This window comes from Ovis canadensis, chromosome 2 (genome assembly GCF_042477335.2).
Source record: "Ovis canadensis isolate MfBH-ARS-UI-01 breed Bighorn chromosome 2, ARS-UI_OviCan_v2, whole genome shotgun sequence".
Taxonomy (NCBI): Eukaryota; Metazoa; Chordata; class Mammalia; order Artiodactyla; family Bovidae; genus Ovis; species Ovis canadensis.
In genome coordinates, this window is record NC_091246.1 from 248,822,210 (window position 1) to 248,944,105 (window position 121,896).

General features: G+C 45.4%; 1 protein-coding gene, 1 long non-coding RNA gene, 1 other non-coding gene and 1 pseudogene across 4 annotated transcripts; 2 read left to right on the forward strand and 2 right to left on the reverse strand.

The window, feature by feature from the left end:
* Nucleotides 1-20,244: 20,244 nt before the first annotated feature.
* On the reverse strand, nt 20,245-94,932 carry LOC138434412 (uncharacterized). 2 transcript variants are annotated; one of them, XR_011254771.1, is made up of 3 exons: nt 94,415-94,853; nt 79,144-79,199; nt 20,245-20,469 (listed from the first exon to the last, which is right to left on the reverse strand). It is a non-coding gene; the product is annotated as an uncharacterized lncRNA (long non-coding RNA). The 2 variants fall into 2 exon arrangements; XR_011254772.1 differs by lacking the exon at nt 20,245-20,469 and adding an exon at nt 26,545-27,078 and having other exon boundaries at nt 94,415-94,932.
* On the reverse strand, nt 70,431-70,503 carry TRNAV-CAC (transfer RNA valine (anticodon CAC)). Its single transcript has one exon. It is a non-coding gene; the product is annotated as a tRNA-Val (tRNA).
* Nucleotides 94,933-102,432: 7,500 nt separating the features above from the next.
* On the forward strand, nt 102,433-104,669 carry HTR1D (5-hydroxytryptamine receptor 1D). The gene has a single exon (XM_069579079.1). The coding sequence runs from the start codon at nt 102,635-102,637 to the stop codon at nt 103,766-103,768; it is 1,134 nt and encodes a 377-aa protein (XP_069435180.1). The 5' UTR covers nt 102,433-102,634; the 3' UTR covers nt 103,769-104,669.
* Nucleotides 104,670-118,872: 14,203 nt separating this feature from the next.
* Nucleotides 118,873-119,332, forward strand: LOC138931494 (cytochrome c oxidase subunit NDUFA4 pseudogene; annotated as a pseudogene).
* Nucleotides 119,333-121,896: the final 2,564 nt, after the last annotated feature.

A 121,896-nucleotide genomic window follows, 5' to 3' on the forward strand; every position in this document is an offset into this window, starting at 1 on the left:
TGACATTTGAGACCTTTTATATGGTTCCCAGGCATCTTAATCTTTCCTTTCAAACCTTTTATTCCTTTCCTATTCTGACACTGATTCTGCTCAAGCCTTTACTGTTAACCTTAGGAAAGTTACACTGCCTTTGTCCACCTTGCTGTAACTCACTACTACTTAGCAGTTACTTTGGAGCTTACTCCATTTTCTAGAGAGACATGGATTGGAATGTTATATATCATTCATAAAAATAACAGGGATATATGGTTGAACTATGAAGATTGCCATGTATAATGATTTATAGATTTCAACCAGTGGCCCACTTCAAGGAATACTTGGAGTCACTTAAGTGGCAATTTGACAACGAAGCTGTACTGAAACTTACTATCTAGATGCAGTGGGTAACAATCTGTAAGTAGAAAATGCAGAAGGCTTAGATTTAGTCATATGAATTTAGGAGTTTGCATCGGGTTTTGAGGCTGAACCAAGTAACTCAAAGGGAATTTAAAATTCTCTGCTCTTGACTATTAAAGAGCAATCTTTTGCTTTAAAGTTTTCAGAATTCCACTTCTTGAAAGTACACAGACTAACCAGTAGAAAAACAGCCTAGTTGGCCAGTCTCGGCCTAAAAGTTGAACAGGTGGATGCGTAGATTTTTCACATGCTCTTGTATTTTTTGAAAACAAAGGTACTGTTGTATTATTGCAGTACATGTCCGTATTGCAGTAGTCATCCATACTTGTGAGACTGTCTAAATCTGCACTTCAATCATGGTGATAGCCTCCCTTAGACAAAGTGTCAGACCTGCCTCCTATGTTGGATGCTCTGTCTCTTCCTGGGGAAATTAAAGTACAAAAAGACTTGTTGATATTTTGAATTTTTGACTTGATATTCTAACACCTCTCATACTGGTCAAGCAGTATCTCCTATTCATTGAGTTCCTACTGTGCACCAGTTACATGCAGCTCGGTACTTTATATCATCTTTAACATTCACAGGAACCCCCATGTTAGGCACTAGGATCCCTGTTGCCAGTGGGAAAACTGAGGCCCAGAGAGATTGAATGACATAGCCAGGGTTGTACAGCTAGTTTGTAATAAAGCAAGTATTAGTGCTAAAAACTTATTTTCACTTTTTATCTTCCTGTAGAAATTTATTTTGCTTTTTAGAGCGAGAGGCAAAGCATTTTCTTCAGGTTAGATTTATTGTGGGGAGTTTTGAATTACAAGCTAAAAACAGATGGTGTATTCTATCTACAATATAAGGTTTAAATTTGTGAAATTTTATTTGCTGTTGTATGCTTCTGTTTCCCTGTCCTTAGCATCACTGAATATTTTCTACATTTTGTGATTGATACTTGTTTGCTTCTTTATATACAAAATCTGTAATTTTGTAGAGGAATGGGATAAAAGAGGTTAAGTTGGTTTTGTACTTCCAAGTAGAGTCTAACCACCTTGATTATCCCCACAGCAAACCTGAAAAGTCAGTTCACCACTTTTAACATATACGTAACACTGTGTGTGCAGAAAAATATATCGTATACTGCCTTCCATCTCCTATTATTAATAGTAATAATTGATGCCAGGCAGGAAGAGTGCTACCTCATATTTGGATCAGCTACTTCTACATAAAGAACATTTGAAAAAATTTGCCTGAAGCTGTTCTGAAAGTTAAGTATCATTAGATACATTGGCAAAGCCTGGGCTCAAATTCCAGCCTTTCACAGAGCCCATCAGGGAGATCCTTGCTTTTTGCCTTGCAAAAATAAAAAATAATAGCCATTGAGGAAGTAAAATTTGAGTAAATATGTACTCTGTTTAATGCCTCTGGCTAGCATTTGTTAAGTGCTTCCTGTGTGTCAGCTGCTGCTGAAAAAGTGCTTTTCAGGCGTTCTCTTAATCTACGCACCTTCGCATCTACAGATGAGGAAATGGAGAGGCAAGGACATTTGTAGTGGAATCATGATTCATTCAAATACTAAAGATCTGGTCTGTTCAGAAATAGAGCCGTGGATCTCACTAAACTAGAAGAGAAAAAAATAGAGCTCCAGAGTAAAGTAGAGAAAGGTTTTTATTTTTAATTTCGGTGTTTTCTCTCTCCCTTTCCTCCCTGCAGCGTGCCCCTACCACATGTTCCGTAGATTCCCCCCTCTAAGTTCTGCTATTTTTCCCCCTTTTCAAAATGTTTCAGCATCCTCAGGAGCAGTAAATTGGAAGTTTATTCATAAATGTAGCAATTGTATCAGAGGCTTCAAAATAATTGTACTTTATTGACCTATGTTTTGTCTTGAAATTTTTCATTTTGAACTGAAATGGGGAGGGCTGTTAAAGTGTTTTCTCTGCCTGTTTATGATACGTTTTAGATCGCTCACATTTTTTCCCTGGATATTTATCAGGAGATGGTGTAGAGGTTTGGTAAGTAATGCAGTTTGATTTTGTATGTCTCGAGGGTTTCTCATTAAGTCACATATTTGAGTTTTCTTTATTCTGACCTTTTTTCCCCTGGTGATTCTATTTGCAATATTGACTGAAAATCCTTACATTAATGCTAATTTTGATCTTTTTTTTCACTAGCATGTTTTGGAGCCCTCAGACTTGAAGAAGGACGTAGGTAAAAAGTATAATATGAAACATTTTCTGACATTAGGGTTATGAAGTCCTTTCCTTTAGTTGCCTACTTGCTGTGTTCAGTTTGAAAATTAGAACAATTTAAATGGTTTGGTTTTGCCCAAACAATTATGGATATTTCAGTTCTCTTATATTTCTAAACGTAACATCAATTATCTAATCCTTCACATAAAAAGAAAGATGGTTTCATATTACATTAGGAAGTACTTAGAACTTTAAAACATTTCCCCTGTGTAAGATTTTATGCAGTGCTTGAGTTACTTAATTATAAAGTAGGTAACAAATATTCATCTAAAGCACATTTTAGATTTATCAGAATCGAGCTTTACTGCTGCTGTGTCTGAAATGCTTTCCAACTTCCCCAGAGTCCTCACTGAATATAAACTCCATATTGTGTCTCTCATATATCTGACCCTGGTGTGCCAAGGCGAACCCTGCATGTTTTTGTAAAGTTCTTTTCTGTGACTAGACTTGATAAAAGACAAAGCCTAGGAAGTGCCATATTCCTTTGTCTGTTCATGAAGTTGTTTTAAAACATTCTTTAATTTAGAAACATAAATGCCACACTTTTAAAAATTTTAGTGACACCAAAAAATTTAACACATTTTCCTGTCAAACAAGTGTTCTTTGAAAACTAAATGTGTGCATTATCTTTTTTTACTTAAAGTTACTTGATGTTTGCTTAAACTCCATTTGCTTGGAGTAGAACTTTCTAATGAATGAAAATGACTAGGTTCGTCTGCCAAGTAAGTTGAGAACATGAGTTTCTGTGTATGAATAATATATATTCTCTCTTTTCCTATTTTGTTTTGATAATCATATCTCTGAGAACAAAGCTCTGATGGCAGTCTTTTTAAAAGATACAGAAAAAAATCTTGTTTTTTTTGGCCATGCCATGAAGCTTCCAGTATCTCAGTTCCCCAACCAGGGATTGAACCCAGATTATGGCAGTGAAAACCCAGAATCTTAACCACTAGGCTACCAGGGAACTCCCAAGATTATGTTTTTTTTTTTGTAAGACTTCACCATCATCTATAAAATAGCACAGTTTAACTGCTTCCTCAGTTTAAAATTCCACAGACTATAACAGTGATAGAGATGATTTCTTCTTATCCAAGAATATATTTTTCTTTAAGTTCCACATTTTATATATTTTTTATAGTAGCCTAATTTAGCAAGATCAAATTAAGAATTTCACCCAGGGTATCAGGTAGAACCATTAGACTTGGAGAATTTACTTGGAAAAAGAAAAACTAGAGGGAAAGAGAAGGTGCTGATTGATAGCAATCTGAAATAAAGATTGTAAAGCATCTTTGGAATTAGCTTGTTGTAAGTAGGAAATTCATCTGGTATATAAAAATAAGTGTGGCTGTTGACATTTGGAAATGTTATGTTGACTTACTTTTAAGAGTGGCACTCCAGGTTACTTCACAGTCGTTGGCAAAAGTTCATTCAAATCCAGGTTTTCTCTTAGAGAAACGTGGAGTCAGAGTCCCCACACTTATGAGTAAAGCGTGCATTCACTTTGTCCCTGACAGTCTGCCAGTGACCATGGTTTCTAAGGTTCCTTGTTGGAACCAGAGACAAGAAGAAAGGGGAGAGGGTGCCAATCAGATCAGTTGCGACCTTTTAAATTTGACCCTTTGGGTAATGTACATGGAAAGTAGTATTTACTCTTTTGAGTAGTAGTAGCGAAAGTGTTAGTCAGTTGTGTCTGACTCTGAGACCCCATGGACTGTAACCTGCCAGGCTCCTCTGTCCATGGAATTCTCAAGGCAAGAATACTGGAGTGGGTAGTTGTTCCCTTCTCCAGGGGATCTTCCCAACCCAGGGATCACACCCAGGTCTCCTGCATTGCAGGCGGATTCTTTTCCGTCTGAGCTACCAGGGAAGCTATGCCTCTAGTTTCAACACTGATGTTTTTTTCCCTGAAATTTCCAGGAGCTTAGCTTGATGTCTTTTTCAAAGGGTAGAGGATGGGGTGGGCAAAGCCCACAAATGTTGGGAGAAGAGAAATATGCAGGGAAATGTTTTCTTGAAAATAGAAAGCTGCAGGAAATGGAGTAGGGTCAGCATCAGGAAGGCAGGAGATATTAAGTAATTTGTGGTCTGATTTGCTTCCAGTGTGGTTTACTCACAGCTAACATGAAATGAGTATTTCATTCCTCAAGTATGCACTTGGGAAAAAATGGGAAGCCAGGCTGGAGACACAGGTTTGCAGCAGATGCTCTGTATCCAGGTCGTAACAGCTTTGATGGCATTCAGTCCAAGAGCAACAACAACTCCAAAGGAAAAATCTGTAAACATTCCTGAATCTGATCACCTTCACCATCATCAGCCAATGGATAGGATAAGACTTGTTGAAGGGCCCTTTGATGACTTTTGATTATCAGGAAATTTTGTATAAAAAAGTTGAAATTACGTTCAAGAATTCTTTTTCTGGTTTCCTTTTTTTTTGTTTGTTTGCTGCGCTGGGGTGTAGTTGGGGCACTCTTGGTTGCCTCACAGCTTGTGGGATCCAGTTCCCAGAACAGGGATCAAACCTGCATCCCCTACATTGGAAGGTGGATTCTTAACTGCTGGGTCACCAGGGAAGTTCCCTGGTATCTTACTCCCTTGATATTATTTCACATTGCACAGCTAAAATAATCATAACACCTTGTTAACTTTTAAAATGAATGTTCCTGAGCTAAGACGACAGGAATCTCCATTTTGTGGACATAGTTTACACTGGACCCTTTGTTTACTGTTACATCCAGGGCATCCCGGATGGGGAGAGCTTTCCACGTCACAGCTGGTGGCCAGTGTTAGCCAGGCCTAGTCTACAGGTTCAGTTTTGCCCTTGGCTTTGTCCCTGACTGGAGAACCAAATTGCGAGAACTAAGTGAAAGTGTTGGGAAAAGCTTGATTCAAAATATATATGAATCAAGTGTACCATTTTTGAAAGACAGGTTATTGAGCCCACCTCAGTCAGGGACACTGGATATTTGGTTTAAATAAAATAAGAATGTTACTCATTTTATGTGTTTTAAATTGCTAAAGAACCTTGTAAGCACTTAAAAGTGTAGCTGGATTTGGTGTAGGCCAGAAAAATATGGCTGTTACGATTAGAGTATGACTCGTGTATTGGAGAGGGCAATGGCAACCCACTCCAGTACTTTTGCCTGGAGAATCCCATGGACGGAAGAGCTTGGTAGGCTATAGTCCATGAGATGGCACAGAGTCGGACACTACTGACGCGACTTAGCAGCACCAGCAGCAGCATGTGATTCTTGATTATTACTTACACTATCATAGAAACACAAACATGTATGTGGGTTGGATAGCCAATGTCCTTGGTATTTACTTCAAATGAGTGATGAAAATACCTGTGAAAACTTTGTGCTGGGACCTCCATTTTTTATGTCCAGTGGTCACCTTATAAACCAGGCATTAAGAGAAATAAAATAATTCAGGCATGAAGAGAAACAAAATAATTAACTCTTTGTATCTTGAGGTTTATTCTCTTCAGCTGGTCTAATGGAATGGGTATAATGATAATCATTTCTCAGTTTATCCCTACCCTTTCTCTTTTTAAATCTATAGGAGCAGTTGTGATGTCAGTAAAGCTGTGGTTAAGTATATATGTTAGAGGACTTAAAATACAAACAATAGAAGTGTTTTGTAGTATAGTTGTTACCACTGACTTAAAAGGTAAGATTTACCTTGAAAATTCATAAAGTAAGACGAGTAGTCAGCTGCAAGATATTAATACAGGCCTTGAAACTTAATAATTGTTGGCTGATACAAGAACAAAATACTGTAATACAAACTAGAATGTCTTCAAGAACAGAAGTCTGCTCTTGCCAGCTCGTGGCTCTTAGGTTAACAAATCTAATCCAGGATGCATCTTAACCCTGCAGCAAATAGTATTTTATTTTTGCCTTATTTCCAGATACCAGCTTAACACAAGTGCTCTACCCTATTGCCTGGCTTTGAGCAGTGTTCTGCTCTGAAAAGAAAGTTATATGTACATTTTATCTTCCGTTTGAATACTACTTCTTAACTGCAAACTAATAAGCATTGAACCCAGTATTCACACAGCCTGCTCTGTTTTATAAAATTTCTCAGCTCTTTTCAGATCGTTCTAAATGGTGATTCCTTTTCTTTTTATTAAACTCATCTTTGCTTTTTCTTCATAAAGTTAAGGGTAGGTAACATGAGTCCCTCTTGCCCTTTACTATTAGAATCTGGCATCAGGAGAACTGTTGCTATGTATGATTTTCTTCCAAAACTTCCCTTTTCTGGGATGAAAGTTGTATTGATTCCAGTGTTTGTTATTTAGTTGAGCAGTATCAGTAAATTCACTGGCTCACCTTCCTGTTTAGTGAATACCTAACCATATTATTTTATATCCATGTCTTGAATGCCAATCCTAAAACAGATTGCAGGGAGGAAAGAGGGTACTTGGACCATACTTTTTTTTTTTTTTGACCATACTTTGAATAAAAGACATTTTGAGGGTTGTTCCCCCACCCCCCGCCCTTAAAAACAAAAGCCAACTCCTTGGTACCGGATGTATTCATTGTACTTTTTGAAAAATTGCTCTGGTCATTATGTTCATTTTTCTTGAATTAGTATTCTGCCCTGGTCCCTAAAGATAGTTTTATATGCTAACTTTTGTTTTGCCTTTCTAGCTGCTAAAATAGGTAATGGTTATTACAAACGGCACGTTTTTAAATGGTCTCCAGTGTGGATTGTTCAGCCAGTGATGGAGTGAGTACATTGAGGAAGAAGGTGTCATTCGGAATCCAGAACCATTCCACAAGGATAACTACCTGATACATGGTCAGAATGCTCAAACTAATGGCATACCGATGACTTTCTCTTCCAGTCCCCTAAAAAACAAGTTTTGTCAGCCTGAGTTCCCCTAATCTACCTACTCTCATTTCCATTCCCAAAGTCGTGACCTGATTCTGTCACTTTTGGCTATCAGAGGGAATTGAGGTGTCAGTATGTGAGTACAACAAACCTGTTTAGTGATTTATAGGAGGCAAAGAAAAATAGTTTTGTTTGCTGACTACTTGAAGTATAGAGCGTTTTGGTTTTCAGTTGATTTTGCAAAGCATTAAAGACATTTCTTGGTGGTTAATTCCACATGTATTTTTTCCTCCCCTCTTACTAAGTTAATTTCAATGCTAATTTCCTAAGAAAGCAATTGAATAAGTCTTAATTTAAAGCTTGTACTAATGATAATCAGATAAGGTTCATTTCCTACCCCCACCTCCCGCCCCCAACTTTAAGTGATAACGTAAGTAGAATATCCATTTCAAATTTGTCTAGCAAATTAGAGAATCAGTAATTTGCCAGTATTTTTCATTACTTTTCTTAGAATTATTTTTCCTTTACACATTTATAGTGCAAAATAAATCAGTGGTACAAACTCAGTAAGTTGATCAACTTGCATTTTGGTCTTCATGGGATTTACACATTTTTTCACTCAACGTTTATTAAAGGAATAAACAGAATTTTGGGCTATACCAAACTGATACCTTTAGCTTGACTAAGGGCTGAATTTCATAAAGGAACAAAATATATAATTCATTTTCACATACTTTAAAGTATGACTCATCCCTGTTAAACTTGTGAGACTCAAAGCTACGCCCATGTCACTTAATTTTATGTCCTTCCCTGTTTACTGTGTCTAACCTTCAAGATTTCGTGACTGATGCTGAAATGGAAGCCAACCATGCAGAAATTTGGGGGAAAATGAATCTGAAGAATGCACGGGGAAGTAGGAATTCATTTCTAGCGTTCCCAAACCTGCTTTGTCACGTCAGCTTCACTGCAGTCAGAGGAAAAGAACTGAGTTCATGGAAATTACCAACTAAACCTTACGTCTGTCTGTAATGTTTTTAGGAAATGTACTGAAAGGTAAGTGAGATATCTGGTTTGAAGAAAGACTTTATTAGGTATTTTTAAACCAGCTACGAACATGTTAGTAGAAGTGGATGGCTTCTTTATTCTGAGCGTCAGGAATCTTGCCCTCGTTTGGTGTGGTTCTCAGTGGTTGTGGAGACGGTGGAGTTGTTCCAGCCAGCGTGAAGCTTTTCCTCTACTTCCTGGCAGTCACGCTGGAACTGGCACTGAAGTGTAGCATGCCAGTTTTTGTTGCTTTGTCCTCAACTCCTCTCAAAAAAAATATTTTCAGTTGAATTTTAATTTTACCCCTTAAACTATATGGAAAATTTTTCAAATGCTTCTAAGTTCCTACCAGAACTATATTTGCATTATATATAGTCAAGAATAAAATAATGGGTTTTATAGGTCTCTGTTAACCTTACCTACATTGATTTTTATAGATAATTTTAAATTTACTGAGGTTACATTGTTCCACATTTAGTAAATCTCTGTGTAATAGGCCTTGTGCCAGACCCGGAGTAAAACAATGGAATAGCACACAGTTCATGTACTCAATAAATTTTTTATTGATAAAATAGTTAGAATTTTAGTTTTGGGAATCCGAATCTAATAAAATTAGACTAATTCCATTTCCCAATCAAAAATCCTCTGTAGCTTGCTATTTAAATATGACAAATTGTATTTGAGAGATCCAGTGCTTGTGTTTGAGAGAGACATTTACTAAATACTTCCTATGTTCCAGGTACTGTTCTAAGCTCTTCACATATATGTTTTTTAATCATTACAACTGTCCTGTAAGATGGGTGTTATTACTAAAACTGGTTTTAAGTCATTAAGGCAGAAAAGCTAACTACCTTATTCAGCTTTGTACAGCTATAATCTAAGACCAGTATGTGAACCCAGACAGGCTAATTGTGCCTGGACTCTCAATTTGGGCGTGATATTTATATGCAGTACCTGGCTAGGAGTACCTGCGAGATATTCCAGATTCTGAATAAAACTTGGGTAGTTTTAAAAGGGAAAGTTTCAGTAGCATAGGAAGACCATAGATAATAGTTACCAAACTTTTCAGAGAGCCAAAAATTCCCTTTTTTTAACTCTCGGCTCACGCCATTTAGCGTGATGACTTCACCGCTGCGTTTTCCCCTTCCTGCCACTCCCTGCAGTAGTGCGCATGCGCACACAGCTTCTGGGGTTACGTCCAATCCTCTTTCTTTTGGGAATGTGGACATTTTCTTTAGCTGCTAAATCGTGAGAGGATACGACTGCTGAGATTTTTCCATAGGATTCTTTTAAAAAATAGATTAGGCTCTGTACATAGTAAAGAAAAACTTGCGAGGACTCCAGGTAGGTAACTTACTTCCTATTGTATGTATAGTTTCTTTGAAGTCTCTGCACCTCTATCCTGTTTTATATTTCTGTAAATCTGATTTGACCTTTAATAAACTATTTTCTGAAGTGAGTGGGTTTTTTTGGTCTCATTTCCCATTTGGAGGTTTATCTCCTTTGGTCACTTTTATGTTATTGCCACCCTTTTCAAAATTGGTGGTTTACTGAAAGTAGGAGTGCCTAATGTATACTGAGTATTGCAGGTTTGAAAAGTAGATATGCCAAGGCTTTGCTCTTAGCTCAATAAAGCTGCCACTCAGTACTAAGACTTTGCAAATTTTCAAAGGAAAAACCAAATGTTATAAAAATCACTGTCAGTGGTGGTTGATTGTGTATCCCAAGTAATTGTGACAAAAATCTGCCCTGGTGAAATCAAGTTAACTGTCCCATAATAGTTAATGATGAACTGGAGAAACAATTTTGACTGTATTTCTTCTGAATCAGTGCTTCTCAAGCTTGAATGCAGACGAGGATCACCTGGGGATCTTGTTAAAATGCAGATTCTGATTCAGCCTGAGAACCTACAGTTCTTGTTTTTTTTAATAACGTATTGAAATACAATTGATATAAAATTATATCCTTAAAAGTGTACGATCCAGTGGGTTTTGTTTGTTGTTTCTAGCATAACAGTTGTGCATCTATCACCACTGTCTTTCATTCAGGACATTTTTCATCATGCCAAAAAAGAAACCCTGTGTCCATTCACAATTACTCCCATTCATCACCTCCACCACTACCCCAAGTCTTCAGCAACCACTAATCTGCTTTCTGTCTCTATGGACGTGCCTTTTATGGATATTTCATATAAATGGATTCATACATTATGTGGAATTCTGTAACTGGCTTCTTAGAATATTTTTAGGCTTCATTCATGTTGTAAAATATCAAGTCCTTAATTTCTTTTTATGGCCAAATAATATTCCATTGTATGGACATGCCACATTTTGTTTATGTATTCATCAGTTGATGGAACGTTTGGGTCATTTATACCTTATATGCCTTTTGGCTTATGAATAATGCTGTGAACATTTTGTGTGCAAAATTTTGTGGACACGTTTTCATCTCGGTTAAGACGGGTCTTCATTTCTGTTAAAATAACTAGGAGTGGAATTTCTGGGTCATGATAGCTTTTTAAGAAATTAGAGCAACATGGCGACACCTAGCCTTATAAATTTTCAAGTACACAGTACAGTATTGTTAACTGTGGGCACACTGTTGTACAGTAGATTTTGGTCATAAGGTCATATGTGATTAAGTTCCACGTTTTGAGGGACTTCAAAACTTTCTAAAGTGGTTGTACCATTTGAGAGTCTACATTTCTGATAAGCTCCCAGGTGATGATGGGTAACAGGCTCTAGATTATGTTTGGACACCTACAAAATAAACAGGATATGAGCTTTAACTTGATTCAACTGGCAGTGTCCAATCAGCAGCAAACAAGGTGTTTTGCTTTCTCAAGGTCATAGTGCCTCATTTAACACTAGTCTTACTGTGCCTGAGCTTTTTCATCTAGTCTTTAAACTCTTCATGTAACGATGTCTAAAGGAGAAGAGAATATTCATTTTGAGTTGAAAGAGGCAGCTGTAAGTTGAGAATGCTTATGTAAATAGAATGCTAATAGCGATCATTCTTTGGTAGTGTTCTATAAAAATTCTGGGTGACTTTTCAATATGCTGATAATATTTAGCAGGGAATAGATGAATGAACATCAGAATGAGAGGGTGTGGACATTTTCTTCCAGTTGAATTAAAACATTTTGATCATTTCTAGGTGTCTTCTGAGAATGAAGGGCATAGTGGTGGAAGTATCTGAGTAAATGATATAATACACCAGTGAACAGTAGGATAGACTAAGAGAGAGCAGGCACACAGGAAACTCGGGAGACTGGGACGCCTAGGCTCGAGTCTTTCATCATCCAACTATGGCCTAATTGTGGGAAACTTGGGTTCTGAGCTTTGGTTCATAGTTTGGTGGAGAGGACTGCTGCTGGTGCTGCTGCTAAGTCACTTAAGTCATGTCCGACTCTCTGCGACCCCATATATTGCAGCCCGCCAGGCTCCCTCATCCTGGGATTCTCCAGGCAAGAACACGAGTGGGTTGCCATTGCCTTCTCCAATGCACGAAAGTGAAAAGTGAAAGTGAAGTCGCTCAGTCGTGTCCGACTCTTAGCGACCCCTTGGACTGCAGCCTACCAGGCTCTTCCATCCATGGGATTTTCCAGGCAAGAGTACTGGAGTAGGGTGCCATCGCCTTCTCTGGGGGAGGACTAGGTGGGCAGAAAGCAAATATGATATCCTAACATGAGAGAAGTATAGCTTAATGATCTGTGAGGTTTCTAATTAATAGCAGTTAACCTATCTTGTGTGAGGTCAGGTAACAATTTGCCAGTAGGAAGTGGTAAAAAATTAGGATAGGAGATGATACTTGAAGTAAGCCAGAATTTTAGGAGTAGTGGTGTCTGAGAAGGGTGTATTCCAAAATGATAGAGCAGAAGGCACCAAGATATTGAGGTAAATGGTAGCATGCTTTAAACGGTAGCATTTAAAGTTATCCTTTACGGAACAGCAACCATGTTGTGCTATGGAAAGGAACAAAACTAGACCTTTACGCATAATTCGCAATCAACAGATTTTTTGTGTACCACACCGTGTTATATAAAGACTGGTGGAGGTATAACGGCCAGCCCAAGAAGGTATAATTTCTCTGGACTGGCTATTTTAGCTTCACTCAGTGGTACCTGAAGTGAAAGGAGTAGGAAATAACGAATGTAAAGATAAATTGGGATGTTACTGTTGCCTGTTCTTTGACCAAAGTGGTCTAGAAAACCAAATATGTGGCCAGTACTAGGGGAGAGAGAGACATCAGGAAGTCTGAGTTGGGGTCTTCAGTGCCTGGATGACTCCTCTACAATCATAAGTTGATACCTTCAGGGTGCTTGGTCTGGTCGCCAGTTTCTACACCGGAGGACCTCTGACCCCCATAGTTGGAAATCATCAGCTCTCCCACAGGGATTGATTTATGGAGTACTCCTCAAAATAACTTCTTAGGTATTTTCAACCTCTTGGCTGCCCACAGCCAAGAGTCTGTTTTCCCTGTTCCAACAGATAAAGTCGGAGGACAAAATTTTCATGCATAGTTGAGTAGGTTTCCACGTGTCTTGGGAACTCTATGTGGTATTATCTATTGTAGCATAACAAATTACCCCCAAAGCTTAGTAGTTTATTTAGTATTTTTTCAAGAATGTGATTTAAGGTTAATTTTAGAGGATAGCTGTAGACATCAAGGTTTATCTAAAACAAAAAAGACAAATGGAATGAGCTATTGGCCTAGACTAAGAATGGGATATTAATAAAGTTTATCCTGTACTTAACAATATTTGTACATTTTGTTCTCAGTATATTTTGTGGCCACTCACTGCAAAACTGAGGCTGAGACTTCATCACATTGATCGCATTCCTAGGGTCCCCTCCAGTATGAGTTCTCACGTGTCAGTGAAGACAGGAATCACTGACAGTTTTTCCAGTGCTGTTACGTTTAGAGATTTTGCATCCAGACAGGGTTTTTGTGTATTTTTTCTAATGTAAGAGATTGGTAAAGGCTGTCCCTCATTCTTTATATTCACAAGTTCCTTTGCAGTGTGAGTTCTCAAGTTTTCTAAGGCATGCGGAAGAAATGGAAGACTTTCCAATACTGATATCATTCAGTAGAACTTTCTCTCCAGAATGAATTCTCTTATCTGTAAAAGTTGAGAGAACTTTCAGAACTTTCCCATAGTCATTACATTCAGAGTGTCTTCATTTGGTCAATAATGTGAATGCTTGTGCTACAGGGCTTCCCACATTTCTTACATGAGGGTCCAAATGTAGCCATTTAAAGCAAACATTAATCTTAATACAGTTGAACGAGCTCAAGATCTGAAGAGTGGCTTAGTGGTCTGGTGTAAGTCTCAGAAGACTGTGGCCATGAGGACCCTGACTGAGGCTGGGGCATCTGCTGTTACGGCTCACTCACACACCTGGGAGTTGGTGCTGGTGGTTGGCAGGAAGCCTCAGTCCCAGCCAAGTGGACCTCTTCGTTGGACTGACGGGATGTCCTCATGCAGCTAGCTCCCCACCCACCCAGGGTTAATGTAGCAAGACTCCATCATTTCCGCAATATGCCGTTGATCGGTCCAGTCAGCCCCGTGCAGTGGGAAGAGACTGTGCAAGAGTAAGACTACCAGGAGGTGAGACAGAAGGGCCACCTTGGGAGCTGGCTGCCACAACTTGGGGTGAATTTGAGCTATTTGTTATCCTATTTTAGGCCAAATTTATAAAAGCTGGCCCTTGTCAACTTAGAAATGCCTTTTTATGATTCCTGGTACATTTTTAGTTATCTACAGTGATTTCTCCAAGTGTTTTGACCTATATGAATAAATTGGTAGGTGTTTAGCATTTTCTAAGATTTGTAGGCTACTTAATTTGTACACTGAGTTCTAATTCATTTTAAGTGCATATGAGGTGCTCAATATTTGCTTAACTGAACTGTCAAGAGAGAATTCTCTTCTCCTTTGAACTTGTTCGATGGGCTACCAGCAGGAATTAGGAACTTGATTTGGAGGGAGGGGAAAGAAGGGTCAGGTGTGACCACTAGGTTTCTAGTTATATTATTTGGTAGGTAGCAGAGATTTCCTGAGAGAATTCAGGAGCAGGCCTGGGATCAAAAGGAGAGACTAAGCAGTTTGAAGACAGACAGGTGTGTTTTTGGAGAAGCCAGAAACTTGAACTTGGAATATGCCTGTCTGCATGTAGTATGAAGCTCAAGTGAGTGATCACGTCTGCAGAGAAACCTCCAAGAGAACTGGGAGACAGGATCAGCAATAAGCCCAAGGGAGAGGAGCCTCGAGGAGGGGAATGGTCTGCAGCAAGCAGAGCGGAGTACAAGAAAGATGACCGAGACGTGTCCCCAGAGGTCGGCCGTCCCATGCCAGAGGAGTGTGGGGATGGAAAGTTGCTAGTGCTTTGAGGATAAGTAGGAGGTGAGAAAACGACGTGGGGTAGACAACTCTGAGGCTTCTGAAAAGGTAAAGAGGAACATGGGTGACTAGAGGGAAAGAAGGGAGGAGGCCCTCCCTGCTTTTTGAAGGTTGGAAAAACGAAAGTTAAAAATGTGAAAGGGGGCCTTCCCTTGTGGTCCAGTGGTTAAGAATCCGCCTGCCAATACAGGGGACCCAGGTTTGATTCCTGTTCCCTGAAGATCCCACAGGCCAAGAGGCAGCCAAACCTGAGCATCACAGCTCCTGAAACCTGCACACCCTAGGGCCTGTGCTCCGCAACGAGAGAAGCCACCACAATGAGAAGCCCACGCTCTGCAGCTGGAAAGTAGTCCCCACTCTGACTAGACAGAGCCCTTGTGCAGCCACAAAGACCCAGTGCAGCCAAAAATTAAAAAATTTTTTAATGTTTTTAAAAATGTGAGGGGATGATGACTGAAACCAAGGCCCCAGAGAAGATGGGAGTGACTGAAATGGTCATCCCTGATGAAGCAGTGGACCTTGGACAAAAATAATCCCACCCCCCAAGGCTGGAAGCAAGAGCTTTGCAAGCTTGCCAAGTGGGAAGGGAGATGCGATTCTACATTATTTAGCCTTGTTTGCTTCAAATATTGAATTTTTCAGAAATAACAGTTTCACGTTGCTTTACAGGTGCATGAGGAGTGCCGTGTTGATTGTTGGTATCTATCAGGAAGCTTGGTTATAGTTCAGCAGACTAAAGTGAATGCCTTCAGCTCTTCCACGTGACTGGCTCTGAGGCCCTGGGTGTGCGCTTTGGCGTCTCTGGACAGAGTCCTCGCCTCTGAAAAGAGTGTGTGCGCTCAGTGCCTCTGGTTTGTGTTAGTGGGACTAATCCATCTAAATCTTGTTTCCCAGTGAGTGTGCTGCAGGCATTCAGTTTGGCTAATATAACTACTTTAAGCTTCATTGATACCTCTAAATGACTGTAGTTATCGGTTATGCTTTAATGTACCATGTATGTGTTTTGTAAGATACACTAATTTCAATAAACACGAATCTCAACTCTGCTGTGTGAACTAGGCATATTAACCAGTCTGAGCCTCTGGTGTCTCCTGGGTAAAATAAGGTAAGTTTGTAACTTCCTTATCTAATCTTCCCAACAGGTCTGTTATGTATGTAAGGCATCTACTTATCCATGGTGCTAGAAATATTGCAGGGATTCAATAAATGGCAGGTCCAGAATCCTATATTTGAGATGTTTGTGTCCAGATGTGTTCAAGAATTCAGAAATATTCAGATTTTAGGAAGCTGTTCTGGAACATAAGTACTTAACATTATATGTTGTCTCACAGCAGAGTATGACAGCCACCATCAGTTCAGTTCCATAGCTAACTGAATATTTCTGCAGGAAACATATGCCAAGCAAAAGCTATAATTAGCCTTGTGTCAGTTCAGGTTTTGCCTCCAAATGAACAGTATACTAAACTAGAAGCCTTGTTTGGTTTTTGTAAGTCTGTGTTTGGGGGCTGCCAGTAGGATCCTGTGCTCACCAGTCAGCATGTCTCCTCAGCCCTGCCTGTGGCCAGCTCTGTGCAGCACTCTGAGCGTCACAGAGAGTGAGCTCTGGTGCTTGTCTTGCCTCTGCGTGTTGCTGTTGGGACACACCTAGAACCTCTTAGGCGCAGTGCGGAACGAGGAGCATGGCATAACTCTGGACGAGACTGGGCACGAGGCAAATCAAGAATCAACACATCTTAAAGGGCATATTTGGGGGACTTTTCTTATTTGTCCGGAGATTAAGAATCCACCTTGCGGCTCGGATTTCCTCGACCTGCCCCGTTCGTGTCCGAACGCCCCCCCACCCCCCACCCCAAGTGCTTCGCTATTAAAGCCTGTTAGACATTTAAAAAAAAAAAAAAATCCACCTTGCAATGCAAGGGATGCCAGTTCAGTCCCTGGTTGGGGAACTAATATCCCACATGCTGTTTGGCAACTGAGCCCACGTGCACCGATGAAGATCTCGCGCACCACGACTTAAGACCCAGTGCGGCCAAATAAATAAAGAGGATATTTCTGTGATGGCATGAATAAGTGCTCAACCTCATTAGCAATCAGGGAAATGTCTGCCAAGGGCAAGTAAGGACATGAAGCGATGAGAACTCTCATTCTGGTGGTGGCAGAGTCCATCAGAACAACCACTTGATAAATGGTTAGGCTTTACCTAGTAAATCGGAAGATCCATACAGATATACTCGGTGATACAGTATTACCACTCTTTAAAGCTACACCGTAGAGAAACTGAGGTACCCGTGCACCAGGCTTCAGATACAAGAATGTTGTGGAAGAAACACAAGAGACTTCTATTTCTTGCTTTGCATGGGTGTTGGCTTTATAATTACTCACTAATCTCATTTGTTTAATGCACTTGTCTGTTACTGGTGTCATGTTTCACAATCAAAAAGTTTTAAAAAAAGGTATGGGCTTTGGAGCCAGATCTGTATCTAAATTCATTAGCTTTGTGATCTTGTGCAAAACAGTTAGCATCCTTGCAGTATTGTTCCTGCCCCAACTCCCTGGTGCTAAAGCTGCTGCTGTACCCTAAAGGCAGTTGAAGCAAGGAAGCAGACACTCCCTCTATCCTCAGGGAAGAAGGGAGGAGAGTCATTCCAGGCCTTGGCTGCTAATCCCAGACATGGATGTAACAAAGAAGACATAGATTGAAGATCCGTTAACTCTATGAAGTAGGGTGGGCAAAAGACATCTAAATAAAGCAGACTCGGCCTTCCCTGGTGGTCCACTGGTTAAGAATCCATGTTCTGAAGGCAAGGGGCCCAAGTTTGATCCCTGGTCAGAGAACTAGGTACCACATGCTGCAAATAGAAGATCGCGCCTGCTGCAGTGAAGAGTGAAGATCCCATGTGCCAGCCCAGTACGTAAATCATAAGTATCTTTTTAAACAAAGTGGATTCAAAGGGAGTGGTTTCCCCAAACCACACAACTAGTAACCTGACAGCAGATATCAGAACCCAGGCCTTTTCATTTGCAGTGTTATTCTACCCGTGGGCATTCTTAAAATGAGAAATTTCCAGACCCTCAGAAAGGAGTTGTTTAAAGACGGGGTCTTGCATGGCATGACCAAGGTGACTGCAGTCATCTTAAGTATATGAAGATGCATATGGGCTTCCCAGGTGGTGCAGTGGTAAAGAATCTGCCTACCAATGCAGGAGAGCCAGGCTCCACCTCTGGGTTGGGAAGATCCCCTGGAGTAGAAAACGGCAATAGCTCATGGGGTCGCAAAGAGTGGGACACGACTGAGCGAGCACACGCGCCCAGAAGGCAGTCTGATCTCTGGGCTTCCCATTCCCCCAGCCTCTGGCCACCAGCTGTTTTGAGATATAATTGATGTATAACATTGTGTAAATTTAAGGTATGCAGTGTCTTGATTGGATGCACTAATATATTGTGGAAAGATTATCACCTAGCATTAGCTAATACCTCCATCTCAGAAATACCATTTTGTGGGCCTTTTGATAATTAATGGGCAAATCCTTGTGAGAAATTATATTCAAAACTAATGCTGGAAACAGCAATATAAAGAAATAGAAATATAGGGACAAGTCATTCTGGTTCCGCATCCTGTGTTCTTTCTAGTATCCCAGAGGTTCTTTTTATACCAAATTATATATGTAATTTGTTGAGCAATTAAGAATAATGGGAAAAAAAAAAACTAGTAGATAATCTTGGGCTTCCCTGGTGGCTCAGTGGTAAAGAATCAACTTGCCAATGCAGGAGACACAGGTTCAATCCCTGGGTCAGGAAGATAACCTGGAGAAGAAAATGGCAGCCCACTCCAATATTCTTGCTTGAAAAATCTCATGGGCAGAAGAGTCTGGCAGGCTACAATCCATGGGATCGCAAAGAATTGGAGATGACTTGGTGACTAAATCTTTCCCTAAAGAAGAAAACTAGTTGGTAAGGACCTAACTTGCCTCTTGAGAAATCTGTATGCAGGTCAGGAAGCAACAGTTAGGACTGGACATGGAACAACAGACTGGTTCCAAATAGGAAAAGGCGTACGTCAAGGCTGTATGTTGTCACCCTGCTTATTTAACTTGTATGCAGAGTACTTCATGAGAAATGGTGGACTGGAAGAAACACAAGCTGGAATCAAGATTGCCGGGAGAAATACCAATAACCTCAGATATGCAGATGACACCACCTTTATGGCAGAAAGTGAAGAGGAGCTAAAAAGCCTCTTGATGAAAGTGAAAGAGGAGAGCAAAAAAGTTGGCTTAAAGCTCGACATTCAGAAAACGAAGATCATGGCATCTGGTCCCATCAGTTCATGGGAAATAGATGGGGAAACAGTAGAAACAGTGTCAGACTTTATTTTTTTGGGCTCCAAAATCACTGCAGATGGTAACTGCAGCCATGAAATTAAAAGACGCTTACTCCTTGGAAGAAAAGTTATGACCAACCTAGATAGTATATTCAAAAGCAGAGACATTACTTTGCCGACTAAGGTCCGCCTAGTCAAGGCTATGGTTTTTCCTGTGGTCATGTATGGATGTGAGAGTTGGACTGTGAAGAAGGCTGAGCGCCGAAGAATTGATGCTTTTGAACTGTGGTGTTGGAGAAGACTCTTGAAGGTCCCTTGGACTGCAAGGAGATCCAACCAGTCCATTCTGAAGGAGATCAACCCTGGGATTTCTTTGGAAGGAATGATGCTAAAGCTGAAGCTCCAGTACTTTGGACACCTCATGGGAAGTGTTGACTCATTGGAAAAGACTCTGATGCTGGGAGAGATTGGGGGCAGGAGGAGAAGGGGACGACCGAGGATGAGATGGCTGGATGGCATCACGGACTCGATGGACGTGAGTCTGAGTGAACTCTGGGAGATGGTGATGGACAGGGAGGCCTGGCGTGCTGCGATTCATGGGGTCGCAAAGAGTCGGACACGACTGAGCAACTGAACTGAAACTGAAGGACATTGTTACACTATTCTCAGTTCTGTCCACTAGGTGGCACTATTTTCACAGGTAATAGGTCTTCATCTACATCCTTTTATGAGTAGAGCATATTTATGAAACTGTCAGCTCACAGAAAAAGATTTTTTAAATATCAAAGACTTTAAGTTTTGTTTTTACCTTGACAGTCACTGTTTTGAGCTCTGTGTATGAAGGAATGAGCATAAGCCTTGAAGTTTTTCCATTGTATATTCCACTAGCCCTTAGGACTTGAGTGATAAACCCCTACATTCAAAAGCTGTCAGCTTTAGCTTCTGTTTTGGGGATATTGGATTTCCTGGCTTAAAAAAAAAAAAGCTCTTGTTAAATTCTACCCCACACTAGATTTATTTTATTTTATTTTATTTTATTTTGCATAAACATCTCAGAAAAATAGCAGCCAATTTCAAAACATCAAAAGACATTAGTGATTTTATGTTTTTCAAAAATTCATTTGGGTTCCTGGAACTTCCCTGGCGATCCAGCGGTTAAGATTCTGTGCTTCTTACGCAGGGGGATGCAGGTTCAATCCATAGTCAGGGAACTAGGATCCCACATGCTGTGCAATACACTAAAAAAAAAAAAAAAATCCTTCCGTTTATTTTGACACCAAAATATATTTCAATAATTTCAGCCCGATTTAACCAAAATCTGCCTCAATAAACTCTCAAGGACAGAAGTGAGAAAGGGAATCAGCTTAGGAAGAACACTGAAGATTTTTTTCCTTTTTCTCTTTTCCCAACCATCTTTTCTCTCACACTTTTTTTTTTCTTTGCTGGTCTCATGATATACATTTAAGTTTATTCCAACGTTTTATTATGAAATTTTCAAACTTAGGGAAAAGTTGAAAGACTTTACAGTGACTATGCCTATACCAACCACCAGGTTTCTGCAGTTATTTTACTGTGCTCGCTCCTGTCCATTCCTCCATCAGTCCATCTTATTTCTGTGATCCATTTCAAAGTAAGTTGCAGACATCAGTAAACAACCTCCCAAGTAATTCTGCGTGTGATAGACCTTTCAGTTCATCTGCCAACATGAATCTTCTGGGTTTGCAACAGCTTTTCTATGAAAACCGCTGTGTACGTTTAATGAAGTTTAGTGGAAGGTTTTTTTTTTGTTGTTTGTTTGTTTTTTTTTTACTTGATGGAGTTTAGGTTCTTAATTGTTTGCCTTGGTCCTGCCAAGCATTGTAACATTTCTTGCAATATGAAATAGACATTTTCTTGGCAGACATCTCTCCCTGGGCCCCGTGGAGAATGGTCAAGGATTGGGTAGTCATTCAGTGGTGACCATGTTAGCTTCATTGTCTTCGGCTGGACAAAGTCATCAGTAACCGTCCCCACCCTTCACACCCCCATGGCGTGGCTTCTCCCACCTGCTGTGTTTTCTGGGAGAAGCTTCTTGTTCCTTCCCACATGGATTAGGGAACAATGTCAGTTTCCAGAGCAAGAGTGTGTTGCTATGGGAACCTAAAGTTATTTGGAGTTGCAAAATGGCAGCAAGCAAGCAGTGACACAACCTGAAACACTCCATAATTGTCCCTGGGGAATAACGGGGTGAACCGTTTTATTCTTAGAAGAGGGAGCTTCTGTGCTTTTGTCCTTGGGGCTGCTTCTGGAGAAGTGGTGGGTTGTGAGAAGGTCGCTCCAGGTAGCTTAGATAGACTCCCAGTTTTCCCTGGTATGTGTCCCTTAGGTAGGATGTCTACTGTGAGCCGCAGTTTTCTGCAGTGTCAGTCTAGAGTTGGGAGGGAAGCTTGGCGATAATCGGAAGTTGTTTGATTCTCTGAAACAGAGGAGGCATGCACATTTGGGGGAAAACCCTATACTTGAGGGAACAACAGTGAGGGGGATGTCTGCACACACTGTTTTGGATTTCCTGTGCCTTTCTTTTACGTGACTCGCACATTCACATGTTACACGTGGACACACCTTAACATTTTAATCTACATGCAATGCTCAGGATAACCTGTGATTTGTGCTATTACAGTGCAGTATAATTATTAACCTACAGTCCAAAAAAGGTGAGGCATTTCAAAAGATAATACATTTTCAAGAAGACAGTTTTATTCTAATATATTGATAGTTTAAAACAAAAACGTTTTATGAACTCAGACCCTTTTTTGGTCCATACCCCGAAGTATATAGGATCTTAGTCCCTGACCAGGGACTGAACCCTCACCTCCTGCAATGAAAGGCAGAGTCTTAACCACTGGACTGCTAGGGAAGTCCCAAAGATGGTTGTGAACTTAGAGGTGGAGTAGGAGATGAAATCAGATAAGAAGTGTGAAGTCCATTGGCACTTTAAGGGGGTTGCAAGAATGTTTGAGAGAAATGGAAAGTCAGGAGGATTTTCAGCAGAAATAGTACTCTTACTCCACGGGTTTTCTGTTCCTTGAAAATGAGCAACTTGTGCCAAAAAACAAAATGGGAATTCCCTGGTGGTCAAGTGGAGAGGACTCTGCACTCACTGTTCCTTCCTGGCTTGCTCTTTGCACAGATGCCTGCAAACTGGTCTCTATCAAGCCTGTGCTTCTCCACAATAAGGCCGTTTCTAACACTTGATGGGTTTCCCAGGTGGCGCTAGTGATAAAGAACCCGCCTTCCAATGCAGGAGACGTAAGAGACACGGGTTTCCTCCCTGGGTTGGGGAGATCCCCTGGAAGAGGGCATGGCAACCCGCTTCAGTATTCTTGCCTGGAGGAGCCTATGGACAGAGGAGGCTGACGGAGTCCATAGGGTCACAAAGAGTTGGACACAACTGAGCAACTAACATCAGTTCAGTTCAGTTGCTCAGTCATCTCTGACTCTGCCACCGCGTGGACTGCAGTACACCAGGCTTCCCTGTCCATCCCCAACTCCTGGAGCCGGCTCAAACTCTGACACAAGTGACGCGATTTAACACGGCGGCCTGGCCTGACTCGCCCTGCTTTTGTGCTTCTGACCCCCGATGCCCTGTCTACTCTTTCTGCCTCACTTATCACCGCTTAACGGATAAGATATCATTTACATCGTAATTATGGACATTGTTTATTGTCTGTCTCCTTCTGCTAGAGCATAAGCTTCCTAAAGGCAGGGATCTTGGTCTCTGGCCCACTGAACATCTAGAATGTGTCTGGCACAAAGGTTCCCACATATTTGCTGAAAGATATACATTTATTTATTTTTACCTGACTTGAATAAATTTTGATTACATGGAAAATTAATTTTTTTTTTCTCAGCAATGATGAATAAATGGCTACTGAAGATTTAGGATCTTGAAGAACCTCTGAATTATTTAAGAGTTTCAGTTATGTTCCTTAGAGGTGTTTACCAAGCCAAGAAAGTGGCCTTAGACCCTACAGATATTTTTAGCACTGTGCAGTGAAATAAAAGGTTTCTGGTCAACTATGCTTGTTATAGTTTATTTTCATATAATTTTGAACTTACAGAAAAATTTCAAGTTAGTACAAGGAACTCCCTGTAGCCTTATCCAGATTTACCAATTTTTACATTTTATCTCATTTGCTTTGTCTTTGCCTCTCTCTGAATGTGTGGTTTCTAAAACTTCAGAGTATATTGAATGTTATGCAACAGCCTGGATGAGAGGGGAGTTTGGGAGAGAAGGGATACACATATATGTATGGCTAAGCCCCTTTGCTGTCCACCTGAAACCATCACAACATTGTTAACCAGCTATATTCCAATATAAAATGAAAAGCTTTTTATTTTAAAGAGTTCAGTTTAGTCGCTCAGTTTTGTCTGACTCTTTGCAACCCCATGAACCTCAGCACGCCTGGCCTCCCTGTCCATTACCAACTCCTGGAGTCCACCCAAATCTATGTCCATTGAGTCATCCCCTTCTCCTCCTGCCCTCAATCTTTCGCAGCATCAGGGTCTTTTCCAATGAGTCAGCTCTCTGCATCAGGTGGCCAAAGTATTGGAGTTTCAGTTTCAACATCAGTCCTCCCAAGGACTGATCTCCTTTAGGAGATTGTTGGCAATTTGATCTCTGGTTCCTCTGCCTTTTCTAAAACCAGCTTGAACATCTGGAAGTTCACGGTTCATGTATTGCTGAAGCCTGGCTTGGAGAATTTTAAGCGTTACTTAAACGTGTGAGATGAGTGCAATTGTGCGGTAGTTTGAGCATTCTTTGGCTTTGCCTTTCTTTGGGATTGGAATGAAAACTGACATTTTCCAGTCCTGTGGCCACTGCTGAGTTTTCCAAATTTGCTGGCATATTGCTGGCATATTTTAAAGAGTAAATTGTCACAATATTGTAAAGTAATTATTCTTCAATTAAAATGAATAAATTTTAGAAGAGTAAGTTGTAGGTGTTGTATCCGTATAACCATAACTATTTCATGTGTATCTTTTGAGAGCAGACATTTGCTTACATAACCACAGTAAAACTGAGAAGTCAAGAAGTTGCACATTGGGACTTCCCTGGCAGTCTGGGTGGTTAAGACTCTGAGCTTCCAATGCTGGGAGTACATGTTTGATCCCTGGTCAGGAAACTAGGATCACACATGCCATGCAGTGCATCCCCCACCCCAGAAAAAGGTGAACATTGATAGAATACTATTATTAAATCCACAGCCCATTTTCAATTTCATCAGCCACTCCAATAATGTCCTATAGCTATTTTCCCCCAATCTTGGATTCAAGCCACTGTCACGTGTTGTGTTATTAGACTGTTTTCATCTGAAATTGTCCTTCAACCTTTCTTTGTGGAGTTTTTGAAGAGTACAAGCCAGTTGTTTTTACAGTTTGTTCCTCAGTTTGAGATGGTCTTAATGTTTCCTTATGATTGGGTTCGGGTTGTACGTGCCTGCCTTTTTAGCAGAAGTACCACAAAAGTGATCTCAGGTCCTTCATGCATCATATCAGGAGGCATATTTGTGGGTTTGTCTCAACGTTGCTGTTAGCTTCAATAACTCAGTTAAGATGCTGTCTGCTAGATTCCTCCCTTGTAAAGTTACTATTTTCCACTTTGAAATTAATAAGTCGTTTGTGGGGATATTCACTGAGACGATGTTCCTCGTTGACCTTTCATCCACTAGTTTTAGCATTATTGCTTTATATAGTCTGCTATAAGGAAGACTTATAGGAAGGAAGGAAGTCGACTTCCTTATGGGAAGGACAGAAGTCTACTTCCTTATAGGAAGGAAGTCTGTAGGTAGGCTACTATAAGGAAGAAATTTTCCATCTCCTCTATTCATTTATCAGTATGGACTCACGGATTCTTATTTTATTCTATGGTTTATAATCCATTACTACCATGCTTTATTTTACTGCTCAAACTATCCCAGACTTCCGACCAGCCATTTGCCTTGAAAACGATTTTACATGAACCATATAGTCTTCAAGCAGGATTTCTTAAGAGGAAATGGGTCCTAATTGAAAAGGTAGAATTTAGGTTACCAGAAGGTAGAAATAATTAGGTGAGGAAAACCACTTTGGAAAATTTACAGTGACAAGAACACCCTATACACTGAAATGTGTTAAAATAGCAAGAAAAATAGCAGTCACCGGCAGTGATCAGAGCAGTTTCAGTCCAGCAGGTGAGGATGGGTGTATCCTTATTCTAAAGAAGAAAGAGAAAAATGTTGCTTGAACTAAAGGGTCATTTCTGCCCTATAGCTGTGGGCAAGGGCAGCCTATGGAGGTGATGGGAGTAGTTTGATGGCTGATCATAAAATCAGAATGTCAACGTTGGAAAGAACCTTAAAGCCATTTAGTTTAGCTGTTCTTAATCTCTTTGAGGATACATCTCAGTATTTGATGAAAGCTGTGAACAATTTCTCTTTCAAAATGCACATATAATATTGGGTACAAATGTATCTACCTAAACATTCAGAAATTATTCTGTTGATTATAAAAAATAATCTTCAGAAAAGGGGGGTTCAGAAATTTATTCATGGATCTTAGGCCTACTCAATTAATTTCACTTTTCCATAAACTTGCAATTTAAAGAAGAAAGTGATTTTTTTACACTCTTAGACCAAACAGAAGTGTGATCTCCTTCACTATGAGGGCACCTACAGCTAGATTTTGTTTTACTCTGATGCTTCTCTGAAGGTTCAACTATCAGTGATCAGCCATCAGCCAAGAGTTTATGTATTCAGCCAGGAAGGACCATCTCAGAGTCTTTCCTTTCCCCTCCCAGTGAAAAAGAACTGCGATGCCTACCTCAAACTGTTAACATATTAAAGAATAGTCTTGAACTGCAGGCTTATGATGTCACTGCTTTCTTTCCCCTCCTCTTTGGCCGTGCCACACCGTGTGGATTCTTAGTCCCCCACAACCAGGGATCGAACCTGCGCCTGCTGTATTGGAAGCACGGAATCCTAACCACTGGACCACCAGGGAAGTCCCTAGTTACCACTTTTGATATGACTGACACTTTTAAAGAAACAGAAGTTAATGCTTTCACAGCTCTCCCAGTAAACCCAACGAAGAGCGTTCCCCACCTTATAGGTGCATCGGTAAGTTTACTTCCTGGCAAGTCCCAAATCCCAAAGATTTTTGGAGGACTCGAGAAGAGAGGAATTTACCTAAACTTAAAGCCCAATCTGAGATTCCTTTTGAAAATTTGAAACAAATTGTTAAGATCTGGTAAATGAGCATTCTCACTGCACCTGTGTACATAATCAAGCCAAACCGAATGAGACCAATTTTATTCTGTGATCAAGAATAATCTTTCTTTTAAATTACATTTTTTATTAAAGGAGGTATATAAGTTTCCTATTGCTTCTGTAGCAAATTATCACAAACTTGGTATCTTAAAACAACATAGATGTATTACCCTACAGGTCTGGAAGTCAGAAGCTCCAAAATGGGTCTCACGGGGCTAAAATCAGGTTTTCAGTAGAACTGTGTTCCTTCTGGAGGCTCTGGAGGAAAAGTCATTTCCTTGCCTTTTCCAGGTTCCAGAGTCTGCCTGCATTCCTTGGCTTGTGGTCCCCTTCCATCTTCAAAGCCAGCAACAGCTGTAGAGTCTTTCTCATCATGCCAGCTCTGTGTTCTGACTCTTTGGCCTCCTTCTTCCATGTTTAAGAACCCCTTATGGGGACGTCCGTAGTTGTCCAATAGCTCAGACTCTGAGCTCCCAATGCAGACGGCCCAAGTTTGAATCCTTGTTGGGGAACTGTTTTCCATAAACTGAAACTAAAGATTCCACATGCAGCAACTAAGACCTGGGGCAACCAAAGAAATAAAAATGCTTTTTCAAAAGAAAAAAGAACACTTGGGATTACACAGGACTCACCCACACAATCCAGGGTAGCCTTCTCATCTCAGAATCATCTGATTAACAACTTTAATTCCCCTCTGCTGTTACACAATATACCTATTCACAGGTTCCAGGGATTAGAACATGCACATGTATGGAGCGGGAGGATTATTCTGCCTATCAAATTGAGAGACTATAGAGAAAAACTTATGCTTCAGTGGAAAACAGTGTTGTCTAGAGCAAGCGTTGGCAAAATATTATATATTGAGCAAATCTGATAACCACCTGCTTTCATATCCCTTGAGTGGATTTTACATTTTCAAAGGGTTGAAAAAAAATTAAAAGAATATTTTGTGACATGTGAAAACTATATGCTATTCCAATTTTACTGACCTGAATTGGGTTTTATTGGATCACAGCAGGCTTATTGGGGTCTTATCTACAGCTATTTTCACACCTGAAGAACAGAATTGAATAGCTGAAACAAGACCATATGGCCCACAAAGTCTAAAATATTTACTACCTGGCCATTAACAGTAAAAGCTGACGCTGGTCTGGCGCACAGCTTTCCATGCTGTCTAGCTGGAAATTCTAGCTTTTTATTGCCTTTGAACTACTTTATAGCTCTGTAAATTGTGGAGAACAGAGAGCAAAGTAAAATAGTTCTGGTCTGTCAACATGCAAGTTCTGTCTGGCCAACACTCCGTGGACTTTATTCCTTCCCTGTGGAAGAGGCTGGTTTGTCTCCCATTTGGGCATTTATGTCAATATTCCTGATCAATAAATGTGTCCTTTGGATTCTCCTTTAAACTAGTTGTAACATCTTACCAGTTCCTTCACTGATAATGAGTTAAATGAAATCTCTAGCGTTTTCATTTTATACCTAGATGCCCATTATGATTTTACCCTTTTTTGAAAATAATCCTTTAATAATAATCCTTTAACTCTTCAATGAGAGATGCAAACATGCACGAGACCCAGTCTCAGCCCCTCCAAATCCAGGCTCTGCCTGGCCCCTGCTTTGGCCCTAAAGTTTTCAAAGTTTCCAGAGATACCACAGAAATCATTCTGCTTTGGGCCTATTTCATGATATAGCTGGGCTTCCCAGGTGATGCTAGAGGTAAAGAATCCGTCTGCCCAGGTAGGAGACTTAAGAGATGTGGGTTCGATCCGTGGGTCAGGAAGATCCCCCAGAGAAGGGAATGGCTATCCACTTCAGTATCCTGGCTTGGAGAATCCCACGGACAGAGGAGACTTGTAGGCTATATTACATACAGTCCATGGGGTCTCAAAGAGTGGGATACAATTGAGCATCTGAGCATGGTGATATAGCCAACACCAGGACTCAAGGGCCTACAAGGGAGGCACACAGAGAGGCACGGACAGAGACTATTAATCTTTTGGCTGAGCCACACGGCACGTGGGATCCATCCTGGCTCCTCGACCATGGAATGAACCCGTGCCCCCCGCATTGGCAGTGCAGCATCTTAACCACCGGACCGTCTGCAAAGTCCCCCAGGAGAGGGTTATTTTAGACGATCTTGAAGATCCTTTTGGACCACTGCAGCCAAACCGGAGTGCTCTCAGACTATTGGCATTTGGGGAAGAAGTCTTCAGCTTGGCACAGCACACTGAGAAACCTCATGTCTTGTTTAACACACTTCGGTGGTTTCCCATTGCTGCTTAAAACATGTTTGCCTTGACTTATGAAGCCTTGCCTGGTCTGGCCCCTACTTCCCCTTGCTACAGCCTCTTCTTTTCTGAGCTCCAGTCACTCTGGTCTTTCTCAAGCCTGTGCTCCCCCAGACCCCAGAGTGTTTGCCAGTGCTATTGTTTCTGTCTGAATGATCTTTTTCTCACTCCCATTACAGCCTCCTGGCTCTTTACCTTATTAATTTCTACTTCTCTTTCAAGCCTTAGCTCTTCCCTGACCTCTTGAGCCTGAGGTGACCATTTCCCCTGTGATATCCTGTGTAACACCTCGCGTATGTGTGCTCATTCCGTCGTGTCCGACTCTTTGTGACCCCATGGACTGCAGCTCCCCAGACTCCTCTGTCCATGGGATTTCCCAGGCAAGAATACTGGAGCGGGTTGTCATTTCCTTCTCCAGGGACTCTTCCTGAGCCAGGGATCCAACCCGAGTTTCTTGCAGCTCCTGCACTGGCAGGCGGATTCTTTACCATTGTGCCACCTGGGAATGGCACATTGTGCCACCTGGGAATCCCAGGGAAACCCTGGCCTAGCACGAAACTTGGCCCAAAGGAGGGGCTCTCTGGATGTTTGATGAGTGAGTGAATGAGAGCAGGCCATCCAGCTTTCTGAGTGTGTTCCTTTTGAATGCACCCCAAAACGATCCCAAAGATGTTAACTTGAGGCTTGAGTGTTGAAAAGCGGGGAGAACAAACCTGTATGACTGGACCTAGATAATTGCCTGGTGTTTCTGGAATGTAAGTAGATGTATTGGGACATACTGGAGAGGGCCTCCCCTGCGTGAGGATTCTGGTGCATGTTCTGACATGTGAAAGCCAGAAAACCCTGTGCCAGCAACACCAGAAGAGAAACCAATCCTCAGAGCAACTGTAAAAGTGCCTGGAAAAAGGCCAGAGCCCTGGGGAATTTGGGAAGGGAAGCAGCTGGGGGACACTGAGGGAGAAGAGGCTGGGGGACTTTGCCTTCCATCCCAGCCCTCAGGAAAGCTCAGCGCCCCAAGGCTACGTCACCACCAAGGGCCCCTCACGCTAGGGCATCTTGACAGCTATCTTACCTTTACCCCCATCCCCTCAACATCTAATCTGCCTCCAGCTCAGATCCTTGCCCTGAAAAATCTTAAATTCCATGTGCTCGTCCCATACTGGGTCTCTTTGTCCCATATACGGTCCCCTCTTTCCCGTGTGACTGCCAAAGGGTGATGTCACATCTCTTTGGCTCAGACCACCCTCTCCCCCCTTGCAAACAGAGCTCCACAGCAGACACTGAACTAGCCTCAGGGTGATCATGATGGCGGCTCACATCTGTACTCACTTGCAAGTCACCCAGGACCTCATTTTAATTCTTTGAGCCCATTTGGCAGAAAAAGGGACAGATTCAGAGAAGGAGGGCTGTGGGAGGGTCAAGTAAGTGATAAGGACAGGACTTCATTCTGAATCGAAATTGTATACTCGTAGGACTTCCCCAGTAGCCCAGTGGCTAAGACTGCACTCTCAGGGGGCCAGGGTTTGATCCCTGGTCAGGGAACTAGATCCTGCATACTGCAACTAAAGATCTTGCATGCCTCAAAAAAGATGGAAGATCCTGAGTGCTGCAACTTAAGCCTGGTGCAGCCAAATTAAAAAAACAAACAAAAAAAAGAGTTATGCTGCCTAGCACATAATGTGGAGAAGGAAATGGCAACCCACTCCAGTATTCTTGCTTGGAAAATCCCATGGACGGAGGAGCCTTGGCAGGCTACACTCCATGGGGTCACAAAGAGTCAGGCACAACTGAGCAACTTCACTAGCACATAATGGGTATGTGTACGGAATAAAATACGAGCACATGGATCAAGATATGATGACTTATACCATCACTCACTTTACAAGTGAGGAAACTGAGGCCTAGAAGGTTAAATTGTCTTGATAGCAAAACTAGGACTTGGATTTGGAACTTCTGGTTCTAGCTCAAAGCTAAGGAAGGCTACAAGACTTCGGATCCTTAAGTCGAAGCCTAAAGGTCTAGAGATTTCCTCTCCATACCCAACTTCTTTCTCGTATAGTAGAGCTGGGACACATGAACTTTTAAAGAGGTTTCTGTCTAAAATGGCAATTGTTTTAAAGAGTTTAATAAAGTTATGTTTGAGAAAGCAACCCAAGTGTCCACTGATAGATGAGTGGATAAGCAATATGTAGTGTATACGTACAATGGGATAACTCAGCCCTCTTCTGTGGGAGGACAGAGGTTGGGGCTGAATATATCCTGGAAAGTGGCCTAGAATAGGTTTTCCCCAAATCGATTTTTTGGGGCTGCATACTTCATTAATTCTAAATGCAGCAAAGACTAAATAAAAGCCCCATCATAGTGTTGTGCTTGGGAGAGAAGGTAAGGAATAAAGCAGCATTAAAGGTGAATTCAAGGCTGTATATTGTTATCCTGCTTATTGAACTTCTATGCAGAGTACATCATGAGAAACGCTGGGCTGGAGGAAGCACAAGCTGGAATCAAGATTGCCAGGAGAAATATCAATAACCTCAGATATGCAGATGACACCACCCTTATGGCAGAAAGTGAAGAACTAAAGAGCCTCTTGATGAAAGTGGAAGAGGAGAATGAAAAAGTTGGCTTAAAGCTCAACATTCAGAAAACTAAGCGAGACAGCGAAAGAGACACAGATGTAAAGATCAGTCTTTTGGACTCTGCGGGAGAGGGAGAGGGTGGGATGATTTGGGAGAATGGCACTGAAACATGTATACTATCATGTAAGAAACGAATCGCTAGTCTAGGTTCGATACAGGACACAGGATGCTTGGGGCTGGTGCACTGGGATGACCCAGAGAGATGATATGGGGAGGGTGGTGGGAGGGGGGTTCAGGGTTGGGGACTCATGTAGACCTGTTGTGGATTCATGTCAATGTATGGCAAAACCAATACAGTATTGTAAAGTAAAAAAAAATAAAATAAAATAACTAAGATCATGGCATCTGATCCCATCATTTCATGGCAAATAAATGGGGAGACAGGGGAAACAGTGACTGACTTTATTTTTCTGGGCTCCAAAATCACTGCAGATGGTGATTGCAGCCATGAAATTAAAAGATGCTTATTCCTTGGAAGGAAAGCTATGACCAACCTAGACAGTATATTAAAAAGCAGAGACATTACTTTGCCAATAAAGGTCTGTCTAGTCAAGGCTATGGTTTTTCCAGTAGTCATGTATGGATCTGAGAGTTGGACTATAAAGAAAGCTGAGCGCCAAAAAATTGATGCTTTTGAACTGTGGTTGGAGAAGACTCTTGAGAGTCCCTTGGACTGCAAGGAGATCCAACCAGTCCATCCTAAAGGAGATCAGTCCTGGGTGTTCATTGGAAGGACTGATGTTGAAACTGAAACTGCAATACTTTGGCCGCCTGATGCAGAGAGCTGACTCATTGGAAAAGACCCTGATGCTGGGAAAGATTAAAGACAGGAGGAGAAGGGGACGACAGAGGATGAGATGGTGGGATGGCATCACCGGCTTGATGGACATGGATTTGGGTGGACTCTGGGAGTTGGTGATGGACAGGGAGGCCTGGCGTGCTGGGGTTCACGAGGCCGCAAACAGTCAGACACAACTGAGCGACTGAGCTGAACTGAAAGGTGAACTGAACCATTTCCCCTTTCCCTGTGTAAAGGTGAGGGGAGAAGCTTCGGCCAGGGCTCCTGTTCTGTTTCCTGATTTGAGGAAGCACATTACTTTGCCAACAAAGTTCTGTCTAGTCAAAGCTATGGTTTTTCCAGTAGTTATGTATGGATGTGAGAGTTGGACTATAAGGAAAACTGAGCGCAGAAGAATTGATGCTTTTGAACTGTGGTGTTGGAGAAGACTCTTGAGAGTCCTTTGAACTGCAAGGGGATCCAACCAGTCCATTCTAAAGGAAATCAGTCCTGAATATTCATTGGAAGGACTGATGCTGAAGCTGAAACTCCAATACTTTGGCCACCTGATGCAAAGAGCTGACTCATTTGAAAGATCCTGATGCTGGGAAAGGTTGAAGGTGGGAGGAAAAGGGGATGACAGAGGATGATGTAGTTGCATGGCATCACCGACTCAATGGACTTGAGTTTGAGTAAGCTCTGGGAGTTGGTGATGGACAGGGAGGTCTGGCACGCTGCAGTCCATGGGGTCACAAAGAATCGGACACAACTGCGGAACTGAACTGATGCCATGCGAATCCCTGATAGCTCAGTTGGTAAAAAATCTGCCTGCAATGCAGGAGACCCTGGTTCTATTTCTGGGAAAATATCTGGAGAAGGATAAGCTAACCACTTCAGTATCCTTGGGCGTCCCTTGTGACTCAGCTGAAATTTGCAAAAACAAGATAGTTTAACTGCAGGTAGTTGAGACTACTTACTGTCTCCTTTTACTCTGAAACAGTCACATCAAAATTTGTGTTTCTAATATTTTATCCTTTTGAAAAAATTGAGGTAGAGTTGACTTACAATGTTATTAATATATTACTTTCAGGTGTACAGCATAGTGATTCCGTATTTTCGCAGATTATTTTCCATTTTAGGTTATCACAAGAAAATGGGTATAATTCCCTGTACCAGCATATTCTTGTTGCTAATGTATTTTTTATATAGTGGCTTATATCTGTCAATTCCATACCCCTTCTTTGTCCCTGTTTCCTTCCCTCTCCCCCTTGGATAACCACAAGTTTGTTGTTTATATCTGTGGGTTTATTTCTGTTTTGCATATAATTCATTATTTTGTAGATTTTACATATAAGTGATATCTTACAGTATTTGTCTTTCTCTGCCTGCCTTATTTCACTAAGCACAATATTTTCAAGGTACATCCACGTTGCTGCAACTGGCAGTGTTTCATTCTATTTCATGGCTGAATAACATTCCACTGTGTGTATGTTCAGTTCAGTTCAGTTCAGTTCAGTCACTCAGTCGTGTCTGACTCTTTGCCACCCCATGAATCGCAGCACGCCAGGCCTCCCTGCTCATCACCATCTCCTGGAGTTCACTCAGACTCATGTCCATCAAGTCCGTGATGCTATCCAGCCATCTCATCCTCGGTCGTCCCCTTCTCCTCCTGCCCCCAATCCCTCCCAGCATCAGAGTCTTTTCCAATGAGTCAACTCTTTGCATGAGGTGGCCAAAGTACTGGAGTTTCAGCTTTAGCATCATTCCTTCCAAAGAAATCCCAGGGTTGATCTCCTTCAGAATGGACTGGTTGGATCTCCTTGCAGTCCAAGGGACCTTCAAGAGTCTTCTCCAACACCACAGTTCAAAAGCATCAATTCTTCAGCACTCAGCCTTCTTCATAGTCCAACTCTCGCATCCATACATGACCACAGGAAAAACCATAGCCTTGACTAGACGGACCTTAGTCGGCAAAGTAATGTCTCTGCTTTTGAATATACTATCTAGGTTGGTCATAACTTTTCTTCCAAAAAGTAAGCATCTTTTAATTTCATGGCTGCAGTCACCATCTGCAGTGATTTTGGAGCCCAAAAAAATAAAGTCTGACACTGTTTCCACTGTTTCCCCATCTATTTCCCATGAAGTGATGAGACTGGATGCTGTGATCTTCGTTTTCTGAATGTTGAGCTTTAAGCCAACATTTTTGCTCTCCTCTTTCACTTTCATCAAGAGGTTTTTTAGCTCCTCTTCACTTTCTGCCATAAGGGTGGTGTCATCTGCATATCTGAGGTTATTGATATTTCTCCCAGCAATCTTGATTCCAGCTTGTTCTTCCAGTCCAGCGTTTCTCATGATGTACTCTGCATAGAAGTTAAATAAGCAGGGTGACAATATACAGCCTTGACATACTCCTTTTCCTATTTGGAACCAGTCTGTTGTTCCATGTCCAGTTCTAACTGTTGCTTCCTGACCTGCATACAGATTTCTCAAGAGGCAGGTTAGGTAGTCTGGTATTCCCATCTCTTTCAGAATTTTCCACAGTTTGTTGTGATCCACACAGTCAAAGGCTTTGGCATAGTCAATAAGGCAGAAATAGATGTTTTTTTCTGGAACTCTCTTGCTTTTTCCATGATCCAGCGATGTTGGCAATTTGATCTCTGGTTCCTCTGCCTTTTCTAAAACCAGCTTGAACATTAGGGAGTTCACGGTTCACGTATTGCTGAAGCCTGGCTTGGAGAATTTTGAGCATTACTTTAATAGCATGTGAGATGAGTGCAATTGTGCAGTAGTTTGAGCATTCTTTGGCATTGCCTTTCTTTGGGATTGGAATGAAAACTGACCTTTTCCAGTCCTGTGGCCACTGCTGAGTTTTCCAAATTTGCTGGCATGTTGAGTGCAGCACTTTCACAGCATCATCTTTCAGGATTTGAAACAGCTCAACTGTAATTCCATCACCTCCACTGGCTTTGTTCATAGTGATGCTTTCCAAGGCTGTGCTTTGCTGGAGCAGCCGTGAAGAGATACCCCATGCCCAAGGTAAGAGAAACACAAGTAAGATGGTAGGTGTTGCAAGAGGGCATCAGAGGGCAGACACACTGAAACCATACTCACAGAAAACTAGTCAGTCTAATCACACTAGGACCACAGCCTTGTCTAACTCAATGAAACCAAGCCATGCCTGTGGGGCAACCCAAAACGGGTGGGTCATGGTGGAGAGGTCTGACAGAGCCTGGTCCACTGGGGAAGGGAAGCCACTTCAGTATTCTTGCCTTGAGAACCCCATGAACAGTATGAAAAGGCAAAATGATAGGATACCAAAAGAGGAACTCCCCAGGTCAGTAGGTGCCCAACACGCTACTGGAGATTAGTGGAGAAATAACTCCAGAAAGAATGAAGGGATGGAGCCAAAGCAAAACCAATACCCAGTTGTGGATGTGACTGGTGATAGAAGCAAGATCCAATGCTGTAAAGAGCAATATTGCATAGGAATCTGGAATGTCAGGTCCATGAATCAAGGCAAATTAGAAGTGGTCAAACAAGAGATGGCAAGGGTGAACGTCGACATTCTAGGAATCAGCAAACTAAAATGGACTGAAATGGGTGAATTTAACTCAGATGACCATTATATCTACTACTTCGGGCAGGAATCCCTCAGAAGAAATGGAGTAGCCATCATGGTCAACAAAAGAGTGCAAATGCAGTACTTGGATTCACTATCAAAAATGACAGAATGATCTCTGTTCGTTTCCAAGGCAAACCATTCAATATCACGGTAATCTAAGTCTATGCCCCAACCAGTAACACTGAAGAAGCTGAAGTTGAACGGTTCTATGAAGACCTACAAGACGTTTTAGAACTAACACCCAAAAAAGATGTCCTTTTCATTATAGGGGACTGGAATGCAAAAGTAGGAAGTCAAGAAACACCTGGAGTAACAGGCAAATTTGGCCTTGGAATGCGGAATGAAGCAGGGCAAAGACTAATAGAGTTTTGCCAAGAAAATGCACTGGTCATAGCAAACACCCTCTTCCAACAACACAAGAGAAGACTCTACACATGGACATCACCAGATGGTCAACACCAAAATCAGATTGATTATATTCTTTGCAGCCAAAGATGGAGAAGCTCTATACAGTCAACAAAAACAAGACCAGGAGCTGACTGTGGCTCAGATCATGAACTCCTTATTGCCAAATTCAGACTGAAATTGAAGAAAGTAGAGAAAACAGCTAGACCATTCAGGTATGACCTAAATCAAATCCCTTATGATTATACAGTGGAAGTGAGAAATAGATTTAAGGGCCTGGATCTGATAGATAGAGTGCCTGATGAACTATGGAATGAGGTTCATGACATTGTACAGGGGACAGGGATCAAGACCATCCCCATGGAAAAGAAATGCAAAAAAGCAAAATGGCTGTCTGGGGAGGCCTTACAAATAGCTGTGAAAAGAAGAGAGGCGAAAAGCAAAGGAGAAAAGGAAAGATATAAGCATCTGAATGCAGAGTTCCAAAGAATAGCAAGAAGAGATAAGAAAGCCTTCTTCAGCGATCAATGCAAAGAAATCGAGGAAGACAACAGAATGGGAAAGACTAGAGATCTCTTCAAGAAAATTAGAGATACCAAGGGAACATTTCATGCAAAGATGGGCTCGATAAAGGACAGAAATGGTATGGACCTAACAGAAGCAGAAGATATTAAGAAGAGGTGGCAAGAATACACGGAAGAACTGTACAAAAAAAAAGATCTTCACGACCCAGATAATCATGATGGTGTGATCACTAATCTAGAGCTGTATGTATGTACACCTTCTTAGTCCATTTGTCTGTTGATGGGCACCTGAGTTGCTTCCTCATCTTGGCTGCTGTAAATAGTGCTGCTATGAACGCTGGGTTAGAATTTAACTTTTTTTGAGTTAGAGTTTTGGTCTTTTTCTTACATATGCCCAGGAGTATATATATGTTTATTTAACTTATATGCAGAGTACATCATGTGAAATGCTGGGCTGGATGTAACACAAGCTGGAATCAAGATTGCCGGGAGAAATATCAATAACCTCAGATATGCAGATGACACCACCCTTATGGCCGAAAGTGAAGAAGAGCTAAAGAGCCTCTTGATGAAAGTGAAAGAGGAGAGTAAAAAAGCTGGCTTAAAAGTCGACATTCAAAAAACGTAGATCATGACATCCGGTCCCATCACTTTCTGGCAAATAGATGGGGAAACAAGGGAAACAGTGACAGACTTTATTTTCTTGTACCCCCAGATCACTGCAGATGGTGACTGCAGCCATGAAATTAAAAGACACTTGCTCCTTGGAAAAAAGGCTATAACAAACCTAGACAGTGTATTCAAAAGCAGAGACATCACTTTACTGACAAAGGTCCATATAGTCAAAGCTATGGTTTTTCCAGTAGTCATGTATGAATGTGAGAGTTGGAATATAAAGAAAGCTGAGCACCAAAGAATTGATGCTTTTGAACTGAGGTGTTGGAGAAGACTCTTGAGAGTCCCTTGGATTGCAAGGAGAACAAATCAGTCCATCCTAAAGGAAATCAGTCCTGAATATTCATTGGGAGAACTGATGCTGAAGCTCCAATACTTTGGCCACCTGATGTGAAGAGCTGACTCATATGAAAAGACCCTGATGCTGGGAGGGATTGGGGGCAGGAGGAGAAGGGGACGACAGAGGATGAGATGGTTGGATGGCAATACTGACTCAATGGACATGAGTTTGAGCAAACTCTGGGACATAGTGAAGGTCAGGGAAACCTGGTGTGCTGCAGTTCATGGGGCCACAAATAGTCAGACATGGCTGAGTGACTGAAAACAGCAACAACATGCCCAGGAGTGGGCTTACGGGATCACACGGTCGCTCTATTTTTAGGTTTTTAAGGAACCTCCACACTGTTCTTCACAGTGGCTGCGCCAATTTACATTCTCCCCCGACAGCGTATGAGGGTTCCCTTTCCGCCACAAGCTCACCAACTTGTGTTTTCCATGTTCTTATTGACGATAGCCATCCTAACGTGTAGGTGATACCTCACAGTGGTTTTGATTTGCCTGACTCTGTTAGAGATGTTACACGTCGTTTCTTCTCTTCCTTTGCCTTTTCTGTTTTGGCTGGCAGTGCATGACTTACAGGATCTTAGTTCCCTGACCAGGGATTTAACCCGGGCCCTGGGCAGTCCTAACGATCGGACTGCCAGAGAATTCCCTGAGCCTCTTTTCCTGGGCCTGTTGACCATCTATATGTCTTCTTTGCAAACATATCTATGCTACCCTTCTGCTCATTTTTTTTTATTGGGTTGTTTGTGTATTTTGATATTGAGTTGTTGGAGTTGTTGATCATATTTTGGATATTAACCCCTTGTCAGTCACGTTATTTGCAGATACTCTCTCCCATTCTCTAGGTTGTGTTTCCATTTTGTTGGTGGTTTCCTTTGCTGTGCAAAAGCTTTTATGTTTAATGAAGTCCCGTTTGTTTACATTCGCTTTTACTCCTTTTGCCTTTGAAGACTGATCCAAGAAAATATTGCTGCGATTTATGTCAAAGAGCGTTCCACCCATGTTCTCTTCTAGGAGTCGTGAGGTTTCAGGTCTTTCATTTTGGTCTGTAAACCTGTTTTGAGGTTTTTTTGTATATGACGTGAGGAAATGTTCTAATCTCATTGTTTAACGTGTCACAGTTCAGTTTTCCCAGCACTACTTGTGGAAGAGACTGTCTTTTCTCCATTTTATATTCTTGCCTCCTTTGTCATAGACTAAATGATCATAGGGACTTCTGGACTTCCCTGGTGGTCCAGTGGTTAAGAATCCACCTGCCAGTGCAGAGGACATGAGTTCAATTCCTGGTCGAGGAACTAAGAACATGCCATGGGACAACTAAGGCCATGCACCACAACTGCTGAACTTGTACTCTAGAGCCTGCGTGCTGCGCCTCCTGAAGCCTGCATGCCCTACAGCCTGGGCTCTGCTGCAAGAGAAGCCGCCACAGTGAGAAGCCCACGCACCACAACTGGGGAGGAGCCCCCGGTGCTGCAGCTAAAGAAAGCCCATGGGCAGTAATGGAGACCCCAAGCAGCCAGACATAAATAAATAAAATTTTAAGAAATGATCATAGGTATGTGGGTTCAATATTTTTAAAGATTTATGTATGGATGGATGTGAGAGTTGGACTATAAAGAAAGCTGAGTGCAGAAGAATTAATGCTTTTGAACTGTGGTGTTGGAGAAGACTCTTGAGAGTCCCTTGGACTGCAAGGAGATCCAACCAGTCCATCCTAAAGGAAATCAGTCCTGGGTGCTCATTGGAAGAGCTGATTTTGAAGCTGAAACTCCAATACTTTGGCCACCTGATGCAGAGAGCTGACTCATTGGAAAAGACCCTGATGCTGCGAAAGGTTGAGGGCAGGAGGAGAAGGGGACGACAGAGGATTAAATGGTTGGATGGCATCACCAACTCAATGGACATGGGTTTGAGTGGACTCTGGGAGTTGGTGATGGACAGGGAGGCCTGGCATGCTGCAGTTCATGGGGTCGCAAAGAGTTGGACACGACTGAGCGACTGAACTGAACTGATACTCCATTTAAAGCTATTAAGGGGGGGGGGGAAACTTCCTTGGTGGTCCACTGGCTAAGGCTGCACTCCCAATGCAGGGGGCCCAGGCTCGATCCCTGGTCAGGGAACTAGATCCCACACCCCACAGCTAAGACTCAGTGCACTCAAATAAGTAAATAACTTTTTTAAAGTTATTACAGGGAGTTCCCTGGTGGTCCAGTGGTTAGGACTCTGAACTGTTACTGTAGAGGGCCCTGGTCCAATCCCTGATTGAGGGACTAAAATCTCACAAGCCATGTGGGGTGGCTACAAATAAAGAAATAAAGTTCTTATAAAATGTGGCTCTATTTCCCTGTGCTACATATTTTATAAAAATATATCCTTGTTGCTTATTTATTTCCTTTTCTTAAAAATGGTCCCCAGGTGGGGTTCAGGACATACTGCTCCCAACTATGGCACCTTGGCATACTGAATATTTTAAGCTGAAGGATTTGAGAAAATACCGGCAGCAGGAAGGTCATTCTGACCTCCTTCCCTAACCCTTCTTCCCTGAAAGATTCTCCCATAAAACCCTCAATAAGAGTTGCCCTCTCTCTACCCAGAGGAAAGGAGAATCCTCTCTGAAGAAAAAGGGATGCAAAGAAGAATCCTAACAAACTGGCATTGCCAGGTATCCCCGGTCGTACTTCTATGCAGGTTTTCCCTGGTGGCTAAGGGGTTAAAAAAAAATCCCCCTGCTAATGCAGAAGACATGGGTTCGATCCCTAGGCCAGGAAGATCCCCTGGAAAAGGAAATGGCAACCCACTCAAGTATCCTTCCCTGGGAAGTCCCATGGACAGAGGAGCCTGGTGGGCTACAGTCCATGGGGTCGCAAAGAGTTGGGCACGACTGAGCGACTAACACACAACAGCAGCAGTTTCTACACAGCCGCCCACTATTTGTCAGGCCTCACGTGAATAGACGTAGGTCTCTCCCTACACATATTGCCTCTGCCTCGGGCTCACCTGGTTCTGCTCCTCTGCCTCAGTTTCCACTCATGGAAAATGGGCCTCTCGAGGTTCCCTTCTGCTTTTAACAGTCCATATAAGTCTATGAAAGTCTTTGCCAAACTGAAAAGAACACTAAGAACTTGAGTCTGACAGCCCATCCGAACGCCTCCCCACTCAGCAGCAAAATGTATTTCTGTCTTGGCATCTAAAATGGAAGCTTACTTGCTGGTGAGCGGCTGACAACTGGTAAAGGGGTTGGGGTGGATCAGGAGAGCTCAATCTATAATGGCCATCAGATGTTGCTCTCAAAAGTTGAGAGTGAAGCCAGGGGCCTGCGGGCGGTGAGGAGAACGCCTGCCTGGCGGGGAACCTGCGGGCCCTGGAACGGCAGCCCCGTCCTCCCCAGCTTCCCGGCAAGAAGTGACAGCAGAGACAACGTGTGCCCCTTAGAGGGCACTTGCTGTGCCCCCCGCCCCCCGCACGCATTATCTCGTGTACTGCTCCTGAGGACCCTATGGTCATACCTAACAACGAATATCATTTATTGAGAACATAATTGTACCAGCTCGATGCTGAGCTTTTCATGTAAAATAGCTCATTTCATCTTCTTACCTCTGTGAGGTAGATACTATTATCATACCCAAATTACAGATGGGAAGGGGCTTCCCTGGAGGCTCAGCTGGTAAAGAATCCCCCTGCAATGTAGGAGACTCCGGTTGGATTCCTGGGTTGGGAAGATCCCCTGGAGAAGGGAAAGGCTACCCACTCCAGGATTCTGGCCTGGAGAATTCCACAGACGGTATAGTCCATGGGATCGCAAAGAGTCAGAAATGACTAAGCAACTTTCGCTTATAGATGGGAAACTAAGGCACAGTTGCCCAAGTCGAGTGTAAGTGGACCTGGGACCTGTATCAATTAATCTGGCTCCAGCATCCATGCTTTTAACTTCTTACACTTAATAGGTTTTTTTTTTTTTTTTTGGTTTTGCAGTGAGGCTTATGGGATCTTAGTTCCCAGACCAGGGATTGAAACTGTGCCCTCAGCAGTGAAAGCTCTGAGTCCTAACCACTGGACTTCCAGGGAATTCCCAACACTGATAGCTTCGATAACAATTATTACAGATTCACTTTATCTTAAAATAACTGATTCTAGAGAGACAGCAAATTCTTAGTTCACAAGATGACACAGCAATGTAATTGCAAAGATAAATAGTGACAGCTAATATTTTTGAGCGTTTCCATCCCACCCACCATTCTAAGTAGGGTATGTGCATTATCACTTTGAATCCTTACAATCACACTGTAAGGTAAATGGTATGATTAAACCCATTTTTCAGCTGAGTTCACTGCTATCCTCTTTACTTCTGTCCTCTGCTCTCTTTCAGGATTGTTCTGAAGGAGGTGCTATCATTATTATTTCCATTTCATGAATGATGAAACTGAGGCCCAGAGAGGTCAAGGACTGAAGGCTGCATAGCATTTAAGTGACTGAACCAGGATTCAGTCCCGGGTTGATGGGTTTTCAAAGCCCACGTTGTTCACCATCACCCGCATTACCTCTCTGGGGAGGTTACCAAGGGGACGTGGTGTTCCCAGCTCTGTGCTGGGAGCAGCTGGGGAAACACAAGCAGGAGAGAGAAGCTGTGGAAGTGCTGTCAGGCAGGACACACCTGTCTTTGCCCTGGAATTGTCACTAATTCGCTGTGTGGCCTCAGGCAAGTCAGGGCCCCTCTCTGGGCCCCCGAGTCCCGAGTTCCATCTGTAAATGAGAGGTCGTGTGTTCTCTGAGTTGCGGCCAGGACATGTCTGGTGACGTGTGAGAAGGATATGAGGGCCTGACAAGGAGCGAAGGAAGAGATGATCCAGCTGCGTCAGATTCCCAAGGAGGACAGAGGACCTCCAGGGTGGAGATGCCCCATGGCTTAAGTCAAGGAAGGCCCCTATCCCCATCTCCTCACTTCTTCCCAGAGGAGAAAGACCAGGAAAAGGAATGGTGGGAAAGGAGGCATGTGTATTAATGTCCTGTGACCACTGTGAGAGCTCCTCAGGCGGTGCTAGTGGTAAAGAGCCCCCGCCAATGCCAGAGACACGAAAGATGCAAGTCCGATCCCTGGGTCAGGCTGGTCCCCTGGAGGAGGGCACAGCAACCCATTCCAGCATTTCTGCCTGGAGAATCCCATGGACAGAGGAACCTGGAGGGCTACAGTCCAAGGTCAGGAGGGTCAGACATAACTCAAGTGACTTAGCACACATCGCTGTAACAAACTCCCACAAATGTGATGAGAGAAATGTCTTTTCTCACAATTCTAGAGGCCAGAAATTTAAATCTTAGTGTGGGGAGTAGTGCTGCTTCCTGAGCTCTAGGGAAGAATATGTTCCTCGGCTTCTCCAGCTTGGGCTGCTGTCAGCATCCCTTGGCTTGTGGCCACATCCCTCTCTGCTGCACTTTCACATGGCCTTCCCTTCTGTGTGTCTGTCTTCGTCTCCCTCTACCTTCTCCCTCTCTATACAACTATACTTATGTATTATATATGTATATATTTCAAACTGGTGATTTGTGACTTTACTATTAATTCTATTGTTTATGGATACATTTTCCCCATTTTTAATGTCTCTGTATTTTTTATCTTTTGCCCACAATGCACAGCATGTGGGATCTTAGTTCCCTAACCAGGGATTGAACCAGCACCCCCTGCATTGGACGCACAGAGTCTTAACCGCTGGGCCACCAGGGAAGCCCTCTTCCCCATTTTTTATTGTGATAAAATACACATAAAATAAAATTCACTTCCTTAACCATTTTAAGTGTACGATTCAGTACCATTAAATACATTTATGATGCCCTAAAACCATTACCACTGTCCATCTCCATAACTCTTTTCATCTTGTAAAACAAAACTGTACCCATTAAACAATGACTCCCCAACCTGCCCTCCCACCCAGCTCCTGGCAACCACTGTTGCCCTTTCAACCCAATGTATCCAACTACTCTAAGTATCTCATTTAAGTGGAACTTCATTTGTGACTGGTTTGTTTCACTTAACATAATAGCCTCAAGTTCTCTCCATGTTGTAGACTGTGTCAGAACTTCCTTCTTTTTTAAGGCTGAATAATACTCCATTGCATGTTTGTATCACATTTTGCTTAGCAATTCAATGCCAGGACACTTGCTTCCACACTTTACCTATTGTGAGTAACGCTGCTATTCCACTACAAAGTCACTTGTGATTGTATTCAGGGCTCACTGGGACAATCCAGGATGGTCTTCTCAAATGCAAAATTCTAAAATTAATTGTATCTGTAACAACCCACTTTCAAAATCAGGTAACATTTACGGGTTCTGGGAATTAGGAGATGAACCTATCTTTGTTGGGGACGGGGGGCATTTTCTTTTCCTATTACATTTTATTATCTTCGTTTTTGGCTTTGCTGGGTCTTCGTCGCTATGCACAGGCTCTTCTCTAGTTACTGCAAGTGGGGGGCTAATCTTCATTGTGCTTTGAGGGCTTCTCACTGTAGAGGCTTCTCTTGTTGCACAGCCCGGGCTCTAGGGTGCATGGACTTCAGTAGTTGGAGTGAGCAGGCTCAGCTGCCCCCTGACATGTGGGATCTTCCCAGACCAGGGCAGGGATTAAACCCGTGCCTCCACTGGTGGGCATATTCTTAACCTCTGGACCACAAGGGAAGTCCTGGAGAGCATTTTTCACACGAGATAAGAGGAACAAGAAAGAAGGACGAGGTAAGAGGAGCCAGAAAGAGGGACGAATAAAAGCGGGTGGGGGTAGTTTACATGAGTGGTGATTTTTCAAGCCCTCGTCTCTGCAGAAGGGCCTAGTAATTGCTCTCGTTGTCCTGTTCCCTTAGTTTGCCTGTGCGGATTTGTATGACCTTCTTGGGTTGTGGCTCAGCTGGTAAAGAATCCGCCTGCAATGTGGGACACCTGGGTTTGACCCCTGGGTTGGGATGATCCCCTGGAGAATGGAAAGGCAACCCACTCCAGTATTCTGGGCCTGGAGAGTTCCATGGACTGTATAGTCCACAATGTTGCAAAGAGTCGGACAAGACTGAGTGACTTTCACTTGGGTGAAGTGAGTAGATTCTGTCCTGAGGCCCAACAGAGCCCAGCAGCAGTGTTACAGTTCTTGCTGGTTTGTCCTGCTGCTGGGAAGCCTCCTGGACTGTGTGCTGAAGGTCTGAGGCCCCGGCCCCAGTTCCAGGTCAGCTGTGCTTGGACCCTCCGTAGGATCTCCAGAGAGATTGCTGCTCCTCTCTGAGCCTCGTTCTGCCTCAGGGCCTTTCTCACCTTATTCCCCCTGCTGGGACCTCCTTTCCACCCTCTCTCGCGTATCTCAAATCTCAGCTTACATATATATCTCTTCCAGGGACTTCCCTGGCGGTCCACTGGTTCGGACTTTGCCTTCTCATGCAGCGGGTGCAGGTCTGATCCCTGGCTGGGGAGCTAAGATTCCACATGCCTCATGGCCAAAAGACCAAAACATAAAACAGAAGCAATATGCTACAAATTCAAGGAAGACTTTAAAAATGGTCAGCATCAAAAAAAAAATCTTAAAAAATAGTATCTCTTGCTGAAGGCCTTTTCTTAGCTTGCAGAGTGGGGCTTCTTGGTGCCCCAGAAACGGCCTGTTTCCTTGTCTGTTATCTGCACACGCTAACCAGACTGCGGCCAACTGCAAGGGCCACTATAGTGACCAAGAGCCTGGAGCCTGACTGCCTGGCGACCAATCCAGGCTCTGCCATTTACTATCTGGGTAGTTACCATTTCTCGAGCAAGTTTTCATTTCTGTGCCTCCACTTCCCTCCTTTGTAAATGGGAATAATAACAATAATATGATTGTGATCACTCAGTGAGCTAGTATCTGTCAAGTGCTTAGAGCAGCACCTGGCGTGAGGTTGGCACAGGTGCTGATGACTGTCTTATCAGGCTCTGTATCCTGGGGCCGCACACAGAGGGCACTCCTGGGAACACTGAGTGGACCTAGGTGTTTTCCAAGTCCTCTCTGGTTCTCCCTCCTTTCCAATTTTGTGTCTGTGACAAGCATGGATGTGAGAGTTGGACTGTAAAGAAAGCTGAGCACCAAAGAATTGATGCTTTTGAACCGGGGTGTTAGAGAAAACTCTTGAGAGTCCCTTGGACTGGAAGGAGATCCAACTAGTCTGTCCTAAAGGAGATCAGTCCTGAGTGTTCATTGGAAGGACTGATGTTGAGGCTGAAACTCCAATACTTTGGCCACCTGATGCAAAGAGCTGACTCATTGGAAAAGACCCTGATGCTGGGAAAGATTGAGGGCAGGAGGAGAAGGGGACAACAGAGGATGAGATGGTTGAATGGCATCACCAACTCAATGGAGATGAGTTTGAGTAAATTCCGGGAGTTGGTGATAGACAGGGAGGCCTGGCATGCTGTGGTCCATGGGGTCTTGAAGAGTTGGACACGACTGGGTGACTGAACTGAACTGAACTGAACTGACAAGCTGGAGCAGGAGAGGCCAAGGAAGAGCAGCAGAGAAATGCACAGTGACCTGAGAGCATCTAGGCTTGGAGTCTGCCTGGAGAATCCCAGGGATGGGGGAGCCTGGTGGGCTGCCGTCTATGGGGTCGCACAGAGTCGGACACAACTGAAGCGACTTAGCAGCAGCGGGCTTGGAGTCTGGGCGGAGTGGGGTGTAGCCATGCGTTTCATCTGTGATAACAGTTTTCCCCGGAAAGGATTCAGCCTCTCCTGTTTCTCTTTTCAGTCTCAGCTGCCCCGGTGGATGCTCTCCTAGGATCCGCTTGTCTGAAAGCTGTCATGAACTGAGCAGGTCATTGACTGACCAGCCCGAGACAGTCCCGGTCCTCAGTGTCCGCAGGGGACCACAGTGCTGAGTCACTCGGGAGGAGGAGCCTGGGCCAGAGGGGACCTGTGGCTCTGCAGGGAGGCCTCGAGTCAGCTGCGAGGGAACAGGCCCCCCACCTGCCCACCCGCCCCACACACGTTTGTACCCTGGCTATGCATGCTAAGTCATGCAACTCTTTATGGCCCTATGGACTGTAGCCCACCAGGCTCCTCTGTCCATGGGATTCTCCAGGCAAGAATACGGGGTTGCCATGTACATACTGGAGTGGGTTGCCATGCCCTCCTCTGGGGGATCTTCCTGACCTAGGCAATGAATCCTTGTCTCTTAGTCTCCTGCATTGGCAGGTGGGTTCTTTACCATGAGTGCCACCTGGGAAGCCCACCTGTGGGCTATGACCACCCCCCTTTTTTATCTCTTGTCTTGGTGGACCAGTTTTGGAACTTATGACATCAAGGGATGAGGAACTCGTGACTCGGGTGGCCTATAAGATTTATTTATTTTATATACTCTGTTTTCTCCCCAAAATAGATCTGAAGCACCAAGAGGTCTTTCAGGGTGACCTCGCCTGGGTTGGTGCTGAGCAAAGTTGTGATTCCCTCTTCCTGTCCCCAGGACATGCATCTTCCTACTCCAGGCCCCAAGACTGTGGTCCTTCCCAGCTGCATGCCACCCAAGCCCAGCTGAAGCTTGACTGGTCAATGACCTTTCCTCAGGATGTTTGCGTTTGAGAAGAACAGGAAGTCCCAGCATCTTACTTCTTCCAGGCCACAGTTCGCAGGAGCCCAGTGTTATGGGAGATGGTCCTAGATAATTTTACACATTCAATCAACAAACATTCACTGGTGCCGGAGCTGGAGCTACAGTGGAGAAAATGAGGATCCTGCCCTGAGGCCTCACCAATAACTAGGGAGACATTCAAAATAAGATGATTGCAATATTGGAAATGGGAATGAGGTACTATGGGAGGCCAGTCTTCGGAGCTGACATTTACCCAGGGCTTCCTATTGTCAGGAGCTCTGCTACGTACTTCCGTTACACTTTATCACATTGGAACTTCATGCTGATCCTGTGAGATGCCCATTTTACAGATGAACAAATTGAGACTCAGAGAGGAAAAGCAATCTGAAAGGTCCCACAGCTCATGAGTGCTTGAGCCAGATTTACCAGACTCAAGTCTGCCTGAGAAGTCAGGGAGGCTCCACAGAGGAGGCAGGTCTGGGGGGCTTCTCTGGGTCTTTGTCAATATGTGCTGGCTTGTCTCTAGTTGTGGCAAGCAGGAGCTACGCTCCATGGCAGTGTGCAGTCTCATTCCAGTGGCTTCTCTTACTGTGGAGCTCGAGCTCTAGAGCACAGACTTCTGTCTTTGTGGTCCTCAGGCTGACTTGCTTCGCAGCATGCAGGATCTTCCCTAACCAGGATCAAACCCATGTCACCTGTATTGGGAGGTAGAATCTTTTTTTTTTTTTTAATGTATTTACTTATTTTTGGTTGTGCTGTTTGGTTGTACTTGTTGCTGTGTGTGCTTTCTCTGGCTGTGGTGAGCGGAGGCTACTCTCCAGCTGCGGTGCGCGGGCCTCCCATTGCTGCGGCTTCTCCTGTTGCAGAGCGCGGGCTCTGGCAGGTGCGGGCCTCAGTAGCTGTGGTGTGCGGCCTCAGTGTTTGGGGCTCCTGGGCTCCAGAGCACGGGCTCAGTAGTTGTGGCACAGGGCTTAGTCGCTCTGCAGCATGTGGGATCCTCCTAGATCAGGGATCAAGCCCGTGTCTTCTGGATTGTCAGGTGGATGCTTAACCACTGGGCCACCAGGGATGTCCAGAGGAGGCAGCTTTTAAACTGAGCCTTGAAGAGGGAGTAGGAGATGGCCAGAAGGAGAAATTGAGGGGGATGGGAGAGGAAGACAGCTTGCCCGTTGGTGGGAACCAGCAAAAGCTCAGCAATTTCATAGAATGGGGAGGAGAGCTTCCTTTCCCTCCCTCCCCACCTCCCATGACCTAGAGTTAGCCACCCCAGTACAGGACTTGCCCAGGATATTCACACCCACCTGGAAGCCTGTGTCTTCCAAGCAGCGATTGTGGTCTCTCCCTTAGCTCTCTGGCTGGCAGCATTTCAAGGAGGGAAAGTGACAAGAGCAAGTGCCTTGGGACTAAACCCACCTGGGTTCAAATTCCAGCTTGGTAACTTCCTAGCTGTGTGGGCAGGTAGCTTTCCATCCCTGAGCCCCTGTTTCCCCACCTGTGATAGGGAGCTAACACCACCTCCGCAGCCTGTACTAATACTGAATAACTGGGAGGATGTGGCCAAACCTCCTGGCACCACCCTGGCACAGTAAGTGGCAGCTGTTATTCTTATTAGGAGGTCCATGGATGACTGCTTCAATTCCAACTAGTTAATTTCAGGGGCTGAGACATTTTCCATGGGAGCAGATGCCCACTGGCTCTAATGACAGTCTGTGGGCAAAAATCTCTGCAGGACGCAAAGAGGATTAAACTAAACGAAGCAATTCATGTGTGCAGAGTGCTCTGTCCAACGGCTAGCACATAGTGGGTGGTGCTCCAGAAATGAGAGCTCTCCCTGATATTTATAATTCAACAAGCTTTCTTATGTAGACTTAAAATGGCTCTAGTGCAAGGTAAATAACCATGACTTACAGAGGATTTTTTCAGGGATTCATCTCATGCCCTCTATCAAGGGACTCCTATCTTGTGCAACGACTTTATCTTTCTTTACAAACCTTGTTAGGTTCTGTCTGTGTACTTTAAGGAAAAATTACTTTCTGGCAAGCTGGAGTCTATAACCAGAAAAGGGATATGATTGCTTTAGAACCTGAGAACCCATGTGTGAGGTTGCCATGGAAACAGTTTAATGTAAACTTTATTTCACAGTAAACCCAGCTAGGTAATTGGTCGGGAAGGGGAGGAAAGAGGCTAGAAGCAATTTTCTCCAAAATAAAAAAGAGAGAGAGAAATAATAATTAGGGAAAGGCTGATGGGTGAAGAGTAATGTTTTTCTGCTCAGGGAAAAAGTAGTTAAAATGTTCATGCTGCTGGTGAGGATAGAGGCCACGTGAGGCAGACCTGGCTTTCTTTTCTTGTGTTTTCTTCTGTCTATGGATTAAGATACAGAGGCAGAAATAGGAGTAGAGAAAAAAGGGAAAACAGTAAAGTTAATTAGCACTGCCAACTAAAAATATGTAGTCTTTATGGCTATGAGAACACTGCTAGCTAGTAAGAAAAGCCACGTGTACAGCCTTTTGTAGGAAAGGTGTTTTCAAGCCCCACAGAGATATTTAGACATACATCCCAGGAACTTTCAGACTGTTAAGAGATGAAGAATGAATTAAAGATGCTTTCTGTTCTGGCCAGAGCCCTAAGTCAAGGTTAAAACTAGCAATAATAAATAATGGTTAAGAATTAGTGATACCTGGCTACTTGTATTAAACTAACTGTTATTCTGATTGCATATATATATTAATATTTATTTTATTTGGCTGCACAGGGTCTTAGTTGTGGCATGCAGGATCCTTAGTTGCACCATGTGGGATCTAGTTCTCTGGCCAAACTGCATGGGGAGCACAGAGTTCCAGCCACTGGATCACCGGGGAAGTCCCATAATAATATAATATATTATTATATAGAATTATTATTATTATTTTAATATAACATGTTATTATATTGGACAGTAACATTTTGCCAGTGCTTCTTTGGTCTTTTTAAAATGCAAAGTTGGGCTTCCCTGGTGGCTCAGTGGTAAAGAATCACCTGCCAATGCAGGAGACATGGGTTCGATCCCTGGCTCAGGAAGATCCCACGTGCCATGGAGTTGCTAAGCCCATGCACCGAAACTACTGAGCCGGTGCTTTAGAACCTGGGAGCCGCAACTACTAAAGCCCTAGAACCCTAGGGCCCATGCTCAGCACCAGGAGAGGCTACTGCAGTGAAAAGCCCCGTACCGCAACTACAGAGCAGCCCCAGAGTGCAGCCATTGCTGGCTGCAACTAAGAAAAGCCCGCCCGGGAGTGAAGATCCAGCACAACCGAAAATAAAAATACAGAAATAAGTACAAATTCGGAAAATTATTTTAAAACCTTTAAAAAAAAAATCAAGGTTCTCTTCACTAACCACCCCGTCTGCTAAGCATTTGAGTCATCAGCCAATTGATAAATATTAATTGAGGGTCTACTGCTTGTCAGGGCTTCCCTTGTGGCTCAGCTGGTAAAGAATCTGCCCACAATGCAGGAAACCTGGGTTCAATTCCTGGGTTGGGAACATCCTCTGGAGAAGGGAAAGGCTGCCCACTCCAGTATTCTGGCCTGGAGAATTCCATGGACTGTATAGTCCAAGGGGTCACAAAGAGTCGGACACGACTGAGCGACTTTCACTTTCACTTCTCTTCACTACTGTTTGCCAGACCTTAAGCTGGACCTTGCTGATTACTTTGCCGACTAAGGTCCGTCTAGTCAAGGCTATGGTTTTTCCTGTGGTCGTGTATGGATGTGAGAGTTGGACTGCGAAGAAGGCTGAGCGCCGAAGAATGATGCTTTTGAACTGTGGTGTTGGAGAAGACTCTTGAGGGTCCCTTGGACTGCAAAGAGGTCCAACGAGTCCATTCTGAAGGAGATCAGCCCTGGGATTTCTTTGGAAGGAATGATGCTAAAGCTGAAACTCCAGTACTTTGGCCACCTCATGCAAAGAGTTGACTCATTGGAAAAGACTTTGATGCTGGGAGGGATTGAGGGCAGGAGGAGAAGGGGACGACCGAGGATGAGATGGCTGGATGGCATCACTGACTCGATGGTCGTGAGTCTGAGTGAAGTCCGGGAGATGGTGATGGACAGGGAGGCCTGGCGTGCTGCGATTCATGGGGTCACAAAGTGTCGGACACGACTGAGCGACTGAACTGAACTGAACTGAAGCTGGACCTATGGGTACAGTCAGAGATAATCAAGGTAAGCTGGGTTCCTTCCTTCATGGATTTTATAGTCTAGGAAGGGAGGAAATTCAAGAAAAATTAGAGTTGTCTTATAATTGCAGTAAAAAGGATAAGTCTGGAGAAGTACAATTTTGCGCAGAGAGATTATTAGTAGTATGAGTCTAAACTTAAGTGCTAAAATATCACTCATGTAGAGCCTGATCCCAGAACTCCAAAGCATGAATTCCAAGAACTACACTCCTGCTGGCCTGCTTTCTGAATTCAGCAAATTTAATTTTTTTTTTTTAGTATCCATTATGCGCAAGGTATAAAACAGACGTGATCTTTTTGCTGTACTGGGTCTTCATTGCAACCAGCAGGCTTAGTTGCCCGGCGTGTGGAATCTCAGTTCCCCAACCAGGGATTGAACTCATGTCCTCTGCATTGAGAGGTAGATTCTTAACCATTGCACCACCAGGAAGTCCCGAAACAGATGTGAACCTTGCCCTCCAAAAGCTTGCACACCACGTCAGGAGGCAGATATGTGGAAATGACCTACTATAGTCCTGTTACTAGCTCACAGTCACTGAGCCCTTCTTATGGACCTGGCAATGAGGCTATGCACTGACGTGTGTTATCTCATTTAGCCTTTGTAACAACATTGCCATGTCGATATTAGCCTCATTTTTCATATAGTGAAACTGAGTCATGGAGTGCTGAAGCAACTAGCTCAAGGTTGTACAACCAGGAAGTGGCGGAGTGGGAATTTTAACCCAGACACTGGGTTTCCAGGGCTTAGCTGTCTGTACTGTCTGCAGCTAATCAAGTGGCGTGAGCCGCTATTTTAACCTATTTTGGACAGAGACTATTGGTCAGGCATTTAGAAAAGTCATCCAGTAGAATTGGTGGGAATAGCCAGAAATCAGGACAGAAATCCCCAGGGTTCAGGGGGGCTCCTGGGTAAAAGGAGAATCCCTTCCACTCCCCGGTGTAGGAGTGAATCTGGACCTCCCTCCTCACTCTTCGGGCAAGCCACCACCTGGACCCACTCCAAACACCCTGAACAGCGAGGAATAGTTGGCAAGTCTAAAGAGCCAGAGAGGAAGGAGGCTACGGGACACCCGGGTTTACTGGGTACACACCAGGCCTATTTCTAGCATCACCGCTGAAAGAGAGCAGCCATCAAGCACGTGAGGCTCCTAGAAACAGACCTGGAAAAGGAGCGAACCAGGGGAGGCCCCAGGAGACATGGAGGCGACAATCCAGAGGTGGGACCCCTGAGGAGCCCACTCGCCAATGACCACCGGGTGACCTTGGGCAGCCGGCGTACCTCCCTGGGCCTTGGTTTCTTCTTCACGCTATCCCTGTTGCTTCCAATGTGATTTCCAAATTTCTGACCGATAGCCTAGAGGAAAGGTGTGTGACCTTGTTCAAGGTCGTGGCTAAGAAGTGAGAAGCCTGGATACAGACCCCGGCTCTCTTCCCCACGTGTCTCCATCCTTTCCACACTCAAAGGCCGGGCTCCCAGACTGAGTCACCCAATGGAGCAAAGGATCCGTTTGCTCTAAGGGGGTTTCCCTAAATTCATCCCAATCGCACCCCACCTTCTCTCTACCTGTCCTGACCACCCCGGGCGCTCCCTGAGAGCCCATCCAGGTATATTCCCTCATCCTGCCCAACCCATCCCTGAGCACTCGGTGGAATGGGTCTGTGATTAATGAATGCGACCATTGCCCTGAAAAAATAATTAAAACCCACAGGGCATTTGCAGCCTCAGCTGTTGGGGTGGCACGTGCTGCCTTGGTTATTTCTGAAATAATTAATGACTGTGCTTGTCTCATCTCACTCGAGGTGTCAGGAGCAGGGAAAGCGGGGGGGGGGGGGGGTCGCTGCTTCTGCCCACGAGGGACTGGGAGAGTTATTTTTATAAGTTGTGCCTCAGAGCCTTTGCAAAGTCAGTCCTCCTTCCCTGTTGGGTGGCTTGAAGATGGCAGATGGTTCTGTGTGAACCTCCCCTAAGGAGACTGTTCCAGACATGCTTTCCCCATACTCAGGCCACACGCAAGGAGTTGTGCACCGTCCCCATCAGCTATACCCCAGAAGTCACGCCGAGGATCACAGCACCATTCAAGCCAGAGGCAGCCCGCACCCCCACAGCCTGGCCTCCCCTGGCTGAAACCTCACTGTGCTGAAAGCCAGCAGCTTAGGCATCACCCCTACCATGTGCTAGGCTCACTAGCAGCATATTTCCTCTTGCAACATCTGCCTGGAGAGGAGTTTTATCGCTTCAGCCCCCGTTTTTCAGATGGGGCAACGGGTTTAGGGAGAGTAAACCGCCTGCCCAGAACTCTATGCATAGCATACGGCAGAGGTGCACCGGAAGACCAGATCTGTGGGCCTGGAGCCACGATGACGAACCGGGGAGAGCCAGCGGGCCAGTGGGAACCAAGCCAGGTGGAAATCTCAAACGGGACTGACCACTTGAGCAAAGCCTCTCGGGGTGAACGAAGCCAGCAACTATCTCCCTGCAAAAATGATGAATCTGCAACTCTTAGGGGTCCAAGCCTGGTGGCTCAAATGGTAAAGAAGCCGCTTGCGATGCCGGAGACCCAGGTTCAATCCCTGGGTTGGGAATATCCCCTGGAGAAGGAAATGGCAACCCACTTCAGTATTCTTGCCTGGAGAATTCCATGGACAGAGGACCTCGGTGGGCTACCGTGCATGGGGTCACCAAGAGTCGGACACAACTGAATGACTAACGGTTTCCCTTTCACGGGGGTCCAAGCAGCTCTCTGGGGACCATACACCCAGGAAGCCCTGGGCAGCTGGAAGAGCCTCTTCCTGCTCAGCCTCCTTGAGGACAGAGGCCGGCAGGGGGCCCCGGAGCTCCTCACCCCGCTGGGTCTCCCTGTTCTGCTCCTGAAGCACGCCCCTCAGATCCCACTAACATACTGGAGAGTCTGCATGGTTCTCTTGCACAGGGCCAAGGAGGTGCTTGGAGGGCCAGCCCTATTGGGTTTGAAACCCAGAACCTGAAACTTCTGAGGAGGAGGAAAGCAGCATATGTTTTGCCAGAATAGGCTCAAGAAGCCAGCAGCTGTCTGCACCATGTCTGAAGCACCAAAGGTTTGCGTGAAGGTCTTCCTGACCAGGGTTCTCAGCTCAAAATTAATTAAGCATTGTGACCCAAGAAAAAACAGAAAACTCAAAGTAATGGCAGTTTATTTATTTTTCAATTAGAAATGTTATGTGTACATGCATGTTAAGTTGTGTCCGACTCTTTGCAACCCTGGGGAATGCACCCCACCAGGCTCCTCTGTCCATGGGATTCTCCAGGCAAGAGTACTAAAGTAGGTTGCCATGCCCTCCTCCAGGGAATCTTCCCAACCCAGGGATCAAACCTATGTCTCTTACATCTGCCTGCATTGGCAGGCAGATTCTTTACCACGAGCACCACCTGAAAAGCCCAAGTTATGGTCATGTGCAAAGAAAAAATTTCTTTTTTTAATGCCTAAACAAGTATATGTGCGTGTCTTTGTGTATAGTGTTAGGGCTTTTGTTTATTTCTTTTGCTTTCTTCCTCTACCCCAAAAAATCATTTTTATTGTTTTAGAACATACTGTTTTCATTTAATAATATACTGTGGACATCTTTCCAATATTTTTTAGATCTGTGTATTCTTTTAATTAATCTAAAGTTTTAATAAGGGACTTCCCCGGTGGTCCAGGGACTAAGACTTTCTGCTGCCAGGGCGGGGGCCCAGGTTCATTCAGCCTTGGGCAGGGAAATAGATCTCACCCGCCACAGCTAAGACCTGGTGCCGCCCAGTAAATAAATATTAAAAATATAACAGAGAGAGACCACTAATGCCTGGTACATGGTGAGTCCTCAAAAGATATTTAAAAAATAAATTAAAAATAAATTAAATTTTAATAAGCGACACATTCACCTGGTTCAAAATTTCAAAATTTCAAAGGTACACAAGAGTATTCAAAAGAGGAGCTTGCCCCCACCCCTCCCTTTCAGGTGCCTGGCTAGCTCCCCGGAAGCAATGAGGTTTACTTTTCTCATATATCTTTCCAGATCTGTTAAGCATGGACAAGCAAATGTGTACATACAGTGTCCCTCTCAGCTTACATATCAGCATACATCATATATATTGTACATATGATACATTCTGTTCCGCACCTTTCCTTCTTTCTTAATATCATGTCCAGAAGTCAGTCATATCCATATGCCACATGTCATTCTATTTGGTCATTAATAACATTCCACAGGAGGTCTGTAGACTAATTTATTCAGCCCTTCCACAAATGGACCTTTAGGTTGCTTTCCATTTCTTTTGTTCTGCTATTACAAAGAGTGAACAGCAGAATCTATTTCAGTGAATCTCCTATATGCCTACTCATGTGTGGCCATGCTTTTATTTCAAACTGACAGATTGCTAGAAGTGGAACGGCTGAGTCAAAAGAGATGCAGGCAGGCTTTAAATTTTAACAAGTAGTGCCAGATTATTCTCCAAAAGGTTGCAGCAATTTGTGAGCTCTTTATTTTGCAAGTTGTTTACATTTTTTGCCAATCTGATGAGAGAAGAAGATAGGATCTCCTGGTTCAGAATGTGAGTTTCCCTGACCTCTCTGTGGGGATGAGCATCTTTTCATTAGCATTTGGCCATTTGCAGTCAATTTCTGCCATTGTCTGTCTTTAGCCCATTTATCACCGGTTCACTCACTAAAACTCTAGTGAGTTCTTTGTCTTCTTCCTATTTACTTCTTAGGACCGTTTTTTTGCATTAACCCTTTGTTTTATGTGGAAGTATTTCCCCTTAATTTATCCTGAGTTTGTGTATACCGTCATGTGCCAAAGAAAAAAGTTTATTTTTGTGTGTTGTCAAATCTGTTCGGGATGATACTATTTCAAGGAAAAGAGATTTATTTTTATCTTACAAGATAAACGTTTTTAATTTAGACAGTGAAATTTCAGCACAACTGTCGATTTTGCTTGATTGCCAGATGCTTTACTATTCTAGGAATTGTGAAAGAGAAAAGGACAGAGGTCACTGGATACAACAAATCTTTTTACCTGCTCTGTACCAGGTCATGCCCCAACCTTCAGATGATGGAGATGATAATGATGATGATGAAGATGACCACAAAAGCACCTGCTCTGCACGGTGTGCTGTGCCATGCTCCTCATTATGCTCTACTCTGCACGCTCTCATTTCACCTTACAACAGCTTTTGGAGGTAGGTAAGGTTTTGTTTTGCTTTTTCTCCTTGAAATAGAATTCTCAGATCATAAAATTCACCCTTTTAAAATGTATAATTCACAAAAAGCAGAAAGCATAAAATGTATAATTCAGTGATTTTTGGTCTATTCACAAAGTTGGGTAACCATCACCACTATCTAAATCTAGAACATTTTTATCACCACCACCCCCTAAAATAACAAAATATCATGGTAAACTGTTCTCATCTCCAGATGAGGAAACAGACTCAGAGAGGTGATGTAACTTGGCCAAGACCGCACGGCTGGGTCTGGATTTGAACCGAAGCCCCATTGCCTGGGATGGCATCTTCCTAACCGAGATCCAGTATTCTAGACCAGGGATCACCAAACTTTTTCTTTAAAGAGCCAGATGGTAAATAGTTTAGACTCTGTGTCACTCAGTAGGTAAGTATCCTTTTCATTGAATTTAGGGCAAACCAAGAATAACTCTATATGAAGAAGAAATTTCTAAATGCCCAAAAGTGAGTCAAGATTCCAGGGAGATATTCAAGCAGAGAGCAGGAAAGTAAGAAACAGTTTCAAAGGGTTGGGTCCAGAATAGATCTATTGGAGCCAGAGACTGCAGTCGAGAGCACCAGGTCTGTGAGAAATCTCCCCTGTAAGCTCCCACGCCTAAGAGCGCTCGTGGCATACAGCAGGCCATTCAGAGGGTGCATTGTAAAGTCCACAGCATCAACGTGCTGCCCTGGCATCTCTGAGTCTCACAGGGCACCAAAGTCTAGCTCCCCTGCTCCAGACTTACTACCCGCCATAGTATATTCAAAAGCAGAGACATTACTTTGCTGACCAAGGTCCGTCTAGTCAAGGCTATGGTTTTTCCAGTAGTCATGTATGGGTGTGAGAGTTGGACTGTGAAGAAGGCTGAGCGCCGAAGAATTGATGCTTTTGAACTGTGGTGTTGGAGAAGACTCTTGAGAGTCCCTTGGACTGCAGGGAGATCCAACCAGTCCATTCTGAAGGAGATCAGCCCTGGGATTTCTTTGGAAGGAATGATGCTGAAGCTGAAACTCCAGTACTTTGGCCACCTCATGTGAAGAGCTGACTCATTGGAAAAGACTCTGATGCTGGGAGGGATTGGGTGCAGGAGGAGAAGGGGACGACAGAGGATGAGATGGCTGGATGGCATCACTGACTCAATGGATGCGAGTCTGAGTGGGCTCCGGGAATTGGTGATGGGCAGGGAGGCCTGGCGTGCTGCGATTCATGGGGTCGCAAAGAGTTGGACACAACTGAGTGACTGAACTGAACTGAACCCGCAGGGAAAGGCTCCCCATCCTGCTAATCCCCCTACCAGCCAGATCAGCTGCCCAACCTGACCCTCAGCCTGAGAAATTATTCAGACAAGCCAATCACTTCCTCCCAAGGAAACCAGAGGTCATCTCATGCTCTCTTTTACTATAAAGCCCACCCCTCACAGCTCCTGCTGGCTCACTCTGTTCCTGAGTGTAACCCCCACGTGGCCCTCTGTGACCGGCCATGTTCTTTTCTGGGCTGTATGTTTGGTTAACATTATCCTCTGTTTGAGCTCATCTGTTCACTGTTAGAAGTCTTTTTTTTTTTTTTTAATTTTAGTTTTTTATTTTTTAAATTTTAAAATCTTTAATTCTTACATGCATTCCCAAACATGAACCCCCCTCCCACCTCCCTCCCCATAACAACTTTCTGGGTCATCCCCATGCACCAGCCCCAAGCATGCTGCATCCTGCGTCAGACATAGACTGGCGATTCAATTCACATGATAGTATACATGTTAGAATGTCATTCTCCCAAATCATCCCACCCTCTCCCTCTCCCTCTGAGTCCAAAAGTCCGTTATTCAGCGATCTATACTATTTAGGGCAGAGTTCCTCTCTCAACAGCCTGGCAAACAGGGCAAGCAAAAGATATCCCCTGCCCTTCCCCAGCATCATTTTCTGGTGTTGAAGATCTGATTTTCCACTGGGAATGCCCATCCCCCAACTCAGATCTTGTGGTTCATTTAGGACTGGCTCTGGCCATACAACTCAGACCTGGCTAGTTAGCACGTCATGTCCCTTTTGCCACAGTGATTGGTTCAGAGACAGACATATGACCCAGCTTGATCCACTGAGAGTCAATTCCAGGACTTTTTTCCTGAAACTATTCAGAAAAAAGCACTTTCTTTCTGCTAAGGTGGCTAAGCAAGTAAGATAACCACCAGAATTTACTGGTGACTGCTTTATTGCACTCATGGGGAGCCTCTTTGAGAATGAAGCTGATGTAGTGGAAAACAGAGCCTGGATCCAGCCACACCTGAAGTGGTGCCATTCTTAGACATTTAAAGTTCTGTGAGCCGATAAGTGGCCTCCCCCTTTCTTCCTTTTGCGTAGCTCAAAAGTGCTGGCTAACAATAAGCTTAGTGCATATAAACTGAATGTATAAATGCATTCTCAGTGCTTGCTGCATCTGGTAGTCATCCATTTAAGAGAGAAGAAACCTTATCTGCTGGAAGCAGATAGAAGAAATCTAAGATGTGTGTGAAATTTGCAGGGGGTCAGGGAGGGGGGGAGTTGTATGTTTTCATTACTCAAGCCACCCACTGAGGACACTGAGAACCAGAAAGGACTGCTCTACCCAGGAGGAGCCTCCCTGTGTCATATTACGTGTCTCCTGGTGGTCCTGTTCCCTTGGATGAATCAAACCAAAGGCTTTTCCTCCCAGGTGTGTCCAGTGTGGTTGGAGAGTATCATGTACTTGGCCAAATATTTGGTTTTCCATGAAACAAGCCGTTGACAAGTTACCAAAGCACAAATATGACTGATTCCTAGTGTAACTCAATCCAGTGACTGTAGTGACAGTCTTCGCAGGCGATGCTAACCTGGGTCTACAGACTCCTGAGTTCCATGGACAGAATTCAGGCAGGACATGGACTGGAATAGGGGAAAAAATTATACCTTAGTTTTCACTATCTTCTATCCCAAAGTTAGAATGAATCAGGGCAATAGTCATACCTGTGCCTTCGGTTCCAATAAAAATCACAGATATTTTGGTACCATGTGGAGGAGAAGAGAGTGAAAAAGTTGGCTTAAAGCTCAGAAAACTAAGATCATGGCATCTGGTCCCATCACTTCATGGCAAATAGATGGGGAAGCAGTGGAAACAGTAGCTGAGTTTGTTTTTTGGGGCTCCAAAATCACTGCAGATGGTGACTGCAGCCATGAAATTAAAAGATGCTTACTCCTTGGAAGGAAAGTTATGATCAACCTAAATAGCATATTAAAAAGCAGAGACATTACTTTGCCAACAAAGGTCCATCTAGTCAAGGCTACGGTTTTTCCAGTGGTCGTGTATGGATGTGAGAGTTGGACTATAAAGAAAGCTGAGGGCAGAAGAATTGATGCTTTTGAACTGTGGTGCTGGAGAAGACTCTTGAGAGTCCCTTGGACTGCAAGGAGATCCAACTAGTCCATCCTAAAGGAGATCTGTCCTGGGTGTTCATTGGAAGGACTGATGTTGAAGCTGAAACAGCAATACTTTGGCCACTTGATGCAGAGAGCTGACTCATTGGAAAAGACCCTGATGCTGGGAAAGATTAAAGACAGGAGGAGAAGGGGACAACAGAGGATGAGATGGTTGGATGGCAGCACCAACTCAATGGACATGGGTTTGGGTGGACTCCAGAAGTTGGTGATGGACATGGAGGCCTGGCATGCTGTGGTTCATGGGGTCGCAAAGAGTTGGACACAACTGAGCGACTGAACTGAACTGAACTGATGGTTATTACAGATACCCTGAAATATTGTTTATGTCACTGAAGTGACGTGAAAGTCGCTTAGTCGTGTCCGACTCTTTGTGACACTGTGGATTGTAGTCTATGGAATTCTCCAGGCCAGAATACTGGAATGGGTAGCCTTTCCTTTTTCCAGGGGATCTTCCCAACCTGGGGATCGAACCCAGGTCTCCCAAATTGCAGGCAGATTCTTTACCAGCTGAGCCACAAGGGAAGCCCAAGAATACTACAGTGGGTAGCCTATCCCCTGTCCAGCGGATCTTCCCGACCCAGAAATCAAACCAGAGTCTTCTGAATTGCAGGTGGGTTCTTTACCAACTGAGCTACCAGGGAAGCCGCTTTATGTCACTACAACTTTGAAATAAGCATGCCAGGTCTTGTTATTTAGTGTGTTAATAAGGAAACACTCTTATGATATCATGGGGCTTTTAAAAAGTATTTTGACAACTGTAGTTCATTATCATTTGTTTTCTTTGCAACCCTATGTGTTTTATTTTGGGCATTTAAAAACACATTCTGAGGAGGACTCTATAGGTTTCACTAGATTGTCAAAGGGGCCTGAAGCTCAAAAGAGCCCTTTTGTCTTGTTATTCTCTGAATCCAGTTCTTAGCCTCAGAGAACTTCTGTACACCTACCTATCAACAGGAACAGAAATACCTATATTACAAGGTGATTGTGTGACTTCCCTGATGGTCCATTGGCTAAGACTTCACATTCCCAATGCAGGGAGTCTGGGTTCAATCCCTAGTTGGAGGACTAGATCCCAAATTGCTCAACTAAGACCCAACACAGCCAAATAAATAAATATATGTTTTTTAAAAAAATACAAGATAATTGTAATGTTTAAATGACATAACAGTATCTAGCCTGCTGCTTAATACACATGAGGACATCTGGGCATGTTTATTCCCCTTTCTTCATTTCCAGCAGTTCCTAGCTGGTGATGCAGTATAAGGCACAGGGAATCAACCCTAGAACTTCCCAGGTTCAAATCCCAGTTTTTCTGTTTTATTAACTGTGTGATCTTAGTTCTCTAAGTCTTCTTCCTCTTTGTTAAACTGGGTCATTTCTTTCCAGTGGTGTTACAAGCATGAAAGATTTTATATATGTAAAATGCCCCACATAGTGCCTGGAGCAGAGGAGATTCTGAAAAATAGAAGCTACAGAGTTCCTTTGTAGTTCCAGTGGCCAAGACCCTGTGTTCCCAATGCAGGGGGCCCGGGTTCCATCCCTGGTCAGGAAACTGGATCCCACATGCCAGAACTGAACCCAGCACAGCCAAATAAATAAATATTAAAAACAAAAAATAGAAGCTGCTCTCATCACCAACAGTCGCAACAGTTTCTATCCAAAAAAAAGGCCAGACACTGCCTAGCACCTGCCCAAGTTATCCTTGCTTCGCCAGAGAACCAGCCTTATCCTTAGCTCACCTCTTAATGGTCTTAGTCACCTCTTCTAAGTGTTGGGTAAGCATCTGGGGATTTCTCCTCCCTGATTTAGGTTTTCCCCTAGTCACTCCCTCAGGATAATTCTGGAGGCAGCCTGGTAGTGTCCTCATGTATAAAATACTAGGTAGTCAGAGCTGAAATGACCTTTGGACCTTGTGTTATACATGGGGAAACTAAGTCCCGTGAGAATAAAGAGATTTTTGTTTTCAAGGTTGTGCAGATTTCCTTCAATAACATAGATTAAGTTGCTATCCTTTCTAGAAATTGTTTCATCTTTTCTCTGCATCCTTCCTCCCTGAAAAAGAATGAAAGCGTAGGCATTTCAAGATAGTGTAGGTGAATAATAATGAGAAATAAAATAATAAAATAATAAAAATAAATAATAAATAATAAAATAAAATAAAAGAGCTAACTGTCGTGCATTTAATCATGCCTGGCCTTGTGGTACAAAACGAAGCAGGTCAAAGGCTAGTAGAATTTTGCCAAGAGATCGCACTGGTCATAGCAAACACCCTCTTTCAACAACACAGGAGACAACCCTACACATGGATATCACCAGATGCTCAATACTGAAATCAGATTGATTATTCTTTGCAGCCAAAGATGGAGAAGCTCCATACAGTCAGCGAAAACCAGACTGGGAGCTGACTGGGGCTCAGATCATGAACTCCTTATTGCCAAATTCAGACTTAAATTGAAGAAAGCAGGGAAAACCACTAGATCATTCAGGAATGACCTAAATCAAATCCCTTACAATTATACAGTGGAAGTGAAAAATAGATTCAAGGGATTAGATCTGATAGATAGAGTGCCTGAAGAACTATGGATGGAGGTTCATAAACCTGAACAGAAAAAGAAATGCAAAATATACAGAAAAAGAAATGCAAAAAGGCCAAATGGCTGTCTGAGGAGGCCTTACAAATAGCTGAGAAAAGAAGAGAAGAGAAAGGCAAAGGAGAAAAGGAAAGATATATCCATCTGCATGCAGAGTTCCAAAGAATAGCAAGGATAGATAAAAAAGCCTTCCTCAGCAATCAATGCAAAGAAATAGAGGAAAAGAACAGAATGGGAAAGACTAGAGATCTCTTCAAGAAAATTAGAGATACCAAGGGAACATTTCATGCAAAGATGGGCTCGATAAAGGACAGAAATGGTATGGACCTAACAGAAGCAAAAGATATTTAAAAGAGGTGGCAGTAATAGTCAGAAGAACTGTACAAAAAAGATCTTCATGACCCAGATAATCACAATAGTGTGATCACTAACCTAGAACCAGACATCCTAGAGTGCGAGGTCAGGTGGGCCTTAGGAAGCATCACTATGAACAAAGCTAGTGGAGGTGATGGAATTCCAGTTGAGCTATTTCAAATCCTAAAAGATGATGCTGTGAAAGTGCTGCTCTCAGTATGCCAGCAAATTTGAAAAACTCAGCAGTGGCCACAGGACTGCAAAAGGTCAGTTTTATTCCAATCCCAAAGAAAGGCAATGCCAAAGAAAGTTCAAACTATCACACAATTGCACTCATCTCACATGCTAACAAAGTAATGCTGAAAATTATCCAAGTTAGGCTTCAACAGTATGTGAACAGAGAATTCTAGATATTCAAGCTGGATTTGCAAAAGGCAGAGGAACCAGAGACCAAATTGCCGACATCCATTGGATCATCGAAAAAACAAGAGAATTCCAGAAAACTTCTGATTCACTGACTACATTAAAGCCTTTGACTGTGTGGATCACAACAAACTGGAAAATTCTTAAAGAGGTGGGAATACAAGACCACCTGACCTGCCTCTTGAGGAATCTGTAAGCAGGTCAAGAAGCAATAGTTGGAACTGGACATGGAACAACAAACTGGTTCCAAATAGGGAAAGGAGTACGTCAAGGCTATATATTATCACCCTGTTTATTTAACTTATATGCAGAGCACACCATGTGAAATGCCGGGATAGATGATCACAAGCTGGAATCAAGATTGCTGGGAGAAATATCAACAACCTCAGATATGCAGATGACACCACCCTTATGGCAGAAAGCCAGGAGGAACTAAAGAGCCTTTTGAAGAAAGTGAATGAGAAGAGTGAAAAAGCTGGCTTAAAACTCAACATTAAAAAAATGAAGATCATGGTATCTGGTCCCATCACTTCATGGCAAATAGATGGAAAACAGTGGAAACAGTGACAGACTTTATTTTCTTGGGCTCAAAAATCACTGCAGATGGTGACTGCAGCCATGAAATTAAAAGACGTTTGCTCCTTGAAAGAAAAGTGATGACCAACCTAGACAGCATATTAAAAAGCAGAGCTATTACTTTGCCAACAAAGGTCCATCTAGTCAAGGCTATGGTTTTTCCAGTAGTCATGTATGGATGTGAGAGTTGGACTATAAAGAAAGCTGAGTGCCAAAAATGGATGATTTTGAGCTGTGGTGTTGGAGAAGACTCTTGAGAGATCCTTGGACTGCAAGGAGATTCAGCTAGTCCATCCTAAAGGAGATCTGTCCTGAGTGTTCATCAGAAGGACTGATGCTGAAGCTGAAGCTCCTCTACTTTGACCACCTGATGTAAAGAACTGACTCATTTGAAAAGACCCTGATGCTGGGAAAGATTGAAGTCAGGAAGAGAAGGGGACGACAGAGGGTGAGATGGTTGGATGGCATCACTGACTGGATGGACATGAGTTTGAGCAAACTCCAGGAGTTGGTGGTAGACAGAGAGGCCTGGCATGCTGCAGTCCATGGGGTCACAAAGAGTCGGACATGACTGAGAGAGTGAACTGAACTGAGCCTTGTGTTAAGAGCTGGACACACAGCCCCTCACACCAGCTTGCTCCAACCTAGGAAGCAGGTATTACTGTCCCCATCTTACAGAAGAGGAAGCCCCAGAGAGGGATACCTATCTTGCCCTCAGTCATACAGCGAGTAGGCAAGTGCAGGGATTGAATCCTGAGCTGGCGCAGCACCTGTGCTCTTTCCTGGATGACATTCCAAAGCCTCTTCTCCTCCTCACGTTTACTGAGTCCCAGTGACACTGTGCTTTACACTCATGCTGTTGTCTGGGGTCAGCGCTGTGCCTGGGGGTGGGAGACTCTCACTCCTGAAGTCTCTCACGTGTGCAACCCAGTGCCCTCTACCCCGAATCCCAGAGTCAAGAGCTGGTGCGAGCTGTAGTCCGTGTCTGCTCCAACCGGAACCCAGTTTCCAGGGGAGCCTTGGAGCTGAGTTGACCAGTGGCCTGCCCCATGGGTATCGCTCTGTCTGTCTCTCAGACAGGGCTGCATGGACCTGCTAGGGCTTCCCTGGGGGCTAAGACCTTAAAGAACCTGCCTGCAGTGCAGGAGATCTGGCTCAGTCCCTGGGTCAGCAAGATCCCCTGGAGAAGGGAATGGCTACCGCCTCCAGTATTCTTGCCTAGAGAATTCCTTGGACAGAGGAGCCTGGCAGGCTGCAGCCCATGGGGCTGTAGAGCGTCAAATGTGGCTGAGTGACTGACACATCCTACAGTACCTGCTACATGGACCTGTTAATCGTGTTTGCATTGTTGGGGTTGAGTTGTATGTGTGCTCAGCGTGCGTCCACAGCCCCCACCTTGAAAGCAGATGGGCACTCTGTGCCTTTGAAAGAAACATAATTAAGGCAATTTAGCATCTTTCTCAAGGGATACTCTTTCTCCACATGGGAGGAAATAACTTTGGAGCTGCGTTAAGATGTTTGAAGTTTAATTCTGTGATGCTCACAGCTGGCCTAATCAAGAGGGGTGGGGGGGAAGCATTTCCCCCCTGGGGCGGGATATGGGGGAGGAGACACAAGAAGAGAGGCAGTGGGGCTTCCTTTGTGACTCCGAGAAGGTCTCTTTCCCTTTCTGAGGCTCAGGGACCACATTCATTTTTTAGGTGGTGTAAAAATAAAAAAACCACTCAGCAAGAGTTTGAGGAGCAGCCTTACTGATTCAGAATCCCTGGAGACACTTAACAAGCTTCACAAGAGATCCTGACTCAAGCCAGGCTGGGAACCCTCTGGTTCAGAATTACAGTATCCTGGGAGACTGGTTCTAGGACATCCTATCAATACCAAAATCCATGATGCTCAGTTTAGTTCAGTTCAGTCGCTCAGTCGTGTCCAACTCTTTGCAACCCCATGGACTGCAGCATGCCAGGCCTCCCTGTCCACCACCAACTCCCAGAGTTTGCTCAAACTCATGTCCATTGAGTCAGTGATGCCATCCAACCATCTCGTCCTCTGTTGTCCCCTTCTCCTGCCTTCAATCTCTCCCAGCATCAGGGTCTTTTCAAATGAGTCAGTTCTTCGCATCAGGTGGCCAAACTATTGGAGTTTCAGCCTTAGCATCAGTCTTTCTAATGAATATTCAGGACTGATCTCCTTTAGGATGGACTGGTTGGATCTCCTTGCAGTCTAAGGGATTCTCAAGAGTCTTCTCCAACACTACAGTTCAAAAGCATCAATTCTTTGGCACTCAGCTTTCTTTATAGTCCAACTCTCACATCCGTATGTAACTACTGGAAAAAACATAGCTTTGACTAGACAGGCCTTTATTGGCAAAGTAACGTCTCTGGTTTTTAATATGCTGTCTCGGTTGTTCATAGCTTTTCTTCCAAGGAGTAACTGTCTTTTAATTTCATGACTGCAATGAAACTCTGAGCCATGTCATGTAGGGCCACCCAAGACAGACGGGTCATTGGTGGAGAGTTCTGACAAAACATGGTCCACTGGAGAAGGGAATGGCAAACCACTTCAGTATTCTAGCCTTGAGAACCCCATGAACAGTATGAAAAGACAGAAAGATAGGACACTGAAAGACGAACTCTCCAGGTGGGTAGGTGCCCAATATGCTGCTGGAGATCAGTAGAGAAATAACTCCAGAAAGAACGAAGAGACAGAACCAAAGCAAAAACAACACCCAGGATGTGACTTGTGATGGAAGTAAAGTCCGATGCTGTAAAGAGCAATATTGCATAGGAATCTGGAATGTTAGGTCCATGAATCAAGGCAAATTGGAAGTGGTCAAACAGGAGATGGCAAGAGTGAACATCAACATTTTAGGAATCAGCAAACTAAAATGGACTGGAATGGGTGAATTTAACTCAGATGACCATTATATCTACTACTGTGGGCAATAATCCCTTAGAAGAAATGGAGTAGCTATTATAGTCAACAAAAGAGCCCGAAATGCAGTACTTGGATGCAATCTCAAAAACGACAGAATGATCCCTGTTCATTTCCAAGGCAAACCATTCAATATCACGGTAATCCAAGTCTATGCCCCGACCAGTAATGCTGAAGAAGGGGAAGCTGAACGGTTCTATGAAGACCTATGAGACCTTCTAGCACTAACACCAAAAAATGATGATGCTCAAGTCCCTTACAATTGGCCCTGCGTATCCCTGGTGTGGAACCCACTGGATAAGGAGAGTCAACTGTATTCTTTGCTTTATTGAAAATGCTTTTATTTTTTGTGTTTGTAGAATTATAGAGCCAGAATTTTATGTAGCCTCTCTTAAATAGTGTGGAACATGAAGCTTGCTAATGTAATGTAGCTTGCTCAAAAGCCTCATAATTAATTTTTCTTATATATGCATATGTATCTTTTAAAGTTTATTGACAGTTTATTAAAACACACAAAGACATAACAAGTCCAAAAAATCCCAAAGTACAAGTAGTGTGAAATTTAAATTTTTTTTATCATTTTGTATATGTATTTTGAATACACATAAATTATACACTTGTTAAAAGAAATGCCAACAATAAGAGGAAAATGCCAACATATAAGAGAGTAAAAGATGAAATTCCTTTGTACTCACTCTGTTCCCCTCCCTCCTCAGCTGACTTTTTAAAAAAATATTTATTTTTATTTATTTTAGCTGTGCCAAGTCTTAGTTGCGGCACATGGGATATAGTTCCCTGTCTAGGAATGAAACTTGGGCCCCCTACATTGGGAAGAAGGGGGCTTAGCCACTGGACCACCAGGGAAGTCCCCAGCTGACCGTTGTTAATAACTTGGTGTGATTCCTTCCAGGTCACTTTGCTAGCAGTTATGTGCATTTTAAAAGTTTTACATATACACAAATGTAGTTTGGGTACATGAGCAGGATCACACCATACACTGTTCTGTAACTTACTTTTTTCACTTTAGCTTTTCTCACTCAGAGAGCTTATCACACCAATACACAGAGATCTGCCTATTTTTAACTGCTTAATGGTAACTTATAAGTAGGCATAATTTATTTAGCTACAGGAATACAAAGTCTTTGAAGTCATCTTCATTTTTTTACAGTGATAAACATATATTTGTATACACTCGGGAGAGTTTATTTTTAGGATGATGCTTAGCAATGGAATGGTCAAAAGCATGCTTACTCAAACTTTTGATAGTTGATGCCAAATTATCTTTCAAAAAGACTACCCTTATTTGCACTTCTCTCAGTAGTGAATAGGGCTTCCCTGAAGGTTCATAACAGTAAAGAATCTGCCTGCAATGCCAGAGACCCAGGTTCAATCCCTGGGTTGGGAAGATCCCCTGAAGAAGGGAATGGCTACCCACTTCAGTATTCTTGCCTGAAGAATTCCATGGAAGTCTGAGAAGCCTGGTGATCTACAGTCCACAGGGCTGGAAAGAGTCAGGTGTGACTGAGTACAGTAGTGAATGAGGGTCCCATTTCCCCACACCCTAGCCAACGTTGGGTATCACCAGTCTTTTAAAACTTCTTCTCTGATAGGTGAAAGTCAGTTCTAATTTTACAAATTGTGTTTCAAATGAAAGTTTATAGCTGCATGGAATTCAGAGGGTTTTTTTTTTTTTTTTTAACATTTTGAAGAGAACACCTGAGATTTTGAAAGGATGCTTGGGAATCTCAGATGGATCTGTCAAGTCATTATCCATGTCAGAAAGTTCCCTTGAATTTCAGAAACTGTCAAACTCTCTCTTTTTTTGGAGTAATGAGAGCTGATCTTTACCTTATGATTAAATTTGGAAGCATCCATGCATTTTTTTTTTCTTCCAAACCACTTTGTAGAATTAAATTCTGCCTTTGAGCTTAGTCGGGGCCCAGTGGGTGTGGTATGATGCGGTTATAAAGTAGTGAGACTGGTAGATGTGTGGGTTTACAGCATTAGCCCCATTTGTCTCTGCTCAGTCCAACTTTAAGAAAGAATCTGTGGGCTTCCCTGGTGGTCCAGAGGCTAAGCGTTAGACTTCCTAAAGCAAGGGGCTGGGTTTCAATCCTTGGTTGGGGAACTAGATCCCACATTAAAATTAAAAGATCCTGTGCAGCCAAATAAATAAATGTGGGCCCAGAGCCAGCTGCCTGCATTGGAATCCTGGCACCGTCATTTACTACCTGTGAGACCTCAGGAAAATTACCACCCTCTCTGCGTTGTTTCCTCATCTGTAGACCTGGAATAATCAAGTACAGACCTCACGATCTGTTGGGAGCTATTATGTGAAAGTGTGCCTCAAGGCGGTGGTTAGCATCCAATGGGCCCTTAGTGGGTGGCTCTTTTTTCCCAGCTCTCCCCAGGGAGCCCCAGAGAGTTATTTCAGCCCTCTGAGCCTCAGATAGTCCATCTGTAAAATGGGAATGACAGGGAGTTCCATGGTGGTCCAATGGCTAAGACTCTGAACTCCCAATGGATCTGAGGTTCAACCCCAGGTCAGGGAACTAGATCCCACATGCTGCAATTAAGACCCAGTGCAGCCAAATAAATAAAATAAATTTTTTTAAAAATGGGACTGAGAGTCCACCCCTCAAACACTGTTGTAAGATTAATTAAGGAATTATTTGAGTGCTGTGCCCAGAGCCTTGACACCCTCCTGGCCTCATCTGTTTCTCTGGCCTCAGCTCTTTCTCTCATCGATGGACACGTTGAGAGGAGTAGCGTCCTGGAATTCTCTGGGAACTATAAGACTGTGGAGGGTGGCAGGACTGACTGAGGATGCTCTCTGTGTCTCTCCCTGAGTCTAAAATTGGTCCTGTGAACCTATTGGGATTCTCAGAAATAGTCCTGATTTTTCTTCCCTCATCTTCCCCACAACCACTGCCTGCAATCAGGCCCCATACTTCCTCCTGCCCGGTCTTCCCTTCTGCACATCCTCATCTTCACCCACGCTTTGCCCTAGTTCTGGAGGTTCCTCCACATCACACACCAAGTCTGTGTTACCAAACCAAACTTGGGCCACTCGCCTGGGCAGTAAAACCAGTGAACTGACACTGAGTTGCTGTGAAGGCAAGTGCAGCATTTATTGCAGAGCACCGAGCAAGGAGTCCAGGCAGCTAATGCTCAGAAGACCTGAGCCCCTGATGGTTTTCAGGGAAAGGGTTTTTTTTTTTCTCTCTCTCTCTTCAATATTTATTAATTTATTTGGCTGTGCTGGGAACCCTTACTTGTAGCATGTGGGATGTTGTTCCCTGACCAGGGATCGAACCTGGGCCCCCTGCACTGTGAGTGCAGAGTCTTAGCCACTGGACCACCAGGGAAGTCCGAAGGAAAGGTTTTGAAATACAGAGTGAGGGAGGAAGGTTGTGGAGTGTGTGATCAGCTCATGGACAGTTATTCTGACTGATTGGTGGTGAGGTCATCAGGAGTCAATATCATCAACCTTCTGGGGTCTACAGGCTTCTGGGTAGCACGCAGTTAATCTCTTCCATCTGGTGGAGGTTTTAGTCTCTGCTAGACAGCTCAAAGGATATGGGTCATAATATTATCCATAGCACTTGAGAAGGAACTGAAGGTCCTTGATTTGTTTAATGGCTAAACTATTATTATTCTGTCTTGCTTGACAGTTTCCCTTTGTTCTGCATTTTCTCACTTCTCTGATTATATGTATTCTTTGGAAACTGGGGAAGGCCTAGGAAACTAAAGTTTCTCTACAAACAAGAGGCAAGTAGAGGGCATTTCGTGGGGGCAGGAGGGTTGAGCAGGTGGGGAGCCATCCCAGGAAGGCTCCATAGGGTCCTGCTTATTTACATTTGGAGTAAACCTTTCAATTCAACTACTACCTGTTCAAATAATTGATTTTTACTGAGCACATACTATGTACCCAACAATGTGTGACTTTATAGGCATCATTTCATGTGCCCCTCACAATATAGGCAAATAATTTTATTATGCCCATTTGACACATGACCACGGATTTAACTCATCTACAGTCATACAGCTGGTGAGTGGAGGAATGAGGTGAAAACAGAAAAACATCTACCTCTGCTTGATCACAATAAACTGTGGAAAATTCTTAAAGAGATGGGAATACCAGACCACCTCACCTATCTCCTAAGAAACCTATATGCAGGCCAATAAGCAATGGTTATAACCGGACATGAAATAACGGAATGCTTCAAAATTGGGAAAGCAGTATGTCAAGACTATGTATTGTCACCCTGCTTATTTAACTTCTATGCAGAGTACACCATGCAAAATGCCAGGCTGGATGAATCACAAGCTGGAATCAAGATTGCTGGGAGAAATATCAATAACCTCAGATATGCAAATGATACCACCTTTATGGCAGAAAGCACAGAGGAACTAAAGAGTCTCTTGATGAAAGTGAAAGAGGAGAGTGAAATACCTGGCTTATTCAACATTCAAAAAACATCTTACATGGCATCCAGTCCCATCACTTCATGGCAAATAGATGGGGAAACAGTGGAAACAGTGACAGACTTAATTTTCTTGGGCTCAAAAATCACTGCAGATGGTGACTGCAGCCATAAATTAAAAGATGTTTGCTCCTTGGAAGTAAAGCTATGAACAACCTAGACAGCATATTAAAAAGCAGAGACATTACTTTGCCAACAAAAGTCCGTCTAGTCAAAGCTATGGTTTTTCCAGTAGTCATGTATAGATGTGAGAGTTGGACTATAAAGAAAGCTGAGCACAGAAGAATTGATGCTTTTGAATTGTGGTGTTGGAGAAGACTCTTGCGAGTCCCTTGGACTGCAAGGAGATCCAACCAGTTCATCCTAAGGGAAATCAGTCCTGAATATTCATTGGAAGGACTGATGCTGAAGCTGAAACTCCAATACTTTGGCCACCTGATGCGAAGAACTGACTCATTTGAAAAGACCCTGATGCTGGGAAAGATTGAGGGCAGGAGGAGAAGGGGGCGACAGAGGATGAGATGATTGGATGGCATCACCGACTCGATGGACATGAGTTTGAGCAAGCTCTGGGAGTTGGTGATGGACAGGGAGGCCTGGCATGCTGCAGTCCATGGGATCGCAAAGAGTTGGACACAACTGAGCGACTGAACTGAACTGAACCAGAAAATCAGCTCCTCTTGGGGGACATACTTCCATCCTCAAATAATTAAACAGTTAGACCAAGTTGAATTTTGCCTTTTTTCTCCTTTCAACAGAACTGATCAGTAGATTTTGTTAAAATGACTAATCTGGCCCCAGCCCCAAGTCAGCCCTGCTGGAAGTGAGGAAAATGCGCCCTCTTTTTTTTTTGCAAATGACTAACTCTCCAACCCAGGCTGTAGAAGGTTCAGAGAGGCAGGAAATTTCAGAGAGGTAGAAATTTCTTTCCTCCATGAAAAATCCTCAGAACCTGGTGATGATAGAAGGAGTGAAAGGTGTTCAAATTTAGCAAACACTCAAGAAGAGCCTGTGGGGCCAGGCCCAGTGGGAGGCATTTCCATATCCGTGTCTCATTTTCTTTTCACAATAACACATTGAAGCAGGCACTAACATCCCCAGTTTACAGATGAGAAAACTGTGGCCCAGAGAAGTGCCCTACCTGCCCAAGTTCACACTGTGAAAGAACAGCAGCACTGGAATTTTCTCCTGGGCCGAATTTCCAAGTCCATTTTTCTGACGCTTGTCTCCCTTCTATTTTCCAGTTTTTGTCTTATCTTTCCCTGTCCCCTAATGACAAGAAAGATGTTGTTATTCTCATTTTATAGGTAGATCAGGTGAATGCATGGGTGAAGTTATTCCCATTTTATAGATGAGGATACTGAGGCTCAGGAAGTTAAAGTATCAGAATTTGAACTCAGGCCCACTGGCTTTCCACTACAGCCCAACAGCCCCAAGAAAGACAGTTGGAGTGATGTGATGGGAAAAAATGAGAAATATCAAACTTTGCCGATTTCTGTGGCTGGTTTAAACTTCTTACAATTTGTATCACAGAATCTAAAACTTCCCAAGATCCTGTAGGAAAAGATTCTTGTCTTGGGCGGTCACACCAAATGTCCTCTGTGAGCTGAACTTCTCTGCTGCAGCTTAACCCCATCATGGATTGGTCTGAGTCAAAAGAGGCCCTGCCTCCCTCCCTGGCCATCACCAGCCTCAGCGTTCCCTTCCCCTCTGATTTCTATTCCCTGGGCAAAGCAATCAAGCTCTTAATTAAATTCTCTGGTTAGAAGTCAAGCCAGAGGAAAACAAACAGAAAAACCTCTCCTGTGGGACCTGTCTCTTCCTTGCACGGACGTTTGAAGCTGGAGATATGATCTCAGCTGCACTCGGACAACCATCCCTCACTGCTCCCGGGGCATTTCCTGTTGGCTCCTTCCCCAGCGCGGCCCCACCCCGTCTGGCCCAGAGGAAATTGCAAAGGGAGGTGTGGGATATTATCAAGAGTCTCCTGCGCTTTCCAGTGAGGAGGGAGTCTCTGGACTCCAGTCAAGCCGGGAGGGTGGGGGCGGGAAGATTTCAAAGGTGGCGAGGAGCCACGGCAGGAAGTACTGTGACAGGGGCTCAGGGACCTCTGGGCATTTCTCCTCAAGGACAGCAGATACCCGGTCACAGACATCCTCCTTCCCAGGTGACTCCCACTCTCCTCCGACTACACTCGAATGGACACAAGCAGCCTGGAGGGCTAGAAGGGGCACTGGACTGTGAATCAGGAAGCCCGGGCCTAGACCAGCTGTCACTAACTCAACGCATGACTGGTTACTCGTAATCAGAGCAAAATGTGTTATGGGGTTACCTGTTAAGTGTCATGCTAAATCCCACACGTGGATAATCTTAACTTCATTCTTACAATTTTACCCCTAATTTCCCCCACCCCAAAGAAACTGAAGCTCAGAGAGGTTAAGTGACCAACCCAAAGTCACACAGCTTGTACGTGGTTAGAGCAGAGAGATTCAAACCAGTCTGTCTCCAGAGCCCAAGCTCCTGACCATATCCTCTAGTTAGTTCCTCCGTCTAGGTCGCAGTTTCTCCATCTGTAAATGAACAGGATTGGTGTTCTTGCACTCCAAAGACCCTCCCAACTGTGACAATCTGCGCCATATTCAATATTCACAAGCAATTCCCTAGGCTGGGAATATAAAGAGAAGTGAGGCTTAACCTCTGTCATCAGGTTATAAACTCTTTGAGAGTAGAAATCACAGCGGAATTATCCTTACTGACCTGCACTTCTTCCATCAGCCACCCTGCAGAGAAGTTGCTTAAAGTATTTGCTGACTAGACGTATGGTTCATGGGGGAGTATGGGCATAGCGACTTAGATACAATTGAAGGACTTCCCTGGTGGTCCAGTGGTTAAGAATCTGCCTGCCAATGTAGGCGACATGGGTCCCATCCCTGGTCCGGAAAGATCCCACATGCCACGGGGCAGCTAAGCCTTTGCACCACAACTACCAAAGGCCGAGTGCACCAGAGCCTGTGCTCCATGACAAAAGAAGCCATTGCGGGAAGAAGCCCCTACGTGCCGAAGCTAGGGAAACCCGAGCTCAGCGATGAGGACCAAGCACAGCCAAAAAATTATAAATAGACAAAACCGAGGTCCCATCCGCTTACTACCCTTGCAAGAGAAAACCCCTAACTTCTGTGTCTGGTTGCTTATCCAGCAGCAATCCGCAATGGTACTTCGTTGCAGGGTTATGGAGCGGGAATACACATCAGACACTTAGCCTAGTGCTTGGCACATAGGAAAGGAAAGTGAAGTCGCTTAGTCGTGTCCAACTCTTTGCGACACAATGGACTGTAGCCCACCAGGCTCCTCCACCCATGAGATTTTCCAGGCAAGAGTACTGGAGTGGGTTGCCATTTCCTTCTCCAGGAGATCTTCCAGACCCAGGAATCGAACCTGGATCTCCCGCATTGCAGGCAGATGCTTTACCATCTGAGTCACCAGAGAAGTCCATAAGAACTTCTCAGTAAATATTGGTTCCTTCCCTTGATGGATTCTCCATCCTTCCCCTGGCTCTTGACACCAGCTGATGAGGGGCCATGCTGTACCCCTCCCCAGGTCAAAGCTGAGAACTAATTTCCACCTCTGGGGACTAGTAGCCAATTTGCTTAGCCAGCTCCTGAGAGATGAGGAAGGAAGAAAACAGGGAGGAGGCTGGTCTTCCGGTTCCCTGAAATTCCCTGGATTCTGATTCCCAGGCAGCGCCTGCTCCTCCCTGGTACAGCTGTCTCTGTCTAGACTGCTCTCCCCTGAAGAAATTACAAACCACAGACTGTCTGATGACAAAGCTTGCCCCAGACGCTAGTCCCCGGCACACAAATTCATTCAGCCCTCTTCAGAAAAGAGCAAGTCGGGGTGGATTCTAGGGGAGCAGGAGTGTCTGGGTGGCTTCTTTCATTAATTTATCCATCCACCCATCATCTATCCATTCATCCATCCATCTTTGGCTGAGTGCCTACAATGCCCGAAACTCAGTGCTGGACGTGGAGCGTGGTTAGATGAACAACCTCTACCCTTGGGGAATTCCTGATATCGAGGGAGGTAGAGGCAACATAATTGTGAAAAGTGTGGCATTCCAGTTACAATGACAGCGATAGTGAAAACTCATGGAGGGCTTACTGTGCGCCAGGCACTGGGCTATCAACTTAGATACATGACTTTAAGTTGGCCCTCATCATAACCCCACAAAGCAGGGACTGTTATTTTGATCCTTTGACACATGAATAAACTGAGGCTCAGAGCATTTAGATGTGCCCCCCAGGTGGCTCAACAGTAAAGAATCCGCCTACCAAGCAGAAGATCTGGGTTCGATTCCTGGGTCAGGAAGCTCCCCTAGAGAAGGAAATGACAACCCACTCCAGTACTCTTGCCTGGGGAATCGCATGGATAGAGGAGCCTGGTGGGCTACAGTCCATGGGGTCACAGAGCCGGATTAAATAGCAGCAGCAGCACAGAATTGAGATAGCTTGTCCGGGGCTGCACAGCTACTGAGCAGTGAGATCAAGATTCACACTCAGTCTGATCACTGAGTCAACACTTTCAACTCCCCACTAGGCCCTTCAAGGAGAGAACCACCATTTCTGTTCAGAAGGAAGGAAAAGGACCTGGCAGAGAAGGGGATTTTGGAGCTGGGCCTTGAGGGATGAGTCATGGTGAGCCAAGGAGGCGTGAAAGATTCTGGAATGAGGGGAGGCATTCTGAGCAATGGAAACGAGGGTCAGAACTTTCCACACGAGAGGAAGAGCATGAGCCGGATTTGAGAAGGCAGGATACAGAGGGGACAGACTGGGAACAGTCTGGATGCCCGAACAAGGGAGTCAGGACCATTCAGGAGGGAGGGGGGAGGGACTGGGGCTGTCTGGGCAGCGAGTCCATGAGTTTTAGGAAACCTGCTCTCTTTAAACATGGAGGATGGCTTGGAGTCGGGGAGAGCCCATCAGAAATTGCCCCAGGTTTTTCCATCATGGTAGCGGAAGTGGGGATCTGGTTGGAGTTCAGTACACTATGGATCGCCAGTCTACCCGGTCCAGCCATGTCTCTCCCTTGCTCAGAGCCCTTCCTGGCTCCCACGGCTCTCAGGATAAAACATGGGCACCTCTACCTGGCATTCGAGGCTCTCCGTAAACTGGTCCCTTCCTGCCTCTCCAGCTTCATCTTTTCATTGTTATTATTGTTAGTTTTCATTGGAATGTAGCTGCTTTACAATGTGGTGTTAGTCTCTGCTGTGCAGCAAAGGGGATCAGCTTCATGTTTACACACATCCTCTCTTTTTTGGATTTCCTTCCCATTTAGGTCACCGCACAGCGCTGAGTAGAGTTCTCTGCTCTATACAGTAGGTTCTCAGTAGTTATCTATTTTATACTTGGTGTCCATGTGTATATACGTCAATCCCAATCTCCCAGTTCACCTCCGACCCCCTTTCCCCTATGGTATCCATATGTTTGTTCTCTACATCTGTGTCTCTATTTCTGCTTTGCAAATAAGATCATCTATACCATTTTTCAGTGTCAGACTTTATTTTTTGGGGCTCCAAAATCACTGCAGATGGTGACTGCAGCCGTGAAATTAAAAGATGCTTACTCCTTGGAAGAAAAGTTATGACCAACCTAGACAGCATGTTGAAAAGCAGAAACATTACTTTGCCAATGAAGGTCCGTCTAGTCAAGGCTATGGTTTTTCCTGCGGTCATGTATGGATGTGAGAGTTGGACTGTGAAGAAAGCTGAACGCTGAAGAATTGACGCTTTTGAACTGTGGTGTTGGAGAAGACTCTTGAGAGTCCCTTGGACTGCAAGGAGATCCAACCAGTCCATTCTGAAGGAGATCAGCCCTGGGATTTCTTTGGAAGGAATGATGCTAAAGCTGAAACTCCAGTACTTTGGCCACCTCATGTGAAGAGTGGACTCATTGGAAAAGACTGATGCTGGGAGGGATTGGGGGCAGGAGGAGAAGGGGACAACAGAGGATGAGATGGCTGAATGGCATCACTGACTCGATGGATGTGAGTCTGAGTGAACTCCAGGAGTTGATGATGGACAGGGAGGCCTGGAGTGCTTCAATTCATGGGGTCGCAAAGAGTCGAACATGACTGAGCAACTGAATGAAATGAAACGAAACACTATTTTTCTAGATTCCACATATATGCATTTATATACGGTATTTGTTTTCCTCTGACTTACTTCACTCTATGACAGTCTCTGGGTCCATCCGCATCCCGCACATGACATAGTTTTGTTCTCTTTTATGTCCAGCCTGATCCTGACGACTTCTCTCCACTCTAGCAGTATCTGCAGACTTTCAATTTCTGTAACCAAATTCACTCTTTTCACCCCTTTGCACTCCTACGCTGTTCCTTCTACCAGGGAAGGAACAAAGGTCCATCTAGTCAAAGTTATGGATTTTCCAGTAGTCATGTATGGATGTGAGAGTTGGACTATAAAGGAAGCTGAGTGCCAAAGAATTGATGCTTTTGAACTGCAGTGTTGAGGAAGATTCTTAAGAGTCCCTTGGACTGCAAAGAGATCCAACCAGTCCATCCTAAAGGAAACCAATCCTGAATATTCATTGGAAGGACTGATGCTGAAGCTGAAACTCCAATACTTTGGCCACCTGATGCGAAGAACTGACTCATTTGAAAAGACCCTGTTGCTGGGAAAGACTGAAGGAGGGAGGAGAAGGAGACGACAGAGGATGAGATGGTTGGATGGCATCACCATCTCCATGGACATGAATTTGAGCAAACTCCGGGAGTTGATGATGGACAGGAAAACCTGACATGGTGCAATCCATGGGGCCGCAAAGAGACAGACACAACTGAGCAACTGAACTGAACTACCAGGGAACTTCTCTGCTCTCCTTCCCCCTTCTTTGCTCAGAAGCCTCCTACTCGCCCTTCAAGGCTCAGCACGGGGTTGGCCCTTGTTCTCCTCCCAGGTGGGGCATGCAGTCCTGAGTTCCTTACCATGCCCTCCCACTTCTCTCCCTCCCCCCACACGGTGCTATGCTTAACTGCCCGTGGGTTTTCTCTCCTGGTCTGTGTGCTTCCTGAGAGCTGGGACTGGGCTTCACACATCCGCTGGCCCTGGGTGAGGGCTGAGAAGCTGAAGTGAACCCTCTCCTGCAGACCCAGCCTTTTCCCTAAACCATCTTTCCAACAGCGCTGCGCATCTCTGACTGCTTTTATTGTTAAATGATGTCAGCTGTCTGCTGAGAGGCTGCAGTCTCGCTCTCTTTGCCCTCTCTCCCGTCCCTTCTGTTTCTCATCCCTGGTCAGAGCCACTTCTGGGGCTGGCAGGGTCTTTTCAGTGAGGACACACACCCCGGGCATGTCTATATGTACCCTGCTCTGTGATTTCCACCTGCCGATCTCAGGCTGATATTTTGGCAGTACCTACAAATGCTTGAGCTGTGTGGATAGGACCCCTTCCTCTACAGATCTTCAACTTGGGTCATCAGCAGTATACCCATTTGGGGCAATGCCTACCTTTGGCATTCATTAGTCCGTCTTCCCACTTCCTTGCTGGGAGAAGAGGCCAGGGCCTGAAAAGAGTGGAGAAGGCTGAGGTGTGGCTGCCAGTAACTTCTATTCGCCAGTGATTTATCTGCCTGGGATTTGCACTAAGACAAAAAGGTTTGCATTATTAATGCTCATCGATCGCAGCCTTCCAAAACAGAGAACGATGGAGAGAGCTGAAGGTTCCAGGCCAACCATTAGATGGTAAACCAGGAGGCTGAGGGGTGGAGGAAGGAGGGGAGGGCCAGGTGGGTAGAGAAAGTGTGGGGCAGAAGGGCGCAGAAGGACACTGGGAAGGAAGCCTGGAGGAGCTGCTGAGTTTGGGGTATACCAGATATCAAACAGCTGGGGGCGCTGTAAACAAACCAGCCTCTCCTGACAGCCGCTTAATGAGATGTCACCACAAGAGCTGTTTCCAGGGACAGAGGGTTACTTCATAATGCTAAAAGGATCAGTTCAAGAAGACATGACAATCCTAGCAGCGGGTGCACAGATTGGAAATAATCCAAATAACACCGCCTGGAAATACATGAGCAAGGAGACAGAAGGCTCACAAGGAGACAGAAGGCCAGTTGCCCCGAAGGCGTGAAACCTGGCCCTAGCCAGGCCTGGACCTCCTCCTGAACCTTTCCCGTGGTTGCTCTTTGTGCTCAAGTCTTCTCTTGACCCTGTTCTCAGAACCAGGCACCCCCGACACCTGCTGGAACCTGAGGGTTGAGAATTTGCTGTTTGAAAGAGGGCGGCAGCTGCCCCTTCCGCTGCCTCCCTGACCTCACCTCCCACTCCTCGCTGTCTTCCGGGGCTGCCCTCGCGTGGAGTGTGGTGCCCCTTTATCTCTGCAGGGCTCACTCCCTCGCCTCCTGTGTGGATGTCACTTTCCCAGGGAGGCCTCCTCCCACCTCCCCGTTGGAACCTGCACTTCACTCTGTCTCCCATCTCTGCTTCATCGTCCTCCACGCCATTTACCTCTAAAATCATTTCTAACCTTTTACTCACTACCTGCACGTCACCTCCTTTAGGTCAACATCCGTTTCGTTCACTGGTCTGTCCTCACTGCCTAGAACGTGCCTGACACACACATCCATCAATATTTGTTAAATGAAGGAAAGGGGCTTCCCTGGTGGCTCAGATGCTAAAGGGTCTGCCTGCAATGCGGGAGACCCGGCTTCGATTCCTAACTAGAGAGAAAGACAGGGCACAGGGACAGATGCGGGAGGCTAGGCTTTCTCCAAGGGTCTTTGGGCAGGGCCCACCTCTCAACATCCCTCCTCTGGACCCAGTCCGCCCTCTTCCCTACAGGTGGGGGCCCGGGGGCACCGGGCTGGGGATTTCGTCAACCCCGCTTCCTTGGCGCCCACCTACCCCTGCAGCTAGGGCTGCGGCGAGGGCGGAGGCGGGGGCCCGGAGCTGGGGCCACGCGTCCGGGGTCAGAAGCGGGCCGAGCCTCCCTCGGGCGGGCGGCGGGCAGGGTGGGGAGGGAGCCTCGCGGGGGAGGAGCTGGGGGCAGGGAGCGAGGAGCGGCGGCGGGCGCGGGAAGGGGAGCCTAGAGCCGGAGCCGCAGGGCGCCGGGAGGTGGGCATCGCGAGGGCGCGGGGCCAGGGCAGGGCCCCCTGGGCGGCGGGGCGGCCGGCGCGCCCCGAGCTCCACTGGGGAGGTCGCGGCGGAGGTGCGGCGGCCGCCGGCGGGGAGACGAAGCGCTGGCCGAAGACGAGGACCCGGGCCGGCGAGCCCGCGGTCCGCACCTGCGTGCCCGGGAGCGGGTAAGCGCTCGGAGCCCGGTGCCGCCCCGGGGAGGGGCGCCGGGGCCCCGGCGGCTCGCAGTCCGGCCACCCAGGTAGAGCTGGCGGGGAGGCGGCGCCCTCCTCGGCGCCCCGCGGGCCCCAGCGTCCCGCCTCCCGGTGACTTCGGACGCGGGGTCTAGCGCCCGAACGCCGGAAGGGGGTTCCCGGAGGACCTGCCCGGCCGGAGGGGGGCGCGTCGCGGGGGGCGCCGTCCCGAGCCCCCGGATAGAGGGTGGGTCGAGGCAGCGCCCGGGGCGGGCTGCGGGATGCCTGCCTGGCGCGCGTTCCCGGAGATCTGGCGGGGCGGGAGGCGTTCCCTCCACCCCCCGGGCCGGGGGCTGCGACCCCCCACCAAGTGGCCCGGGGCGGCCGAGGGTAGCCGAGCGCCGCCCCCTGTCCGCCAGGTCCGGGCGCCGCGGGCCGCTCCTTTCTGGAGTTGGAGGAACGTCTAGTGTGCACAGCGAAACCCGGCGGCCCTAACTTGGTTTGTGACCTTGGGCGGGTCACTCACTGAGTCTCCTCCAGCCTCAGTTTGCACATCTATCGAATGGAGAGGATAATTCTTTCACCCTACAGGGTGCGTGGCCGGGGGCGGGGGGGGGGGGCGGGGGGGGATGAGATGCCTTATGAATGTTTTTTTATATACTGTAAAGCTCTGTCCAAATCCCAATTAATTACATAACATCAGACATGGAAGAGCACTAAGAAACCTGCTTTAATGCAGATACAGAGAGCAGGGAATAAATCTCACCCAAGGTCATACTGCGTGGAAGAGAAGAGAAGACTTAAGTCCCTTTGCCTCATTAGCTGGGGAAGGTGTAAGGTTAAGAGCAGGGGCTGTCAGTCAGATTGGCTGCCTTAGCACACTGGGCTTGGCTATTTACTAGCTGCGTGACCTTGGGAAAGCCTTTAATTTCTCTGAGCCTTGATTTCCTGCCATGCCAAAAGGGGATTCGAGCGGCCAGCTCACAGCATTGCTGTGCAAATCAAATAGGCCATCACTGAGCGCAGCACCTGGCTGCAGACAGCAGCTCAGGCACTTGTGGCTGCCACTGCTCTGGTTGGTAGGAGCATCTTCTTACTGTCTCCCTGGAATCAGCTTCCAGTGCTTTTTAAAAAAATACTCATTGATTTTTATTATTTGGCTCTCCAGGTTTTAGCTGTGGCATGCCAACTCCTAGTTGCAGCATAGAATCTAGCTCCCTGAGCAGGGATTGAACCCGGACCCCCTTCTTTGGGGGCATGGAGTCTAAGCCACTGGACCACCAAGGAAGTCCCTCCAGTGTTTTCTAATCACCACACAGTGTGGGTCTTTGCTCTCCTTCAGGTGGCTCTCCTCCACAGCCCAGGGTCTTGGCCTTCCTCACCAGGGCATCAAGATACTCTTTACCAACAGCCACCAGCAAAAGCCACTGGGGCAACTGGGCCTTTTGCAGTTTTCGGTCCTGTCCAGGTGGTAGGGAGAAGTGGGTGGCCTTTAGCATGAAGGCATTGGGAAGCCAGTACCTCGAGGACAGCATGGGAGGGAGGGGGTGGCCACCTGGATGTGACTGGCAGGGTCTGGGGCCTCTTCATCTTCTAGTGGTGCCCAGGACAGGCTGGGAAATATAGAGATGCTTCCTCAGTTTGTCAGTTGTCTGATGGATAAATAATGAGGGTGACCACCCCCTGGTCATCCCTTCTCTCCTAGCCCACAGGCAGATAATTGTTTTTCTTTTCTTTTTTTTTTTTGGTGAGGGTGATGTGAATGTGAGCAGAAATTCAGATTCTCAGAAATAGGAGTTCCTAGGACCGGAGAGATCCCTCTTATTGCACAGATAGCCCTCATGAAGGGGGCATCGGCCTGCCAAGTTCACCCATGGTCTCCAGGAAGCTGAATTCAGCAGCTGCTGTTCAGTCTCTGACATCCTTCCTGATGACCCTCCTGCCTCTGGAAACACTCTCTTCTCCTGGCTCCTGCGACTTGACTCTGTCGTGTTTTCCCTTCATCTGTTCTTTCTGCAGGTTCAACCTCCTTTCTACAGCCATTAGCTGCTCTGCTGTCCCAGGCGCTCCTCTCTCCTCGTAGTAGACACCCTCCCTGGGTGATCTCACCCTCACCATTGACTCTAGTTCCCACCTCTGTGCACGTGACTCATTAATGCGTGTCTCCAGCCCAGATAGCTCTTCAGGCTGTAGATCCACCAATCTATTGCCGGCCTGGCACTGTTCGGGGCTTCCCTGGTGGCTTAGATGGTAAGGTGTCTGCCTGCAGTGTGGAAGACCCAGGTTCGATACCTGGGTCAGGAAGATCCCCTGGAGAAGGAAATGGCAACCCACTCCAGTACTCTTGCCTGGAAAATCCCACGGACGGAGGAGCCTGGTAGGCTACAGTCCATGGGGTCGCAAAGAGTAGGACACGACTGAGCGACTTCACTTCCACTTTCAGCACTGTTCTAGGCCCTGGGGAGAGAGTGGTGAGCTAGAAAGTGCATGGGGGGAGGAGGGGAGACAGGCCATAAACACACAAGCAAAAAATATCAGATACAATTAACTGCTCAAATGAGCGTGAAGCAAGGTGATACGGTAAAGGATGGGCTACTTTATGCTTGGCTGGTCCAAAGCTCTGCCAAGAAGGTGATATTTAATGGGCCACAGGGAGTAGGGGATGGTAAGAGATGAAGTCAGAGAGGTGGCTGAGGGGGTGGGGGAATTACCTAGGGCCCTGCAGGCCATGGTGAGGCTTTCAGATTTTATTCTGAGATGGATGGTTTTAAACAGGAGAAAAAGGGATGCTGTTATTGTTCTTCAGCCCATTTGAGCCTTCCTTATGTGAAGTGTTCCTCTATGTTGATGGTAAGCCTGTTGTGCTCCGGTCGCTGGAGTGGGGAGGAAACAGGTAGATCTTCAAGGAGCTTCCAGCCAGAGGAATAAGGAGCACAAACAAACCTGGAGAGGGACTTCCCTGGTGGTCCAGTGGTTAAGAAACGACCTGGCAATGCAGGGGACTCGGGTTTGATCCCTGGTCAGGGAATAAAATCCCACATGCCACAGGGCAACTAACCACCTGTGGGGGAGTGAGAGTTAGGCTAGATAGGTAGGGAGTCTAGACAGGCAAGGCCCTGGACCTGGCATTTATTTGCTGTGTGACCTTGAGCCAGTTGCATTACATTTCTGAGCCTCAGCTTCCTAATTCATAGACGGGAAATAACTAGTTAAATGCTGGGAAGAGGGAAGGAGGGAGGTTTCAGTTCAGTCGCTCAGTCGTGTCCGACTCTTGGCAACCCCATGAATCGCAGCACGCCAGGCCTCCCTGTCCATCACCAACTCCCAGAGTTAACTCGGACTCGCGTCTGTTGAGTCATTGATGCCATCCAGCCATCTCATCCTCTGTCGTCCCCTTCTCCTCCTGCCCCCAATCCTTCCCAGCATCAGAATCTTTTCCACTGAGTCAACTCTTCTCATGAGGTGGCCAAAGTACTGGAGTTTCAGCTTCAGCATCATTCCCTCCAAAGAAATCCCAGGGCTGATCTCCTTCAGAATGGACTGGTTGGATCTCCTTGCAGTCCAAGGGACTCTCAAGAGTCTTCTCCAACACCACAGTTCAAAAGCATCAATTCTTCAGCATTCAGCTTTCTTCACAGTCCAACTCTCACATCCATACATGACCACAGGAAAAACCATAGCCTTGACTAGACAGACCTTTGTTGGCAAAGTAATGTCTCTGCTTTTCAATATGCTATCTAGGTTGGTCATAACTTTTCTGCCAAGGAGTAAGCATCTTTTAATTTCATGGCTGCAGTCACCATCTGCAGTGATCTTGGAGCCCCCCCAAAATAAAGTCTGACACTGTTTCCACTGTTTCCCCATCTATTTCCCACGAAGTGATCTTCGTTTTCTGAATGTTGAGCTTTAAGCCAACTTTTTCACTCTCCACTTTCACTTTCATCAAGAGGTTTTTTTAGCTCCTCTTCACTTTTTGCCGTAAGTGTGGTGTCATCTGCATATCTGAGGTTATTGATATTTCTCCCAGCAATCTTGATTCCAGCTTGTGCTTCTTTCAGCCCAGCATTTCTCATGGTGTACTCTGCATATAAGTTAAATAAGCAGGGTGACAATATACAGCCTTGACATACTCCTTTTCCTATTTGGAACCAGTCTTTTGTTCCATGTCTACTGAATCATTATTAAGCCCAAACATACAGCTGTGAACAAAACCTGACTCTGCTCCAGGAAGTGACCATCTTGTGGGGAGAAAGACCCACAACATTGGAGGCAGGATGATGAGAATTGTACAGTGTGAATCCTGCCATGAGGCCTCAGCTAGCACCACTGAGCAGAGGCTGACTCCACTCGGGTGGAAGAGGTGAACACATTTCAGCAAAGAGGAGACAGCTGAATTCAATCCTGAGGGGGACACTGGAGTTAAACAGGTGGGTGAGGGCGGAAGTGTTCCCCACACAGAGGTCCCTGGGCTTCGTGTCCCCCATGTCCCCCTCCCTTCCAGACTCAAGTCCAACAGGGAGTCAGGCAGTCAGCATGTAAGCCCCCAGGGTAGGGGAGTCCAGTGTGATGAGTCATAAGAAGGCCAATGGGATGGGGGGAGGGGGAGCAGTCCATCTAGAGAAACCTCCAGAAAGGATGGAGGAGTGGGGAGGAGGGCATTCCAGGTAGAGGGACTCGCCATGCAAAGGCTCAGAGGAGAGAGAGAAGCACAGGGTTTTGTAGGAGGAGGTCTCAGCCAGGCTGGAGGTGGGGTCTCTTGCTGGGTGCAGGTCAACAGGAGGATGAGAGGAGAGGACTGGACTGTGCGGTCTCTGAATGGATAAGTAGCAGGAAGTGAAGAAAAAGGATCTGGGACTTCCCTGATGGTCAGGGGTTAAGATTTCACACTTCCACTACCTGGGACAGGAGTTCGATCCCTGGTCAGGGAAACTAAGATCCCCCATGCCACCATGGTGCAGCGAATAAAAAAGAAAAAGGAAAAGAATTTGGGGTGCAAGGCAGGGAAGATTTTGCTTTCCCTGGAAGGGAAGTCTCATGTAATAGATGTCATTGGCCCCGGGTCCTCTTCACTCGCTGATTCTATTTGTTGCCAGTGCTTAGCTTCAAAGCCGCCTTTTCTTTCTTTCTTATTTATTTGTTTATTTATTTTTGGCTCCACTGAGTCTTCCTTGCTCTTTTTAAGGACTTTCTCTAGTTGGTGGCAAGCGGGAGCTACTCTCTGTTGTGATGTGTGGGCTGTAGGGTACAAGAGCTTCAGTAGCTATGGCTCGCAGGCTCAGTTGTTGTGGCGCACGGGCTTAGCTGCCCCACAGCATGTGGAATCTTCCTGGTCCAGGGATCGAACCCATGTCCCCTGAGTTGGCAGGAGGATTCTTATCCACTGCACCAACCGCTAAGGAAGTCCCTGCAAAGCCACTCTCAGCAGGGACCTTTGGGCTGCTGCAGGTGCTTGTCTTTCCCGCTCCACTGCCCTCCTCCATGGTGGCAGGTTCCAGGAGGGTTTCCCCAGGGCCGCGGTGTCTTCCTAAGAGCAGGACCCACATCTGTATTGCTCTTGGCAACATGTGATAGGCCGTTCTTTTTTTTTTTTTGCCACACTGTACAGCTTGTGGAATCTTAGTTGCCCCACCAGGGATTGAACCTGTGCCCCTTGCAATGGGAGCACGGACTCTTAACCACTGGCCTGCCAGGGAATTCCTGTGATAGGCTTTAAGTCATTCACTATTGAAGGGACAATGAGTCAACAGCCTCAGACAGGTGCAGTAGTTTGCCCAAGGTCACAGAGCTAATAAATGGCTGAGCTGGGAAGCAAATTCCCCTAACTCCAAAGCCCTACCTGACTTTAAAGTTTATATTCTCATCATGGCTTCTATTGTGCTTCCCAGCAGGGAAAGCAGATGGTGAATCCTATAAACACCAACAAATTCAGTGTTTAATTTCTAGGAAATGAATTCCTGTTGTAAGTACCCTGCTCATCCAGTCTGGAGAAGCCAGTCTCTCCCCTGTCCTGAATACAGTGTCACTCCATCTATCAGCTCAAGTACTTCCTGGGGACCCAGATGTGTAGCATCTGGCGGGGAGGGGCAAGTGGAGCTCCAGGACCAGAGGCTGCGGCCCTGAAGTTTTCTTGCAGAGTGTGGTCTGCCCTGCCAGTCTGCTCCCAGGAGTACTTCCCTCCCCCGTGTGGAAGCTCAGATGGGGAGCGGGGAGAGCATGTGACAATGCCAAAAGCGTGTGGTGTGACTTGGCTGTGACGGCATCTGGATACACCTGTCCTGAGTGCTGCCGCCAACTGGAGACGGTGGATGGGACTCCGAAGATGCAATCTCTGCCTGTAACTCACCGTGTGACCTTTGGCTAGTGTCTCGCCCTTTCTCTCCCTGTCAGCACCACCAGGGAGTTGGAGTGGGTCATTCCTAAGGGTCCTTCTTGCTCTGACACGCTGAGATCCCCCTTAAACCCCGGGGTTGACATTGCCGTTACCCTCATGCAAGTCAGTGGCATCAGCGGAGCTGCAGCATCGCCTGGCAGCCTGTCTGAAAGGCCGTGTCTCAGCTCCTGCTCCAGACCCACAGAATCAGAATCTGCATTTTTAAGAAGTATTTATTTATTGGGACTTCCCTGGTGACTCAGTGGTAAAGAGTCTGCCTGCCAATGCAGGAGACGCGGGTTTGATCCCTGGCCTGGGAAGATCCCACTTGCCGCAGAGCAGCTAAGCCCCTGCACCACAGCTACTGAGCCTGGGCTCTGGAGCCCAGAAATGGCAACGACTGAGCCTGCGGGGCACAGCTTCTGAAGCTCACACGCCTGGAGCCCGTGCTCTGGAACGAGCGAAGCCACCACAATGAGAAGCCCTCACACCGTAACCAGAGAGTCACCCCTGCTCGCCGCAACTACAGAAAAAGCCCGCGCAGCAACAAAGACCCCGCACAGCGAAAAATAAATAAATTTTTTTTTAGAATTAAAAAAATGTTTAATTAATTTATTTGGCTACCTCAGGTCTTAGTTGCAGCAGGTGGGATCTCTTAGCTGCAGCATGTGGGATCTAGTTCCCTGACCAGGGTTCGAACCTGGGCCTCCAATGTTGGGAGTGCAGAGTCTTAGCCATTGGACCAGGAAAGTCCCAGAATCTGCACTTTTAAAAAGATGGTAGGTAACGCATATGTGCATTCAAGTGTGAGAAGCGCTGCTATAATCACCTTCCCGCCCTTCTCTCTGGGCTGTGGTGAAAAAGTAAGCAGAGAATTGTGTGCAGTGTGAAAGGAAGGTGTCTGCGCACCCTCCTCTGGACCCGATTCTCTCCCTCTACCTGGCAGAGAGAGACCCCCTTCAGGCAAGAGTGATGGAGCCCAGAACATATCAGGGACCCAGCGGAGATTTTTTGAATGTGTGGCATCACACGTAGTTTAATAGTTGTGAATGAAGAAGGAAGTGGAACTGACTTGACTCAGTACCTTTTATGAGTGATGGAGCTTGGAACAGACCAAGCCAGGTTCCAATTTTAGATCTACAGGGTCCTAGCTTTGGGGCTTTAGACAAAACATTTCTTTGAGCCTCAGCTTCCTTCCCTGGGAAATGGATATAATAATAGCATCAACTTCAGAGCGTTGTGGTCAGACTTCAGTGAGTTGATATAGGGGAAGTGCTTAGCACAGTGCCTGGCACATAGTAAGCTGTTAATGATGTTGCCCATTACTTGACTACTACTGCTATTCCAGCCCCTGCCCACAAGCTCCAGGTACTGTCCTAAACCCCTTCCTGGGACTGCACTGAATTTCCTGAGAGTTGTTATTCACTTGCTAAGTTGTGTCTGACTTTTTGTGACCCCATGAACTGCAGCACACCAGATTTCCGTGTACTTCACTATCTCCCAGAGTCTGCTCACGTAGTAATGCCATCCAACCATCTCATCTTCTGTCGCCCCCTTTCCCTCTTGCCCTCAGTCTTTCTCTGCATCAGGGTCTTTTCCAGTGAGTCGGCTCTTCACACCAGGCCAAAGTATTGGAGCTTCAGCTTCAGTATCAGTCCTTCCATTGAATTTTCAGGGTTGATTTTATTTAGGATTGACTGGTTTGATCTCCTTGCTGTCCAAGGGACTCTCAAGAGTCTTCTCCAGCACCATAGTTCAAAAGCAGTAATTCTTTGGCATTCAGCCTTCTTTATGGTCCAACTCTCACATCTGTACATGACTGCTGGAAAAACCATAGCTTTGACTATAGACCTTTGTTGGCAAAGTGATATCCCTGGTTTTTAATATACTCTAGGTTGTCATAGCATTTCTTCCAAGGAGCAAGGGTCTCTTAATTTCACGGCTACAGTCATTGTCCACAGTGATTTTGAAGCCCAAGAAAATAAAAAGTCTGTCACTGTTTCTATTGTTTCCCCATCTATTTGCCATGAAGTGCTGAGACTGGATGCCATGATCTTTGTTCTTTGAATGTTGAGTTTTAAGCCAGCTTTTTCACTCTCCTCTTTCACCTTCATCAGGAGGCTCTTTAGATCCTTTTTGCTTTCTGCCATAAGGGTGGTGTCATCTGCATAGCTGAGGTTATTGATATTCCTCCCGGCAATCTTCATTCCAGCTTGTGCTTCATCCAGCCTGGCATTTTGCATGATGTACTCTTCATATAAGTTAAATAATCAGGGTGACAATATATATATAGCCTTGACATACACCTTTTCCAATTTTGAGCCAGTCCATTGTTCCATATCTGGTTATAACTGTTGCTTATTGGCCTGCATACAGGTTTCTCAGGAGACAGGTAAGGTGGTCTGATATTCCTATCTCTTTCAGAATTTTCCACACTGTGTTGTGATCCACACAGTCAAAGGCTTTAGTGTGGTCAATGAAGCAGAAGTAGATGTTTTTTGAAATTCCTTTGCTTTTTCTGTGATCCAAAGGATGTTGGCAATTTGATCTCTGGTTCCTCGGCTTTTTCTAAATCCTGCTTGAACATCTGGAAGCTCTCGGTTCACATACTGTTGAAGCCTAGCTTGAAGGATTTTCCACATTACCTTACTAGCATGTGAAATGAGCACAATTGTATCGTAGTTGAAACATTCTTTGGCATTGCCTTTATTTGGGATTGGAATGAAAACTGACCTTTTTCCAATTCTGTGGCTACTGTTGAGTTTTCCAAATTGGCTATCATATTGAGTGCAGCACTTTAACAGCATCGTCTTTTAAGATCTGAAATAGCTCAACTGGAATTCCATCACCTTCACTAGCTTTGTTCATAGTAATGGTTCCTAAGTTCCTCTTGACTTCACCTTCCAGGATGTCTGGCTCTAGGCGAGTGACCACGCCTTGGTGGTTATTTGGATCATTGAATCCTTTTTTGTATAATTCTTCTCTGTATTCCTGCCACCTCTTCTTAATCTCTTCTGCTTCTGTTAGGTCCTTCCTTGCCATTTCTGTCCTTTTTTGTGCTCATCTATGCATGAAATCTTCCCACCCCTCCAATTTTCTTGAACAGATCTCTAATCTTTCCCTTTCTATTGTTTTTCTCTATTTCTTTACATTGTTCACTTAAGAAGGCGTTCTTATCTCTCCTTCCTATTCTTTGGAACTCTGCATTCAGTTGGGTATATCTTTCCCTTTCTTCTTTGCCTTTCACTTCTCTTCTTTTCTCAGCTGTTTAAGGCTTCCTCCGCTGCTGCTGCTGCTAAGTGGCTTCAGTCGTGTCCGACTCTGTGCGACCCCATAGACGGCAGCTCACCAGGCTCCCTGTCCCTGGGATTCTCCGGGCAAGAACACTGGAGTGGGTTGCCATTTCCTTCTCTGATAAATGCATGAAAGTGAAAAGAGAAAGTGAAGTCGCTCAGTTGTGTCTGACTGTTAGCGACCCCATGGACTGTAGCCTACCAGGCTCCTCGCTTGGTCCATGGGATTTTCCAGGCAAGAGTGCTGGAGCGGGGTGCCATTGCTACTTTGCCTACTTGCATTTCTTTCTGAGACTACAGTCCCAAAATGATCCCTAGGGGGCGATATCACCCCTGTGATATTGCTTTTGTTTTTATGTTTTGGTTTTTTTGGCATATCCCAAACCAGGGATTGAGCCAGTTTACCCTGCATTGGAAAGCGAAGTCTTAACCACTGGGCGACCAGGGAAGACCCCACAGATGTGATTGTAGATCTAGAAAATTTAGAGGCAGCCACTTTAAAATAAAAGTGAAATTGATTTTTGATTTATATTTTACTTATTCAACATATCCAAAATGTTTTCATGTGACTGATAGAAATATTTATTCTATTAATGGGGTATTTTACATTTGTTTTTGAAGTAAGTCTGAAACCCAGTGTGTTTCACACTTTCAGACTCTCAGGAGGGACTGCTCCACAGTTTCTCAGGACTGGCTGTGACTTCCAGCTGTTTTACAGAGTGCCTGTGTGGCCTTGGGCTAGGCGTTTTACCTCTCTGAACTTCAGCTTCTTCATCTGTACTATGGGGGAATTTCTACCCCAAGAGGTAGTGTGAGAGGTTAATGGCGAGAGTTTAAAACCTTTCTGTCCTCTTTCTCACAAGCATGAGAGCACCCAGTGGGAGTCTTTGTGCAATTTAGTCATTCAAAGTGGTCTCTTCCCTGATGAAGGCTGGCAATTGACACAGCGCAAGGCTGAGAGTAAGACAGGTTTAGATTCTCATGCTTTCCTGTAATAAAGGCCTTGGAAACAACCTTTACCTCGTTTCAAGATAACCAGATCGCCAGTGATGAAGATCACCAGAGGTCATCCAGGCCATGGTTTCCAAACCTGGTCGCACCTTAGAAACACATGAGGGGCTCTGAACAATTACAGCGCCTGGGCTCTAGCCCTTGGGGGTTTAAGCCTGGACATCTGTATTTTCTTGTTGTTTGTAACAGCGTTTGTATTTTTTTTAAAGCTCCCCCAGGTGATTCTGATGCACAGCAAGAGAATCTCTGATCTGACCCAACCCTCTCATTTTCAAGATAAAGACACTGAGGCCCCGAGGAGGAACTGTCTTTCGTAAGGTCGCAGAGAATTCGTGGCAGAACCAAGCTAAAGCCCAGGGCCACTGTCTCTCAGTCCAGTACCCTGTTCTCAGGGCCCATCCCTCGGCTCATGGAGCCTTTCATAAACATTTATTGACCTCATGCTGTGGGCCAGGGGTCATGGTTATAGGAGCAAAATAAGATATGATCCCTGCACTCAGTGGTCAGTGGTGGAGAGTTTGGTGTGGTAAGAGCCTTGGTGGTGGGCATCCAGAAGAGGGGGACCCAACCCAAGCTTGTGGAGGGAGAGCCTTTAGGAAAGGCTTCCCGGGGAGATGCCAGAGTTTAGTCCCGAAGGCTGACTTAGGCAGGGGACACAGCAAAGACAAAGGTGTGGAGCAGGACCCAGCACTGGGACATGGGTGCGGCAGGAGGGCGCTGGCAGGAACTCAAGCAGGCCTGTGATGCTAGACGGGGAAGGTCACAGCCTGCGAGGTTCAGAGGCGATGCTGCAGATGTAACTAAAGGTTCATGAAGGTTCTCTTCAACGAAATGATGGAGCTGAGACTTAATCCCAGGTGCAGGGGGAGCCACTGGAGGATTTGAGTGACATGGTCAGACTTTTAGTTAAAAGGAAGATCCCAGGTGTTATGTGGTAAGAGAATGGAAGGAATTGGAGGCAGGGAGACCATTTAAGCCAGAGAGGGACTTCCCTGGTGGTCCAGTGGCTATGACTCCATCCTTCCAGTGCAGGGGGCTCGAGTTCATTCCCTGGTCAGAGAACTAGATCCCACATGCCACAGATAAGAGTTTGCATACCTCAACGAAAGATCTTGCATGCTCCAAAGAAGATTGAAGATCCTGTGTGCTGCAACTAAGACCTGGTACAGCTAAATCAACAGATCGACAAAATAAATTAATAAATAAATGTTGTATTAAGCCAGAGAAAATTTTGGCCCAAAACAGGAAGTGGCAACAGGGGTAGAGAAGAATGAAGACAGCCAAGGCAGAGTTAGGTTTAGACGGTGAAGTTGGTAGGATTCAGTAGTTCAGTACTACTACACTATACTTACTATCCTAAGAGGGGACTATCCCGGTCAGCTAGAGCTGTGTAACAAGCCACCCCCAAACTCCGTGGATTAAAACAGCAACATTTACTACTGAAATTCATGCTTCTGGAGACTGGCTGATTTAATCTGAAATGGGCTGGGCATTTTTGCTATTTTAGCTGGGCTCACACATGTGTCTGTCGGTCAGCTGAGGCACTCTATTCTCCATGGGGATTTGCTGGGGCCGTTGGTATAAGCAGCTCTGTTCCACACGTCTGTGTCCCCTCCTCTTGGGACCAGTGGTAAGCCCATATGTGGTCTTCTTATGGAGATGATGGACCACAAGCAGAAATATGCACAGCATCTTGAGAACTAGCTGTAGAACAAGTTCACTGCCAGCTTTGCCTGACCCTGTTGGCCATAGCTGATCCATGCTGAGCCCAGGTCCAGGAAATATATGCCTTCTCTTGACAGGGGAAGATGGGGGCAGCATGGGGTAGTGGAAACACTGAGCTGAGCTGGGAGGGAGGTGGAACTTTCCTCTGTAATCTTGGGCAAGACATCTGTAATCTTTGAGTCTTAGCATCTCAGCTCATTATATTGGTTTATATAATTTTAAAAGTTCCTTCAAGGGACTTCCCTGATGGTCCAGTGGCTAAGAGACCATAATCTTAGTGCAAGGGGCCCTGGTTCGATCCTAGTTTTAATAGGAGCGTGTGTCCATCTATCCACCAATCAGTATATCTATAAACGAATGCAAGTTTTGAAATCTAGTCAGTCATAAAACTATCTATCTATCCATCTGTCTATCCGGTCAGAAAACTAGGTCCCACATGCTGCAAATAAAGATCCCCCGCAACTAGGACCCAATGCAGTCAAATAAATAAATGGTTTTAAAACTAAACCAAAAAAAATAAAAGTTCCTTCAAGATCATGTTTGCTAGGGAGGGACTGTTAATTACAACTAACTAAAATGCCCAGAGCATCAACTGCATGGTGGGTGCTCTTCACTCAGCTCATTCAAACAAAATAGCCCTGTAGGGTTGGCACTGCTACCATACCCATTTGCCACATGGAGAAACTGAACTCAAGAGGTTAAACGACGAGTTCAAGGTCCCCATTGAGCACAGAACCGGTACCCCAGGTTCTTAGGCACTCAACCACTAATTTTGGGGGGTAAACATTTTTACAAAAATGAAAGTGCCCCAAACACAAATGCACAGCCCAGTGAATATCCACAAAGTGAACACACCTAGTTCAAGAAACAGAATACAGGACGTTCCCTCCATACAAATGAATTCTGTTCTGAGAGCGCAAGTCCAATTGGTTCGCAAGTCCAATCCCATTAGCCTAGGTACCCAACTAACGCAATCAGGTATATAATACTGTGTGATAGGTCTCTAATACTTTTCACACAAATAATACATTTTAAAAAACAGAAAATGAAGCATTTTAAATTTTATAGTGCAGTACCTAGAGAAGTACAGTAGTACAGCATAACAGCTGGCATTTCCAAGGGCTGGCATCGAGGGAACAGGCAAGAAGGGTCACTGATGGCAGGCGGGAGGAGAGGCAGGAGATGGTAGATCTGAAGGATCCGTCAGCAACAGGAGACGGAGGGCAAGCTGCAGTTTCACTCACGCCTGAGGTTGATGGCACAGGTTCTGGTTCCTTGCTGGAACCAGACGCAAGCATCTTTGAAAGTTCACCACTTGAAAGTTCACGTGTAGTGGGCAGACCATATGACCTTCACCCAGCAGCCCCTCTCATATTCCCTCCCCAGCACACTAACATGACTCCCATCATAGCAGATCAGGTTTGCCCCTTCATGAACGTTATGAAGCTTGACTCACACGTGGGGTCATAGCATTGAGTGTCTTCTGTGCCGTGAAGTTCATCCACATGGCTGAGTGGGGCAGGGAGGTGGGGTTCACTCTCACTGACCTGTAGTATTCCGCTGTAGGAATATGCCACGGTGGATTTGTCCATTCGACTGTTGACCTTTGGGTGGCTTCCGGTTTGGGGTTGCTCAATAGTGCTGTTATGAATAATTCTTGCACGTGCCTCTTGGTGAACTTTTGTCCATGTTTTTATTGTGTATATATCTGGGAGCAGAAATTCTAGCTCAGAGGTTCGGCTGCTTTTGATTTTTTGACATTCGCCAGATTTTTTAAGAGGTCATTTTATTTTGTTATTACTTTATTATGACTCTGCTGAGCCTTTGTTGCGGCACACAAGCTTCTCCAGTTGCAGCAGCTGAGCTTAGCTTCCCGGCAGCATGTGGGATCTTAGTTCCCTGGCCAGGGATCGAACCCATGTCCCCTGCATTGGAAGGAGGATTCTTAGCTACTGGATCACCAAGGAAGTCCCCTTTCTCCAGATTTTATAATTGAGGTGAAATGTTGACTTGCTCAAGAAACTGACTGGATTTCAAAACTTGCATTCGTTTACAGATATACTGATTGATGCGTAGATGGACACACGCTCCTATTAAAAATTTTTAATCTTCCTCTCATATTTGTTTCACCCGTGGGAGACAGACTAGATACCCTGATTTTACAGAGATTGAGACTGTGGGAGGTCCCATGCAGTAGAGAGAATAGATGAAATAACAGCTGTGGATGTGCTTTGTAAAATATAAAGCAGTGTTCAGATTTGAGGAGAATGGTTTCCCCGTTCAGGGCTCACTCATCCGTACCGCACAGCTTCCAGAGAAAAAACAGACACGAATTCCTCTGTGGGGCATTGATTCTGCTGCATCAAACCTTTATCACAGCTTGTTGGTGTTTTTTTTTTTTTTTTCCCCCTCCAAAAGGATGGGACAGACTTCTGAGGATACATTAAACCCATACATCCTCTTTGTTTCTGGCAAGGTTGTATGACTCACTCAGTTAAAATAAAGCTCCTTCTGAAAGGGGAGGTGACGATTCTTCTGCAGGCTGGAGGAGTTGAGCCCTGGGTGGGAAGCCTGAGTTAAGAGGGATTAAAAAGGACTCCTGCGGTGACTGCCTTCCCGGAATCCACATAGCAGTTCTGGGCAAAAGGCGTTAGGACCCCAATTTACAGATGAGAAAGAAAAGCACAGGAGGTGAAGTGACTTGCCTCTGTCCCCAGCAGGGATTGTTTGGTGGGAAGGAGTTGAAAATCTTCTGTCTGATTTCTCTTTCTCCCGGCCTGTTGTGTCCATTTGAACTGGCTCAACAGGAAAAGTGTAAGTTGCTACAAATGAGGTTTCCTTGGTCCAGAGGCTGCTCATAGACATCTAAGGGTAAGGAGAATTCACTGGGCTTGGAAGGCTCCTTCCTTCTCCTCTCCTGGGGCAGGTGGGTCTCCCGTCTCCCTGCTCCCTTCTCCGTGTGCCCTGTCCTCCCGCCTCTCTCTGCGGACCTGTTGGTTGGTTGTTTACTGATGGCTTTTCCCACCCCACCCCCCACCACCACGTGCCCCTTGGTCACAGCTGTGGCCCAGTTCCTGCCCCAGAATCCTTAGCATTCGAGCTGCTCCCCCTGCATCAGCTCTCCCTCCATCCAGCTGCTCACAGTCTCCAATTTAAATTCCCAAGAGAGCACCTGCTGGCTTGTTTTGGCTCACAAGTCCACCCTGGTCCAGCCAGCTGTGGTCAGAGGTAGCCTGTGACCCAGGCGTTGCTGCTTTTTCCTCTCTACCCCTCTGCAGAGGTGTTGGTGCTGGGAGGCATATGATATGGCTAGAGTCTGTGTGATGTGGACTCCAGGGAAGATGCTGCTGGGCTCAGGAGAGGCTGCAAGTGAAAGTGAAGTCACTCAGTCATGTCCGACTCTTTGCAGCCCCATGGACTGTAGCCTGCCATGGGAGGTTCCAGGCAAGAATACTGGAGTGGGTTGTCGTTTCCTTCTCCCGGGAGAGGCTGAGGAAGGTCCTAACTTCTGCTTTGATGGCTGCCAGGACTGTGGTGGGCAGGGGAGAAGCTCCCGGGTACAGCTGGTAGTTCTGACAATGGTGACATCACTCGCTAAAACGGACAGTGATGCCTTATTCCTAGTGAAGGAAGAGACCTAGCTGCCTGGAGACCTGAACATGGTTGGATCCATCCTGGAGAAACCAGAGAAGTCATCATTTACTATGCTGGACATTAAGATCCATGCTCTAATCAGTTCTCCCTAAATTCTGTTAAGGTGTGAATTATCACATCATCACTGGAACTCGGAGAGCTTAAGTAACTTACCCAATGGTCACAGCAAGAAAGTGGAGCGACGGGGATTGGGACTTGAGCCTGCCTGACCCAAAATGTATGCTTATAGCCATTCCCCTCCAGCTCTGTTATTATGGTTACATTTGTCCAGGATGCAACAATTACATCTTATCAGGTATGTGATTTTATTGAAACACCCCTTTGGGGCAGCATAGCCATGCTAATGTTCCCGTTTTTTACAAACAAAGAAACTGAGGGTCAAAGAGAAATCATGTCTTGCCCATGATTACCCTGCTGATCAGTGGCAGAGCTGGGATCAGAACTCAGAAATTTGGGACTAGGATGTATGGATAGATATTAACGTGTCAAAATCAAGGTATCAATGCTGGTTCCAGTACTACCAGTGCTGGTTATATGCTTTTCTTTTTTATAATGTACAAAATTGATTAAGAAAAAATATGAAAATATCAATTCCCTACAAAAGAATATGTGTGTGTGTGAATGTATTTATAAAACATACTTACAGATTGAAGACTAATAATTAACAACCATGTACTCACTACTGCCTTAAAAAACATCACTGATACCTTTAAAACCCTTCTGTGATGATTACATCCCTGTTTCCTTTCCCCTCTAGTGTTAACCACTAGCTTGAATTTTATTGCTATTTTAATTTATTCATTTACTACTCCGCTTGCGGGATTTTAATTCCCTGACTGGGGATCAAACCCACTCCCCCTCTAATGAGAGCTCTGGACTGCCAGGGAATTCCCCTGAGTTTTATGTTGAATGTTTCCTTGCTTTTCCTTATGGCTTTGCCACATATATTTATATCCTTAAACAGTTTGTTTCTTCTGGCATGTTTTTGTCGTTGGCCCTGTTCTGCACGCGCTTTGATTTACCCAGTCTTGCTGCTCTAGCAGCCGGCACAGGAATATACCACGTTCTGCCATCCTGCTCCTGATGGATGCTTGGGTGGCTTCCAGTTGTTAGCTGTTACTCATTACTGCTGTGATTATTCTTGTTGCTGTCTGCCGGGGAACACACTGAAAAGTTTCTCTGTCTTGTATACCTGGGAGTGGAATTACTGGGTCATGAGGTGGTTATTACATTTTTAGATTTATGACATAAGGCCAAATTGTTTGCTAACAAGTGTCCTCCAAAGTATACCTAACCAGTGGGAGGTGATCATTTCTGTTGCTCCCACCTTTACCAAATGACACGACACAACTAGATTAAAATTTTTTACCTACCTGCTGACTGAAGGCAGGAGCTCATTGTTTTGAATTTCTGTTTTTTTACCTTATAATTTGAAATTACATAAGATTTCTGTTTTTTATCTTATTATTTGATGGGAGGGTCGACTATGGACCTAGAGTCTATATCTCCAAAGGTAGCTGGATTGTGGGAAATTCCCCCAACTTTGTTCAAGTTGGGGAAGAATGGTAGGCAGGAGACAGCCTCCGAATCACGTGACTCCCAAGTGGCAGATATAAACAGTGGAATATTACTCAGCTGTAAAAGGAACAAAATAGTGTTATTTGCAGAGACATGGATAGACCTAGAAGCTGTCATACAGAGTGAAGTAGATCAGAAAGAGAAAAACAGATATTGTATATTAATGCTTCTATATGGAATTTACAAAGATTTGGACAGACGTACCAAATCTTCTGCCAAGCAGAAATAGAGACACAGATGTAAGGAACAAACTTATGGATACCAAAGGGTGAATGGGGAAGGGATGAGTTGGTAGATTGGGATCGACTTACATACACTAACATGGATCAAATAGATAGCTAATGAGAACCTACTGTAGAGCACAGGGAACTCTGCTCAGTGCTCTGTGGTGAGCTAAATGGGAAGGAAATCCAAAAACGAGAAGACAGACGTATTCATATAACTGATTCCCTTTTGCTGTACAGCAGAAACTAACACAACATTGTAAAGCAGCTATACGCCAATAAAAATTAATTGAAAAAAAAAAAAGAAAGAATCATGTGGCTTCCTACAAAGCTCCAGCCTGGCATTCCTGACCAAGGCAATCCGCACTGTCCTTCTTCCCAAGATGTCACCCACCAGCCTCCCGGGCCTTTCTGAGCCCACGCCTTTCACTGGAATGAGGTCATTGGAATGCCTGGAACCCAAGGAGTGACCACCTGGGTTTGTGGGGCAAGCACACCAGCCTTCCGTGGGAAATGACGCCACCTCGCTCACCCAGACCGTCTGGAGGGAAGAAAACTCCGAACAGTCCAACCTGACTTCACATTTTCCCGTGAACCAAAGGAGAGCTTCAGCCAGAGGCCTTTGGGGGTGGAGGATGGGACAAGGAGTGGGGTGGGGTAGCGTGAAGGAATCACCATTTTCCTTTATCTCCAGGAGATCCCAAACCAGCTTCATGCCTAGAAGCAAACATGCCAGAAGGCTTTTCTTCCTGAACTGAGGCAGTGTGGAGAGTAGAAATGTCAGAGTTGACCCTGGACCCGGTTTTTCCACTTCTACCTGGTGACCTTGGGGCAGGTGACATCACCTTTCTGAGCGCTGATTGGTTCATTTGTCAGTTGGGGGCCATGGGTGGAGTGGGTCCCACCCTGGAACATACCAAGAGCTCCATCAAAGGTGCGATGCTAATATTCCTCAAATTCGGGGAATGTTTCAGAACAAGCAGCTTAAGAAGGGTTTTCTTAACTCAGGCTGTTTTCCCTCCTCTAAGCAGATATTTTTTTTTAAAGACAAAGCACACTTTTGGGGCATGAGGGGGAAACTACCATCTTGTACGTTTAGCTTCTTATTGATTTAAAATCAATCGGTAGGGACTTCCCTGGTGGCTCAACCGTTAAGAATCTGCCTTCCAATGCAAGGAATGTGGGTTCGATCCTGGTCCAGGAACTCAGATCCCACATGTCATGAGGAATAAGTAGGCCTGCGTACTACAGCTACTGTGTGCAGGGGCCACATCAGGAGAATTCTCGTGCTGCAACAAAAGAGCCCACACAACACAACAGAGCCCCTGTGTCCCACAGCTACAACCCAACACAGCCAAGTTAGTAATCAAATCAAAAATAAACAGCTCAACAGCCAGAGACTGAACTTCTCCAACAAAGCCCTGAGCCGAGCAGAAGGAGGAAAGTAGGATGACCATGATTCTTGACATCTCGGGCTTTCAGTGGGTTTCAAAGGCTGACCTTGCCAGGAGCAATGAAAGCCCCGCGGCAGTTCTGGTTGGCAGGTGGGGTGGCTCCTGTTTTGGGAAAGAAATCTGAGGCATAAGGACTTGCCCAAGATCATACAGAACGGCTGGGGTAGAACAAGGATTAGAGCCTAGATTGCCCCAGTCCAAGCGAGACTCTTACACCGTGCCCTGCTGCCCCCCCACCGCCCCCCACCCCACCCCGCACGCCTGATCCTCTAATCTCTGCACTCCAGCCTCCAGGCCTCTATTCTCATCTTTCCAGCCACCAGGAATGCCATCCCTCTCGACTTTGACTACTGAGACCCTTCTCCTTAATGTAGTCAACCAACGGAACAATATGCAGTCCTTAGGACTGAAATTGTGAAGACTTCGCTGGGGGTCCAGGGGTTAAGAATCTGCCTTGCAAAACACAGGGGACTCGGGTTTTGAACCCTGGTAGGGGAACTAAGATCCCACCAGCTGCTGATACCACGTTTTTTAGAAAAGCATGTATATATAATATATATTCTGCCTTGCCAGCTCCATCCCAGGGTCCTTGACACTATATGTCTGCCTCCCTTCCTGGGCTGTGAATGCTCTCAGGGCAAGACCTGTTTGCTAAGTTGAGCTGGAAGAGATAATGATAAATGAATCATAGGGATTCCTAGTGGAGTCGTAGCACTCCACACAAGATGAGGGGAGACACAGCAGGGTTATTGATGGGGCTAAGGGATCTTAGCATTCTTATTGCTGACCCCATACACCCAGGGGCTTCCTGCCAGACCCTGTAGACTTCAGATACCAGGACTTGCCCGTGTCCCAAATACTGAAACCCAGCTTCAAGTCCACAGACACAGAAAAGCAAAGAAAATGATTCTTCAAGATTGTTTTGTGACTTAATTTCCAATTCTCATTTGCAAAGCCAATTTTATTTTTGTATTTCAAATTTCACCATGAAAAAAGGCACAGGATTTTTATTTTTGCAGTTAATTTTTTCTTTTCTTTTCTTTTTTGGCCACATGGCTCGTGGAATCTTAGTTCCCCAACCAAGGATCAAACCCAGGCCCACAGTCATGAAAGTGAGGAGTCTTTATCATTGGACCACCAGGGAGTTCCCTGCAGTTCAATTTCTTTGCTTAACGAAAAGGTATTGTTTGCACTTTTGATTTTAAGAGTCATACATGCTCACTCTAGGAAATTTGGAAAACTCATATGATATGAAAAAGGTCACCACCCCCTCCCCAATTCCTAGAGAAGTACATGGTAACAATTTGGTATCTTTCCCAGTGGCCTCTGTGTGTGTGTGTTTGTGTGTGTGTGTGTGTGTACAGTTATTTTTGTTTAGGTTCCATTGTTGCTGAATAAATAGGATGATTTCTGATTCACAATGCACAGAGCTAGTTTCATGTACTTGTAAGAAACCTGTGATACGTCCAACAGCTGTGATACTGTGCCCCCCTCTGAGAATTGTGGGGGTGGGGCTCCTTGCCCTCCCCTGTCTTCTCCAGACCCGTGTGAAAATGCCAGTTTGGCTGCACGACTGCCAGCACTAAACAGTATCCTTTTAATCTTACAGTTAATCTCAAACATCTAAACTGTCCTTCTAGAACCTAACTCTGCTTTTTGTCTTTCCTTAACCCCCAGAACTTCTGAACACGTGCCCTTCGGGATGAACCCACAGTGATCTCTTTGTTTTGCCTTCTCCCAGCTTAGGCATTCTTCGAGTCTTGGTAACTGGAATGTTTTGTCTGTTCAGGCTCCAGACGTTTAGTGGGACAGGAACCAAAGTTAACTACCTCATGACACATGCAGACGAACCTGGGAAAACTGAGCTGGTGACTGCACTGTCTCTCTGAATCAGCTGGCACTTCTTTTTGTCTCTGGTTAAAAAAAAAAAATCCCCAGGGGTGACCTGAAATCCAGAATCTTCTCAGAATAGAATGGAGGAAATTCTTAAGCTCTCATTAAACACATTTATCTCTCAAGCTTTGGAAGGAGCCAAAATGCCAAAAGCAAGAATTTCAGAGCATTGCTGAGACTGTTTTGATATCCTGGTAAATGTCTAACAAATCCAGCATGTGTCCTCAACGCCTGATCAGTTGCTGGGCAAAGTTCCAGAACAGTGAGACATCTTGGGATTCATCTGATTTAGGAAAGACCTTTAACTACCAGGTGGTAGTCACCTCAGTGTTCTTTTAAATGGTCGAGTTTTGAGGGCTTTTCACTGGGTTCTGTTCTGATGGCTGCCTCCCACCAGCGTGAAACAGAAGGATGACCTTATTCTGTGAGCAGGACAAGTGTGAAAAAAGGAGCTGTGTATGTGAAAGTCTGCGGAAAGACACAGCCACCGAGAATGTCCCCCCCAAACCAGTCAGGAGAAGGTCTTCTGCAGGGGGCTCCCAACAGATCCCTGAATGCCACAGAAACTCCAGGCGCTTGGGACCCAGGGACGCTCCAAGCCCTCAAGATTGCTCTCGCCGTGGTCCTTTCCATCGTCACCCTGGCCACAGTCCTTTCCAATGCCTTTGTGCTCACCACCATCTTCCTGACCAGGAAGCTCCGCAGCCCAGCCAACTGCCTCGTTGGCTCCCTGGCGATGACGGACCTGTTGGTTTCTATCTTGGTCATGCCCATCAGCGTCGCCTACACCACCACCCACACCTGGAGCTTCGGCCAACTCCTGTGTGACATCTGGCTGTCTTCTGACGTCACATGCTGCACGGCCTCCATCCTGCACCTCTGTGTCATTGCTCTGGACAGGTACTGGGCCATCACGGATGCGCTGGAGTACAGTAAACGCCGGACTGTGCGCCACGCGGCTGCCATGATCGCCATGGTCTGGGCCATCTCGGTCTGCATCTCCATCCCACCCCTCTTTTGGCGGCAGGCCAAAACTCACGAAGAGATGTCGGACTGCCTGGTGAACACGTCTCAGATCTCCTACACCATCTACTCCACCTGTGGGGCCTTCTACATCCCGTCCGTGTTGCTCATCATCCTCTACGGCCGTATCTACATGGCCGCCCGGAACCGCATCCTGAATCCGCCGTCCCTCTACGGGAAGCGCTTCACCACCGCGCATCTCATCACAGGCTCTGCAGGGTCCTCGCTGTGCTCGCTCAACCCCAGCCTTCAGGAGGGGCATTCTCATTCAGCCGGCTCCCCTCTCTTTTTTAACCACGTGAAAATCAAGCTTGCCGATAGTGTCCTGGAACGCAAGAGGATTTCTGCTGCCCGGGAGAGGAAAGCCACAAAAACCCTGGGCATCATTCTGGGGGCCTTTATCGTCTGCTGGCTGCCCTTCTTTGTAGCATCTCTGGTCCTTCCCATCTGCAGAGACTCCTGCTGGATCCCCCCAGCACTTTTTGACTTTTTCACCTGGCTAGGCTATCTTAACTCCCTCATCAATCCAATAATCTATACTGTGTTTAACGAAGAGTTTCGGCAAGCGTTTCAGAAAGTTGTCCGTTTCAGGAAAACCTCTTAGTCTTATTTGATGGTGACTCTTGATACCTTTTATGTCCTGAGAACCAACTGGAAATTATCTTTTTTATTTTTCCTGAGAGTTGGGTTAGTTCCAATATCTTGGGGTTTGGTCCAGTTGATAGAATTGTCCAGTGTTCTTTTTTGCTGTTTTGTCTTGACTTCTGAGCCACCAAAAGCTGGGCAGCTGTGTGCAAGAGGGCAAGACTTTACTTAGTGTAATATATTTTCATGGTTCATCCATGTTGGAAAGAATGTGACCTACAGGTTTCCCCATTGATGCATTTTGGGCAGAAAGCTGGCTGACTCTGTAGAAAGACCCCAAGTTCAAAACGGGAGGCTTTCTGATCTGCCTAAGTTTTGTATGGAGGTCTAAATCACAAGAATCAGACATGACTTAGCAACTTCACCACCACCACCACTAAAGAGAATCAGTGAGATGAATGACCTGAGTTGAAACAGAATTGGAGTTGGATGGAGGGTTTCCATTCCATGCGGTGCCTTAGTTGGAAAATAACACCCAAGTATTTCTTCCACTGAGTCCTTCTTAGATTGAATCTCCTTTAGTTGTTCATGAGGAAGGAGTCAACATTTGAGGTGCCAGTGATATAGAGTGATGGATACAGAGTGACAGAGAGAGATTCAGAAGCCAGGGGCAGGAGAGTGGATGGCTGGGACCAGATCAGCTACCCATCCTCCTTCTGCACCATCTGAATGTTCTGAAGTTAAAACCCACAATTTACCCCCATGGAAGTGGACTGACAGAATTTGCACCTACCAGGCTTTCAATGGAACACCATTCTGAACTTTTTTCCTGAATTATTTTTTTACATCCCATTCTCATTAGAGATCTTAAGGTGTTGAGTCTTGTCAAATAAAAAGCATGAGACATCGTTATCAGTAAAGTCTTTGAGTAGTTTTTACTCCCTCCCTGGGTGCAGGGACTTTTCAATTCAATTTAGTCTCTAGTATTTATTGAGCACCTACCACACGCCAGGCCCTGTGCCAGAATCCTGGTATTTATTGTTTGATTGGAGTCTGATAACAACGGTGCATGCTAAGTCACTTCAGTTGTGACCAACTCTGTGAGACCCTATGGACTGTAGCCTGCCAGGCTCCTCTGTCCAAGGGATTCTCCAGGCAAGAATCCTGGAGTGGGTTGCCATGCCCTCCTCCAGGGGATCTTCCCAACCCAGGGACTGAACTCCCGTCTCTTTATATCTCCTGCATTGCAGGTGGATTCTTTATCACTAGCACCACCTGGGAAGTCCCATAACAATGGAAGTCAATATAACATGATGATTAGAGCTGAGGACCTGATGCCTCAGTTCAAATCCAAGTACTACCAATTTCTACCTGGATGAATGACCTTGGACAAGTTTCTTGATCTCTCTTTACCTCACATTCCTCAAATGTAAAATGAGGAAAATAATGGGTGGTTATCGTATATTTTAACACAGTGGTTGGTACAAAAGCTCTTATCATTTCAGAGATGTAGACACTCACCTGCCCGAGATTAAGCAACATAAAAATAATAGCTGTTATGTACTGAGTGCCTGCAACACTCCTCATATACAATTTCTGTCTTGCTTTCCGTCCTCGTTTCACAGATGCAATAAAGAAACTTGCCTGTGATTTGGGAAACGGAGAAAGGGGAGGTGTGACGAAGCTTCAGCAGAAGTTGGTTCAGAGCAAAAGGAAGGTAGGGAAGGTCATGCCAGGTGGAGAAAAGAGCAAGGACAGGGCCTAGGAGGCCTGTAAGGCTCCATGGGATCTCTGGGAACATGGAGGAGAGTCAGGAATATGGACTATCAGAAAGGGAGAGATAAGCAGGGAGGCCAAGATTGGTGTAGGGGGCGCACCAAGGGAAGTCTTGTGCTGACCCTTAAGTTTCTGCTGGGCATCTCACAATGTGTTTGCTCACCATCTGCATCAGAATCTCCCAGGGAGATTCTGTCAACCCTGAATTTCTTGTTCCCGATTCAGACCCACTACGTCAGAATCTCTGGTAGTTAAACCCAGGAATTGGGTTTTAAATAAACCTCTCTTCACTTCTTGCATTAGGTGAATTCTATCCACTAGGTTGTTCCCGATTTTCTAAAGTTTCTAAACTGATTGCATCCTTGTCTAGGTCACCCCATGGGAGTACTCCCTGAGCCCAGAGACATGTCTCTGCACCTTCACTCCTCTCCTCTGCTCCCTCATGCCCTTCCTGACTTTCCTTTAAGGCTGCACTCTTCCTCACCAGCTCTGTGTCACCTAGGGCCATCTTTCTGATCTGGGAAAGATTAGGAAACCAAAGACTGGACAGGGATCTACGTACACACAGTATGTATCAGTGGCTAAGGGCACAGGCTGTGAGGTCAGAAATACCTGCAGTCTGAGCCCAGTTCTGCCATTTATCAGCTCTGTGACCTGGGGGCAAGTCCCTAATCTCTGCATGCTCCTGTTTCTTCATTGGTTAATGGAGTTGTCCGTATCTAAATCATAGGATCTCTGTGAAGATTAGATGAGGCAGTGATTTGCAAAATGCTTCTCACACTGAGCACTATAGCCTGACACTAAGTGCTCAGTGAAATGCTACCTGTTACTATTTGAGCACTCTGAGCCAGCTCCAAAAGAGGCTCAGCCTTCTTCAACTGTCTACGACAAAAGTTTTTATTTATTTCAGTTCAGTTGCTCAGTCATGTCTGACTCTGTGACCCCATGGACTGCAGCACTCCAGGCCTCCCTGTCCATCACCAACTCCTGGAGTTCACTCAGACTCATGTCCATTGAGTCGGTGATGCCACCCAACCATCTCATCCCCTGTTGTCCCCTTCTCCTCCTGCCTTCAATCTTTCCCAGCATCAGGGTCTTTTCAAATGAGTCAACTCTTCCCATCAGGTGGCCAAAGTATTGGAGTTTCAGCCTCAACATCAGTCCTTCCAATGAACACCCAGGACTGATCTCCTTTAGGATGGACTGGTTGGATCTCCTTCCAGTCCAAGGGACTCTCAAGAATCTTCTCCAACACCACAGCTCAAAAGCATCAATTCTTTGGCGTTCAGCTTTCTTCACAGTCCAACTCTCACATCCATACATGACCACTGGAAAAACCATAGCCTTGACTAGATGGATGTTTGTTGGCAAAGTAATAGCTCTGCTTTTTTAATATGCTGTCTAAGTTGGTCATAACTTTCCTTCCAAGGAGCAAGCGTCTTTTAATTTCATGGCTGCAGTCACCATCTGCAGTGATTTTGGAGCCCCCAAAAATAAAGTCAGCCACTGTTTCCATTGTTTCCCTATCTATTTGCCATGAAGTGATGGAACCAGATGCCATGATCTAAGTTTTCTGAATGTTGAGCTTTAAGCCAACTTTTCCACTCTCCTCTTTCACTTTCATCAAGAGGCTCTTTAGTTCTTCTTCACTTTCTGCCATAAGGGTGGTGTCATCTGCATATCTGAGGTTATTGAGATTTCTCCCAGCAATCTTGATTCCAGCTTGTGCTTCATCCAGTCCAGCATTTCTCATGATGTACTCTGCATAGAAGTTAAATAAGCAGGGTGACAATATACAGCCTTGATGTACCCCTTTTCCTATTTGGAACCAGTCTGTTGTTCCACGTCCAGTTCGAACTGTTGTTTTCTGACCTGCATACAGGTTTCTCAAGAGACAGATCAGGTGGTCTGGTATTCCCATCTCTTTCAGAATCTTCCACTGTTTATTGTGATCCACACAGTCAAAGGCTTTGGCATTAGGCTGCAGCATATGGGATCTTAGTTCTCTGACCAGAGATCCAACCTGTGCTCCCTGCAGTGGAAGTCCATTCTTAACCACTGGACCAACAGGGAATTCTGGTAAACCTTTTAAAAACAGCCTTATTGAGATATAATTAATATCCCACACAACTCATTCATTTAAAGTGTACAATTCCAGGCCTTTTAGTATTTTCACAGAGTTGTGGAACTATCACACATTCAGTTTTCATCACCCCAAAAAGGAACCCTTCACCCTTTAGCCATTACTGCCCAGTCTCTCCAGTCCTAAGCAATCAGTAGTTTGTTTTTGCTATAGATGGACTCTTCTGGATATTTCATAAATGGAATCATACACTATGTCACTTTGTGACTGGCTGCTTTTACTTAGCATAATGTTTTCACATTTGCCCATATTATAGCCTATATCACTATTACATTTCTTTTTATCCATTGTATAGCTATGCTACTTTTTATTTATTCATTCATTCATCATTGTCTACTAGGAATAACGCTGCTCTGAAATTTATGGTAAGTTTTTGTGTGGACATATACTTTCATTTCTCTTAGGTATATACGGAGGAGTCGAGCTGCTGGGTCACGTAGTTACTCTGTGTCTCCCCTTTGAGGGACTGCCAGACTGTTTTCAAAGTGGCTGCAGCATTTTGCATTCTCTTTAGGGTGTGAGAGTTCCAGTTTGCTCACATCCTCATCTGTACTCGGCACTGTGTGTCTTTTATGATAGCCATTCTAGTGGGTGTGAAATGGTATCTCCTTGTGATGGCTAACTTTAAGAGCCAGATAGTAAATATTTTCAGCTTCACAGGTCATATAACCTCTGTTGTAATTATTCAACTCTGCCACTGTAGCATGAAAACAGTCATAAACAATACGTAAATCGATGAGCTTGGTTGTATTCCAATAAAATGTTATTTACTAAGATAGGTAAGAAGACCTCTGATCCAGAAAAGCAGGCACCCCTTTCCTTCATCTACCTAACCATCTCTACCCCGTTCTCTGGTTTCCTCTAGCATATTTATTACTGATGATGATACGTATCAGTTCTTGCTTATTGTCTGTCTGCCATCTCTAGAATGTCGGCTTCGTAAGGGTGAGGATCTTTATGTATCATAATTTGATCTCCAACACACTGCAGTGCCTAAACATAGTAGGTATTCAATAAACGTTTGTTTGTTTGAATGAATAAAATGTCGTTTCCAGGTTTACAAATGACTTGTTCTCAAAGTCTTTGTCTTTAAAGTTTTAAGAGGCAGTGACTGGTTCCTGTGGCTGGAACCTCACAAATCATGAGCTTTGGTGTCAGGTAAACATCAGTCAGACTCAGGGTGGTCCTATCCTGAGTGTAGCTAAGGTAAGAGGTGAGGGAGGAGGCTAGGTGACCCCAGTATCCCGCTGGAGCTGGAGCTGGGGCTGACCCCTTAGCCTGAACTCAGCCCAGCCCCTCTGTCCTGCTCAGATGTCCCCTCCTCCACAGTCTCTACCCAGGGACAGTCAAAGGGAAGTCCAGCTTAGGAGAAAAATCAACTGTTTTCTGGGTTTGTTAGTATTACCTGAAAGTTGCCCATTTAAAAATCATGCCTGGAGAATTGCACACTAATTAGGTCAGATTAAAAATAAACTTGTTTTCCATGACCACAGAGGAAGCCTGTATTTGGGGGCCTTTCTCTTCTCCCCTCCCCCAACATCCTTGTCATGCTCCTAATTCTTTCACACTTAGTCACAAACCCACACACACAGCATGGCGGTGGTGATGCCGGGGAGAGCAGAGCCTAGTCTAGGGCAGGAATTTGCTGGTTTCTGAGGCACACAGTGTGGCAGACACTGCAGATGCCCGTCTAGCAGCCAATCCTGTTTCCTTGCCCACAGAACCTCACAGCAGGTCAACTGGCAACATGCCATTTCCCCCAGGAGGTAAATCCTGATTGGTTTAAACCAGTTGGAATACTTCCATTCTCTTTACTAGTGATTGGTCAAAGGATGGACATTGACCCAGTTCTGGCCAATGGGATATATAAGTAGGGACACCCCACTGGTCAGATCTGCCAGGGAGGAGGGTGTTCCCATGAGCTGCAAATTTAGGTAAAAAATGGAAAAGTACCTGGCAAACTGGGACAAACTGGTTATGCAAGGTGTAAGGCGAAACTAACAACACTGTAAATCAACTCTACTTCAATTTTTAGAATTAATAAATAAAAAGACATAAGGGGAAGTTGTTAGTGGCTTTGGGAAAGATACTCCTTACAGGAAAAGAGAGACATGCAAGGGAAAAAGTTCTTCCTGCTTGAACACTGTCTGGTGAGGATGGGAAGCTTAGGCCGTCATCCTGTGATCCTGCAGGAAAATGCTGTGGATGCCCTGAAGGTGGCAGAGGAGAAAGAGCAACACTCTTGACTGAATCACTGCGGTACCAAAGCATCCCTGGGACCCCCTGTCTCAGAGTACTTGTTAAGTGAGTAGTAACCATCCTGTAACAGGAACACTGTTCGCTGGATTTTTCTGTTACTTGCTTCTGATCACATCCAGACAGACGCCAGGAGGACACACCTCTTTCTTGCTATTCGGCCCTCGCAGAGGTTGGCTGGCAGCAAGGTTGGGCAGCACTCTCAGGTTGGCACGGGGTTGGTGTCTTGAGCAGGGATCTGGGGACAGCCAGAGGATGTTTCTCAGTGTGAGCCAGTCTGTGGGGTAAACAGCTAATGTTCACTGGCTGCTTTGAGAGGCGACCCAGGGATTTCCAGGGCATCACGAGTACTCTCTGAGGTCTACGGGCTCAGAGAGGATGACTCATCTGAGGTCACACTCACATTAACTAGTTTGAATCTAGGTCTGTCCCATCCAAAGTGCATACTCTTTTCTTTCTCTTCACAACACTGTCTTGGTTACATCTCGAAGAAGGGACACCTCCTAGAACATTCTTGGTGACAGGGAGATCAGTGCCCATGAGATGCCCAGGCCATCTTGGTCAGCACTGACTGTTCTTCCCTCAGGCCCAATTTCTGGTAACTTTCACTTTCCTGTGCCTTTAAAAAATAATAATAATAATTTTATTTATTTAGTTTTGGTTGTGCTGGGTTTTCGTTGCTGCTTGAGCAGTTTTCTCTCGTTTTGGCAATGGGGGCTACTTTCTAGTTGAGGTCCATGGATGTCTCATTGCAGTATTATCTGTTTCAAGCTCTAGGTGTTCGGGCTTCAGCAGTTATGGCACACGGGTTCAGTAGTTTTGGCTCCCAGGCTCTAGAGCAAGGCCTCAACAGATGTGGTACATAGGGTTGGTTGCTCCACAGCATGTGGGATCTTCCTGGACCAGGGATCGAACCCATGTCCCTTGCATTGGCAGTCGGATTCTTTACCACTGAGCCACCAGGGAGGCCCTGCTTGTCCTTATCTTGACTTTCTGAAACCTGGAGGCCAGAAATGTGTCTCCTCAGGCCAATCAGCCTCATATCTCATCATGACTTAACCCAGGGAGGAATCGAAGTTTGACTTCTAGTCAAACTAAAAGTGCCAGCTCTTTTTAAAAAATATTTATGTATTTGACTGCGTTGCATCTTAGTTGTGGCATGCACAAGGGCTTCTCTCTAGCTGTGCACACGGGCTCCATAGTGTGGGCTCAGCAGTCGTGGTGCCCAGGCTCAGGTGCCCTGTGGCATACAGGATCTTAGTTCCTGGACCAGGATTTGAATCTATGTGCCCTACATTGCAAGGTGGATTCTGAACCACTGAGTCACCAGGAAAGTTCCTGAAAGTGCCAAGTGTTATACACACCTAGAGTTTTTCACCTGCCCGCACTCTCCCACCCCCGACCCCTGACTCTATCTCGGCATATTAGAGCCCAAGGGGAGGACTTTTCGCTGATGCATGTTACATTTCTTCTTGTAGATTCCTACACATTGTTTTGAAGATTAAGTGGGCTTTGAATCCTCATTATTTCAGCCTCTATATTTGCTCTCTCTCCCAGCTTTGTGTGATCCTTGTAGCAAATGTGTCCCAAATCTTAACAAACTGTTACATCTACTGGGGACAGGGTCAAGGCCCTTGGATGACCTTCTTCAGGCTAGGATCGCTAAACATAAGAAGGATCACTCTTCTGGCAAAGGTATTGGTACTACCCTTCCTCTTTCAGAATTCTCCAGAGAAATGGAACAAACAGGACATGCAACAAATAGGACATGCATTTGTATACAAGGAGGTTTATTTCAAGGAATCCACTTACATAATTGTGGAGGGTTGATGAATCGAAAATCTGATGGGGAGGCCAACAGGCTGGAGATTCAGACAAAAGAGTTCTACCTTGGGGACTTCCCAGATGGTCCAGTGGCTAAGACTCTGTGCTCCCAATGCAGGGGGCTCACGATCAGTCCCTGGTCAGGGAACTAGATCCCACATGCTTCAGCTGAAAGATCTCATGTGCTGCAGTGAAAATCGAAGATCCTGTGGGCCACAACTAAACCGATGCAGCCAACTAAGTAAAAAAATACACACTTTTTTTTAATAGAAAGTTCCACCTTGAATTTAAAGGCAGTCTGCTGTAGAAGAGCCAACATTGCTGATGAAGTCCAAAGGCCATCTTCTTGGGACGTCGCTCTTGCTTTTGTTTTATTTGGGCTTTCAACAGATTGGATAAGGTCCACCCACATTTGGAGGACAATCTGCTTTACTCAAAGTCCACTGGCTTAAATGTCCATCTCATCTAAAAAGAGCCTCACAGAAACATCCAGAGCAACATTTGACTGAATATCTGAGCACTGTGGTCCTGCCAAGCTGGCATGTAGAGTTAACCACCACCCGCCTTGCTTCCACAGCCAGGCTCCCTGACAGCAGTCACTCTGACCTCTGTTCTCTCATCAGGCCTTGAGCCCTACAGGGACGCTCATTGATCTTTGTACTCTCAGTACCTGGCACACAGCCAGTGCTCAACTGATGATAACAATAGCTAGCATTTATTGAGCTCTTACTGTGTACCCAGGTACAGCCCTAAGTGTTTTATGAGCTTTAACTCATTTAACCCGCATGCAGATGGTCCTTTTATTATCCTCCGGATAAAACACCAGAAGTCCCGAGAGGTTAGATAATTTGCCCAGTGTCACACTGCTGGTTAGTGCCAACTGAAGTGCCTGTGTGCTCAGGCGTGTCGACTCTTTGTGACCCCATGGGCTGTAGCCCACCAGGCTCCTCTGTCCATGGAATTTTCCAACAAGAATACTGGAGCGGATTGCCGTTTCCTACTCTAGGGGATCTTCCCAACCCAGGGATCGAACCCACATCTCTTGTATCTCCTGCACTGGCAGGCAGATTCTTTACCAACAGCATCACCTGGGGAGCTGGTTAGTGCTGGAGCCTGAATTCTAGTTCTACAGTTATAACTTAAGAGTTCACATTCAAGCCCAGTGGATGTGTCCAGGGCCAAAATGGCATGTGGTTGTCAGGGGAAAGCACAGGCTTGAGAATCAGACAGACGGGGCTACATAAGCCAGCTCTTCCATGTACTTCTTTAATATCTTCCTGTACCTCAATTTGCTTTTCTGTATAGCACAGATAACAATAATGCTGGCCTCATAGGGGGGTTGAGACCTGACACGGTGTCCAGGACTGTGGCATTCAAAACCAGGCAGACTATTGGGACTTCCTGGTGGCCCAGTGGCTAAAACTCTCCCAATGCAGGTGGCCCAGGTTGCATCCCTCATCAGGAAAGTAACCCATATTCCACAATAAAGAGTTTATATACCACAACTAAAGATTACATGTGCCACAACTTAAAAGATTCTGCATTCTGCAACTAAGATCCAGCACAGCCAAATAAATAACTATTTTAAACAAAGCAGCAGCAGGGAGAATACTGAATGAGGCTGGGCCATGGTTTACTCATGAGGAATTTTTGTTGAGCACCTGCTATGTTCCAGATGCTTTACATACATTTTCGTATTTAATCTTCACATCAGCTCTGGGAGGAGTCTGTGTCTTTATCCCCCTTCTTGCAGATGAGGAAATGGAGTTCAGAGCACTCGTGAGTCACATACCAGGCTGGGATTTGTCCCATTGTCCTGAGATATTACAAAGCCAATGCTCTTCCCCAGGGTCCCCTGCAGTCTGCTCCCAGGGTCACAAAGAATCTCAAGGATCATAAACTCAAGGGACTAAGGCTCAGAATGGTTAAGTAATTTGCACAGTCATAACTGAGTGAAGCTGACCGGTGTGATACAACTAGGAGGTATGGGGATTCTAGTGACTGCAGCTCATGTGCCCTGACTAAATGTGGCAGCCACTACTCATCTCCTACGAACTCCCTCAGGCAGAAATATACCAGCTCTATTGACTTTGAAGACAGTAGGGAACTGGGATTTTCTATGCAATTCCCTTATTTTTAAATGTTGACAACCAGTTTAAAAACAAACCACTGTGCAACTATCTAGACCACAAATCAAACCTGAGAGCCCGATCTGGCCCCTGGGCCACCATTTGGCAACCTCCAATCCTGCCCCAGCTGTTGGTTAATTTGTGTACCCTGGACAGCAGTTGGATCACTCATGGGGCTCATGGTTTATCTGGGGACCAAAGTGCATGAGCAGATTAGAAAGCCAGACAGCCTGTTCACCACTGTACTGTCCCATAACCCATCCTGCGTCCGCCCCCTCAGCTTCCTCAGATGCCAAACTCAAACACAGGAAGGGCTGGCTTATGGAGGAGGGGAAGGGACAGTGCCCTGTTTACATGCCCCTGGCAAGGAGCAGATGCAAGCACTCCTCTGGGAGTCTTCAGTTCAGTTCAGTCAGTCACTCAGTCGTGTCTGATTCTCTGCGACCCCATGAACCACAGCACGCCAGGCCTCCCTGTCCATCACCAACTCCCGGAGTCCATCCAAACCCATGTCCATTGAGTCGCTGATGCCATCCAGCCATCTCATCCTCTGTCATCCTCTTCTCCCCCTGCCCTCGATCTTTCCCAGCATCAGGGTCTTTTCAAATGAGTCAGTTCTTCCCATCAGGTGGCCAAAGTATTAGAGTTTCAGCCTCAACATCAGTCCTTCCAATGAACACTCAGGACTGATCTCCTTTAGAATGGACTGGTTGGATCTCCTTGCAGTCCAAGGGACTCTCAAGAGTCTTCTGCAACCATAGTTCAAAAGCATCAGTTCTTCGGCGCTCAGCTTTCTTTATAGTCCAACTCTCGCATCCATACATGACTACTGGAAAACCATAGCCTTGACTAGACGGACCTTTGTTGACAAAGTAATGCCTGTGGAGTCTTAAGATTGCATTTACCTCATTCCCCAGGGTCCCCTGTGTTCTGCTCCCAGGGGCAAGGGCAGAGAATCCAGACCTGGAGAATACCAGATGGGCAGGGACCTTCACGGTCATCCAGGACAACCCCAATCAGACCACTAACATCAAAGCAGCAGTGCACATTTTGATTGCTTTACCTTCTTCATCCCCCAACACCTTGGTGAGGCAGGAACTACTTATCCCCATTCTGTAGCTGGGGAGACTGAGACTCAGAATGGTGATGTGATTTACACAGCAATTCAATGGCAAAGCCAGGATAAACATCAAGTCGGTGTGACCAAGAACCAGTACTACTAACCACCAGCCTACACTGCCTCCCCGAGCCACAGTACTGCTAGGTGCTCGGCTCCTTCCCATTCCTACCAAGTTGTCCTTGAGCCTCTGCTTACACATCCAGTGACAGGGTGCTCACTCCCTCTCTGTGTTTTTAACCACAGCTATACTCACCCAGCACCAACTAGGTACTTGGCCTTGCGCTAGCCATTTAAAGAATATTTTATATCGTTCTCTCCTTGCAACAGTCTTGTGTACTCCACATTATACCCATTTTACAGATGAGAGAACCAAGGCTTGACATGATGAAGAAGCTTGTCCCAGGTTACAGACAGCTAGTGGGAACCTACTGCATAGCACAGAGAGCTCATCCCGGTGCTCTGCAGTGACCTAGATGGATAAGGTAGGGGCGGGTGGGAGGGAGAAACAACAGTGAGGGGATATAAGTATGTATGTGACTAATTCACCTTGTTGTACAGCAGAGGCTGCCACAACCTTGTAGAGCAACTATACTCTCTTTTTAAAAAATAGCTAGTTAGGGACAGACTGGGATTCAAATTGAGGTCTGTTCACTTTTTTCTAGCTCAGACTGAAAACTTCATTTGTTTGGGGGGAGAAATATCTGTCCCCTTGAAATAGCAGCCCTTGTTCCTAGTTCTCCCGGTTCTTTTCCTTAGATGCCCTCTCCAGATATTTGAAGGAAAACACATGTACCCCTTGAGTCTTTTTTAGACCAGAGTCAATATTCTGGTCCCTTCTACTGCTCCCCCATATAATGTGGTTTTTGGGGATCCCTCTTTCAGCTATTATGTTGCTCATCCTCCCATGAATGAGTTATACTTTCTCCACGTCATTTTCAAAGTTCTGATCCCAAATGGGACCTCAGACATGGGCAGAATGACTTTCACCTCCTTCATTGCATATCAGTGCTGTTTAGTTGCTAAGTCCTACCTGACTCTTTCATGTCCCTCTCTTTCGTGACCCCATGAACTGAGGGGGTCACCATTTCCTTCTCCAGGGGATCGTCCTGACCCCGGCATCAAACCTGCGTCTCCTGTGGCTCCTGCACTGGTAGGTGGGTTCTTTACCACTGAGCCACCAGGGAGGCCCCACGTGGTATATGCAGTGTTTCTATGAACGCAGCCGCAAACCCAGTAACGCATCTACGTATGAAGCACTGACCGGTGCGCTTGTGATAGAGAGGGAACAAGCCAGCAACTTCCCTGACTTCCTGGAATTTACGTTCTTCCCACTGAGCTAAGGAAGGAGGCAGAGTTACAGGTCACTTAGTGAACTTCAGACATAATCCTAGAATATCAGAGCTGGTAGGGCCCAATCTCTTCAGGCCCATTTTTATAAATGAGGATCCTGAACCCAGAGAGTGGAAGTGACAGGCCCAAGATTCCACAGTGCGATGGAATCAACGTCTGCCTCTCTCCAAATTTCAGGTGCAGGTAAGCCCTGGGTCCTTAGAGGGGAATGTAGACTGAGATGAAAATGCTTTTACCCTGGAGAATTTGTTTAACGCCCTTCCATCCTCAGAGCAGAAATCCCTCTATTCCAGGAATGACCACCAGGGGGCGGAAGGGCACCAGAGAAACGCACAGAAATCGAAGGCGAGTGGGTGCCTTCCTCACTCGGGGCAATTCTCTTTGGCAGGAGGGGATAATGAGGTGGGAAGACTGCGTGCTCTGGGACAGCGTCAGGCGGCTGTGTACATTAAAGACATACACAGGGGTGAATTCTGCCTCCTCCAAGGAGACCACATAAGGGAGTTGTTAAAAGCTTGGGCACAGGCATCATGGAGAACTTGGAAGGAGATCGCGCTTCCCTTCGCTGCTTTATCATGTCACCTCCCAGACAACTAGCCTCAGGCACGGAGCATGGATGCAGGATGATGTCCTCGCTTCCCAAGGCTCTACACAGCGCCTGAGTTGCCGGTGCTGTCTTCCCGACTGGTCCCTTTTCCAGGTCGGTGGTTAGCAATTCCTCCTGGCAAAGATGTCTCGGTCAGAGGGCAGGCAGAAGGTGAGACTGCCAGAACCTGACAGATGCCCAGCTCAGGCTGGCAGCTCGTTCACCGCGCGGCACACAGAACCGCAGGCGCAAAGGCCCCAGGGCTGGAAACCATGAATATTTGGGACCATGGGGGCCAAGGATGCCTGAGAGCAAAGAGAGGGTTGGAGAGGTAGGCTGGACCTTGAGGACCACAGCAAATAACTGACTTCAAACTTTATCCTGGGAGCAACAGGGAGCTACTGGAGGTTATTTATCAGGGGAATGACTTGCTTAGCTAAGTGTTGAAAACAGTCACCTGAGCTGTGAAAGGAGGAAGGGAGCTGGGGGAGCCTTGAGACTGAAAAGGAGCCCAACCAGGAGGCTGAGAAGATGAGACCGGACATGATAATGATGTCGGTGGCTGGCTTTCCACCCACTCAGAACTGATGACCAGCTTGAGTCACTCCACTGACACTGTGTCTTACCCAAGAGATGGTTCTCACAGGGGAAGGGACTGCCCCGACAGGAGGAATAAGTTGGTTCCTACAGCATATGTTTCCTAGAAGATCCTTGAGAGAAACAAACAGCTTAGGCTCATGAGAGAGAGGAGATCCTGGCCCAGGGTGGAGGGGAGGGGCCGTGTTGCCTCGAGGTTAGAAATACATGCTAGTGTCAGGCACATCTGTCTTATGTCCCAGCCTTGCCACTTCTCAGCTGTGTGACCCTGGACAGATCACTTTGCTTCTCTGATCCTCAGTTTGAAAAGAAAGTGAAAAGTGAAAGTGAAGTCGCTCAGTCGTGTCTGACTCTTCGCGACCCCATGGACTGTAGTCTACCAGGCTCCTCTGTCCATGGGATTTTCCAGGCAAGAGTACTGGAGTGGGGTGCCATTTCCTTCTCCAGGAGATCTTCCCGACCCAAGGAGTAAACCCGGGTCTCCTGCTTTGTAGGCAGACGCTTTACTGTCTGAGCCCCCAGGGAAGTCCTTCAGTTTACTCATTCATAAAATGTGATTGCCAACACGGCTTACCCTTTGAAGGTGTTGTGGTGGTTAGGCAAGATAATATGTGAAGCACCCAACACGTGGAAGCCCAAGGGGGAGCTCTCTGTTCTCATTTCCCCTCAAAGACAGTCTTTTGCTCTAGCATAGTAGTCATTCTGGGCTTTCCAGGTGACCCAGTGGTAAAGAATCCACCTGCAATGCAGAAGACGTGAGTTCAATCCCTGGGTTGGGAAGATCCCCTGGAGGAGGGCATGGTAACCCACTCCAGTATTCTTGCCTGGAGAATCCCATGGACAGAGGAGCCTGGTGGGCTACAGTCCATGGGGTCACCTGTCTGACCCCATGGGGGTGAGCTACAGTCCATGGGGTCACAAAGAGTCGGATGCAACTGAGCAACTGAGCACACAGTGGTCATTCTGGCTCTGCAGAACCTCACCAGGCAGAGGTGGCTCCAAAAACAGACCAGCTTGTGCTGCACGACAGACTGAATCAGGCCGAGGGAATCCCAGCCAGAAGCAAAAATGTAGTGGTTTGGTCAGCCCCAGGGACACATCCTGGGGGAAATGTACCAATTCTGTTTCAACTTTTTAAAATTTTATATTTATTTATTTATTTTCATCACATGGCATGTGGGATCTTAGTTCCCTGACCAGGGATAGAACCTGAGCCCCCTGTAGTGAAAACTCAGAGTCTTACCTGTTCCCCTTTTTGAAGCATTAAAAATGATTCTCAGGCTTCCTTCGTGGTCCAGTGTTTAAGAAGCTCCTTGAGGCAGTGAGTGCTTAATCTCCGGCCTTGTGGCTTAGTTTTTCTCTCGGTTTGGACTCGAGGCCTCTGTTGCAACCATGCTCCGCCAGATCATCGGTCAGGCCAAGAAGCATCCTAGCTTGATTCCCCTCTTCATGTTTATTAGAGGGACTGGAGCAGCACTGTATGTCACGTGCCTGGCGTTGTTCAATCCCAATGTCAGTTGGGACAGAAAGAATAACCCAGAATCCTGGAACAAACAAGGTCCTAATGATCAGTACAAGTTCTACTCTGTGAATGTAGATTACAGCAAACTGAAGAAAGAAGGTCCAGACTTCTAAGTGAAATATTTCACTATAAAGCTGTTTAGAATGAAGGTCTTCCAGAAGCCATCCGCACAATTTTCCACTTAACCAGGAAATATTTCCCCTCTAAATGCACAAAATCGTGTTGGTGTATTGTGTTGGGGTTTACACTGATGAATAAATAGTCTGAAACTTGAAAAAAAAAAAAAGGAGCGCCTTGAAATGCAAGGGACACCTGTTTGACCCCTGGTCCAGGAAGATCCCACATGCTGCGGAGCAGCTAAGCCATGTGTCACAACTACTGAGCCAGCGCTGTGGAGCCCGAGAGCCAAAACTACTGAGCCCACACACTGCAGCTGCTGAAGCCTGTGTGCCTGGAGCCCGTGCTCTGCTGCAAGAGCCGTTGCCAGAAGCCCGCGCATAGCAGCAGAGAGTGGCCCCTACTCCTCGCAGTCTGAGTGCAGCAACAAAGACCTCCCATAGCCAAAAATAAATAAATAAACCTTAAAAAAAAGAAAAAGATTCTCCTTACTCCAGGGGTCTCAGGTGCGGTTCCCTATTTTAAATTTGGCAGTTTCTTCCCTATTTTGTGAGTTTCAGTGTAGCACAGTCTTCCCATAGTCAGTCATTGTGGCAGTGATTTTGTATCTATCCTTTCCCATAGTCTTTGCAGCTCTCTCTTGGGTAGATACTATTTCTTGTTGTCTCCACTCTATAGATAAGAAACTGAGGCTTGAAAAGGTTAACAAACATACCTGAGTCTGTCTGATACCAGCCCTTTTGCTTGTCACCACAACACTTACCTGCCTTGGGGGTGGGTTATCCATAAGACACCTAGGGCACCCTGACAATCTGCCCAGATTACCTAGTGAAGAGAATGCTAAGGCTTGTCTGGACCAAAAGCCAATAAGAGAAATGACTGTGTGATACAGGGCCCAGCTGCTGCTGCTGCTGCTGCTGCTGCTGCTGCTAAGTCGCTTCAGTTGTGTCCGACTCTGTGCAACCCCATAGATGGCAGCCCACCAGACTCCCCCGTCCCTGGGATTCTCCAGGCAAGAACACTGGAGTGGGTTGCCATTTCCTTCTCCAAGGCATGAAAGTGAAAAGTGAAAGTGAAGTCGTTCAGTCGTGTCTGACTCTTCGCGACCCCATGGACTGCAGCCTACCAGGCTCCTCCGTCCATGGGATTTTGGGGTGCCATTGCCTTCTCCGACAGGGCCCAGCAGTTGTTATAAATCTGATTAAGACATAGTTCATTGTATTAGTTGGGGTCCCTTATAGAATATATTCCTCTGAGAGTTTAGTAAAGGGAAAAAAATTGTCTTTTGCAAATCACTGACCTGATTCTTCCAATCAGACTGTAGCAATAGCTAATTCTTATACAGAATTCACCACATGTGATAGGCCTGTTATGAGATCTGAATATGCCTTGGCTCATTTATCATAAGAGCATGGTTTTATTTTATATCATCCCCATTTTTTAAATTAAAAAAAAAAAAGAAGCACAGAGAAGTTAAATAACTGCTTAAGTAAGTGGTAGAGCTGGGCTTCAAAGCAACACAATCTGGTTCTGGGGTTTGCGTGGCTAATCAAACATTTACTGCTTCCTATATAATTTGTAACATCCCTTTTCCCTCTTTGCTTTGACTGCCAGGAAACTTGGAGCTGTGGTTTCTTTTTTGCTCTGTCACAGTTGCTATTCTTAGAAAACTTGACCTAGCATTTCTGCTATAATTAGTCAATTTTTCATTTTTCTTGCCTCCTTCTCCACTGGCCTTTGGTCCAGGCTTTCATTACTCCTTGATTCTTGCTCTTTAATTAAGCATCACATAGGCTTGTGGCTACAATGGAAACCATCTCAAAACCCTTTTGGGAATAGAAAGGATGAAGTGAATCAGTGAGATGAACAGAGACTATTTCTTGCCCAACTGAACCAGCTGGACACAGTCAGTACCAAACGGACATCTTTAAGCAGCTTTTCTATGACCAACACCTTGCTTTGTGAAGTGGAGGTCATAACAATGAACCCAAGTTGGTCCCAGTGTTTGTTAAAGTGATGCCAACTGCCAAAATAGAGAAATCCTGAAGAGATTAACATCTGACACCAGGTAGAAGTTGGTTCAGTGTGGTACCATCCAGTCAAACGACCTGAGTGAAACCCGGGCTGACCAAGGTTCTCCCGTGTTCAACATGTGATTTCCTGAGTTTGCCTGTGTTGGCATGCAGTTGGCATGCAAGTGTGCTAAGTCAGTCGTGTCCAACTCTTTGAGACCCTATGGACTGTAGCTCACCAGGCTCCTCTGTCCACGAGATTCTCCAGGCAAGAATACTGGAATGGGTTGCCACACCCTCCTCCGGGGGATCTTCCTGACTCAGGGACCGAACCTGTGTCTCCTGCATTGCAGGCAGTTTCTTTACCAGTAGCGCCACCTGGGAAGCCCATGCCGTTGGCAGACAGAGAGAAAAGACAGAGCTTTGAGACAGCATACATAGTTTTTAACTTGGATTGGGCCTGGACAAGGCACACATCGTCCTGCCCATAGCCCATTGTCACATACTTAGTTGCAAGGGGTGCTGGAATATGTAGTCTGGGCTGCTTTTCTCTGAAACAACTCTACACACGGAAGAGGAACGTCTTTGGTGAATAGCTGGTGTTATTTCAGTTCACAAAGACTTAAAATTATTGAACCTTTGTAAAACGGCTAAGCATACCACGCGGTGTATACTATGGTTATGAGAAGGGCAATGGTCTTCCTCTGTTTACAAG

Coding starts and splice junctions, on each gene's coding strand:
- HTR1D (XM_069579079.1), top strand. CDS start 102,635: ATGTCCCCCCCAAACCAGTCAGGAGAAGGTCTTCTGCAGGGGGCTCCC.